Source organism: Taudactylus pleione, unplaced genomic scaffold (genome assembly GCF_031769625.1).
Source record: "Taudactylus pleione unplaced genomic scaffold, aTauple2 ptg002361l, whole genome shotgun sequence".
Taxonomy (NCBI): domain Eukaryota; kingdom Metazoa; phylum Chordata; class Amphibia; order Anura; family Myobatrachidae; genus Taudactylus; species Taudactylus pleione.
The window spans coordinates 1-123,621 of record NW_028286749.1 but is presented as its reverse complement, the minus strand read 5'-3'; the positions used below and the strand labels follow the sequence as shown (position 1 = coordinate 123,621).

At 44.0% G+C, this 123,621-nt stretch overlaps 2 protein-coding genes across 2 annotated transcripts; one reads left to right on the top strand and one right to left on the bottom strand.

Moving 5' to 3' along the window:
• Nucleotides 1-8,975: 8,975 nt before the first annotated feature.
• On the top strand, nt 8,976-32,200 carry LOC148431373 (monocarboxylate transporter 13-like). Its single transcript, XM_088466045.1, has 4 exons — nt 8,976-9,478; nt 16,274-16,417; nt 20,507-21,241; nt 31,724-32,200. Exons 1-4 carry the CDS (start codon nt 9,280-9,282, stop codon nt 32,164-32,166), a joined length of 1,521 nt encoding a protein of 506 aa, XP_088322171.1. The 5' UTR covers nt 8,976-9,279; the 3' UTR covers nt 32,167-32,200.
• LOC148431372 (arf-GAP with coiled-coil, ANK repeat and PH domain-containing protein 1-like) lies at nt 31,521-118,428 on the bottom strand. The gene is made up of 6 exons (XM_088466046.1): nt 118,105-118,428; nt 98,342-98,526; nt 59,390-59,499; nt 59,197-59,307; nt 38,174-38,223; nt 31,521-32,381 (listed from the first exon to the last, which is right to left on the bottom strand). Exons 1-6 carry the CDS (start codon nt 118,424-118,426, stop codon nt 32,275-32,277), a joined length of 885 nt encoding a protein of 294 aa, XP_088322172.1. The 5' UTR covers nt 118,427-118,428; the 3' UTR covers nt 31,521-32,274.
• Between the last annotated feature and the right edge of the window lie 5,193 nt (nt 118,429-123,621).

Below are 123,621 nucleotides of genomic sequence, written 5' to 3'. Positions count from 1 at the left end.
ACTGTAGGTGTGGAGGGTTAGGGTTAGGCTGTGGGAGGGGAGGGTTAGGGTTAGGCTGTAGGGGGGAGGGTTAGGCTGTGGGAGGGGAGGGTTAGGCTGTGGAAGCAGAGGGTTAGGCTGTGGGAGAGGAGGGTTAGGTTGTGGGAGAGGAGGGTTAGGCTGTGGGAGGGGATGGTTAGGGTTAGGCTGTAGGGGGGAGGGTTAGGGTTAGACTATGGGAGGGGATGGTTAGGGTTAGGCTGTGGGAGGGGATGGTTAGGGTTAGGCTGTGGGAGGGGATGGTTAGGTTTAGGCTGTAGGGGGGAGGGTTATGGTTAGGCTGTGGGAGAGGAGGGTTAGGCTGTGGGAGAGGAGGGTTAGGCTGTGGGAATGAAAGGTTAGGCTGTAGGTGTGGAAGGATAGGGTTAGGCTGTGGGAAGGGATGGTTAGGGTTAGGCTGTGGGAGGGGATGGTTAGGGTTAGGCTGTGGGAGAGGAGGGTTAGACTGTGGGTATGAAGGGTTAGGCTGTAGGTGTGGAAGGTTAGGGTTAGGCTGTGGGAGGGAAGGGTTAGGCTGTAGGGGGGAGGGCTAGGGTTAGGCTGTGGGAGGGGAGGGTTAGGGTTAGGCTGTGGGAGGGGAGGGTTATGGTTTGGCTGTAGGGGGGAGGGTTAGGCTATGGGAGAGGAGGGTTAGGCTGTGGGAGAGGAGGGTTAGGTTGTGGGAGAGGAGGGTTATGCTGTGGGAGGGGAGGGTTTGGGTTAGGCTATAGGGGGGAGGGGTAGGGTTAGGCTGTGGGAGAGGAGGGTTAGGATTTGTCTGTGGGAGGGGAGGGTTAAGGTTAGGCTGTGGGAGGGGAGGGTTAGGGTTAGGCTGTGGGAGGGGAGGGTTAGGCCTAGGCTGTAGGTGTGGAATATTAAGGTTAGGCTGTGGGAGGGGAGGGTTAGGGTTAGGCTGTAGGGTTAGGGTTAGGATGTGGGAGAGGAGGGTTAGGCTGTGTGTATGAAGGGTTAGGGTTAGGCTGTAGGTGTGGAGGGTTAGGCTGTGGGAAGGGAGGGTTAGGATTAGTCTATGGGAGGGTTAGGGTTAGTCTGTAGGGGGGAGGGTTAGGGCTAGGCTGTGGGAGGGGAGGGTTTGGGTTAGGCTGTAGGGGGGAGGGTTAGGCTGTTCAAGGGAAGGGTTAGGGCTAGGCTGTAGGTGTGGAGGGTTAGGCTGTGGGAGGGGAGGGTTAGGCTGTAGGGGGAAGGGTTAGGGTTAGGCTGTGGGAGAGGAGGGTTAGGTTGTGGTAGAGGAGGGTTAGGCTGTGGGAGGGGATGGTTAGGGTTAGGCTGTGGGAGGGGATGTTTAGGGTTAGGCTGTGTAAGGGGATGGTTAGGGCTAGGCTGTGGGAGGGGATGGTTAGGGTTAGGCTGTGGGAGTGGAGGGTTAGACTGTGGGTATGAAGGGTTAGGCTGTAGGTGTGAAAGGTTAGGGTTAGGCTGTGGGAGGGAAGGGTTAGACTGTAGGGGGGAGGGCTAGGGTTAGGCTGTGGGAGGGGAGGGTTAGGGTTAGGCTGTGGGAGGGGAGAGTTATGGTTTGGCTGTAGGGGGGAGGGTTAGGCTATGGGAGAGGAGGGTTACGCTGTGGGAGAGGAGGGTTAGGTTGTGGGAGAGGAGGGTTATGCTGTGGGAGGGGAGGGTTAGGCTGTAGGGGGGAGGGTTACGGTTAGGCTGTGGGAGAGGAGGGTTAGGATTTGTCTGTGGGAGGGGAGGGTTAAGGTTAGGCTGTGGGAGGGGAGGGTTAGGGTTAGGCTGTGGGAGGGGAGGGTTAGGCCTAGGCTGTAGGTGTGGAATGTTAAGGTTAGGCTGTAGGAGGGGAGGGTTAGGGTTAGGCTGTAGGGTTTGGGTTAGGATGTGGGAGAGGAGGGTTAGGCTGTGTGTATGAAGGGTTAGGGTTAGGCTGTAGGTGTGGAGGGTTAGGCTGTGGGAGGGGAGGGTTAGGATTAGTCTATGGGAGGGTTAGGGTTAGTCTGTAGGGGGGAGGGTTAGGGCTAGGCTGTGGGAGGGGAGGGTTAGGGCTAGGCTGTAGGTGTGGAGGGTTAGGGCTAGGCTGTAGGTGTGGAGGGTTAGGCTGTGGGAGGGGAGGGTTAGGGTTAGGCTGTAGGGGGATGTGTTAGGGTTAGGCTGTGGGAGAGGAGGGTTAGGCTGTGGGAGAGGAGGGTTAGGTTGTGGTAGAGTAGGGTTAGGCTGTGGGAGGGGATGGTTTGGGTTAGGCTGTGTAAGGGGATGGTTACGGCTAGGCTGTAGGGGGGAGGGTTAGGGTTAGGCTGTGGGAGAGGAGGGTTAGGCTGTGGGAGAGTAGGGTTAGGCTGTGGGTATGAAAGTTTAGGCTGTAGGTGTGGAAGGTTAGGGTTAGGCTGTGGGAGGGGAGGGTTAGGCTGTGGGAGGGGATGGTTAGGGTTAGGCTCTGGGAGAGGAGTTTTAGGCTGTTGTAGAGAAGGGTTAGGTTGTGGGAGAGAAGGGTTAGGATTAGGCTGTTGGAGAGGAGGGTTAGGCTGTGGGAGGGGAGGGTTAGGATTAGGCTGTTGGAGAGGAGGGTTAGGTTGTGGGAGGGGAGGGTTAGGATTAGGCTGTGGGAGGGTTAGGATTAGGCTGTAAGGGGGATGGTTAGGGTTAGGCTGTGGGAAAGGAGGGTTAGGGTTAGGCTGTAGGGGGGAGGGTTAGGGTTAGGCTGTTGGAGGGGAGGGTTAGGGCTAGGCTGTGGGAGGGGAGTGTTAGGGTTAGGCTGTAAGGGGGAGGATTAGGGTAAGGCTGTGGGAGAGGAGGGTTAGGCTGTGGGTATGAAGGGTTAGGGTTAGGCTGTAGGTGTGGAGGGTTATGCTGTAGGTTTGGAGGGTTATGGTTAAGCTGTGGGAGGGGAGGGTTAGGATTAGTCTGTGGGAGTGTTAGGGTTAGGCTGTAGGGGGGATGGTTAGGGCTAGCCTGTGGGAGGGGAGGGTTAGGATTAGGCTGTAGGAGAGAAGGGTTAGGCTGTGGGAGAGGAGGGTTAGGCTGTGGGTATGAAGGGTTAGGCTGTAGGTGTGGAAGGTTACGGTTAGGCTGTGGGTGGGGAGGGTTAGGGTTAGGCTGTAGGGGGGAGGGTTAGGGTTAGGCTGTGGGAGGGGAGGGTTAGGTTTAGGCTGTAGGTGGGAGGGTTAGGGTCAGGCTGTGGGAGAGGAGGGTCAGGCTGTGGGAGAGGGTTATGTTGTGGGAGAGGAGGGTTAGGCTGTGGGAGGGGATGGTTAGGGTTAGGCTGTAGGGGGGCGGGTTATGGTTAGGCTGTGGGTGGGGAGGGTTAGGGTTAGGCTGTAGGGGGGACGGTTAGGGTTAGGCTGTGGGAGAGGAGGGTTAGGCTGTGTGTATGAAGAGCTAGGGTTAGGCTGTAGGTGTGGAGGGTTAGGCTGTGGGAGGGGAGGGTTAGGATTAGTCTATGTGAGGGTTAGGGTTAGTCTGTAGGGGGGAGGGTTAGGGCTAGGCTGTGGGAGGGGAGGGTTAGGGTTAGGCTGTAGGGGGGAGGGTTAGGCTGTTGAAGGGTAGGGTTAGGGCTAGGCTGTAGGTGTGGAGGGTTAGGGCTGTGGGAGGGGAGGGTTAGGGTTAGGCTGTAAGGGGAAGGGTTAGGCTGTAGGGGGAAGGGTTAGGCTGTGGGAGAGGAGGGTTAGGCTGTGGGAGAGGAGGGTTAGGTTGTGGGAGAGGAGGGTTAGGCTGTGGGAGGGGATGGTTAGGGTTAGGCTGTGGGAGGGGATGGTTAGGGTTAAGCTGTGTGAGGGGATGGTTAGGGCTAGGCTGTAGTGGGGAGGGTTAGGGTTAGGCTGTGGGAGAGGAGGGTTAGGCTGTGGGAGAGTAGGGTTAGGCTGTAGGTGTGGAAGGTTATGGTTAGGCTGTAGGGGGGAGGGTTAGGGTTAGGCTGTGGGAGAGGAGGGTTAGGCTGTGGGTATGAAGGGTTAGGCTGTAGGTGTGGAGGGTTAGGGTTAGGCTGTTGGAGGGGATGGTTAGGGTTAGGCTGTAGGGGGGAGGGTTAGGGTTAGGCTGTGGGAGAGGAGGGTTAGGCTGTGGGTATGAAGGGTTAGGCTGTAGGTGTGGAGGGTTAGGGTTAGGCTGTGGGAGAGGAGGGCTAGGCTGTAGGTGTGGAGGGTTAGGGTTAGGCTGTGGGAGGATAAGGGTTAGGCTGTGGGAGGGGAGGGTTAGGGTTAGGCTGTAGGGGGGAGGGTTTGGGTTAGGCTGTGGGAGAGGAGGGTTAGGCTGTGGGAGAGGAGGGTTAGGTTGTGGGAGAGGAGGGTTTGGTTGTGGGAGAGGAGGGTTAGGCTGTGGGAGGGGATGGTTAGGGTTAGGCTGTAGGGGTGAGGGTTATGGTTAGGCTGTGGGAGGGAAGGGTTAGGGTTAGGCTGTAGGGGGGAGGGTTAGGGTTAGGCTGTGGGAGAGGAGGGTTAGGCTGTGGGACTGAAGGGTTAGGGTTAGGCTGTAGGTGTGGAGGGTTAGGGTTCGGCTGTGGGAGGGGATGGTTAGGGTTAGGCTGTGGGAGGGGATGGTTAGGGTTAGGCTGTAGGGGGGAGGGTTAGGCTTAGGCTGTGGGAGAGGAGGGTTAGGCTGTGGGAGAGGAGGGTTAGGCTGTGGGTATGAAGGGTTAGGCTGTAGGTGTGGAGGGTTAGGGTTAGGCTGTGGGAGGGGATGGTTAGGGTTAGGCTGTAGGGGGGAGGGTTAGGGTTAGGCTGTGGGAGAGGAGGGTTAGGCTGTGGGAGAGGAGGGTTAGGCTGTGGGTATGAAGGGTTAGGCTGTAGGTGTGGAAGGTTAGGGTTAGGCTGTGGGAGGGGAGGGTTAGGGTTAGACTGTAGGGGGGAGGGTTAGGGTTAGGCTGTGGGAGGGGAGGGTTAGGCTGTAGGGGGGAGGGTTAGGGTTAGGCTGTGGGTTAGGGTTAAGCTGTGGGAGGGGAGGGTTAGGGTTAGGCTCTAGGGGGGAGGGTTAGGGTTATGCTGTGGGAGAGGAGGGTTAGGCTGTGGGAGAGGAGGGTTAGGCTGTGGGAGGGGAGTGTTAGGGTTAGGCTGTGGGAGAGGAGGGTTAGGCTGTAGGTGTGGAAGGTTAGGGTTAGGTACTGCAAAGGGTTACCATTTCAGAGTGTATGTGCGCTTGTCCTAAAGCACAACAATGGTTTACTACATTATCATCAAAAGTGTATGTGCACCTGTCCGTAGGCACTGCTATAGGTTACTGCTTATATTAAGATTGGGACAGCATGTAAGGCATAGTGGTTATCTTTACTGCCTCACAACAATTCCCAGTAAGGACGTATCTGTGTAGAGTTTGTGTATTCTCCTTGTGATTCCAGGGCTTTCCACGGGGGACTCCAGGTTCTTCCCACAGTCCTAAAATATATTGTGGGCCTGATTCAGATCCGCTCGTGAGCGCATAGCGCTCGCAAGCGGATCGATTGTCCCCCACTGCGCATGCCAGAGCCGGCTCCGGCGTGTGCATGTGCGAGACCCAGCCAGAAACGGGCGCTCCGTCACTCCGGGTCTCGCACCAAAGCGGGGCGGCTGTCGATTTTTATTGACAGCTCGCCCCGTTTTGGGGACAGGCAGGGGGGAGTGGCTGGCCAAACGGAGGCGTTCCCAAAGGAACGCCTGCCTTTTGGGGGTGGCCTCAGTAGTGCGCCTCCGGCTCTATTAGAGCTGGAAGCTCACTGGGGATTGTGATGGACGAGACCCTGCCACAAGGGTCTTGTCGCAAGCCAGATGGTCGAGACTATCGCGACCATCACCTGGCCACTCGCAAAAGCTGTGGGTGGTCATCCACAGCTTAGCGAGTGGCCAGGAGGCCGGCTCAAAAAAAAAATGCCACCCTGATTCTGAGCGAGCGTTCCTAAAGAGCATTCGGCTCGGAGTCAGGTCCCTGTGTGTGTAGTATTCTGTACATAAATAACTGTAAATAATGCATCTCTGTGCTAGTTTGTACTGGTTCATGTCATGTAAAGATGCTCTTAGGGGTTAATTTACTAAAGTGAGAGTTTTTAGAAGTGAGTTTATGCGGCATCGGTCTCTAATGTGTGCGCCACCTGTCTCTAATGTGTGCGCCATCGGTCTCTAATGTGTGCGCCATCTGTCTCTAATGTGTGCGCCGTCTGTCTCTAATGTGTGCGCCACCTGTCTCTAATGTGTGCGCCGTCTCTAATGTGTGCGGCATCTGTCTCTAATGTGTGCGCCATCGGTCTCTAATGTGTGCGCCATCGGTCTCTAATGTGTGCACCGTCTGTCTCTAATGTGTGCGCCACCTGTCTCTAATGTGTGCGCCGTCTCTAATGTGTGCGGCATCGGTCTCTAATGTGTGCGCCACCTGTCTCTAATGTGTGCGCCATCTGTCTCTAATGTGTGCGCCATCTGTCTCTAATGTGTGCGGCATCGGTCTCTAATGTGTGCGCCATCGGTCTCTAATGTGTGCGCCATCGGTCTCTAATGTGTGCGGCATCGGTCTCTAATGTGTGCGGCATCGGTCTCTAATGTGTGCGGCATCTGTCTCTAATGTATGCGGCATCTGTCTCTAATGTGTGCGGCATCTGTCTCTAATGTGTGCGCCATCTGTCTCTAATGTGTGCGCCGTCTGTCTCTAATGTGTGCGCCACCTGTCTCTAATGTGTGCGCCATCTGTCTCTAATGTGTGCGGCATCGGTCTCTAATGTGTGCGCCACCTGTCTCTAATGTGTGCGCCATCTGTCTCTAATGTGTGCGGCATCTGTCTCTAATGTGTACGCCATCGGTCTCTAATGTGTGCGCCACCTGTCTCTAATGTGTGCGGCATCGGTCTCTAATGTGTACGCCATCGGTCTCTAATGTGTGCGCCATCTATCTCTAATGTGTGCGGCATCTGTCTCTAATGTGTGCGCCACCTGTCTCTAATGTGTGCGGCATCTGTCTCTAATGTGTGCGCCATCGGTCTCTAATGTGTGCGCCATCGGTCTCTAATGTATCCGACATCTGTCTCTAATGTATCCGACATCTGTCTCTACTGTATGCGGCATCTGTCTCTAATGTGTGCGCCACCTGTCTCTAATGTGTGCGGCACCTGTCTCTAATGTGTGCGCCATCGGTCTCTAATGTATCCGACATCTGTCTCTAATGTATCCGACATCTGTCTCTAATGTGTGCGGCATCTGTCTCTAATGTGTGCGGCATCTGTCTCTAATGTGTGCGGCCTCTGTCTCTAATGTGTGCGGCATCGGTCTATAATGTGTGCGGCATCTGTCTCTAATGTGTGCGCCATCTGTCTCTAATGTGTGAGCCATCTGTCTCTAATGTGTGCGCCATGTGTCTCTAATGTCTGCGCCATGTGTCTCTAATGTGTGCGCCATCTGTCTCTAATGTGTGCGCCATCTGTCTCTAATGTGTGCGCCATCTGTCTCTATTGTGTGCGGCATCGGTCTCTAATGTGTGCGCCATCTGTCTCTAATGTGTGCGGCATCGGTCTCTAATGTGTGCGGCATCGGTCTCTAATGTGTGCGGCATCTATCTCTAATGTATGCGGCATCTGTCTCTAATGTGTGCGCCATCTGTCTCTAATGTGTGCGGCATCGGTCTCTAATGTGTGCGCCATCTGTCTCTAATGTGTGCGGCATCGGTCTCTAATGTGTGCAGCATCTGTCTCTAATGTGTACGACATCTGTCTCTAATCTGTGCGGCATTTGTCTCTAATGTGTGCGGCATCGGTCTCTAATGTGTGCGACATCTGTCTCTAATGTATCGGTCTCTAATGTATGCTGTGAGGAATATACTTGATGTGTGTTGGAGGGATGGTACGGGATCCCGGCGGTCCAAATCCTGATGCCGGCATACCGACATGGTTAGGATGCCAACATCTGTTGGTCGGTTTCCTAACCCTACATCTCTCCCTCCCCCTCCCCGATGCCTGAACCTAACCTCCCCCTCCCCGATGCCTTAATTTAACCTCACCCTCTCCGATGCCTGAACCTAACCTCCCTCTCCCCAATGCCTGAACCTAACCTCCCCCTCCCTGATGCCTTAATTTAACTTCCCCCTCCCCGGTGCCTGAACTTAACATCCCCCTCCCCGGTGCCTAAACCTAACCTCCCCCTCCCCGATACCTGAACCTAACCTCCCCCTCCCCAGTGCCTGAACCTAACCTCCCCCTCCCCGATACCTGAACCTAACCTCCCCCTCCCCGATGCCTGAACCTAACCTCCCCCTCCCCGATGCCTGAACCTAACCTCCCCCTCCACGGTGCCTGAACCTAACCTCCCCCTCCCCGGTGCCTGAACCTAACCTCCCCCTGCCCGGTGCCTGAACCTAACCTCCCCCTCCCCGGTGCCTGAACCTAACCTCCCCCTCCCCGGTGCCTGAACCTAACCTCCCCCTCCCCGGTGCCTGAACCTAGCCTCCCCCTCCCCGGTGCCTGAACCTAACCTCCCCCTCCCCGGTGCCTGAACCTAACCTCCCCCTCCCCGGTGCCTGAACCTAACCTCCCCGATGCCTGAAGCTAACCTCCCCCTCCCCGATGCCTGAACCTAACCTCCCCCTCCCCGATGCCTGAACCTAACCTCTCCCTCCCCGATGCCTGAACCTAACCTCCCCCTCCCCGGTGCCTGAACCTAACCTCCCCCTCCCCGGTGCCTGAACCTAACCTCCCCCTCCCCGGTGCCTGAACCTAGCCTCCCCCTCCCCAATGCTTGAACCTAACCTCCCCGATGTCTGAACCTAACCTCACCCTCCCCGATGTCTGAACCTAACCTCCCTCTCCCCGGTGCCTGAACCTAACCTCCCCCTCCCCGGTGCCTGAACCTAACCTCCCCCTCCCCAATGCCTGAACCTAACCTCCCCCTCCCCGATGTCTGAACCTAACCTCCCCCTCCCCGGTGCCTGAACCTAACCTCCCCCTCCCCGATGCCTGAACCTAACCTCCCCCTCCCCGATGCCTGAACCTAACCTTTCCCTCCCCGATGCCTGAACTTAACCTCCCCCTCCCCGGTGCCTGAACCTAACCTCCCCCTCCCCGGTGCCTGAACCTAACCTCCCCCTCCACGATACCTGAACCTAACCTCCCCCTCCCCGGTGACTGAACCTAACCTCTCCCTCCCCGATGCCTGAACCTAACCTCCCCCTCCCCGATGCCTACGATCGGGATTCTGGCGCCGGGATTCTGACAGGTGTTGGGATTCTGGCGCTGGCATCTCCTTTGTCTGGATACTGAACGTATTGGATATATTGCTGAGCGGATACTATCATCATCTCTATTGTATCTCTGTATGTTCTGTGTCCTAATCTCTCTTTCTATCCTATAGTTACAATGTCCAGTACCTGTCCCCAAATCCCGGATGTGTACGGAGCTGTGCTCCTGGTCTCCTGCTTCCTTCAGGCTGGCCTGGTATTCGGGATTCTTCGTTCCTTTGGCATTTTCTTTCCAGAATTTGTAGACTATTTTGGATCAGCGGCTGGGAGCGTCTCTTGGGTGACATCATGCGCAGTCGCTGTACAGCAGCTGATGAGTGAGTGTGTTTACAGTAGATAGTTGCTGAATAGAATGTATGTAATATCTATATGTATCTCCAGCCCACTGCACTGGGGATAATGAGCCCCTCATCCATAATCATCTGATTTAGCCCTGAAGGTTTTCACTTTTCTGGCTGTTCACATTCCAACACGTTATCTAATGCAATATTCACAGAAATTCTAACTTGTTCCAGGAGACTGAATTATAATTCATATGTTATATGTGCTTTCTGTATAGGGTGTTATTGTATAGCGAGATAACCGTAGGATGTATAGGTCCCTGAGTGGGTGAGATTACATTTCCTTCCTCTGACTATATTTCTGTAGTATAGGGTGTGATTGTATAGTGAGATAACCGTAGGATGTATAGGTCCCTGAGTGGGTGAGATTACATTTCCTTCCTCTGACTATATTTCTGTAGTGTAGGGTGTTATTGTATAGTGAGATAACCGTAGGATGTATAGGTCCCTGAGTGGGTGACATTACATTTCCTTCCTCTGACTATATTTCTGTAGTGTAGGGTGTTATTGTATAGTGAGATAACTGTAGGATATATAGGTCCCTGAGTGGGTGAGATTACATTTCCTTCCTCTGACTATATTTCTGTATAGGGTGTTATTGTATAGTGAGATAACCATAGGATGTATAGGTCCCTGAGTGGGTGACATTACATTTCCTTCCTCTGACTATATTTCTGTAGTATAGGGTGTTATTGTATAGTGAGATAACCGTAGGATGTATAGGTCCCTGAGTGGGTGAGATTACATTTCCTTCCTCTGACTATATTTCTGTAGTGTAGGGTGTTATCGTATAGTGAGATAACCGTAGGATGTATAGGTCCCTGAGTGGGGTGACATTACATTTCCTTCCTCTGACTATATTTCTGTAGTGTAGGGTGTTATTGTATAGTGAGATAACTGTAGGATATATAGGTCCCTGAGTGGGTGAGATTACATTTCCTTCCTCTGACTATATTTCTGTAGTGTAGGGTGTTATTGTATAGTGAGATAACCGTAGGATGTATAGGTCCCTGAGTGGGTGAGATTACATTTCCTTCCTCTGACTATATTTCTGTAGTGTAGGGTGTTATTGTATAGTGAGATAACCGTAGGATGTATAGGTCCCTGAGTGGGTGAGATTACATTTCCTTCCTCTGACTATATTTCTGTAGTGTAGGGTGTGATTGTATAGCAAGATAACCGTAGGATGTATAGGTCCCTGAGTGGGTGAGATTACATTTCCTTCCTCTGACTATATTTCTGTAGTATAGGGTGTTATTGTATAGTGAGATAACTGTAGGATGTATAGGTCCCTGAGTGGGTGACATTACATTTCCTTCCTCTGACTATATTTCTGTAGTGTAGGGTGTTATTGTATAGTGAGATAACCGTAGGATGTATAGGTCCCTGAGTGGGTGACATTACATTTCCTTCCTCTGACTATATTTCTGTAGTGTAGGGTGTTATTGTATAGTGAGATAACCGTAGGATATATAGGTCCCTGAGTGGGTGACATTACATTTCCTTCCTCTGACTATATTTCTGTAGTGTAGGGTGTTATTGTATAGTGAGATAACCGTAGGATGTATAGGTCCCTGAGTGGGTGACATTACATTTCCATCCTCTGACTATATTTCTGTAGTGTAGGGTGTTATTGTATAGTGAGATAACCGTAGGATGTATAGGTCCCTGAGATGGTGAGATTACATTTCCTTCCTCTGACTATATTTCTGTAGTGTAGGGTGTTATTGTATAGTGAGATAACCGTAGGATGTATAGGTCCCTGAGTGGGTGACATTACATTTCCTTCCTCTGACTATATTTCTGTAGTGTAGGGTGTGATTGTATAGCAAGATAACCGTAGGATGTATAGGTCCCTGAGTGGGTGACATTACATTTCCTTCCTCTGACTATATTTCTGTATTATAGGGTGTTATTTTATAGCGAGATAACCGTAGGATGTATAGGTCTCTGAGTGGGTGACATTACATTTCCTTCCTCTGACTATATTTCTGTAGTGTAGGGTGTTATTGTATAGTGAGATAACCGTAGGATGTATATATAGGTCCCTGAGTGGGTGACATTACATTTCTTTCCTCTGACTATATTTCTGTAGTATAGGGTGTTATTGTATAGTGAGATAACCGTAGTATGTATAGGTCCCTGAGTGGGTGACATTACATTTCCTTCCTCTGACTATATTTCTGTAGTGTAGGGTGTTATTGTATAGTGAGATAACCGTAGTATGTATAGGTCCCTGAGATGGTGAGATTACATTTCCTTCCTCTGACTATATTTCTGTAGTATAGGGTGTTATTGTATAGTGAGATAACCGTAGGATGTATAGGTCCCTGAGTGGGTGAGATTACATTTCCTTCCTCTGACTATATTTCTGTAGTGTAGGGTGTTATTGTATAGCGAGATAACCGTAGGATGTATAGGTCGCTGAGTGGGTGACATTACATTTCCTTCCTCTGACTATATTTCTGTAGTATAGGGTGTTATTGTACAGCGAGATAACCGTAGGATGTATAGGTCTAATTAGATTAGTGTATTGGGCCATTGGGGCAGTTGTAGATCAGATTAGTGTACTGGGCCATTGGGGCAGCTGTAGATCAGATTAGATTAGTGTATTGGGCTATTGGGGCAGTTGTAGATCACATTAAATTAGTGTATTGGGCCATTGGGGCAGTTGTAGATCAGATTAGAATAGTGTATTGGGCCATTGGGGCACTTGTAGATCAGATTAGATTAGTGTGTTGGGCCATTGGGGCACTTGTAGATCAGATTAGATTAGTGTATTGGGCCATTGGGGCAGTTGTAGATCAGATTACATTAGTGTATTGGGCCATTGGGGCACTTGTAGATCAGATTAGATTAGTGTATTGGGCCATTGGGGCAGTTGTAGATCAGATTAGATTAGTGTATTGGGCCATTGGGGCAGTTGTAGATCAGATTGGATTAGTGTGTTGGGCCATTGGGGCACTTGTAGATCAGATTAGATTAGTGTATTGGGCCATTGGGGCAGTTGTAGATCAGATTACATTAGTGTATTGGGCCATTGGGGCAGTTGTAGATCAGATTGGATTAGTGTGTTGGGCCATTGGTGTAGTTGTAGATCAGATTAGATTAGTGTATTGGGCCATTGAGGCAGTTGTAGATCAGATTACATTAGTGTATTGGGCCATTTGGGCACTTGTAGATCAGATTAGATTAGTGTATTGGGCCATTGGGGCACTTGTAGATCAGATTAGATTAGTGTATTGGGCCATTGGCGCACTTGTAGATCAGATTAGATTAGTGTATTGGGCCATTGGGGCACTTGTAGATCAGATAAGATTAGTGTATTGGGCCATTGGGGCAGTTGTAAATCAGATTAGATTAGTGTATTGGGCCATTGGGGCAGTTGTAGATCAGATTGGATTAGTGTATTGGGCCATTGGGGCACTTGTGGATCAGATTAGATTAGTGTATTGGGCCATTGGGGCAGTTGTAGATCAGATTAGATTAGTGTATTGGGCCATTTGGGTAGTTGTAGATTAGATTAGTGTATTGGGCCATTGGGGCACTTGTAGATCAGATTAGATTAGTGTATTGGGCCATTGGGGCAGTTGTAGATCAGATTAGATTAGTGTATTGGGCTATTGGGGTAGTTGTAGATTAGATTAGTGTATTGGGCCATTGGGGCAGTTGTAGATCAGATTGGGCCATTGGGGCAGTTGTAGATCAGATTAGATTAGTGTATTGGGCCATTGGTGTAGTTGTAGATCAGATTAGATTAGTGTATTGGGCAATTGGGGCAGTTGTAGATCAGATTAGATTAGTGTATTGGGCCATTGGGGTAGTTGTAGATCAGATTAGATTAGTGTATTGGGCCATTGGGGCACTTGTAGATCAGATTAGTTTAGTGTATTTGGCCATTGGGGCACTTGTAGATCAGATTAGATTAGTGTATTGGGCCATTGGGGCAGTTGTAGATCAGATCAGATTAGTGTATTGGGCCATTGGGGCAGTTGTAGATCAGATTAGATTAGTGTATTGGGCCATTGGGGTAGTTGTAGATCAGATTAGATTAGTGTATTGGGCCATTGGGGCACTTGTAGATCAGATTAGATTAGTGTATTGGGCCATTGGGGCAGTTGTAGATCAGATTAGATTAGTGTATTGGGCCATTGGTGTAGTTGTAGATCAGATTAGATTAGTGTATTGGGCCATTGGGGCACTTGTAGATCAGATTAGATTAGTGTATTGGGCCATTGGGGCACTTGTAGATCAGATTAGATTAGTGTATTGGGCCATTGGGGCAGTTGTAGATCAGATTAGATTAGTGTATTGGGCCATTGGTGTAGTTGTAGATCAGATTAGATTAGTGTATTGGGCCATTGGGGCACTTGTAGATCAGATTAGATTAGTGTATTGGGCCATTGGGGCACTTGTAGATCAGATTAGATTAGTGTATTGGGCCATTGGGGCACTTGTAGATCAGATTAGATTAGTGTATTGGGCCATTGGGGCAGTTGTAGATCAGATTGGATTAGTGTGTTGGGCCATTGGGGCACTTGTAGATCAGATTAGATTAGTGTATTGGGCCATTGGGGCAGTTGTAGATCAGATTACATTAGTGTATTGGGCCATTGGGGCAGTTGTAGATCAGATTGGATTAGTGTGTTGGGCCATTGGTGTAGTTGTAGATCAGATTAGATTAGTGTATTGGGCCATTGAGGCAGTTGTAGATCAGATTACATTAGTGTATTGGGCCATTTGGGCACTTGTAGATCAGATTAGATTAGTGTATTGGGCCATTGGGGCACTTGTAGATCAGATTAGATTAGTGTATTGGGCCATTGGCGCACTTGTAGATCAGATTAGATTAGTGTATTGGGCCATTGGGGCACTTGTAGATCAGATAAGATTAGTGTATTGGGCCATTGGGGCAGTTGTAAATCAGATTAGATTAGTGTATTGGGCCATTGGGGCAGTTGTAGATCAGATTGGATTAGTGTATTGGGCCATTGGGGCACTTGTAGATCAGATTAGATTAGTGTATTGGGCCATTGGGGCAGTTGTAGATCAGATTAGATTAGTGTATTGGGCCATTTGGGTAGTTGTAGATTAGATTAGTGTATTGGGCCATTGGGGCACTTGTAGATCAGATTAGATTAGTGTATTGGGCCATTGGGGCAGTTGTAGATCAGATTAGATTAGTGTATTGGGCTATTGGGGTAGTTGTAGATTAGATTAGTGTATTGGGCCATTGGGGCAGTTGTAGATCAGATTGGGCCATTGGGGCAGTTGTAGATCAGATTAGATTAGTGTATTGGGCCATTGGTGTAGTTGTAGATCAGATTAGATTAGTGTATTGGGCAATTGGGGCAGTTGTAGATCAGATTAGATTAGTGTATTGGGCCATTGGGGTAGTTGTAGATCAGATTAGATTAGTGTATTGGGCCATTGGGGCACTTGTAGATCAGATTAGTTTAGTGTATTGGGCCATTGGGGCACTTGTAGATCAGATTAGATTAGTGTATTGGGCCATTGGGGCAGTTGTAGATCAGATCAGATTAGTGTATTGGGCCATTGGGGCAGTTGTAGATCAGATTAGATTAGTGTATTGGGCCATTGGGGTAGTTGTAGATCAGATTAGATTAGTGTATTGGGCCATTGGGGCACTTGTAGATCAGATTAGATTAGTGTATTGGGCCATTGGGGCAGTTGTAGATCAGATTAGATTAGTGTATTGGGCCATTGGTGTAGTTGTAGATCAGATTAGATTAGTGTATTGGGCCATTGGGGCACTTGTAGATCAGATTAGATTAGTGTATTGGGCCATTGGGGCACTTGTAGATCAGATTAGATTAGTGTATTGGGCCATTGGGGCAGTTGTAGATCAGATTAGATTAGTGTATTGGGCCATTGGTGTAGTTGTAGATCAGATTAGATTAGTGTATTGGGCCATTGGGGCACTTGTAGATCAGATTAGATTAGTGTATTGGGCCATTGGGGCACTTGTAGATCAGATTAGATTAGTGTATTGGGCCATTGGGGCACTTGTAGATCAGATTAGATTAGTGTATTGGGTCATGGGGCAGTTGTAGATCAGATTACATTAGTGTATTGGGCTATTGGGGTAGTTGTAGATTAGATTAGTGTATTGGGCCATTGGTGTAGTTGTAGATCAGATTAGATTAGTGTATTGGGCCATTGGGGCACTTGTAGATCAGATTAGATTAGTGTATTGGGCCATTGGGGCACTTGTAGATCAGATTAGATTAGTGTATTGGGCCATTGTGGCACTTGTAGATCAGATTAGATTAGTGTATTGGGTCATTGGGGCAGTTGTAGATCAGATTACATTAGTGTATTGGGCCATTGGGGCAGTTGTAGATCAGATTAGATTAGTGTATTGGGCCATTGGGGCAGTTGTAGATCAGATTACATTAGTGTATTGGGCCATTGGGGCAGTTGTAGATCAGATTAGATTAGTGTATTGGGCCATTGGGGCACTTGTAGATCAGATTACATTAGTGTATTGGGCCATTGGGGCACTTGTAGATCACTTGTTTGTGTGCCCTGAGGAGCACGGATGGCATTGGAGCAGCTGTAGTGGTGGCAGCTGTAGTGGTGGCAGCTGTAGTGGTGGTAGCTGTAGTGGTGGCAGCTGTAGTGGTGGCAGCTGTAGTGGTGGCAGCATACAGTAAGACTAATACATACACACAGTACAGACACACGTTCCCTATCAGCCGCTATATACTGTATGGGGGTAACCATTATACCTGTTATGTCTCTCTGCAGGTCCCCTGGGCTGTGCGCTTACACTACGGTTTGGATCTCGTCCTGTCGTCATGTTTGGGGGATTTCTCTCAGCTCTTGGGATGTTTTTTGCTTCTTTCTCCACTAACCTCTACCAGCTGTACCTGAGCATCGGAGGGGTTTCAGGTAACTGTAGCTTCGTGTTTTACACTGTCACCCTGCAGGGGGAGGGGCAGACTCCTAGCTCCCGTCTGTCTGTGTCACCCTGCAGGGGGAGGGGCAGGCTCATAGCTCCCTTCTGTCTGTGTCACCCTGCAGGGGGAGGGGCAGGCTCATAGCTCCCTTCTGTCTGTGTCACCCTGCAGAGGGAGGGGCAGACTAATAGCTCCCTTCTGTCTGTGTCACCCTGCAGGGGGAGGGACAGGCTCCTAGCTCCCTTCTGTCTGTGTCACCCTGCAGGGGGAGGGACAGGCTCCTAGCTCCCTTCTGTCTGTGTCACCCTGCAGGGGGAGGGACAGGCTCCTAGCTCCCTTCTGTCTGTGTCACCCTGCAGGGGGAGGGACAGGCTCCTAGCTCCCTTCTGTCTGTGTCACCCTGCAGGGGGAGGGACAGGCTCATAGCTCCCTTCTGTCTGTGTCACTGTGTCACCCTGCAGGGGGAGGGACAGGCTCATAGCTCCCTTCTGTCTGTGTCACCCTGCAGGGGGAGGGACAGGCTCATAGCTCCCTTCTGTCTGTGTCACCCTGCAGGGGGAGGGACAGGCTCATAGCTCCCTTCTGTCTGTGTCACCCTGCAGTGGGAGGGACAGGCTCATAGCTCCCTTCTGTCTGTGTCACCCTGCAGGGGGAGGGACAGGCTCATAGCTCCCTTCTGTCTGTGTCACCCTGCGGGGGAGGGACAGGCTCATAGCTCCCTTCTGTCTGTGTCACCCTGCAGGGGGAGGGACAGGCTCATAGCTCGCTTCTGTCTGTGTCACCCTGCAGGGGGGGGGGGCAGGCTCATAGCTCCCTTCTGACTGTGTCACCCTGCAGGGGGAGGGACAGGCTCATAGCTCCCTTCTCTCTGTGTCACCCTGCAGTGGGAGGGACAGGCTCATAGCTCCCTTCTGTCTGTGTCACCCTGCAGGGGGAGGGACAGGCTCATAGCTCGCTTCTGTGTCAGCCTGCAGGGGGAGGGACAGACTCATAGCTCCCTTCTGTCTGTGTCACCCTGCAGGGGGGGGGGGCAGGCTCATAGCTCCCTTCTGACTGTGTCACCCTGCAGGGGGAGGGACAGGCTCATAGCTTCTGTCTGTGTCACCCTGCAGGGGGAGGGACAGGCTCATAGCTCCCTTCTGTCTGTGTCACCCTGCAGGGGGAGGGGCAGGCTCATAGCTCCCTTCTGTCTGTGTCACCCTGCAGGAGGAGGAGCAGGCTCATAGCTCCCTTCTGTTTGTGTCACCCTGCAGGGGGAGGGACAGGCTCATAGCTCCCTTCTGTCTGTGTCACCCTGCAGGGGGAGGGACAGGCTCATAGCTCCCTTCTGTCTGTGTCACCCTGCAGGGGGAGGGACAGGCTCATAGCTCCCTTCTGTCTGTGTCACCCTGCAGGGGGGGGGACAGGTCATAGCTCCCTTCTGTCTGTGTCACCCTGCAGGGGGAGGGACAGGCTCATAGCTCCCTTCTGTCTGTGTCACCCTGCAGGAGGAGGAGCAGGCTCATAGCTCCCTTCTGTCTGTGTCACCCTGCAGGGGGAGGGACAGGTTCATAGCTCCCTTCTGTCTGTGTCACCCTGCAGGGGGAGGGACAGGCTCAGCTCCCTTCTGTCTGTGTCACCCTGCAGGGGGAGGGACAGGCTCATAGCTCCCTTCTGTCTGTGTCACCCTGCAGGGGGGGGGACAGGTCATAGCTCCCTTCTGTCTGTGTCACCCTGCAGGGGGAGGGACAGGCTCATAGCTCCCTTCTGTCTGTGTCACCCTGCAGGGGGAGGGACAGGCTCAGCTCCCTTCTGTCTGTGTTACCCTGCAGGGGGAGGGACAGGCTCATAGCTCCCTTCTGTCTGTGTCACCCTGCGGGGGAGGGACAGGCTCATAGCTCCCTTCTGTCTGTGTCACCCTGCAGGGGGAGGGACAGGCTCATAGCTCGCTTCTGTCTGTGTCACCCTGCAGGGGGGGGGGGGCAGGCTCATAGCTCCCTTCTGACTGTGTCACCCTGCAGGGGGAGGGACAGGCTCATAGCTCCCTTCTGTCTGTGTCACCCTGCAGTGGGAGGGACAGGCTCATAGCTCCCTTCTGTCTGTGTCACCCTGCAGGGGGAGGGACAGGCTCATAGCTCGCTTCTGTGTCAGCCTGCAGGGGGAGGGACAGGCTCATAGCTCCCTTCTGTCTGTGTCACCCTGCAGGGGGGGGGGGGCAGGCTCATAGCTCCCTTCTGACTGTGTCACCCTGCAGTGGGAGGGACAGGCTCATAGCTCCCTTCTGTCTGTGTCACCCTGCAGGGGGAGGGACAGGCTCATAGCTTCTGTCTGTGTCACCCTGCAGGGGGAGGGACAGGCTCATAGCTCCCTTCTGTCTGTGTCACCCTGCAGGGGGAGGGGCAGGCTCATAGCTCCCTTCTGTCTGTGTCACCCTGCAGGAGGAGGAGCAGGCTCATAGCTCCCTTCTGTTTGTGTCACCCTGCAGGGGGAGGGACAGGCTCATAGCTCCCTTCTGTCTGTGTCACCCTGCAGGGGGAGGGACAGGCTCATAGCTCCCTTCTGTCTGTGTCACCCTGTAGGAGGAGGAGCAGGCTCATAGCTCCCTTCTGTCTGTGTCACCCTGCAGGGGGAGGGACAGGTTCATAGCTCCCTTCTGTCTGTGTCACCCTGCAGGGGGAGGGACAGGCTCATAGCTCCCTTCTGTCTGTGTCACCCTGCAGGGGGAGGGACAGGCTCAGCTCCCTTCTGTCTGTGTCACCCTGCAGGGGGAGGGACAGGCTCATAGCTCCCTTCTGTCTGTGTCACCCTGCAGTGGGAGGGACAGGCTCATAGCTCCCTTCTGTCTGTGTCACCCTGCAGGGGGAGGGACAGGCTCATAGCTCGCTTCTGTGTCAGCCTGCAGGGGGAGGGACAGGCTCATAGCTCCCTTCTGTCTGTGTCACCCTGCAGGGGGGGGGGGGGCAGGCTCATAGCTCCCTTCTGACTGTGTCACCCTGCAGGGGGAGGGACAGGCTCATAGCTTCTGTCTGTGTCACCCTGCAGGGGGAGGGACAGGCTCATAGCTCCCTTCTGTCTGTGTCACCCTGCAGGGGGAGGGGCAGGCTCATAGCTCCCTTCTGTCTGTGTCACCCTGCAGGAGGAGGAGCAGGCTCATAGCTCCCTTCTGTTTGTGTCACCCTGCAGGGGGAGGGACAGGCTCATAGCTCCCTTCTGTCTGTGTCACCCTGCAGGGGGAGGGACAGGCTCATAGCTCCCTTCTGTCTGTGTCACCCTGCAGGAGGAGGAGCAGGCTCATAGCTCCCTTCTGTCTGTGTCACCCTGCAGGGGGAGGGACAGGCTCATAGCTCCCTTCTGTCTGTGTCACCCTGCAGGGGGAGGCACAGGCTCATAGCTCCCTTCTGTCTGTGTCACCCTGCAGGGGGAGGGACAGGCTCAGCTCCCTTCTGTCTGTGTCACCCTGCAGGGGGAGGGACAGGCTCATAGCTCCCTTCTGTCTGTGTCACCCTGCAGGGGGGGGGACAGGCTCATAGCTCCCTTCTGTCTGTGTCACCCTGCAGGGGGAGGGACAGGCTCATAGCTCCCTTCTGTCTGTGTCACCCTGCAGGGGGAGGGACAGGCTCATAGCTCCCTTCTGACTGTGTCACCCTGCAGGGGGAGGGACAGGCTCATAGCTCCCTTCTGTCTGTGTCACCCTGCAGGGGGAGGGACAGGCTCAGCTCCCTTCTGTCTGTGTCACCCTGCAGGGGGAGGGACAGGCTCATAGCTCCCTTCTGTCTGTGTCACCCTGCAGGGGGGGGGACAGGCTCATAGCTCCCTTCTGTCTGTGTCACCCTGCAGGGGGAGGGACAGGCTCAGCTCCCTTCTGTCTGTGTCACCCTGCAGGGGGAGGGACAGGCTCATAGCTCCCTTCTGACTGTGTCACCCTGCAGGGGGAGGGACAGGCTCATAGCTCCCTTCTGTCTGTGTCACCCTGCAGGGGGAGGGACAGGCTCATAGCTTCTGTCTGTGTCACCCTGTAGGCTTTAGCCCAGTATGGAGTAGGAATGTGTCTCTGTATGTCCCATGGTTACAGCTGACCTTCTGTCTCTCTCTCTCTCTGCAGGATTTGGTTGGGCTCTGATATTCTCTCCCTCGATGGCTGCTGTGACCTGTCACTTCTCACACAGGAGGTCATTAGCTACAGGATTTGTTCTGACGGGTACCGGTGTCTTCTCATTTGCCCTTACCCCCCTCCTGCAATACTTGGTGGAAGTGTACTCATGGCGCGGTGCCATGCTCTTGCTGTCCGGGGTGGCACTACATTCTGTGCCATGCGGTGCTCTGCTCCATACAGCCAGCAAGGATTTGCCTCATCACCCACGTTCATTCCTATGGGGATGGGAACTTCTCTGTGATTGGTCCTTCATGCGCTACTGTCTGGCAATAACATTGATCAACGCTGCTTACTTTGTGCCGTTTACCCATCTTGTTGCTCATATGCAGGTTAAGGGCATTGGGGAGCGTCAGGCTGCCTTGTTAATGGCTCTAGTAGGCATTGCAGATGTTTGTGGGCGTCTGTTTGCTGGTTGGTTGTCTGATATCACCCCAAAGCGCACTCTGCTCCTCCTCAGCTTCTGGACAGGAATGACCGGTGTAGTCCTTGGACTTCTGCCCTTGGCAGATAAAGCTGTACAGATGGGGGTGGCTGCAGGGGCATTTGGCTTTTGTGCTGGAGCACTGACCCCGGGGGTATTCTCTGCCCTCCCATGGGTGGTTGGGTGTGAGAGAGTTCTTCCTGCACTTGGACTGCTGCAAATGTTGGAGAGTGTGGGGGGCCTGCTTGGAGCTCCTATATCAGGTGAGCCCCCTATAATATATGTCAGTGCAACAGCACAGCATTACATGGAGACTTTATCAGCAGTACAGAGACACTATCAGGGGTACAGAGACACTATCAGGGGTACAGAGACACTATCAGGAGTACAGAGACACGATCAGGGGTACAGAGACACTATCAGGAGTACAGAGACACTATCAGGGGTACAGAGACACTATCAGGGGTACAGAGACACTATCAGGAGTACAGAGACACTATCAGGGGTACACAGACACTATCAGGAGTACAGAGACACTATCAGGGGTACAGAGACACTATCAGGGGTACAGAGACACTATCAGGGGTACAGAGACAGTATCAGGAGTACAGAGACACTATCAGGGGTACAGAGACATTATCACAACCTGGCAGACAGACTAGACACTACCGTCAGTGGGGAGACGGCAGAGACACTGCCAGGAGTGGGGAGACGGCAGAGACATTGCTTGCCTCTACATTAGTTGGAGAGTGGGTGCAATAAGCGGCATAGGCTTAGTGTAATGGGGGTGTAGGCAGCTTGGTGGAGTATGTAATGGGGGTGTAAGCAGTTTCGCAGGATATGTAATGGGGTGTAGGTAGCTTGGCAGGATATGTAATGAGGGGTATAGGCAGCTTAGCGGGGTATGTAATGGGGGGTGTAGGCAGCTTGGTGGGGTATGTAATGGGGGTGTAGGCAGCTTGATGAGGTATGTAATGGGGGTGTAGGCAGCTTGGTGGGGTATGTAATGGGGGGTGTAGACAGCTTGATGAGGTATGTAATGGGGGGTGTAGGCAGCTTGGCGGGGTATGTAATGGGGGGTGCAGGTAGCTTGGCGGGGTATGTAATGGGGGGTGTAGGCAGCTAGGCGGCGTATGTAATGGGGGGTGTAGGTAGCTTGGTGGGGTATGTAATGGAGGTGTAGGCAGCTTGGCGGGGTATGTAAAGGGGGGTGTAGGTAGCTTGGTGGGGTTTGTAATGGGGGTGTAGGCAGCTTGGTGGGATATGTAATGGGGGTGTAGGCAGCTTGGCGGGATATGTAATGGGGGGTGTAGGCAGCTTGGTGGGGTATGTAATGGGGGGTGTAGGCAGCTTGGTGGGGTATGTAATGAGGGGTGTAGGCAGCTTGGTGAGGTATGTAATGGGGGGTGTAGGCAGCTTGGTGGGGTGTGTAATTGGGGGTGTAGGTAGCTTGGTGGGGTGTGTAATGGGGGTGTAGGCAGCTTGGTGGGGTGTGTAATTGGGGGTGTAGGCAGCTTGGTGGGGTGTGTAATGGGGGATGTAGGTAGCTTGGTGGGGTATGTAATGGGCGGTGTAGGCAGCTTGGTGGGGTATGTAATGAGGGGTGTAGGTAGCTTGGTGGGGTGTGTAATGGGGGTGTAGGCAGCTTGGTGGGGTGTGTAATGGGGGATGTAGGTAGCTTGGTGGGGTATGTAATGGGCGGTGTAGGCAGCTTGGTGGGGTATGTAATGAGGGGTGTAGGTAGCTTGGGGTTGTAATGGGGGGTGTAGGCAGCTTGGTGGGGTATTGTCCTTATTGTCCTGGGGGGGTGTAATTGGGGGTGTAAGCAGCTTGGTGGGATATGTAATGGGGGGGTGTAGGCAGCTTGGCGGCGTATGTAATGGGGGGTGTAGGCAGCTTGGAGGGGTACGTAATGTGGGGTGTAGGCAGCTTGGCAGGATATGTAATGAGGGGTGTAGGCAGCTTGGTGAGGTATTGTCCTTATTGTCCTGAGGGTGTGTAATGGTGGGTGTAAGCAGCTTGGTGGGGTAAGTAATGAGGGGTGTAGGCAGCTTGGTGGGGTATGTAATGGGTGGTGTAGGCAGCTTGGCGGGATATGTAATGTGGGGTGTAGGCAGCTTGGTGGGGTATTGTACTTATTGTCCTGAGGGTGTGTAATGAGGGGTGTAAGCAGCTTGGTGGGGTATGTAATGGGGGGTGTAGGCAGCTTGATGGGGTATGTAATGGGTGGTGTAGGCAGCGTGGCAGGATATGTAATGGGGGGTGTAGGCAGCTTGGTGGAGTATGTAATGGGGGTGTAAGCAGCTTAGCGGGGTATGTAATGTGGGGTGTTGGTAGCTTGGCAGGATATGTAATGGGGTGTAGGTAGCTTGGCAGGATATGTAATGAGGGGTGTAGGCAGCTTGGCGGGGTATGTAATGGGGGTGTAGGTAGCTTGGTGGGGTATGTAATGGGGGGTGTAACCAGCTTGGTGGGGTAAGTAATGAGGGGTGTAGGCAGCTTGGTGGGGTATGTAATGGGTGGTGTAGGCAGCTTGGCGGGATATGTAATGTGGGGTATTGTGAGGTATTGTCCTTATTGTCCTGAGGGTGTGTAATGAGGGGTGTAAGCAGCTTGGTGGGGTATGTAATGGGGGTTGTAGGCAGCTTGGTGGGGTATGTAATGAGGGGTGTAGGCAGCTTGGTGAGGTATGTAATGGGGGGTGTAGGCAGCTTGGTGGGGTATTGTCCTGAGGGTGTGTAATGGGGGGTGTAGGCAGCTTGGTGGGGTATGTAATGGGGGGTGTAGGCAGCTTGGTGGGGTGTGTAATTGGGGGTGTAGGTAGCTTGGTGGGGTGTGTAATGGGGGTGTAGGCAGCTTGGTGGGGTGTGTAATTGGGGGTGTAGGTAGCTTGGTGGGGTGTGTAATGGGGGGTGTAGGCAGCTTGGTGGGGTGTGTAATGGGGGATGTAGGTAGCTTGGTGGGGTATGTAATGGGCGGTGTAGGCAGCATGGTGGGGTATGTAATGAGGGGTGTAGGTAGCTTGGGGTTGTAATGGGGGGTGTAGGCAGCTTGGTGGGGTATTGTCCTTATTGTCCTGGTGGGGTGTAATTGGGGGTGTAAGCAGCTTGGTGGGATATGTAATGGGGGGGTGTAGGCAGCTTGGCGGCGTATGTAATGGGGGGTGTAGGCAGCTTGGAGGGGTACGTAATGTGGGGTGTAGGCAGCTTGGCAGGATATGTAATGAGGGGTGTAGGCAGCTTGGTGAGGTATTGTCCTTATTGTCCTGAGGGTGTGTAATGGTGGGTGTAAGCAGCTTGGTGGGGTAAGTAATGAGGGGTGTAGGCAGCTTGGTGGGGTATGTAATGGGTGGTGTAGGCAGCTTGGCAGGATATGTAATGTGGGGTGTAGGCAGCTTGGTGGGGTATTGTACTTATTGTCCTGAGGGTGTGTAATGAGGGGTGTAAGCAGCTTGGTGGGGTATGTAATGGGGGGTGTAGGCAGCTTGATGGGGTATGTAATGGGTGGTGTAGGCAGCGTGGCAGGATATGTAATGGGGGGTGTAGGCAGCTTGGTGGAGTATGTAATGGGGGTGTAAGCAGCTTAGCGGGGTATGTAATGTGGGGTGTTGGTAGCTTGGCAGGATATGTAATGGGGTGAAGGTAGCTTGGCAGGATATGTAATGAGGGGTGTAGGCAGCTTGGCGGGGTATGTAATGGGGGTGTAGGTAGCTTGGTGGGGTATGTAATGGGGGGTGTAACCAGCTTGGTGGGATATGTAATGTGGGGTATTGTGAGGTATTGTCCTTATTGTCCTGAGGGTGTGTAATGAGGGGTGTAAGCAGCTTGGTGGGGTATGTAATGGGGGTTGTAGGCAGCTTGGTGGGGTATGTAATGAGGGGTGTAGGCAGCTTGGTGAGGTATGTAATGGGGGGTGTAGGCAGCTTGGTGGGGTATTGTCCTGAGGGTGTGTAATGGGGGGTGTAGGCAGCTTGGTGGGGTATGTAATGGGGGGTGTAGGCAGCTTGGTGGGGTGTGTAATTGGGGGTGTAGGTAGCTTGGTGGGGTGTGTAATGGGGGTGTAGGCAGCTTGGTGGGGTGTGTAATTGGGGGTGTAGGTAGCTTGGTGGGGTGTGTAATGGGGGGTGTAGGCAGCTTGGTGGGGTGTGTAATGGGGGATGTAGGTAGCTTGGTGGGGTATGTAATGGGCGGTGTAGGCAGCTTGGTGGGGTATGTAATGAGGGGTGTACGTAGCTTGGGGTTGTAATGGGGGGTGTAGGCAGCTTGGTGGAGTATTGTCCTTATTGTCCTGGGGGGGTGTAATTGGGGGTGTAAGCAGCTTGGTGGGATATGTAATGGGGGGGTGTAGGCAGCTTGGCGGCGTATGTAATGGGGGGTGTAGGCAGCTTGGAGGGGTACGTAATGTGGGGTGTAGGCAGCTTGGCAGGATATGTAATGAGGGGTGTAGGCAGCTTGATGGGGTATGTAATGGGTGGTGTAGGCAGCGTGGCAGGATATGTAATGGGGGGTGTAGGCAGCTTGGTGGAGTATGTAATGGGGGTGTAAGCAGCTTAGCGGGGTATGTAATGTGGGGTGTTGGTAGCTTGATGGGGTATGTAATGGGTGGTGTAACCAGCTTGGTGGGGTAAGTAATGAGGGGTGTAGGCAGCTTGGTGGGGTATGTAATGGGTGGTTTAGGCAGCTTGGCGGGATATGTAATGTGGGGTATTGTGAGGTATTGTCCTTATTGTCCTGAGGGTGTGTAATGAGGGGTGTAAGCAGCTTGGTGGGGTATGTAATGGGGGGTGTAGGCAGCTTGATGGGGTATGTAATGGGTGGTGTAGGCAGCTTGGTGGAGTATGTAATAGGGGGTGTAGACAGCTTGGTGGGGTATGTAATGGGAGGTGTAGGCAGCTTGGTGGGGTATGTAATGGGGGGTGTACACAGCTTGGTGGGGTATGTAATGGGGGTGTAGGCAGCTTGGTGGGGTATGTAATGGGGATGTAGACAGTTTGGTGGGGTATGTAATGGGGGTGTAGGCAGCTTGGTGGGGTATGTAATGGGGGTTGTAGACAGCTTGGTGGGGTATGTAATCGGGGTTGTAGGCAGCTTGATGGGGTATGTAATGGGGGTCTAGGCAGCTTGGGGTATGTAATGGGGGTGTAGGCAGCTTGGTGGAGTATGTAATGGTGGGTGTAGGCAGTTTGGTGAGGTATGTATTGGGGGTGTAGGCAGCTTGATGAGGTATGTAATGGGGGTGTAGGCAGCTTGGTGGGGTATGTAATGGGGGTGTAGGCAGCTTGGTGGGGTATGTATTGGGGGTGTAGGCAGCTTGCTGGGGTATGAAATGGGGGGTGTAGACAGCTTGGTGGGGTATGTAATAGGGGGTGCAGGCAACTTGATGGGGTATGTAATGGGGGTGTAGGCAGCTTGGGGTATGTAATGGGGGTGTAGGCAGCTTGATGGGGTATGTAATGTGGGTGTTGGTAGCTTGGTGAGGTATGTAATGGGGGTGTAGGCAGCTTGGGGTATGTAATGGGGGTGTAGGCAGCTTGGTGGGGTATGTAATGTGGGTGTAGGCAGCTTGGTGAGGTATGTATTGGTGGTGTAGGCAGCTTGGTGGGGTATGTAATGAGGGGTGTAGGCAGCTTGGTGAGGTATGTATTGGGGGTGTAGGCAGCTTGGTGGGGTATGTAATGAGGGGTGTAGGCAGCTTGTTGGGGTATGTAATGTGGGTGTAGGCAGCTTGGTGAGGTATGTATTGGGGGGTGTAGGCAGCTTGGTGGCGTATGTAATGGGAGGTGTAGACAGCTTGGTGTTGTATGTAATGGGGGGTGTAGGCAGCTTGGTGGGGTATGTAATGAGGGGTGTAGGCAGCTTGGTGGGGGGTATGTAATGGGGGTGTAGGCAGCTTGGTGGGGTATGTAATGGGGGTGTTGGCAGCTTGGTGGGGTATGTAATGGGGGGTGTAGGCAGCTTGGTGGGGTATGTAATGGGGATGTAGGCAGCTTGGTGGGGTTTGTGGTGGGGTATGTAATGGGGGGTGTAGGCAGCTAGGTGGGGTGTGTAATGGGGGTGTAGGCAGCTTGGTGGGGTTTGTGGTGGGGTATGTAATGGGGGGTGTAGATAGCTTGGTGGGGTATGTAACGGGGGTGTAGGCAGCTTGGTGGGGTATGTAATGGGGGTGTAGGCAGCTTGGTGGGGTATGTAATGAGGGGTGTAGGCAGCTTGGTGAGGTATGTATTGGGGGTGTTGGCAGCTTGGTGGGGTATGTAATGGGGGGTGTAGGCAGCTTGGTGGGGTATGTAATGAGGGGTGTATGCAGCTTGGTGAGATATGTATTTGGGGTGTAGGCAGCTTGGTGGGCTATGTAATGGGGGTGTAGGCAGCTTGGTGGGGTATGTAATGAGGGGTGTAGGCAGCTTGGTGAGGTATGTATTGGGGGTGTAGGCAGCTTGATGGGGTATGTAATGGGGGTGTAGGCAGCTTGGGGTATGTAATGGGGGTGTAGGCAGCTTGGTGGGGTATGTAATGTGGGTGTAGGCAGCTTGGTGAGGTATGTATTGGTGGTGTAGGCAGCTTGGTGGGGTATGTAATGAGGGGTGTAGGCAGCTTGGTGAGGTATGTATTGGGGGTGTAGGCAGCTTGGTGGGGTATGTAATGAGGGGTGTAGGCAGCTTGTTGGGGTATGTAATGTGGGTGTAGGCAGCTTGGTGAGGTATGTATTGGGGGGTGTAGGCAGCTTGGTGGCGTATGTAATGGGAGGTGTAGACAGCTTGGTGGGGTATGTAATGGGGGGTGTAGGCAGCTTGGTGGGGTATGTAATGAGGGGTGTAGGCAGCTTGGTGGGGGGTATGTAATGGGGGTGTAGGCAGCTTGGTGGGGTATGTAATGGGGGTGTTGGCAGCTTGGTGGGGTATGTAATGGGGGGTGTAGGCAGCTTGGTGGGGTATGTAATGGGGATGTAGGCAGCTTGGTGGGGTTTGTGGTGGGGTATGTAATGGGGGGTGTAGGCAGCTTGGTGGGGTATGTAATGGGAGGTGTAGGCAGCTTGGTGGCGTATGTAATGGGGGGTGTAGGCAGCTAGGTGGAGTGTGTAATGGGGGTGTAGGCAGCTTGGTGGGGTTTGTGGTTTGGTATGTAATGGGGGGTGTAGATAGCTTGGTGGGGTATGTAATGGGGGTGTAGGCAGCTTGGTGGGGTATGTAATGGGGGTGTAGGCAGCTTGATGGGGTATGTAATGAGGGGTGTAGGCAGCTTGGTGAGGTATGTATTGGGGGTGTTGGCAGCTTGGTGGGGTATGTAATGGGGGGTGTATGCAGCTTGGTGGGGTATGTAATGAGGGGTGTAGGCAGCTTGGTGAGGTATGTATTTGGGGTGTAAGCAGCTTGGTGGGGTTTGTGGTGGGGTATGTAATGGGGGGTGTAGATAGCTTGGTGGGGTATGTAATGGGGGTGTAGGCAGCTTGGTGGGGTATGTAATGGGGGTGTAAGCAGCTTGGTGGGGTTTGTGGTGGGGTATGTAATGGGGGGTGTAGATAGCTTGGTGGGGTATGTAATGGGGGTGTAGGCAGCTTGGTGGGGTATGTAATGAGGGGTGTAGGCAGCTTGGTGAGGTATGTATTGGGGGTGTTGGCAGCTTGGTGGGGTTTGTAATGGGGGGTGTAGGCAGCTTGGTGGGGTATGTAATGAGGGGTGTAGGCAGCTTGGTGAGGTATGTATTGGGGGTGTAGGCTGCTTGGTGGGGTATGTAATGGGTGGGGTATGTAATGGGAGGCGTAGACAGCTTGGTGTGGTATGTAATGGGAGGCGTAGGCAGCTTGGTGGGGTATGTAATGGGAGGCATAGACAGCTTGGTGGGGTATGTAATGGGGGGTGTAGATAGCTTGGTGGGGTATGTAATGGGGGTGTAGGCAGCTTGGTGGGGTATGGAATGAGCGGTGTAGGCAGCTTGGTGAGGTATGTATTGGGGGTGTTGGCAGCTTGGTGGGGTTTGTAATGGGGGGTGTAGGCAGCTTGGTGGGGTATGTAATGAGGGGTGTAGGCAGCTTGGTGAGCTATGTATTTGGGGTGTAGGCAGCTTGGTGGGGTATGTAATGAGGGGTGTAGGCAGCTTGGTGAGGTATGTATGGGGGTGTAGGCAGCTTGGTGAGGTATGTAATGGGAGGTGTTGGCAGCTTGGTGGGGTATGTAATGGGGGGTGTAGGCAGCTTGGTGGGGTATGTAATGAGGGGTGTAGGCAGCTTGGTGAGGTATGTATTTGGGGTGTAGGCAGCTTGGTGGGGTATGTAATGGGGGTGTAGGCAGCTTGGTGGGGTATGTAATGGGGGGTGTTGGCAGCTTGGTGAGGTATGTAATGGGAGGTGTAGGCAGCTTGGTGGGGTATGTAATGGGGGTGTAGGCAGCTTGGTGGGGTATGTAATGGGAGGCGTAGACAGTTTGGTGGGGTATGTATTGGGGGTGTAGGCAGCTTGGTGGGGTATGTAATGGGGGTGTAGGCAGCTTGGTGGGGTATGTAATGGGGGTGTAGGCAGCTTGGTGGGGTATGTAATGGGGGTGTAGGCAGCTTGGTGGGGTATGTAATGGGGGTGTAAGCAGCTTGGTGGGGTTTGTGGTGGGGTATGTAATGGGGGGTGTAGATAGATTGGTGGGGTATGTAATGGGGGTGTAGGCAGCTTGGTGAGGTATGTATTGGGGGTGTTGGCAGCTTGGTGGAGTTTGTAATGGGGGGTGTAGGGAGCTTGGTGGGGTATGTAATGGGGGTGTAGGCAGCTTGGTGAGGTATGTACTGGGGTTGTAGGCAGCTTGGTGGGGTATGTAATGGGGGTGTAGGCAGCTTGGTGGGGTATGTAATGGGGGTGTAGCATACACAGAGATCACACTTATTTCAGACGATCTCTTGCATCTAGTGTACGACAGGTAGTGATTACAGCTACTTACACAAGTGGATGAATAAGAGCAGTGTAGCTAACTCTGAATACTGAAGATGTCCACCTTTCATTTCCCACCATACATTGCGGCCACCTCTGTGGATGACTTGCGTGTGACTTTGAATCAGTCTTACTTTAAGCTATGAAATAAAAAAACTGTCCCGCTGTCCCCTCACTCTAAGGACATGTAATACAGACAATCCCTGTCTCCCCCTAATTTCAGAATACATATATTATAGACAGTACCGGTGTCCCCTCACTCTAAGGACATGTAATACAGACAATCCCTGTCTCCCCCTAATTTCAGAATACATATATTATAGACAGTACCAGTGTCCCCTCACTCTCAGTACACATGTAATACAGACAGTCCCGGTGTGCCCTCATTCTCAGTACACATGTAATACAGACAGTCCCGGTGTCTCCTCATTCTCAGTACACATGTAATACAGACAGTCCCGGTGTCCCCTCACTCTCAGGACACATGTAATACAGACAGTCCCAGTGTGCCCTCATTCTCAGTACACATGTAATACAGACAGTCCCGGTGTGCCCTCACTCTCAGTACACATGTAATACACACAGTCCCGGTGTGCCCTCATTCTCAGTACACATGTAATACAGACAGTCCCAGTGTCCCCTCACTCTCAGTACACATGTAATACAGACAGTCCCAGTGTCCCCTCACTCTCAGTACACATGTAATACAGACAGTCCCAGTGTCCCCTCTCTCTCAGTACACATGTAATACAGACAGTCCCGGTGTCCCCTCTCTCTCAGTACACATGTAATACAGACAGTCCCGGTGTGCCCTCATTCTCAGTACACATGTAATACAGACAGTCCCGGTTTTCCTCACTCTCATTACACATGTAATACAGACAGTCCCGGTGTCCCCTCATTCTCAGTACACATGTAATACAGACAGTCCCGGTGTCCCCTCACTCTCAGTACACATGTAATACAGACAGTCCCAGTGTCCCCTCTCTCTCAGTACACATGTAATACAGACAGTCCCGGTGTGCCCTCATTCTCAGTACACATGTAATACAGACAGTCCCGGTTTTCCTCACTCTCATTACACATGTAATACAGACAGTCCCGGTGTCCCCTCATTCTCAGTACATATGTAATACAGACAGTCCCGGTGTCTCCTCATTCTCAGTACACATGTAATACAGACAGTCCCGGTGTCCCCTCTCTCTCAGTACACATGTAATACAGACAGTCCCGGTGTCCCCTCATTCTCAGTACACATGTAATACAGACAGTCCCAGTGTCCCCTCACTCTCAGTACACATGTAATACAGAAAGTCCCAGTGTCCCGTCACTTTCATTACACATGTAATACAGACAGTCCCGGTGTCCCCTCACTCTCATTACACATGTACACGGTTTTATTAGGGTGTTGCCAAAGATCAGCGAGACGCCATATACCATAAAATGCGTCGGGAAGACGAGGGCCCACTTATAGAATAAAAATTGTAATCCCGCCTTACAGTACATACAAAAGACGTTACGCAAAATGAGAAATCTACAGTAACAGTGCATCAGCTAATGGGCACAATCGTATGGACCCCAATAGTATATATTACAGAGGCCCCACCGCCGCAGGCCAGCCTCTAATTACAATAAGGGCCTTCCACCGTAATCTCTGCCAAGTGCTAACTATTATGGAGGACTTATTCCAAGATGAGACAATGTATTTATTATGGGTACATGAGAAAGGGGCTCAGCCTGCATTTACCATAGAACAGTGACACAAACACAACGCATTTCTCCATGTACGTCTGGATATTATCACGGCACTATAATGACATATGCTCCTTCTCTTGCAGGGTGGCTGTGTGATCTGACTGGTGACTTCTCTCTGTCTTTTATCATCTCTGGCTCCTTCCTCTTTCTCGGAGCGCTCATCATCCTCACGCTCCCTGCAATATGTTGCAGGAATAGAACTGACCAATCAGAAATCAGGACACATGTCCCTTCACCAGCCAAACAAGAGCAGACGCTAAGTAATGGTACCATCAGCTCTAAGTGCAGCGTGGAGGAACCTTTGTCCGACATTGCGGCATCTGACCACAATAGCGAAACAAACCTTCCCTTGTGTCCTTGTGGCCAGGTGTCAGAAGATAGAATGGGGCAGATTGGACTTCCTACACTTCAGCGCAGAGAGAACACCTCAAAGAAGCCTCCTCTGCTGTCTGAGAGTCTCCTAGGGCATCACAGCTCTGCCTCCTGTGCGGTGACATCACTGACACTCTCCAACACAGTGCTATGATGTCATCAATAAAACATCTATTTATTAGTAAAAATGCCTGAACGTCTTTGCTTTGTGGTGATACGGTTGATGGAATCCTCCAGCCAGTCCCTATACGCGCACTGTTTATTACAGAGTGCTCAGCCGCAGGTCACAGCTTCGCCGGGATAACTTCTCCGGAGCGTCTGATGCCATCAGGGAAAAATCCCGAAATATATCCAAATAGGTTTCATCCCCTTTAGGACGAAATAACAGACATGAAATATTAATAGTCACATAGACAATGGCATATAAAGGAGTGATACAGCCGGGATGAGCAAGATAAAATAAAACTAATAAGCCCAGTGGAATGAAGCAGGTGAGGAAGTTACAGGTTTACTAAATAGAAGCCGATACAAATGTAACAGTGAGTACAGGGTGAACATAGACAAAAGTAATCTCTGCCAATGACGATTCACTGTAACTGTAACACGTCCCTGCTTATTATATAACCTCCCCTGCTTATATTACACACATAGCATACTCCCCTGCTTATTATATAACCTCCCCTGCTTATATTACACACATAGCACACTCCCCTGCTTATTATATAACCTCCCCTGCTTATATTACACAAATAGCACACTCCCCTGCTTATTATATAACCTCCCCTGCTTATATTACACACATAGCACACTCCCCTGCTTATTATATAACCTCCCCTGCTTATATTACACAAATAGCACACTCCCCTGCTTATTATATAACCTCCCCTGCTTATATTACACACATAGCACACTCCTCTGCTTATATTACACACATAGCACACTCCTCTGCTTATTATATAACCTCCCCTGCTTATATTACACACATAGCACACTCCTCTGCTTATTATATAACCTTCCCTGCTTATATTACACACATAGCACACTCCCCTGCTTATTATATAACCTCCCCTGCTTATATTACACACATAGCACACTCCCCTGCTTATTATATAACCTCCCCTGCTTATATTACACACATAGCACACTCCCCTGCTTACTATATAACCTCCCCTGCTTATATTACACACATAGCACACTCCCCTGCTTATATTACACACATATCATACTCCCCTGCTTATTATATAACCTCCACTGCTTATATTACACACATAGCACACTCCCCTGCTTATATTACACACATAGCACACTCCTCTGCTTATTATATAACCTTCCCTGCTTATAATACACATATAGCACACTCCCCTGCTTATATTACACACACAGCACACTCCCCTGCTTATTATATTTCCTCCCCTGCTTATATTACACACATAGCACATTCCCCTGCTTCTGATATAACCTCCCCTGCTTATAATACACTTATAGCACACTCCCCTGCTTATTATATAACCTCCCCTGCTTATAATACACACATACCACACTCCCCTGCTTATTATATAACCTCCCCTGCTTATGTTACACACATAGCACACTCCTCTGCTTATATTACACACATAGTAGACTCCCCTGCTTATATTGCACACATAGCACACTCCCCTGCTTATTATATAACCTCCCCTGCTTATATTACACACATAGCACACTCCTCTGCTTATAGTACAAACATAGTACACTCCCCTGCTTATATTACACACATAGCACACTCCTCTGCTTATATTACACACATAGTAGACTCCCCTGCTTATATTGCACACATAGCACACTCCCCTGCTTATTATGTAACCTCCCCTGCTTATATTACACACATAGCACACTCCTCTGCTTATATTACACACATAGTACACTCCCCTGCTTATATTACACACATAGCACACTCCTCTGCTTATTATATAACCTCCCCTGCTTATATTACACACATATCATACTCCCCTGCTTATTATATAACCTCCCCTTCTTATATTACACACATAGCACACTCCCCTGCTTATATTACACACATAGCACACTCCCCTGCTTATATTACACACATAGCACACTCCTCTGCTTATTATATAACCTTCCCTGCTTATAATATACATATAGCACACTCCCCTCTTATATTACACACACAGCACACTCCCCTGCGTATTATATAACCTCCCCTGCTTATATTACACACATAGCACACTCCCCTGCTTATTATGTAAACTCCCCTGCTTATATTACACACATAGCACACTCCTCTGGTTATATTACACACACAGCACACTCCCCTGCTTATTATATTTCCTCCCCTGCTTATATTACACACATCGCACATTCCCCTGCTTATTATATAACCTCCCCTGCTTATAATACACTTATAGCACACTCCCCTGCTTATTATATAACCTTCCCTGCTTATATTACACACATAGCACACTCCCCTGCTTATTATATAACCTCCCCTGCTTATATTACACACATAGCACACTCCTCTGCTTATATTACACACATAGCACACTCCTCTGCCTATTATATAACCTCCCCTGCTTATAATACACATATAGCACACTCCCCTGTTTAAATAACAGACATAGAACACTCCCCTGCTTATTATATAACCTCCCCTGCTTATTATATAACCTCCCCTGCTTATATTACACACATATCATACTACCCTGCTTATTATATTTCCTCCCCTGCTTATATTACACACATAACACATTCCCCTGCTTATTATATAACCTCCACTGTTATATTACACACATAGCACACTCTTCTGCTTATATTACACATATAGCACACTCCTCTGCTTATATTACACACATAGCACACTCCTCTGCTTATATTACACACATAGCACACTCCTCTGCTTATTATATAACCTCCCCTGCTTATATTACACACAGAGCACACTCATCTGCTTATTATATAACCTCCCCTGCTTATATTACACATATAGCACACTGCCCTGCTTATGTTACACACATAGCACACTCCCCTACTTATTATACAACCTCCCCTGCTTATATTACACACATAGCACACTGCCCTGCTTATATTACACACATAGCACACTCCCATACTTATTATATAACCTCCCCTGCTTATATTACACATATAGCACACTGCCCTGCTTATATTACACACATAGCACACTCCCCTACTTATTATATAACCTCCCCTGCTTATATTACACACATAGCACACCTCTGCTTATTATATAACCTGCCCTGCTTATATTACACATATAGCACACTCCTCTGCTTATATTACACACATAGCATACTCATCTGCTTATTATATAACCTCCCCTGCTTATATTACACACATAGCACACTCCTCTGCTAATATTATACACATAGCACACTCCTCTGCTTATATTACACACACAGCACACTCATCTGCTTATTATATAACCTCCCCTGCTTATTACACATATAGCACACTCCTCTGCTTATTATATAACCTCCCCTGCTTATATTACACACATAGCACACTCCCCTGCTTATTATATAACCTCCCCTGCTTATTACACATATAGCACACTCCTCTGCTTATTATATAACCTCCCATGCTTATATTACACACATAGGACACTCCTCTGCTTAAATTACACACATAGTACACTCCCCTGCTTATATTACACACATAGCATACTCATCTGCTTATTATATAACCTCCCCTGCTTATTACACATATAGCACACTCCTCTGCTTATTATATAACCTCCCCTGCTTATATTACACACATAGCACACTCCTCTGCTTAAATTACACACATAGCACACTGCCCTGCTTATATTACACACATAGCACACTCCCCTACTTATTATATAACCTCCCCTGCTTATATTACACACATAGCACACCTCTGCTTATTATATAACCTGCCCTGCTTATATTACACATATAGCACACTCCCCTGCTTATATTACACACATAGCACACTCCTCTGCTTATATTACACACATAGCACACTCCCCTGCTAATATTACACACATAGCACACTCATCTGCTTATTATATAACCTCCCCTGCTTATTACACATATAGCACACTCCTCTGCTTAAATTACACACATAGCACACTCCCCTGCTTATTATATAACTTTCCCTACTTATATTACACACATAGCACACTCCCCTGCTTATTATATAACCTCCCCTGCTTATATTACACACACAGCACACTCCCCTGCTTATATTACACACACAGCACAGTTCCCTGCTTATTATATACCCTCCCCTGCTTATACTACACACATAGCACATTCCCTTACTTATTATATAACCTTGCCTGCTAATATTGCACAAACAGCACACACCCCTGCTTATTATATAATCACCCTTGCTTATATTATACACATAGCACACTCCCCAGCTTATTATTTAACTTCCCCTGCTTATATTACACAAACAGCACACTCCCCTGCCTATTATATAACCTCCCCTGCTTATATGTCATAGCACACTCCCTTTCTTATTACATAACCTCCCCTGCTTATATGTCATAGCACACTCCCTTTCTTATTACATAACCTCCCCTGCTTATATGACATAGCACACTCACCTTCTTATAAGCAGGGGAGGTTATATAATAAGAAGGGGAGTGTGCTATGTCATATAAGCAGGGGAGATTATATAATAAGAAGGGGAGTGTGCTATGTCATATAAGCAGGGGAGGTTATGTAATATGACATAGCACACTCCCCTTCTTATTACATAACCTCCCCTGCTTATATTACATAGCACACTCCCCTGCTTATTATATAATCTCCGCTGCTTATATTACACGCACTGCACACTCCCTTGCTTATTATATAACCTCCCCTGCTTATATTACATAGCACACTCTCCTGCTTGTCATACAGACACAGCTCACCCGCCTGCTTGTCATACAGACACAGCTCACCCGCCTGCTTGTCATACAGACACAGCTCACCCGCCTGCTTGTCATACAGACACAGCTCACCCGCCTGCTTGTCATACAGACACAGCTCACCCGCCTGCTTGTCATACAGACACAGCTCACCCGCCTGCTTGTCATACAGACACAGCTCACCCGCCTGCTTGTCATACAGACACAGCTCACCCGCCTCCTTGTCATACAGACACAGCTCACCCGCCTGCTTGTCATACAGACACAGCTCACCCGCCTCCTTGTCATACAGACGCAGCTCACCCGCCTGCTTGTCATACAGACACAGCTCACCCGCCTGCTTGTCATACAGACACAGCTCACCCGCCTGCTTGTCATACAGACACAGCACACCCGCCTGCTTGTCATACAGACACGTCACCCGCCTGCTTGTCATACAGACACAGCTCACCCGTCTGCTTGTCATACAGACACAGCTCACCCGCCTGCTTGTCATACAGACACAGCTCACCCGCCTGCTTGTCATACAGACACAGGTCACCCGCCTGCTTGTCATACAGACACGTCACCCGCCTGCTTGTCATACAGACACGTCACCCGCCTGCTTGTCATACAGACGCAGGTCACCCGCCTGCTTGTCATACAGACGCAGCTCACCCGTCTGCTTGTCATACAGACGCAGCTCACCCGCCTGCTTGTCATACAGACGCAGCTCACCCGCCTGCTTGTCATACAGACGCAGGTCACCCGCCTGCTTGTCATACAGACGCAGCTCACCCGCCTGCTTGTCATACAGACGCAGCTCACCCGCCTGCTTGTCATACAGACGCAGCTCACCCGCCTGCTTGTCATACAGACGCAGCTCACCCGCCTGCTTGTCATACAGACGCAGCTCACCCGCCTGCTTGTCATACAGACGCAGCTCACCCGCCTGCTTGTCATACAGACGCAGCTCACCCGCCTGCTTGTCATACAGACGCAGCTCACCCGCCTGCTTGTCATACAGACGCAGCTCACCCGCCTGCTTGTCATACAGACACAGGTCACCCACCTGCTTGTTATACAGACACAGGTCACCCGCCTGCTTGTTATACAGATATAGGTCACCCGCCTGCTTGTTATACAGACACAGCTCACCCGCCTGCTTGTCATACAGACACAGCTCACCCGCCTGCTTGTTATACAGACACAGCTCACCCGCCTGCTTGTTATACAGACCTAGGTCACCCACCTGCTTGTTATACAGATATAGGTCACCCACCTGCTTGGCCTAGAGCAGTATCGGTCTCCCTCATCTTCACCAATCTTAGCCTGGGAAGGAAAAGCAAAAATATAATTTTTATATTGTGCTTCAGATTTAAGTTCTTATTTGTATCTTTTGGGTAAAAAAAATAGTTTTTTAAAGTTACACAACTATCTAACAAAACTGTTTGATAAATGTGTAACTTTCAAATTAAATGTTTTTACTTATTTTCTGTAATTTTGTATAATAACAAGGCTCCTTAATGTTGAAGAACTCATTCAGAACCCATGCGTGATTACCTATTTACATATTACATATTACATAAAGCACTATACAGATTATGGTACCATATGGTGACATAGAGGAGGAAGGCCTAATCTAGTGGTTGTGTAAAAGGGTGCCATCTAGTGGTTGTGTAGAAGGGTGGCATACCATTGGTTTAGGAAAAGTATTGTTTAGGTGGTTTCATTCTAGATCCAGCAGAGGCGGAGCAGAAGGTGACGAATACAATCGCGCTGAACAAGATATACATTCCACCTCCCCTGTGCAGAAGCACAAGTGATGAAACGCGGTGACTGAGGACCTATGGCCGATGATAATCATTCACCCACCAGGGTGGAGATCACCGTCACCCATAATTGTATAGCTGACTACTGTTCATCAACCGGAGGAGCTGGCTTTGGATTGAGGCCCTGATTCAGAGCCGGACGCTCTGACAGAGCGCTCGCTCTGAATCAGGGCCATCCCTCCTCCTTTTTGGAGCGGCCTCCTGGTCGCTCGCATAGCTGTGGGTGACCACCCACAGCTATAGCGAGCGGCCAAAATGATGGTTGCGATGGTCAAGACCATCGGGCTTGCAATGAGACCCTTGCGGTAGGGTCTCGCTGCCACAAGCCCTGGAGTGCTTTTGGCTCTATCAGAGCCAAAAGCACTCCCACTGACATCACTAGTGATGTCAGTGGGGCCGGCCCCAGACGGTAGGCGTTCCCATGGGAACGCCTCCGTCTGGGCAGCCACGCCCCCGGCACGCCCACCAAAGGGGGCGTGCTGTCAATCACCATTGACAGCACGCCCCCTTTGGTGCGAGACCCATAACGATGGCTTGGCCATCGTTATTCAAAGGAATAACAGTGCAAACGGCTTCATGAAGTAAGTGATATTGGTGCAGGGTGTGCGGTGTGGGCATAGCTCCCAACCATCCAAATTTCAATGGACAGTCCTGCTCTTTGGCCAGTGTCCTGCTGTTACACCTACGGACTGCATAGTACCATGGGCTATCAGGATTTGGGGCACATCATCGTGTAATTTCACGCCCTTCTCTCTGATTGGTCCTCTCTCCACTTTATTTCTCTCCAAGGCTTTTTACATATACCCCCAGTTCATCTTATACCACACAGTAGTGCTTTAGTTCACATTATACCACACAGTGCCTCCCTTTCATATTATGCCACACAGTACTTCCATATCACCTTATGCCACACAGTGCCTCCCTTTCATATTATGCCACACAGGGCTTCCATATCACAATATGCCACACAGTGCCTCCCTTTCATATTATGCCACACAGTGCTTCCATATCACATTATGCCACACAGTGCCTCCCTTTCATATTATGCCACACAGTGCTTCCATATCACAATATGCCACACAGTGCCTCCCTTTCATATTATGCCACACAGTGCCTCCAAATCACATTATGCCACACAGTGCCTCCCTTTCACATTATACCACACAGGGCTTCCATATCACAATATGCCACACAGTGCCTCCCTTTCATATTATGCCACACAGTGCTTCCATATCACATTATGCCACACAGTGCCTCCCTTTCATATTATGCCACACAGTGCTTCCATATCACAATATGCCACACAGTGCCTCCCTTTCATATTATACCACACAGTAGTACTCATTATACACATTATGCCGCACAGTAGTACTCATTATACACATTATGCCACAGAGTAGTACTCATTGTACACATTATGCCACACAGTAGTACTCATTGTACACATTATGCCACACAGTAGTACTCATTGTACACATTATGCCACACAGTAGTACTCATTATACACATTATGCCAGAGAGTAGTACCCATTATACACACTATGCCATACAATAGTACTCATTGTACACATTATGCCACACAGTAGTACTCATTATACACATTATGCCACACAGTAGTACTCATTCTACACATTATGCCACAGAGTAGTACTCATTCTACACATTATGCCACACAGTAGTACTCATTATACACATTATGCCACAGAGTAGTACTCATTATACACATTATACCACACAGTAGTACTCATTATACACATTATGCCGCACAGTAGTACTCATTATACAAATTATGCCACACAGTAGTACTCATTATACACATTATGCCACACAGTAGTACTCATTATACACGTTATGCCACACAGTAGTACTCATTATACACGTTATGCCACAGAGTAGTACTCATTGTACACATTATGCCACAGAGTAGTACTCATTGTACACATTATGCCACACAGTAGTACTCATTATACACATTATGCCACACAGTAGTACTCATTATACACGTTATGCCACACAGTAGTACTCATTATACACGTTATGCCACACAGTAGTACTCATTGTACACATTATGCCACAGAGTAGTACTCATTGTACACATTATGCCACAGAGTAGTACTCATTGTACACATTATGCCACACAGTAGTACTCATTATACACACTATGCCACACACTAGTACTCATTATACACACTATGCCACACAGTAGTACTCATTGTACACATTATGCCACAGAGTAGTACTCATTATACACATTATGCCAGAGAGTAGTACTCATTATGCCACACAGTAGTACCCATTATACACATTATGCCACAGAGTAGTACTCATTATACACATTATGCCAGAGAGTAGTACCCATTATACACACTATGCCATACAATAGTACTCATTGTACACATTATGCCACACAGTAGTACTCATTATACACATTATGCCACACAGTAGTACTCATTCTACACATTATGCCACAGAGTAGTACTCATTCTACACATTATGCCACACAGTAGTACTCATTATACACATTATGCCACAGAGTAGTACTCATTATACACATTATACCACACAGTAGTACTCATTATACACATTATGCCGCACAGTAGTACTCATTATACAAATTATGCCGCACAGTAGTACTCATTATACACATTATGCCACACAGTAGTACTCATTATACACGTTATGCCACACAGTAGTACTCATTATACACGTTATGCCACAGAGTAGTACTCATTGTACACATTATGCCACAGTGTAGTACTCATTGTACACATTATGCCACACAGTAGTACTCATTATACACACTATGCCACACAGTAGTACTCATTGTACACATTATGCCACAGAGTAGTACTCATTATACACATTATGCCAGAGAGTAGTACTCATTATGCCACACAGTAGTACCCATTATACACATTATGCCACAGAGTAGTACTCATTATACACATTATGCCAGAGAGTAGTACCCATTATACACACTATGCCATACAATAGTACTCATTGTACACATTATGCCACAGAGTAGTACTCATTATACACATTATGCCAGAGAGTAGTACTCATTACACACACTATGCCACACAATAGTACTCATTGTACACATTATGCCACAGAGTAGTACTCATTATACACATTATGCCACACAGTAGTACCCATTATACACATTATGCCACAGAGTAGTACTCATTATACACATTATGCCAGAGAGTAGTACCCATTATACACATTATGCCATAGAGTAGTACTCATTATACACATTATGCCACAGAGTAGTACTCATTATACACATTATGCCACAGAGTAGTACTCATTATACACATTATGCCACACAGTAGTACTCATTATACACATTATGCCACACAGTAGTACTCATTATACACATTATGCCACAGAGTAGTACTCATTATACACATTATGCCACACAGTAGTACTCATTATACACATTATGCCACACAGTAGTACTCATTATACACATTATGCCACAGAGTAGTACTCATTACACACATTATGCCACACAGTAGTACTCATTATATACATTATGCCATACAGTAGTACTCATTATACACATTATGCCACAGAGTAGTACTCATTATACACATTATGCCACACAGTAGTACTCATTATATACATTATGCCACACAGTAGTACTCATTATACACATTATGCCACACAGTAGTACTCATTATATACATTATGCCACAGAGTAGTACTCATTATACACATTATGCCACAGAGTAGTACTCATTACACACATTATGCCACACAGTAGTACTCATTATATACATTATGCCATACAGTAGTACTCATTATACACATTATGCCACAGAGTAGTACTCATTATACACATTATGCCACACAGTAGTACTCATTATATACATTATGCCACACAGTAGTACTCATTGTACACATTATGCCATAGAGTAGTACTCATTATACACATGCCACAGAGTAGTACTCATTATACACATTATGCCACAGAGTAGTACTCATTATACACATTATGCCACAGAGTAGTACTCATTATACACATTATGCCACACAGTAGTACTCATTATACATATTATGCCACAGAGTAGTACTCATTGTACACATTATGCCACACACTAGTACTCATTATACACATGCCACAGAGTAGTACTCATTATACACATTATGCCACAGAGTAGTACTCATTATACACATTATGCCACACAGTAGTACTCATTATACACATTATGGGGTCTATTTACAAATGCAGTGTTAGGAGACAGCCAATCAGCTCGTAACTGTCATCTCACAGGCTGTGTTTGAAAAATGACAGTTGGGAGCTGATTGGCTGGCACCTTATCACTTTCTTATCACTCTGTCTCCTAACACTGCTTAGTAAATAGACCCCTAATTCTTACAGTAGTAGTGCCCCTTACACATTACCCCCCCTTCACTCCCTCACCTTGTGCCTCTGTGAGCCACCAGCAGCCTCTTGTATGCATCACAGTGCCCGAGTTGCAGCAGTCCTTGAAAATTACGTCACTGCCTTTATTCTAATCTGGTGCTGGTCATGAGCCAATGGGAGCTTGTGGACCGCCAGCCAATCAGCAGCGGCTGCAGGTCTGCGAACTCCCATTGGCTTGCAGCCGGTATGAGCTTAGAATGTAATTCAGAACTACATCTCTCAGCAGCTACCTCCTCTCCCAGCAGTCGCCTCGACTCCCACCAGCCCCCTCCCCAGTGCAAAGATGGAGGGGAGATGACCGGGAGCCAAGAGATTACCAGAAAGGTGAGTCATTTTTTTTCCCTCGCACTTCAGGGTTTTCTAAAAACCCCACATGTATCTTTTTTTAAATTGAATACCATGGGTATCAGGAACGTGCACACCCGAGGTATTCCAAAATTGGGCGCAAGGTCTGCATGATTTTTTATAGAGAAAACCTTGCTCCCAATTGAATACCCCCTGTCATGGACCACCGGCCGATCCCTCCAGATACACCAATCTGAGAATGGCCGCCCGTGACTTATACTGGTTACCTGATCACGTGTGGTTAAATAAACCAAACAACTGCCACCAGCAAAGAGGAGCTTTAGTATTAAATACAGGGTAAGCCTTTGCTCTTACCTGCTATACGATTATACACACTTAGTAAAAACAGGTAACATGGGCCAAATGAGGCCTGGGGTCATAAAAACACAGGCCCTGATTCAGACCCGGACGCAAGTGGCCGTTCGTACGTTCGGCGTATGTGCCGAAATATGTTAATTTAAGCACTCTCACGTAATTTTGAACGCAGCAAAACTTCCTCCCCAAAGTCTCCCAACCCCTCCTCTAGCTAACGAGCGAGCCAAATAGCGAGCGTACATCCCCAATGTGGCTTGCAGGGAACGCTCGCACAAGTACAAACCGGAAGTGGGCCTGTCAGATTCCGATTACCTGCTCGTTCATTCTGCCTACCTCCTTCAATCGTATCATGCCAATCAATATATCAATTAGCTTAATTGCTCTTCACATGTGTTTTTTTAATTTATTTTTGTTTTTCAATAAACTTTACTCTTGTCCGTGTTTGTGTTTACCCGCAGAATACGTACGGTTTAAACAATGGTTTTCTTTTGCCAAAATACATGTTTGAGCCAATGATCCATTTGTTTTCCGTGTTTTTACAAACGCATATTTTACTGGGTTCATTTCTTTATTTAACTTAGCTAACGCATGTCACTGCATCAAGCCTATCATAAGTCACAATAGATTTTTTGGCCTGTCGAACACATGACTCATACACTAACCAATAGAATGGTTCCTGTTAATTTCCCAACTACTTTAGCCAATCAAAATTATTTTCTGGTCTTTATTAAAACTGTTTTCTTAAAAATACACCATTGCCATCATGAGAGCCTCTGCGTTCACCAAGCGGGAGCTTATTGTTCTTACAGAGGTGATGGACCGGCGTATCACCAGCCAGCCTCCCCCCATCAGCAATCGGGAGAAGCGTGCCGCCTATGCGGAGATTCGCGGCCGCCTGCATTCCTTTGGCTCACGCCGACAGATCGGCCAGCTGGAGCGCAGGTGGTCCGACCTTCAACGGCGGACGCCCCGCTTGCTGGCATGTTTTCGCATGCGTATAGCGGAAAGTAAGTTATGTTTTTTTTGGTTTTCCTGTTTATCTTTGTGGCCCTATCTGCGTGTGCATGTTTTCTTGTTTGGCCTGTTTCTTGTTTTCACTCATCTGCGTGTGCATGTTTTCTTGTTTGGCCTGTTTCTTGTTTTCACTCATCTGCGTGTGCATGTTTTCTTGTTTGGCCTGTTTCTTGTTTTCACTCATATCTGCGTGTGCATGTTTTCTTGTTTGGCCTGTTTATTATTTGCACTCATATCTGCGTGTGCATGTTTTCTTGTTTGGCCTGTTTCTTGTTTTCACTTATATCTGCGTGTGCCTGTTTTCTTGTTTGGCCTGTTTCTTGTTTTCACTCATATATGCGTGTGCCTGTTTTCTTGTTTGGCCTGTTTCTTGTTTTCACTCATATATGCGTGTGCATGTTTTCCTTTTTTTCGGTTAAACAATTTGCGTTTAGCAAGGTGATGTTCTAAACTAACCTCAATTTGTTTCCCATCATTTAGGGGCCGAGCGAAGACTACGGCGTCATCGCCGGCAAAGACGTCGCTCTCGTCCCCTCTCCCCAACCCCCAGCCAAACCTCCTCTCCCCAAAATTCCCCCTCCACCCCAGCCTGCCCAGACCCTGTCGCCCATCCCTCTTGGCAATTTCCCCTCCATCCCAATTCCCCCTCCCCTCAACCCACCCCGATCTTGACCACCCCATCTCCCGAGTCAGTTATAACCCCTCCCACCTCCTTGGGAAATGTGACCACCTCCGAGGAGGACGATGGAGTGGTTTCGGGGCCAGCCGTCATTCACAATGGTATATTTCCCTTTTATCCTTTTTTGGTAAGGAAAATGTGTTGATGTAATCCTTTGTCTGTGCCTTTTCCTTTTTTTAATATTTTTAAAGTTTGGTTATATATCTGTTTGTATTTACATTTCACAGCTGATTTCCCCATACACATATCACACATGTCAAAACAGTCAAACTTGTATCTCTGGTTTACGGTTGCTATTTTTTTAAGGTTTTTTTTTTTTACATTTTTTTATTGTTCAAGGTTTTTTTTTTAATGTGGTTTTTGCAACACTATTGTCACTTTTTGCTAAGTCTATTTTGCTTGAGTATTTTTTTAGATTCATAAATTATGGATTCATTTTAGTAAGCACCACAATTTTCTAACCCACAGAGGACCAGAGGCGTTTGTCGGACCTAGCCGGGTGTGTCCAACTGATGCAGGGCACGTGATCGGCCTGCTGGTGGTCCTGGATAGGATGGCGGGGATCCTGCGGCCCTAATTTTTTTGCTTTTCCACCGAATTATTTTTCTACAATAAAAAGTTCAATTTTGAATACAGTCTCATTCCTTGTCTGAAAATCTTAGATTGATTAAACTTACATAAGTAGACTCTTGCAGCAAGTATTTGAAACTAATGTCACTAAGATTGTGTTATGATGTTTTTTTAAAGCAGGCACATGAAACACCAACACTAACAATAGGTTTTGAGAGTTACCAGATGTTTTTTTTTTTTTTTTATTTACATGTAAAAAATTTTAGGTAAACCTGCTTAGGCCGAGATTCTAAAACATACTGATTCTACATAATACCTTTTGGTGTTGGTTTTTACCCACAAAGCATAGTTAAATAATGAGCAAATTGACACATTACAGGATTAGCCATTAAGCAACTTTTCCTTGGGTGAACCTGCTTACACTTGCTTGTAATGTCGAAAAGAATTGTTTTGATTCAAATAACCAAAAATGTATTCACCACAAAATAAAAACACAAAGTGTTGGGTCACAAACAATACACACAGTGATAACAAACTGTAAAAACCAGCAAACACCATAATAAAAAATAAACTAAAAATCAAGAACTGGTTGACGAATGAGCATGCCAACATGATTCCACAAATGTTGCGTTTCAAAATTGGGTGCAGAATATATATCCAATGTGGCCCCATGAAGTCATTTTTTGGGAGCAGGAAGTAGTCATCGTTTCATTCCAAAAGATTATGAAATAAAACACAAGATGGGAAATAAAAAAACCATTAATTTGATGGTAAAAAAAATTACTTTCGACATTGTGTCAAATAACTTATTTTGTGCCAATAATTACCTAAAGAATCTGGCCACCACATCATCGCGTATGGCCCCCCCACATACTGACCTCCGACCAACCTCGGGGGGGCCATCCTCAGGCAAGGCATCCTCTGGCTGCATTGGGACACCACTCCTTATGGCGATGTTGTGAAATATCCCACACAGGACCACAATTTTCGAAACCATATCCGGCAAATACATGAGTTCGCCACCAGAGCGGTGGAGGCATCTGAATCGGCCTTTTAAAAGGCCGATACAGCGCTCCACCACTTGCCTGGTGGCTGTAAGTGCGGAATTAAAATCACTTTGTGGGCCTGGTGTGGGAGCCAAATAAGGAGTGAGCAGCCAAGGCGTGCAAGGGTAGCCACTGTCTCCTGTGAAAAAGAAGTGACAACATCAGGAACACTGTGTATCAAGCTTTGCATTGGTATCTACTAAAGGTCTCCACTTACCCAGAAGCCACGCATCACCAGCTTGTAGGTTGTTTAATTTTTGCCATATCCCTGATTGCCGGATGACGAATGAGTCATGTGCACTCCCGGGTAATTTTGCATTCAGGGACAGGATCTGGAGGGAGGCATCACATACCTCCATTACATTCAGTGAGTGATAGTGTTTTCGGTTCCTAAAAATGGCCTCCAGCCGTGCTGGAGGCTGAAGTGGTATGTGAGTACCATCCACAACCCCTATGATGTGTGGGAAGCCAGCTATTTGGTAAAAATTGGCCTTGGCCACACTAAGGGAACCCATATCCAAAGGCATTTTAATAAAATGATGGAGGTGCTTGAAAAGGGACTCCATCACTGCCCTCAGGATCCTTGAAAAGGAGGATTGGGATATTCCCGCAACTATTCCCACCGTGGTTTGATAGGATCCTGAGGCACAGAAATGTAACACCGCCATAAATTGCGTAAGTGGTGGTATTGCTGTAGGACTGTCAATTTGCCGCTCAAGATCACTCTCTATTAATGAGAGAGTGTCTATGATGATTTGGGGCGGAAGACGGTAGCGCCTTAACACCTCATCATCGGGCATTCCAAAAAGGGTGACACGTGTTCTATATATCTGGGGCCTTGCACGCCTACGATGCCTATGCCTGGGATGAGATTGAGGTTGGTCGGCTTCCGGGAGCATGGCCACAACAATCCGACCAAGATCAACCTGAAATGGCAAGAATTGAAGTTAAGGTTTGTTTCCCCCAAAAAAGACCGAAAAATACTTATCTTTACGATACAATCCAAAGATGCTTACATGCCGGGGTATTGTCATGATTTCCCAAATCTAAAATTCAACAGACCAGAACAAGGACAAAATTTGTGTTGCCCATTTTGGAAGCTTAATTTTGTAAAAGACAAAACATAAAAGGGGATAAACACACATTTCTACAAAGAGCAAACCGACATTGCGCCGACTTCCACAATTTGGGCCCCAAATAACAACCAAGATTGTGAACGGTAAATATCTCCCAATTTAACTAGAGAAATCAAGCCGACAAAAATGCGCTAATTAGTTCGCAATTTAACTAGAGAAATCAAGCCGACAAAAATGCGCTAATTAGTTCGCAATTTAACTAGAGAAATCAAGCCGACAAAAATGCGCTAATTAGTTCTCACATTTATGATCCACAAAAACGCAGAAAAAAACAGTAATTTCCACAAAAGATGCGTAAAAAAAGTCATGAACATTTAACAAACAAGTGAAAATCCAAACTTACCAATACAGGATATAGAAGTCACAGAACAAAAAGGTCGTTGGGGCAGAGCCAAAAGAAACCTACAAAAGGAGAAAAAAAAAATTTTTTGGTACCCAAAAAACAAAAAAGGATAGCCAAATTTTACAAAAGGAAGACGGTAAAAAACTTGCCAAAAAAATACACCACAACTAAAAGGACCACACCAAAAAAAGCGAACGGAAAGTTAAACCCAAAAAAAAATGCACAGAACAAAATCACCAAACACCGCCAAATACAACTCCCGCCAACAATCCACTCCGACCAACGTAACCTCCAACAAACAACACCCGCCACCTAGACTCGAGTCGGCCAAAGCCATAAATAGTGTTTCTTTTCCCATTCAAATTAAGGACGGATCATAGGAACTCACAATCAATGATGCGGACGAATAATAAGGACGCATGTATAAATACGTCACGACCAAAAAAAAACGGTCTGGTGTATTTCTTGTTTTGTCATGAAAAATGGCTACAGACCAGCCAAACAATGGCCAAGAGGCGGCCGGTAAGTATTTCTGGCATTTCTAATCAAGGATTATTTAGAGCCAGAATATAGTGAAAGTTGGCCAGCTAAAATTTAACAATTTTATTGTAAATAGGTGTTGAGGATGACATGGAAGAGGCTGCTGGGCCCAGTATTCCGGGCAAAGCTGGGAAAAAGAAAAGGCAGCCACAATTCACAAGAAAGGAGATGGAGGTTTTGGTTCAGAAGTGTGTGGACATCCTGCCACAGGCAGACAGGAATATGGGTGCAAGCCAGAAGTGGAGAATGTGGGAGGAGATAGCCAGTGCTGTCAATAGGGTGGGTGATTATGTCCGTCTAGCCCGGGATGTCAAACGGCGGTAAGTAAAAACTTGACCACCCAAAAAAAACAGGGTCAAATAATGCAGGAATAATGCCTACTTTTTCACCCACAGATGGCAAGACTTCAAATATCGCCTAAAGCAAAAAATGGCTGACAGGGCTAGGCATGCAAGGGGGACAGGTGGGGGTCCCACCCCTGTGTCATTGGAGTTTAATGATTTGGAAGAGCTGGCACAGGGGTGTGTGCAGGATGTGGAGGTGTTTGGCGTGTCCAACATGGATACGGACATGCCAGACTTTGCGGCTCCTCATGTTGTCCCAGGTAAATGTTGTGATGTAACCAACTCTGAAATGTTAATGTGACAATATGTAGATTGTAATGTTCCTCTTTTCTCTTTTTTCTCACAGAGACACAGGCGGATGAGTCTGCTTCAGAGGGGAGCCTAGGCCGCAGAATTTCTGCTGGCTCTGCAGGAGAGGAACCAGTACATCCGGCTGAGGACCCTGCAGAAGCCAGTCCTGGGCAATCCCCCTCGCAGGCAGTGGCACTCCTCACAGAACTCAATTTTAAATCGGATTCCCATATGGAGATTCTGCAGAGGATGGACGCCAGTCTGCTATGGGTGGCTGAGGCCCTGGAGCAAAATGCTGCGGCCAACGTGACCATTGGTCAGGCCCTGGCTGAAAATACCAGGGCCAACATCCGAATCGCCAATGCCCTGGAGCAGCTCGTTCGCCAGAACATGGTGGAGCCGACCTCCCTTCCTGCCGGAACATCAGGATCCTCCACCTCTGGCACAACAACAGCCATTCCTCCAAATGTGCCTAGCCCTGTGCCTAGTCCAGAGGCCACAACATCTGCCTCTGGACAGGCCAGCCAGAGGACATCTCGGAGCCGGTCTGGTGCCCACCCTACCCCAGCCAAACGGGGAAAGAAACGATGACAGCACTGGCTACTTAGCCCACACTCCTTCTGTGCTTGCCCCATATTCCTTTCTGGCCAAAAAACTTCCCTCTCCTTTCTTGTGAATTGTTTTTTTTATTTTTTTATTTTTTGTACCAAAAATATCATTTTAAAAAAACAAATGTACCAAAGATTAGTGAGTAAAAATGACCCCAAAATTGTACGTGAAAATGCACATGATTTGTTTTAAAATGTGTTTTGAAAATAAAACCTACAAATGGTTCTCAACTGTATTGTGACATTAATTTCAAATTGGTTTCTAGTTAATCCTATCCCACAAGGAAAAAATGAAATCTTAGCTTTGGAGTTCCAAAAAATCAAGGATTAAAACAAAATGTTACTTTAAGGAACACTTTGGTAAAAGAAAAAAAAAAAAACTCCAGCCCAATGCAAAAGGTTACAATACACACAAACATGATGACAATATTGTTACAATATCCAAAAACACTAACAAAATTGTAAAATACATTCCTACAAAAAAACGCAAATTGATTGTGTAATCCTGAAATTAGCAGCCGAGATTTTCAGCTGCGTACGGTTTTGTGCTATTCCAAAGAAAAAAAAAAAAAAACACATTACAAGCTGGTTTTCAATACAAAGTTGATTGTTTTTCTGACAAACCGTGATAAATCGATGAAACATCGAGGAGGCCAGGGCCAAAGGACAAGGCCATCGCCATTGTGGTCGAGTAATCCAGACCTCAAGCTGTGCGAGCAGTTTGAACGGAAAGAGGATCAGCCAGTGACGTATAGCTTGGTACGAACACATTTGATGTTCGCATGAGCTAATTTATGTACGCCCCAAAAACGCCTCGCCATGCCTGCGTTTTTCCATCTCCACCCCCGTCAACGCCCAAAAACGGCCTGTTCTGTCAATCACATTTGACATGTCACTTCCTGTTCGCAATTTGCCGAATGAGTGACAAAAAGCTCGCAATCTGCCGTACGCACATGCGCAGTGTTACACCGACGCATGCACGGTTTCTCAACATCGGAATGCAACGAGCGTACTGCTGTTAACGAGCGGCTCTGAATGAGGGCCACAGTTCCAGAACTAGAATGAATGTTTTAATTCAAGAATATCTTCAAAGCTTAGTTACAAAAAGTTACAAGATTATAATATTAAATGAAATAAAATTAAATAAAAGGGTTCACACAAATTACTCCAAGAAATAAAATAAAAGGGAAGAAACAAACCACACAGTTTGACTTAGGTGGTTCTGGACAAGGCAGTCCCAATGCTGAACTCCGGATCAATCTGTACCTCACGATAGCCTCTCAGAAATTAACAACAAACTATAGTTGAATCACATATTTATGCCTGCCTTTCCAGGCTGCTCAGGGTCTCTCCCCTCCCTTGGGATAGTTTAACCCTGCCATTGCTTAAGTGACTGTAACACAGGGTTTCATGGTCACTTGAGCAGGGGTTACTGCTCACTCCCTCTTGTTTGAGCTCAGAAGTTAGGAGAGAGATTCAACACCAAAAAACATTGTCCCTGTCTAGTCCCCTGGGACCTATGTCAGGACAGAGAGCACACCCAGATACCATATTTTGACAATGTGGTCATCGACTCTGACACACCTTTCTTCTTGACAATGTCACCTAAGTCAGTCTCATCTAGCATTACCTTTGTGCCCTTGTCTAGCAGCTCCAGGGGACTGGAAAAGTCTCCGCCCTCAGGATTCATCTCAGCACAAGACAGCATTTGCCAATCTGCTGTTTCTGATACTCCAGGAATCATCTGTGCCCCGTCAGACATGTCTTGGGCACTAGACTCCTCTGTCCCTATTTTAAGACTAGCAATCTCCATCCATCAAGACTAGATTCTAGCACATGAGTTACTATATAAGGCCCCTCATTGCCCATGGTAACCCATCTAATGAGCTCCACTCTGGGGGGCAGGGACGCTACCTGCAGTGTGTCAGCAGCCACAAATTTTGGTACACCCATGACTGCTAACAAACTACTGTTCATTCCTCTAGCGATGGAAGAAGGTTCTGTATCATCCCGTACAGTGGGACATACAGCAACCTCTGTTTCACACCCAATCCTATCCTGTGCTGGGTTGCAGACAGACTCCTGTTCCATCCGAATAGCTAGGCTTTACACAGAGGGCTCAAGATGTGGGCGGAGATTTGCTTTTGTGTGTGCGAGTGAGCTGATGGCAAGAGGCAGGGTCAGGGGGGAATCTGCAAAGTCACACAGGTCTCCCTCAAAAATCCTGGGAGACTGTATGACCTCAGTGGCCATCAACACTTCCCCCAGCATCATTACATCACCTGAGTCCTGGCTCATACTCTGACTGTCGGGTTCTGATACATTTTTACCAGCAAACACATTGCCACCTATACCACAGACATTCACAGAATTATCTGCCAGCTCAGAGGAAAGTTCAGTACAGCATAACGATTTGAACAGGCCATTTCTCAACATAGATCCCTTATCATTCCCCTTAGTATCATTACCCATGCCTGGACGGGCATCCAAAGGTACCTGAGGAGAAGTAGCGTTAGCAGACATCATGGTAAAAGGACATTCATCTTGGACAGTCAAATACCTCCCCAGATCTGTCCTCAACAAACCACTAGTAGGCAAGCCCACCTACCTAATGCTCTGCCCTGCTTCCAAGTCCAGATGCTCTCGTACCAGGGGAAGAACAGTATTACCTTCTAACCCAGTAGCATGTGTGACAATACTCTCCTAAACATATCCGTATTAGGGGTTTCTTCATCGTTCCACACTATATTGGGTTCCTTGCATAAGTCCCTATAATTGCGGGAGTCACCTCCACATATCCCTATTACCTTAGAGTATGCACCATGGTCCCCGGGCATTTCAGGTGCTTTACACAGGGTCATGTCATTGCAAGATTTAAAACCATCACATAATACCTGAGATGAGTCACATGGTCCAATAGACATAGAGATAGCAGACGCACAGTGTAACATCACTTGTACAAAGTCATCTTCTGCTCTGCTTGAAAGGCTGAACTCTCTAGTGTACGTCAGTGGGGGGTGTTGTTCTTGTGTTTGTGGATTACTGACACGGGGGGGAAATACTGCAGCGTTTCTCAACTCTCTCTCTGGGCTTTCTACAAGCATGTTGTGACCACACACACATGTATGGCACCATCCGCAGCAGACATATCAGTAACCCCTACAGCCTTTCCCTGGTCAGTCCCACACATAGACACATTTTCCCCAACCATGTTACATGCGTTGGTAATATTACTGGTTGCAGTGGCACAAGACGATACAGTATCAGCATTAACCTGACCTGGAGGCAATCTCCACGGGTACCTGTAAATCAACACAAGCATGTTCATCATTACATGGCATCATTGCCCCACTCTTACACATAGGCATTGGTATTTTATCAGGATCACTTGCCACCTGGGGATGAAGGAGGTTAGTGGGAAAAACTGGCAATATTGCATTAGATACATCAGACATTGATCTTGCCAGGATGGGTATCGTGCCGCCCCCAATAATCAGACTCTTCCTGAGCAAATTGAAAACACTCCTCAAGGTAGTTCACAGTTCCACACAACTCATTTTATAAGCCGGATTCAGAATCGCTTTGCGATACCATCTGAAGGCATTGTACACATTGTCCTATGCCCACACAAGCTGCCTGATCACCCCGCTGTGGGTATTGTCACTGCAGGAGAGACCTTGCAGCTGACATTCTTTAGTTAGTTCCTCCATACTCATGGTGGTAGGTAAATACCTCTGGGTCTAGGAATGTACAAAATCATTTCAACCGCTGGTGCTGCAATGGATTGGCTCTCTGCATTTCCCCTAGCTGCCACACATCCTGCAGTCTCCCGGGAACTAACAGAGGGGTCAGACCTCTGTCGAGTGTCTGTTGTAATGTCCAGGGCCATCTGATTGCCCAAACCACAGCTCGCATTTGCTGGGCTTTCTCCATCAAATTCCCACCTATGGAAATGCTCTTGATTGAGTCTTTTGGCATTCATGTCTCCGGTCACAGACTGAGTTTGGCTAACTCCAGCTGGAGCCTACGATCAGCCTCCTTTTCCTCTTGGTCCAGAATTGCTTTATGCTTCGCAGCCTCCAAATACATGGCTGCCTTACGCTCTGCAGTCTCCTGGTCCATGGCTGCCTTACGTTCTGCAGTCTCCTGGTCCATGGCTGCCTTACGTTCTGCAGCCTACTTAGTATTGAACTGCTCCACAAGCTGCAGTACCATAGCCAGGTCAGGCACTTTCACGTACTTAAGAGCAGAGTCTAGATATCGATCCAGCTTTGAGATATATTCCATATCCCTCGCCCGTTTGCTAGCAGAGTCCACATCTGCATCCGATGTTACTCTATTACTCTCCACAGTAAGTAACAAACAGAAATTGCTTTCACAGTGTGAACTTTTACTAATATAAGCTTTGAGTTCTGGTAACTGGTGAATTTGGGTTCCTCACTAAAAGTACTTCCTCCTTCACTTAAGTTTTTATAAAAATAAAACACTTATTATCCCACAGCTGCAACCCAATTGTCATGGACCGCCAGCCGATCCCTCCAGATACGCCATCTGAGAATGGCCGCCCATGACTTATACTGGTTACCTGATCACGTGTGGTTAAATAACCTGAACAACTGCCACCAGCAAAGAGAAGCTTTAGTATTACATACAGGGTAAGCCTTTGCTCTTACCTGCTATACGATTATGCATACTTAGGAAATCCAAGAATATCGTCAAAGCTTAGTTACAAAAAGTTACAAGATTATAATAATATTAAATAAAAGGGTTCACACAAATTACTCACAATTCCAAGAAATAAAATAAAAGGGAAGAAACAAACCACACAGTTTGACTTAGGTGGTTCTGGACGAGGCAGTCCCAATGACAAATTCCAGATCAATCTGTACCTCACGATAGCCTCTCAGAAATTAACAACAAACTATAGTTGATTGACATATTTTTGCCTGCCTTTCCAGGCTGCTCTGGGTCACTCCCCTCCCTTGGGATAGTTTAAGCCTTCCATTGCTTAGGTGACTGTAATGCAGGGTTTCTTGGGAGCCGGGGTTAGGTCACTGCTTACTCCCTCCTGTTTGAGCTCAGAGGTTAGGAGAGAGATTCGACACCTTGCTGGTCGGTCTGTCTCTCGTTGGCCTGTAAGCCTGACCCCCTGTGGGGTTATAACCAGACCCCCATCTTTGATCTCTGACCCTGCACAGAATACAGAGCTCTCAATGACGACTTATCAAGGGTCTGGCCAGATATGATATAATTTCCTTGGACATAGTTCTTACATCCTATGGCAGGAAGACAGGACTTCCTACAATCTCTCTCACAACCTTTCTGTCAGTCTTCAAAGGTTTGTTATTTCCTATACACAAATAACATTACATATACTGGAAAATAAAAACAGTTTTCCTCTTCACAAGCTCAGATAAGATAAAAGATAAAAAAGCATCCCATTTACTAATAAAGATATATAAATTGTGTCAGACAGGCGCTGGGTGAAAATAAATAAAAATGCAAATCAAAAAGGAGAAAATTGAATAAGAAAGCATTAAATTATATACAAAATCAATGTTTAAGCTCTATTGTGGAAATGGTGGTAGAATTGGGGCTGGTGGAAATAGTCCTTGTTGCCGCGTGTATACTTGAGCACAGTGCTAACCCTAACTGTCCCTCACCACTGGACCACGTCCGGTCCTTGCTCCAGTAGATGCGGTATAGTAGTTCAGCAGTGTCCGTGTTGTTTCTCTGGCTCCAGCTCTTGTGAATTGCTACTACCTCGAGCTATAAGTCCAGGTGGCCACCTAAGTAGTGGAGAACGTATCCCAGTTTTGACAAGCTTCTCGCTGCACCTGCTAAATTACTAGGTATCCAGTATATGAATGTCTGTCGTCTTCATCTGCTTCCCAATCTGCATCGCAGTTTTAAAGTTTTAGTCAGAAGTTTTAATGAGCTAGCATCATTTTGGAATCTCAAGATCCTCTTAATCCAGAGGTTCCCAAACTCTGTCCTCAAGGCACCCTAACAGTCTAGGTTTTAAGAATAAAGCCTAGGGACTGCTAGTGACAGATAAGCCATGACGTGGCCTAGCAGCTTCCGATGTATTTGCAAATGGATGCAACCAATATCTCTGAATTCCTATTACCATATAGTCTTCATATATAGTTGCAAGTATTATTCAGTGTGCTGAGGAATAATAGGGGGTTAAACCACCCTCCTTTTTCTACCTCCAAGTAGTTGTCATCTATTGTCAGAGGGGATTTCTGGATACTTAGAAACCCCAGATATATGCACCACTAGGATTTGTGGGAAAACTTAAACAATTTAGCCGTAGTTCCGCCCTCCAGTGGAAGATGCTGGAAACACCCCATTGATGTCTATGCACTGGCCCCAAATAACCTTCTGACTATGGGAAGTGTTACTATAGCTAAACCGGTGATATAACATTACAGAAGTACACTGATAGAGAGATGATATAATACAGTATCTATCATTCCATGTTATAGCATATATGGAGATTAGTGCCCCCCATGTAATGTCACTCACAGTGTTACTACAGCTAAACAGGTGATATAACATTAAAAAATTACACTGATAGAGAGATGATATCATACAGTATCTATCATTCCATGTTATAGCATATATGGAGATTAGTGCCCCCCATGTAATGTCACTCACAGTGTTACTATAGCTAAACCGGTGATATAACATTACAGAATTACACAGATAGAGAGATGATATAATACAATATCTATCATTCCATGTTATAGCATATATGGAGATTAGTGCCCCCCATGTAATGTCACTCACAGTGTTACTATAGCTAAACCGGTGATATAACATTACAGAATTACACAGATAGAGAGATGATATAATACAGTATCTATCATACCATGTTATAGCATATATGGAGATTAGTGCCCCCCATGTAATGTCACTCACAGTGTTACTATAGCTAAACAGGTGATATAACATTACAGAATTACACAGATAGATACTGTATTATATCATCTCTCTATCATTCCATGTTATAGCATATATGGAGATTAGTGCCCCCCATGTAATGTCACTCACAGTGTTACTACAGCTAAACCGGTGATATAACATTACAGAATTACACAGATCGAGAGATGATATAATACAGTATCTATCATTCCATGTTATAGCATATATGGAGATTAGTGCCCCCATGTAATGTCACTCACAGTGTTACTACAGCTAAACCGGTGATATAACATTACAGAGTTACACAGATAGAGAGATGATATAATACAGTATCTATCATTCCATGTTATAGCATATATGGAGATTAGTGCCCCCCATGTAATGTCACTCACAGTGTTACTACAGCTAAACCAGTGATATAACATTACAGAATTACACAGATAGATCCTGTATTATATCATCTCTCTATCATTCCATGTTATAGCATATATGGAGATTAGTGCCCCCCATGTAATGTCACTCACAGTGTTACTACAGCTAAACCGGTGATATAACATTACAGTGTTACACAGATAGAGAGGCGATTTAATACAATATCTATCATTCCATGTTATAGCATATATGGAGATTAGTGCCCCCCATGTGATGTCACTCACAGTGTTACTACAGCTAAACCGGTGATATAACATTACAGAATTACACAGATAGATCCTGTATTATATCATCTCTCTATCATTCCATGTTATAGCATATATGGAGATTAGTGCCCCCCATGTAATGTCACTCACAGTATTACTACAGCTAAACAGGTGATATAACATTACAGAGTTACACAGATAGAGAGATGATATAATACAATATCTATCATTCCATGTTATAGCATATATGGAGATTAGTGCCCCCCATGTAATGTCACTCACAGTGTTACTACAGCTAAACAGGTGATATAACATTACAGAATTACACAGATAGAGAGATGATATAATACAGTATCTATCATTCCATGTTATAGCATATATGGAGATTAGTGCCCCCCATGTAATGTCACACACAGTGTTACTACAGCTAAACCAGTGATATAACATTACAGAATTACACAGATAGATCCTGTATTATATCATCTCTCTATCATTCCATGTTATAGCATATATGGAGATTAGTACCCCCCATGTAATGTCACTCACAGTGTTACTACAGCTAAACCGGTGATATAACATTACAGTGTTACTACAGCTAAACAGGTGATATAACATTACAGAGTTACACAGATAGAGAGATGATATAATACAATATCTATCATTCCATGTTATAGCATATATGGAGATTAGTGCCCCCCATGTAATGTCACTCACAGTGTTACTACAGCTAAACCGGTGATATAACATTACAGAATTACACAGATAGAGAGATGATATAATACAATATCTATCATTCCATGTTATAGCATATATGGAGATTAGTGCCCCCCATGTAATGTCACTCACAGTGTTACTACAGCTAAACAGGTGATATAACATTACAGAATTACACAGATAGATCCTGTATTATATCATCTCTCTATCATTCCATGTTATAGCATATATGGAGATTAGTGCCCCCCATGTAATGTCACTCACAGTATTACTACAGCTAAACAGGTGATATAACATTACAGAGTTACACAGATAGAGAGATGATATAATACAATATCTATCATTCCATGTTATAGCATATATGGAGATTAGTGCCCCCCATGTAATGTCACTCACAGTGTTACTACAGCTAAACCGGTGATATAACATTACAGAATTACACAGATAGAGAGATGATATAATACAGTATCTATCATTCCATGTTATAGCATATATGGAGATTAGTGCCCCCCATGTAATGTCACTCACAGTGTTACAATGTCTGCATTGGCCGCTTCTATAGCGATGGAGAGGACGTCCTTCCCATCAGTATCCAGAGCATTAATGTCTGCACCCCGCTTCAGGAACAGACAGGCCAGCCTATGACATAAACGGGAGATATCAGCAGGTACAGGGACATTTCTAGGAGTAATTCCATAGAGAGGGTCTATGCTGGACTTACCCCGTATACCCCTGCAGCGTAGCATGGTGCAGGGGTCCCCGGCCGTACTTATCCACATGATTGACGCTCGCCCCGTTCTGCAGCAGAAATTCGCAGGCAACGAGAGAGTCCTGGGGAGGCAGAAGAAGCATGAGAGAGAGAGAGAGAGAGAGAGAGAGAGAGATACATAAAGAGACAGATACACATAGAGAGACAGAGATAGATAGAAAGAGATAGACATACAGAAATACAGAAAGAGACAGAGAGACACACATAGTAGAAAGACAGAGACACACAACGATGGAAACAGATAGACACACATACACATAGACAGAGACATATAGGGGTATTACTAAAGAGGGTTTTTAGAAGTAGAGATGTTGCCCATAGCAACCGATCAGATTCTAGCTATTATCTTCTAGGAAGTGCTAGATAAATATTAAATAGAATCTGATTGGTAGCTATGGGCAACATCTCCACAGATAGAGAAGGAGATACAGAGCACCGGGAGAGGCTGGGGGAGGAGAAGCAGGTGGGTTGTGATGGGGCGGGGCCTGTTGCATCATTAAGCCCCACCCCCTTCACGAAAACAGCCGTGTTTGGTTCTAATTTAAATAGGGGTTGGGCTAAATAACATGACTAATGCAGAGTTGTGTCATTAAGCCCAGCCCCCTACATGGGGACCTGCAATCGCTGCGGAAATTCTCCCCATTCTGCCCACTTCACTAGGAATGTGGGAGAAGAGCCTACCCTTCCAGGGGTGCGGGGGGTTACCCGAGAAATCAGGAAAACCGCAAAAACCATGAGTGTAGGCAAGTATGGTACAGAGACAAATAATTGAGTACATAGATATGAGATAGAAATATAGATAATGAGTTAGATAGATATGAGATAGATAGATAATGAGATAGATAGATATGAGATAGATAATGAGATAGATAATAGATATGAGATAGAAAGATAGATAATTGAATAGATAGATATGAGATAGATAGATAGATAGATAGATAGATAATAAGATAGATAGATAGATATGATATAGATAATGAGATAGATAGATAGATAGATATGAGATAGAAAGATAGATAATTGAATAGATAGATATGAGATAGATAGATAATTGAATAGATAAATAGGAGATAGATAGATAATGAGATAGATAGATATGAGATAGATAATGAGATAGATAGATAGATAGATATGAGATAGATATGAGAGATTACGAGATAGATAGATAATGAGATAGATAGATAGATAGATAGATAGATAGATAGATAGATAGATAGATAGATAGATGATTGAAAAGATAGATATGAGGGAGATAGATAATGAGATAGATAGATAATTGAATAGATAGATATGAGATAGATAGATAATGAAACAGACAGATATGAGATAGATAGATAGATAGATAGATAGATAGATAGATAGACAGATAGATAGATAGATAGATAATGAGATTGATAGATAATGAAACAGGAAGATGTGAGATAGATAGATCAGATAGATATGAGATAGATAGATAGATAATTGAATAGATAGGAGATAGATAATGAGATAGATAGATATGAGAGATTATGAGATAGATAGATAATGAGATAGATAGATAATGAAACAGGAAGATGTGAGATAGATAGATCAGATAGATATGAGATAGATAGATAGATAATTGAATAGATAGGAGATAGATAATGAGATAGATAGATATGGGAAAGATAGATATGGGATAGATAGATATGAGATAGTTAGATAGAAAGATAGATAATAAAAAGTATTTCTAATCAGGATATTAAATTTAAACCAAATGTATTAAAAAGATAAATACACTATATCCAATACAATAAAACAAAACAATAGAACATAAGATCGTATCCAAACTTAAAAATTCCTAATCAGGATTGTATGACATATGTCTATAACCATTAATGAGAGAAACTTCAGAATATTAATACAGTTCCAAGTGCTTGTGTCCAGATAAAGAATAACACAGGTAGTCATCTGTATCCAATATATGGTCACAGTTACTTTGTTTCCAATAGAGGCATATTGTACAGGATAAATGTCACTCTGCAGACCAGAGCTTCAGGTTCTGAGAGATGTGCTAAGTTCCTGTAATTAGTAATACAGACCAGAGCTTCAGGTTCTGAGAGATGTGCTAAGTTCCTGTAATTAGTAATACAGACCAGAGCTTCAGGTGCTGAGAGATGTGCTAAGTTCCTGTAATTAGTAATACAGACCAGAGCTTCAGGTGCTGAGAGATGTGCTAAGTTCCTGTAATTAGTAATACAGACCAGAGCTTCAGGTGCTGAGAGATGTGCTAAGTTCCTGTAATTAGTAATACAGACCAGAGCTTCAGGTGCTGAGAGATGTACTAAGTTCCTGTAATTAGTAATACAGACCAGAGCTTCAGGTGCTGAGAGATGTACTAAGTTCCTGTAATTAGTAATACAGACCAGAGCTTCAGGTGCTGAGAGATGTACTAAGTTCCTGTAATTAGTAATGCAGACCAGAGCTTCAGGTGCTGAGAGATGTGCTAAGTTCCTGTAATTAGTCATACAGACCAGAGCTTCAGGTGCTGGGAGATGTACTACGTTCCTGTAATTAGTAATACAGACCAGAGCTTCAGGTGCTGGGAGATGTACTACGTTCCTGTAATTAGTAATACAGACCAGAGCTTCAGGTGCTGAGAGATGTGCTAAGTTCCTGTAATTAGTAATACAGACCAGAGCTTCAGGTGCTGAGAGATGTGCTAAGTTCCTGTAATTAGTAATGCAGATCAGAGCTTCAGGTGCTGAGAGATGTGCTAAGTTCCTGTAATTAGTAATGCAGACCAGAGCTTCAGGTGCTGAGAGATGTGCTACGTTCCTGTAATTAGTAATACAGACCAGAGCTTCAGGTGCTGAGAGATGTGCTAAGTTCCTGTAATTAGTAATACAGACCAGAGCTTCAGGTGCTGAGAGATGTGCTAAGTTCCTGTAATTAGTAATACAGACCAGAGCTTCAGGTGCTGAGAGATGTGCTAAGTTCCTGTAATTAGTAATACAGACCAGAGCTTCAGGTGCTGAGAGATGTGCTAAGTTCCTGTAATTAGTAATACAGACCAGAGCTTCAGGTGCTGAGAGATGTGCTAAGTTCCTGTAATTAGTAATACAGACCAGAGCTTCAGGTGCTGAGAGATGTGCTAAGTTCCTGTAATTAGTAATGCAGTTCCTGTAATTAGTAATGCAGACCAGAGCTGCAGGTGCTGAGAGATGTGCTAAGTTCCTGTAATTAGTAATACAGTTCCTGTAATTAGTAATGCAGACCAGAGCTGCAGGTGCTGAGAGATGTACCAAGTTCCTGTAATTAGTAATACAGACCAGAGCTTCAGTTGCTGAGAGATGTACTAAGTTCCTGTAATTAGTAATGCAGACCAGAGCTTCAGGTGCTGATAGATGTGCTAAGTTCCTGTAATTAGTAATGCAGACCAGAGCTTCAGGTGCTGACAGATGTGCTAAGTTCCTGTAATTAGTAATACAGACCAGAGCTTCAGGTGCTGAGAGATGTACTAAGTTCCTGTAATTAGTAATGCAGACCAGAACTTCAGGTGCTGAGAGATGTACTAAGTTCCTGTAATTAGTAATACAGACCAGAGCTTCAGGTGCTGAGAGATGTACTAAGTTCCTGTAATTAGTAATACAGACCTGAGCTTCAAGTGCTAAGAGATGTACTAAGTTCCTGTAATTAGTAATGCAGACCAGAGCTTCAGGTACTGAGAGATGTACTAAGTTCCTGTAATTAGTAATGCAGACCAGAGCTTCAGGTGCTGAGAGATGTGCTAAGTTCCTGTAATTAGTAATACAGACCAGAGCTTCAGGTGCTGAGAGATGTACTAAGTTCCTGTAATTAGTAATGCAGACCAGAGCTTCAGGTGCTGAGAGATGTACTAAGTTCCTGTAATTAGTAATACAGACCAGAGCTTCAGGTGCTGAGAGATGTACTAAGTTCCTGTAATTAGTAATGCAGACCAGAGCTTCAGGTGCTGAGAGATGTGCTAAGTTCCCGTAATTAGTAATACAGACCAGAGCTTCAGGTGGTGAGAGATGCACTAAGTTCCTGTAATTAGTAATACAGAACAGCGCTTCAGGTGCTGAGAGATGCGCTAAGTTCCTGTAATTAGTAATGCAGACCAGAGCTTCAGGTGCTGAGAGATGCGCTACGTTCCCGTAATTAGTAATACAGACCAGAGCTTCAGGTGCTGAGAGATGCGCTACGTTCCCGTAATTAGTAATACAGACCAGAGCTTCAGGTGCTGAGAGATGTGCTAAGTTCCCGTAATTAGTAATACAAACCAGAGCTTCAGGTGCTGAGAGATGTGCTAAGTTCCCGTAATTAGTAATACAGACCAGAGCTTCAGGTGCTGAGAGATGTGCTAAGTTCCCGTAATTAGTAATGCAGACCAGAGCTTCAGGTGCTGAGAGATGTACTAAGTTCCTGTAATTAGTAATGCAGACCACAGATTCAGGTGCTGAGAGATGTACTAAGTTCCTGTAATTAGTAATGCAGATCAGAGCTTCAGGTGCTGAGCGATGTACTAAGTTCCTGTAATTAGTAATACAGACCAGAGCTTCAGGTGCTGAGAGATGTACTAAGTTCCTGTAATTAGTAATGCAGACCAGAGCTTCAGGTGCTGAGAGATGTGCTATGTTCCTGTAATTAGTAATACAGACCAGAGCTTCAGGTGCTGAGAGATGTACTAAGTTCCTGTAATTAGTAATACAGACCAGAGCTTCAGGTGCTGAGAGATGTACTAAGTTCCTGTAATTAGTAATACAGACCAGAGCTTCAGGTGCTGAGAGATGTGCTAAGTTCCTGTAATTAGTAATACAGACCAGAGCTTCAGGTGCTGAGAGATGTACTAAGTTCCTGTAATTAGTAATGCAGACCAGAGCTTCAGGTGCTGAGAGATGTACTAAGTTCCTGTAATTAGTAATGCAGACCAGAGCTTCAGGTGCTGAGAGATGTGCTAAGTTCCTGTAATTAGTAATACAGACTAGCCTTCACTCTCCAACCATTGCTGACATATGGAGACAAGACAGGCACTTGTTTCTCTGATCCCTACACAGTCTTACAAGTCACAGACAGGACATTAAGTGTCATAGATAATGTATCTGTGGATATTTATGGTGTATGTACATAGCCGGCTTACTTATCTGGCCTCTCATAGAGAGCTGCTATTGCTGTGTGGGGCTGATCGGCAGTGGTACAGTCAATTAAAGGTTTATACCTCACTGCCACGGCCACTCCATATTAGCGCCTTACGTGATTACAGCCACGGGGAATAATGTCAGGGTTGACCGGTCAGTACTTTCACCCAGACGACTCTACGCATTTCTGCGCCTTTGGCAGTATCGGCTGCTTCCCCAGGAGACAATGGCGCTTGTGTCCTGCACCAGTACGTTTACATGTAGCGGCCAGCTGCCCGTAATTAGATCGGCAAATCCTTGGGTGATTAGAGTGTATTATTCACCAGCTGGATCCTTTTTGTCTGTTTGTTTTAAAATCAAAGCTACCTGTGATCTGGTTCCAGAGTATCAGACCAGAAGGATCCACAGAAAAAAATGAAATATCCATTATCTTAGTGTCATATTAATGAAAATGACTAAATAATCCAAATTCAGAATATGTTAACTTCCTATATCTTAGATATTTATGCTACAATTGATTTTGGATATATAGATCTCTTAAATCTAGAACCTACTCATAGTTCACAAAAAGAAATATTTTGTATAGTAAAATACCTAGAAACATTAACCAATTTTAATTTACATCCATATACTCCACTTAGAACATACAATGGCTGATGCACATAATATAAATACACAAACTATTTTATTCTTATTTATTGGTTACTTTAGTTTTTGTTTTGTTTTTCTTTCTTTATTTCATTTTTGGTATATTTTTTTCCTCTCTATGACATTTAGAGACTTTCAAACAAATATAGATCCATACAGAGATGTAATAAGGGAGAAATAAAAATAAATATCCATATATATAATATAATATAAAGAAGATAAAATAATAAGTGTATATATATATATATATATATATATATATATATATACATACACACATAAAATAAAACATACATATTCATTATAGCCTTTCAACCAGACTATTGCACATAGAGACCATGGTAAAAACCCAACATAAAAAGAGTATACACGCAAAATTGACCCTGTGCCATAAGGGTCTATAAACGGAAAATCCAATACGCTTTGTGTTTACAAAGCAATCCTAACCTATCGCCCCCTCTTTTTGTAGGGATGAGCCACTCAATCGCTGTCAACCGAATTATCACCCTGACAGGACACAACATGTTTAGCTAGAGGGTGAGTCTTAAGTTTCTTAGTCCAAGATCTTTGATGTTGAAGAACCTGAACATGTAGCGGTTGTGTGTCCCACATATTGTAGGCCTCAAGCACAAGTAATTAAATATATGACATAGGCCGACCTACAGTTGGTAAAGTTATTCATCTTAAATCTTTCCTGTGATACAAAAGCAGTAAAATTCCACCGTTTTTATCATGGCACGTATACAGGTTAAACAACCACTTTTGCCACACTTATGATGTCTGACTGGTTTTTGTGGTTTCCAAATTCCAGACATATTTATTGCTACAGATGTTTTTTGTCCCCCCTGTCTACTAAAATGACTAGGGGCTAATTTACATTTAAGGTTTTCTGAATCTCTAAAAACGACAGTGATTAGATTTATCTGGAACTAAATTACTAATAACAAGTATTTTGCTTTTATTCTTTTTTTATGTTGGGTTTTTCCCATGGTCTCTATGTGCAATTGTCTGGCTGAAAGGGGATAATGAATATATAGACTATGTATGTTACAAGTATATATATATATACACACACACACATACACTTATTATTTCTTCTTATTTATATTATGTGCATCAGCCATTGTATGTTCTAAGTGGAGTATATGGATGTAAATTAAAATTGGTTAATGTTTTTAGGTATTTTACTATACAAAATATTTCTTTTTGTGAACTATGAGTAGGTTCTAGATTTGAGAGATCTATATATCCAATATCAATTGTAGCATAAATATCTAAGATATAGGAAGTTAACATATTCTGAATTTGGATTATTTAGTCATTTTCATTAATATGACACTAAGATAATGGATATTTCATTTTTTTCTGTGGATCCTTCTGGTCTGATACTCTGGAACCAGATCACAGGTAGCTTTGATTTTAAAACAAACAGACAAAAAGGATCCAGCTGGTGAATAATACACTCTAATCACCCAAGGATTTGCCGATCTAATTACGGGCAGCTGGCCGCTACATGTAAACGTACTGGTGCAGGACACAAGCGCCATTGTCTCCTGGGGAAGCAGCCGATACTGCCAAAGGCGCAGAAACGCGTAGAGTCGTCTGGGTGAAAGTACTGACCGGTCAACCCTGACATTATTCCCCGTGGCTGTAATCACGTAAGGCGCTAATTTGGAGTGGCCGTGGCAGTGAGGTATAAACCTTTAATTGACTGTACCACTGCCGATCAGCCCCACACAGCAATAGCAGCTCTCTATGAGAGGCCACATAAGTAAGCCGGCTATGTACAAACACCATAAATATCCACAGATACATTATCTATGACACTTAATGTCCTGTATGTGACTTGTAAGACTGTGTACGGATCAGAGAAACAAGTGCCCATCTTGTCTCCATATGTCAGCAATGGTTGGAGAGTGAAGGCTAGTCTGTATTACTAATTACAGGAACTTAGCACATCTCTCAGCACCTGAAGCTCTGGTCTGCATTACTAATTATAGGAACTTAGTACATCTCTCAGCACCTGAAGCTCTGGTCTGTATTACTAATTACAGGAACTTAGCACATCTCTCAGCACCTGAAGCTCTGGTCTGTATTACTAATTACAGGAACTTAGTACATCTCTCAGCACCTGAAGCTCTGGTCTGTATTACTAATTACAGGAACATAGCACATCTCTCAGCACCTGAAGCTCTGGTCTGTATTACTAATTACAGGAACTTAGCACATCTCTCAGCACCTGAAGCTCTGGTCTGTATTACTAATTACAGGAACTTAGCACATCTCTCAGCACCTGAAAGTCTGGTCTGTATTACTAATTACAGGAACTTAGTACATCTCTCAGCACCTGAAGCTCTGGTCTGCATTACTAATTACAGGAACTTAGTACATCTCTCAGCACCTGAAGCTCTGGTCTGCATTACTAATTACAGGAACTTAGCACATCTCTCAGCACCTGAAGCTCTGGTCTGTATTACTAATTACAGGAACTTAGTACATCTCTCAGAACCTGAAGCTCTGGTCTGTATTACTAATTACAGGAACTTCGCTCATCTCTCAGCACCTGAAGCTCTGGTCTGTATTACTAATTACAGGAACTTAGCACATCTCTCAGCACCTGAAGCTCTGGTCTGTATTACTAATTACAGGAAGTTAGCACATCTCTCAGCACCTGAAGCTCTGGTCTGTATTACTAATTACAGGAACTTAGCACATCTCTCAGCACCTGAAGCTCTGGTCTGTATTACTAATTACAGGAACTTAGCACATCTCTCAGCACCTGAAGCTCTGGTCTGCATTACTAATTACAGGAACTTAGCACATCTCTCAGCACCTGAAGCTCTGGTCTGTATTACTAATTACAGGAACTTAGCACATCTCTCAGCACCTGAAGCTCTGGTCTGCATTACTAATAACAGGAACTTAGCACATCTCTCAGCACCTGAAGCTCTGGTCTGCATTACTAATTACAGGAACTTAGTGCATCTCTCAGCACCTGAAGCTCTGGTCTGCATTACTAATTACAGGAACTTAGTACATCTGTCAGCACCTGAAGCTCTGGTCTGTATTACTAATTACAGGAACTTAGCGCATCTCTCAGCACCTGAAGCTCTGGTCTGTATTACTAATTACAGGAACTTAGCGCATCTCTCAGCACCTGAAGCTCTGGTCTGTATTACTAATTACAGGAACTTAGCGCATCTCTCAGCACCTGAAGCTCTGGTCTGTATTACTAATTACAGGAACTTAGCGCATCTCTCAGCACCTGAAGCTCTGGTCTGTATTACTAATGACAGGAACGTAACGCATCTCTCAGCACCTGAAGCTCTGGTCTGTATGACTCATTACAGGAACTTAGCACATCTCTCAGCACCTGACGCTCTGGTCTGCATTACTAATTACAGGAACTTAGCACATCTCTCAGCACCTGAAGCTCTGGTCTGTATTACTAATTACAGGAACTTAGCACATCTCTCAGCACCTGAAGCTCTGGTCTGCATTACTAATTACAGGAACTTAGCACATCTCTCAGCACCTGAAGCTCTGGTCTGCATTACTAATTACAGGAACTTAGCACAGCTCTCAGCACCTGAAGCTCTGGTCTGCATTACTAATTACAGGAACTTAGCACAGCTCTCAGCACCTGAAGCTCTGGTCTGCATTACTAATTACAGGAACTTAGCACATCTCTCAGCACCTGAAGATCTGGTCTGCATTACTAATTACAGGAACTTAGCACATCTCTCAGCACCTGAAGCTCTGGTCTGTATTACTAATTACAGGAACTTAGCACATCTCTCAGCACCTGAAGCTCTGGTCTGTATTACTAATTACAGGAACTTAGCACATCTCTCAGCACCTGAAGCTCTGGTCTGTATTACTAATTACAGGAACTTAGTACATCTCTCAGCACCTGAAGCTCTGGTCTGCATTACTAATTACAGGAACTTAGCACATCTCTCAGCACCTGAAGCTCTGGTCTGCATTACTAATTACAGGAACTTAGTACATCTCTCAGCACCTGAAGCTCTGGTCTGTATTACTAATTACAGGAACTTAGCACATCTCTCAGCACCTGAAGCTCTGGTCTGTATTACTAATTACAGGAACTTAGCACATCTCTCAGCACCTGAAGCTCTGGTCTGTATTACTAATTACAGGAACTTAGCACATCTCTCAGCACCTGAAGCTCTGGTCTGTATTACTAATTACAGGAACTTAGCACATCTCTCAGCACCTGAAGCTCTGGTCTGCATTACTAATTACAGGAACAGCACATCTCTCAGCACCTGAAGCTCTGGTCTGCATTACTAATTACAGGAACTTAGCACATCTCTCAGCACCTGAAGCTCTGGTCTGCATTACTAATTACAGGAACTTAGCACATCTCTCAGCACCTGAAGCTCTGGTCTGTATTACTAATTACAGGAATTTAGCACTTCTCTCAGCACCTGAAGCTCTGGTCTGCATGACTAATTACAGGAATTTAGCACTGCTCTCAGCACCTGAAGCTCTGGTCTGCATGACTCATTACAGGAACTTAGTACATCTCTCAGCACCTGAAGCTCTGGTCTGTATGACTCATTACAGGAACTTAGCACATCTCTCAGCACCTGACGCTCTGGTCTGCATTACTAATTACAGGAACTTAGCACATCTCTCAGCACCTGAAGCTCTGGTCTGTATTACTAATTACAGGAACTTAGCACATCTCTCAGCACCTGAAGCTCTGGTCTGTATTACTAATTACAGGAACTTAGCACATCTCTCAGCACCTGAAGCTCTGGTCTGCATTACTAATTACAGGAACTCTCAGCACAGCTAACGCATACGTCTGGTCGATCTGACTTCAACTTACCAGACCTTCGACAGCCCACACTGAACTCGCAGCAATGTAGCAATCAAGCACAACGGCTTCAGCTACAGCACTGACGATCTGGTCTGCATTACTAATACAGGAACTTAGCACATCTCAGCACCTGAAGCTCTGGTCTGTATTACTAATTACAGGACTTAGCACATCTCTCAGCACCTGAAGCTCTGTCTGTATACTAATTACAGACTTAGCACATCTCTCAGCACCTGAAGCTCTGCTGCAGTATACTAATTACAGAACTTAGTACATCTCTCAGCACCTGAAGCTCTGTCTCAGACTAATACAAACTTAGCACATCTCTCAGCACCTGAAGCTCTGGTCTGCATTACTAATTACAGGAACTTAGCACAGCTCTCAGCACCTGACGCTCTGGTCTGCATGACTAATTACAGGAACTTAGCACTTCTCTCAGCACCTGAAGCTCTGGTCTGCATGACTCATTACAGGAACTTAGCACATCTCTCAGCACCTGACGCTCTGGTCTGTATGACTCATTACAGGAACTTAGCACATCTCTCAGCACCTGAAGCTCTGGTCTGCATTACTAATTACAGGAACTTAGCACAGCTCTCAGCACCTGAAGCTCTGGTCTGCATTACTAATTACAGGAACTTAGCACAGCTCTCAGCACCTGAAGCTCTGGTCTGTATTACTAATTACAGGAACTTAGTACATCTCTCAGCACCTGAAGATCTGGTCTGTATTACTAATTACAGGAACATAGCACATCTCTCAGCACCTGAAGCTCTGGTCTGTATTACTAATTACAGGAACTTAGCACATCTCTCAGCACCTGAAGCTCTGGTCTGTATTACTAATTACAGGAACTTAGCACATCTCTCAGCACCTGAAGCTCTGGTCTGTATTACTAATTACAGGAACTTAGCACATCTCTAAGCACCTGAAGCTCTGGTCTGTATTACTAATTACAGGAACTTAGCACATCTCTCAGCACCTGAAGCTCTGGTCTGTATTACTAATTACAGGAACTTAGCACATCTCTCAGCACCTGAAGCTCTGGTCTGTATTACTAATTACAGGAACTTAGCACATCTCTCAGCACCTGAAGCTCTGGTCTGTATTACTAATTACAGGAACTTAGTACATCTCTCAGCACCTGAAGCTCTGGTCTGCATTACTAATTACAGGAACTTAGCACATCTCTCAGCACCTGAAGCTCTGGTCTGCATTACTAATTACAGGAACTTAGCACAGCTCTCAGCACCTGACGCTCTGGTCTGCATGACTAATTACAGGAACTTAGCACTTCTCTCAGCACCTGAAGCTCTGGTCTGCATGACTCATTACAGGAACTTAGCACATCTCTCAGCACCTGACGCTCTGGTCTGTATGACTCATTACAGGAACTTAGCACATCTCTCAGCACCTGAAGCTCTGGTCTGCATTACTAATTACAGGAACTTAGCACAGCTCTCAGCACCTGAAGCTCTGGTCTGCATTACTAATTACAGGAACTTAGCACAGCTCTCAGCACCTGAAGCTCTGGTCTGTATTACTAATTACAGGAACTTAGTACATCTCTCAGCACCTGAAGATCTGGTCTGTATTACTAATTACAGGAACATAGCACATCTCTCAGCACCTGAAGCTCTGGTCTGTATTACTAATTACAGGAACTTAGCACATCTCTCAGCACCTGAAGCTCTGGTCTGTATTACTAATTACAGGAACTTAGCACATCTCTCAGCACCTGAAGCTCTGGTCTGTATTACTAATTACAGGAACTTAGCACATCTCTAAGCACCTGAAGCTCTGGTCTGTATTACTAATTACAGGAACTTAGCACATCTCTCAGCACCTGAAGCTCTGGTCTGTATTACTAATTACAGGAACTTAGCACATCTCTCAGCACCTGAAGCTCTGGTCTGTATTACTAATTACAGGAACTTAGCACATCTCTCAGCACCTGAAGCTCTGGTCTGTATTACTAATTACAGGAACTTAGCACATCTCTCAGCACCTGAAGCTCTGGTCTGTATTACTAATTACAGGAACTTAGCACATCTCTAAGCACCAGAAGCTCTGGTCTGCATTACTAATTACAGGAACTTAGTACATCTCTCAGCACCTGAAGCTCTGGTCTGCATTACTAATTACAGGAACTTAGTACATCTCTCAGCACCTGAAGCTCTGGTCTGCAGAGTGACATTTATCCTGTACAATATGCCTCTATTGGAAACAAAGTAACTGTGACCATATATTGGATACAATCTCTCCACACCGGTGGATACAGACGCCTGTGTTATTCTTTATCTGGACACAAGCACTTGGAACTGTATTAATATTCTGAAGTTTCTCTCATTAATGGTTATAGACATATGTCATACAATCCTGATTAGGAATTTTTATGTGGGGATACGATCTTATGTTCTATTGTTTTGTCTTTTTCTATTGGATATAGTGTATTTATCTTTTAATACATTTGGATTAAATTTAATATTCTGACAGCGCCTAGAATTACTTTTTATTATCTATCTATCTCATTATCTATCTCATTATCTATCTATCTCATTATCTATTTCATATCTATCTCATTATCTATCTCTCATATCTATATATCTTTCTATCTAACTATCTCATATCTATCTATATATCTCTCTCATATCTATCTATATCTCTCTCATATCTATCTATATATCTCTCATATCTATCTTTATTTCCTCTGCTATAGCTATTTGTGGGTTGGTATATTTCCCGCTTTTGTCTTTTGGGAGCAGTCATAATATTTCCATACACTAACACTCAGGAGTTATAGCGCCAGATTGTTTTAGTGTATGTGTCTGAGAGATATGCAAGATAGAGATAGATAGATAGATATATAGATAGAGATAGATATATAGATAGAGATAGATATTTAGATAGATATGAGATATAGATAGATATGAGATAGATAGATAGATATGAGATAGATAGATAGATAGATATGAGATAGATAGATATGAGATATATATATAAATATGAGATAGATAGATATGAGAGAGATACATAGATAGATATGAGATAGATACATAGATATGAGATAGATATGAGATATAGATAGATAGATATGAGATAGATATGAGACAGATAGATATGAGATAGATACTGTAGATAGAGAGATAGATATAAATGAGATAGATAGATATGAGATAGATAGATAGATAGATATGAGATAGATAGATATATATTAGATAGATAGATATGAGATAGATAGATATGAGATAGATATATGGATGAGATAGATATGAGATAGATAGATAGATATGAGATAGATAGATATGAGATAGATATATGGATATGAGATAGATATGAGATAGATATCATATAGATAGAAATTAGATAGATACAGATGTGCCCAGCTAGTTTGTTGCTCATGGCGTGGCATTCAGGCTTCTGAGTCGCGCCATGGAATGTTACGTGATGGCCGGACTTGTGGCATACCATGGTATTCTTCAACTAAGGATACGCTATGGCATGTAATACATCGCTTAGCCGCTGGGTGGCTAGTGCTCCACTGTTGTAATTAGTACTGAATACCATACTGTTAAATTGGATGGATATCACATTCACGCACTGTACAGTATTTGCATGTTTGCACAACCAATATTTTTAATGTCACATACATACAGTAAGCTCTTAGGACAGGACGCAAATCAGTACACATATTTTACATAACTGTACAGTAGTGACGTTGCCAGAGTTGTTATCACGGTATAACCAATACTGTAGACTAATGAGATGCACGCACAGCTTTCACCGAGATGGGATGAATTATTATCTAATGGTGGAGTATTGTATAATATTTGGAAAGGAAGACAATTTTATTATTAAAAACAGCAGCGGGTTGGTGGAGTGCACAAGGATGAGCCCGCTATGTGCGGTTCTTAATACAGCTGGCTTGTGGGCTAGTGGTTAGGTGATCACTTTGCAACAATGCTGGTCCCGGGTTCAAGCCCTGGAAAATAATTATTTTTTTTTGGCACTGTCGGCTCTGGACACTATAGTGAAACTACTGTAGTAGTGTTGTTGTTTAAAAGGCTGCTTAAAAGTAAGACATTACAAACTGATTGTGGGTTTAAAAAGTGCAAACTTGCGTCAATATCTGTGCTGTGGTGGCTGTCCGCTCAGAGGGGCTGCAATGGGATTTAGTGGAGAGGTTATAATGGGATCTATGGCGCATGCCCAGTGGAGCCAAGCCATACACCATGCATTGCTATGCTGTGGCATATGGAAGATCATCACTGCACATGCCCAGTTGTCTGTGTTACTACAGTATGCTGTTGAATTTTCACACTTGCGCCACTCTGTGCTGTCCCAGACTTGTACACAATAGTCATTTCATGACTTCAGAAACTGCTACTGTAGTGAGCTCTGTTTGAGAGGGAAGTCTCTGTATTACAAACTGACTGTGCATTTAAAGCCCAGAAAAAAAAAGAGATTTGCCCCCCAGCACACTGCAGCAAAAACAATACTTAAATCCTACATGATAATAGCGATTCAGAGGTATTAGTTACACACATTTGCAAATATATGAATAAGCGCCAGGCCAATCGTCAAGGCTCCTCTATACTGGCGTCCCTAGCATTAAGGGGTTCACGTCCGAGAAGCAAGGCACCCCAAAAAAGTTCCAACCAAGGGCCATCCCCAGGGCATCACACGAAAAAGGGAAAAAAGTGATAGTGAAGTATAAAGAAAAGATGTGTAAGTCTAAATCAATAAGTGTTAATGAAATGAGAAAGAATTAAAATGACATAAATAATATACAAACAAATAGAAAAGTGATAAAAGTATTCTATGTGAATTAAGTGGTGATGCCATTAGAAAGGCCCTGTCAGAACCCCCCCGGGGGCCCCACTCCCAAACGCTCACCCCAAAATAATTATTGCTACATAATAGTAGCACCCACTCTGGGTCATATAATTACAATTGATGTACTGCATGATAACAGTACATATAAAAGCTGAGAGCTAACTTACCTTGGAGGTACCCCCAAAAACCTCCACATGGCACTTCGTGTGATGCCCTGGGGATGGCCCTTGGTTGGAATTTTTTTGGGGTGCCTTGCTTCTCGGACGTGAACCCCTTAATGCTAGGGATGCCAGTATAGAGGAGCCTTGACGATTGGCCTGGCGCTTATTCATATATTTGCAAATGTATGTAACTAATACCTCTGAATCGCTATTATCATGTAGGATTTAAGTATTGTTTTTGCTGCAGTGTGCTGGGGGGCAAATCTCTTTTTTTTTTTTTCTGTGTTCAGAGTAAACCCCGCCCTTTACAAGCACCTGTGTTATGCAATTAAGCTGATCTGAGCAACTACCATTTCTTTTGAAAGTTTGTGCATTTAAAGCGCAATCTTGCATCATTGTCGATGCTGTTCCAGCCTTGGGCTCTATAATGATTTCTCATGACCAGTAACTGGTAGTGGGATCTGTATGAGAGAGAGGTCTCTGTATTACAAACTGACTGTGCATTTAAAGTGCAAAATAGCGTCGATTTCGATGCTGTCCAAGACTTGGACACTATAGTGATTTCATGAGTTCAGTAACTGGTAGTGGGCTCTGTTTGAGAGAGAGGTCACTGTATTACAAACTGACTGTGTGTTTAAAGCGTAAAGTTGCATCAATGTCAGCACGGTTGGCGCTGTGGTGGCTGTCAGCCAGCTCCGAGGGTTCATAAATGGCATCTCTGGTGCATGCCCAGTGGGAGGTTTGCAATGAGATTTCTGGCGCATGCCTAATGGGTCGGGAGTCACAAACAGTGCATCAGGTCCCTTCCCCCAAAGCAAGCAAGAGCCTCTCATTACCATAATAAAGGATGCTCTGTTAGCCATTTACTGTAAGCAATCAGCTCTGCCCTTGTAGCCTGAAAAGGCTATGAATAGTGACCATTGCCAAGGACACCATCCCCCATCTGCTAAGACAACTAGTGTGCCGCTATGAATGTGTCTGTACTGTATATTCCAAACTGATGGTGCGGTTGAATTTGCACTCTTGCGCCACTCTCTGCGCTGTCCAAGACTTGGACACAATAGTGATTTCAGGACTTCAGAAACTGGTAGTGGGTGGGCTCTGTATGAGAGAGAAGTCTCTGTATTACAAACTGACTGTGCGTTTAAAGCGCAAACTTGCATCAATGTCAGCACGGTTGGCGGTGTGGTGGCTGTCAGCCAGCTCTGAGGGGTTATAAATGGCATCTCTGGTGCATGCCCAGCGGGAGGGTTGCAATGAGATTTCTGGCACATGCCCAGTGGGTCAGGAGTCACATACAGTGCATTAGGTCCATTCCCCCAAAGCAAGCAATGTCCATTCCCCCAAAGCAAGCAATAGCCTCTCATTACCATAATAAAGGACACTTTGTTAATCCATTTACTGTAAGCAGTCAGCTCAAAGGTCTGCCCTTACCTGTACGTCGCTGCATTTTGTACAATACGAACAATACAATGTCTAGCGCACTGTGGTTTCAGTTCAAATACAGCTGGGTGGTATAGAGTAGAGTAGCATACAGTACACATGGCAGGTGGTTGGAAGTTGAGGAGAATCTACTGTACTGGAGTAAACTTACTTAATAATATTGAACTTTAATTGCTCTATATTTATTCGATGCTGTTTGTGCGTCGGTACCTGTATGTGTTGGTATACAGTAAGTGACAGAATTTTCACACCACCAAGTGATTTCTGTGAGACATTGTAGCCTTCCAGGCTTCGATCCCATGATGCCCACACTGCTTTGGCACTACAGATGCCTGCCGTAACGAGTGACGCGCCTGTGTGTAATGAATTAGCACCATGCATTGTGTGTCGTGCATCACTGGCTGTTGAAAATGGCGACGAGCACAGCGTTTTTCTCCAGGTGAGCTCTTTCTCCTGGTTAAGTGGTGGGACCAAAGTTTTGCCACTAACCAGGAGAAAGACCTGTCATACAGGAGGGCAAGCCGTGCCATCTGTTGAAAATGTGGCCACCGGTGGTCGGACCTGCTATGCAGGGACAGGCCACGGCTATGCCGAATCTGGATGCGTCTCAGAGGCAGTAAGTACAGTATTGCTGTACAATCACATGAATTACAGTATACAGTACAATAACCAGTACACTGCACCACTCTGACATACAGTACGCTGCACTACTCTGACATACAGTACAATGCACTACTCTGACATACAGTACACTGCACCACTCTGACATACAGTACACTGCACCACTCTGACATACAGTACACTGCACCACTCTGACATACAGTACAATGCACCACTCTGACATACAGTACAATGCACGACTCTGACATACAGTACAATGCACGACTCTGACATACAGTACAATGCACGACTCCGACATACAGTACACCGCACGACTCCGACATACAGTACAATGCACGACTCCGACATACAGTACACTGCACGACTCCGACATACAGTACACTGCACGACTCTGACATACAGTACACTGCACGACTCTGACATACAGTACACTGCACGACTCTGACATACAGTACACTGCACGACTCTGACACACAGTACACTGCACGACTCTGACATACAGTACAATGCACTACTCTGACATACAGTACGCTGCACTACTCTGACATACAGTACGCTGCACTACTCTGACATACAGTACGCTGCACTACTCTGACATACAGTACAATGCACTACTCTGACATACAGTACAATGCACTACTCTGACATACAGTACGCTGCACTACTCTGACATACAGTACAATGCACTACTCTGACATACAGTACGCTGCACTACTCTGACATACAGTACGCTGCACTACTCTGACATACAGTACAGTGCACGACTCTGACATACAGTACACTGCACGACTCTGACATACAGTACACTGCACGACTCTGACATACAGTACAATGCACGACTCTGACATACAGTACGCTGCACTACTCTGACATACAGTACGCTGCACTACTCTGACATACAGTACAGTGCACGACTCTGACATACAGTACACTGCACTACTCTGACATACAGTACAGTGCACGACTCTGACATACAGTACGCTGCACTACTCTGACATACAGTACAGTGCACGACTCTGACATACAGTACACTGCACGACTCTGACATACAGTACAATGCACGACTCTGACATACAGTACGCTGCACTACTCTGACATACAGTACAGTGCACGACTCTGACATACAGTACACTGCACGACTCTGACATACAGTACAATGCACGACTCTGACATACAGTACGCTGCACTACTCTGACATACAGTACGCTGCACTACTCTGACATACAGTACAGTGCACGACTCTGACATACAGTACACTGCACGACTCTGACATACAGTACAATGCACTACTCTGACATACAGTACAATGCACTGTAGGGTATTGGATATCTGACGATGACTGACAGTTGTTACCACACACTCACATGACTGGCAGGGATTTGATTGACAGGGTCATTAAATCTACATGGCCTAAAGAGCGACACACTATTGGTCGACATGGCTTGTTTGTATAATAAATCTACAGTAACAAAAGGCAAGTTGATCCACCATACTAATGCCTGTCGACCAAATCTATGTCGACCTACTGTATACACTGTTTATCTGTGCAGGCCTTGCCCCCTTTAAGCCTGACATTATTACATCACGGACATATTCAGGGATCTACAGTATTTACTAAGCAGTGTTAGGAGACAGAGTGAAAAGTGATAAGAAAGTGATAAGGTGCCAGCCAATCAGCTCCAACTGTCATCTCACATTCTGTGTTTGAAAAATGATAGTTGGGAGCTGATTGGCTGGTACCTTATCACTTTTCACTCTGTCTCCTAACACTGCTTAGTAAGTAGACCCCCTAAAAAATGTCAAACGCCAGGGTGTGCCTATAGCATCCAAAGTACAGTATGCAAAGGCCAGCAATTCTGGCAGCAGGGTGCCTATCCTGGCACCCTGCAAGTCAAAAGTACAGCTCGTGGGGTGGTGACAGTGCAGAGCCTCTGTGTGAGGTGGCACCACTTGGTCATACTGTACTGTATATTCTTTTATATACCATACTGTTTTATGTTGGGCCCAATGCCAGCTTCACAGACTACAGTAGTTTTTGTACTACAGTATACTGTATTGGTTTGTGTTGTTATCTGGTAGAGACTTGTCGTACAGTAGCATTTTTGTTACAGTATACAGTACAGTAGTCCAATTGTTACTGTACACTTAAAACATAATTGTCTTAGTAACATTTATCTTTGCAGGTACAGTACTGTAGCGTTAGGTACAGTATTTGGGTATTGTCTGAATTCCCATGTGGTTTTCCTCTTTCTAATCCTTGATGCCTTCTAGGCCAATTTACCCTGTTCCTGTTGTAAAGTATGTACTGTACTGTATACTATATTGTAGGGTCATTTTCCCCATGTGCCTCAGAATAACCTGAGTCTCAATTTTCTGCTCCCCAGAGGTGTCAACGATATCCCCAGTGGCCTGTACTGTACATGCAGCATTAGGGATATTGTTAACCCTCCCACCCCCTCATCTTTTCTCGCTGCCGGCATCAGCAAGTGCGCATAGAGTACAGTTGATGAGGGCGGCACCGTGGCAAACAATATTGCCTCATACACACCTGGTCTAGTGCCCATGGCCCATACTGTACAGCAAGTGTATACTGAATTTATTGACATTTTTCCACATTGTTTTCAGTCAAAATGATGACATGTTTTTTCTCCCCATAGTTCTAGAAGCCCCCCTGCAGCTCCACAACCACCACCACCTGGCCCCAGTGGCCTCCCCAGGCCGCGTAAGTATAGTACATTGTTTTCTATAGTACTGTATTTCTCTCATTTTTTTCCCTCGTCAGTCTCTCTCTCTCTCTCTCTCTCTCTCTCTCTCGTTTTTGGTGTTATGGAGGCTCTGGTCAAGATTTGTACAGTTTATTTGTTTCCAAATGGTTTTGAGGGAAACTGACGGTACAGTGTTCTCTTTCCACAGTCCTACCACCAGCCTCATCACATGACAGTGGTAATGATTAATACACTTATGGACACGCTAGTGCACTGTTATTGCCTTTTTTATTTTTTGTATATATTTTTTTTCTTATACTGTACACACAGATGCCCTTATTATTGATGAGGGGGTGGACGATAGAAGCCCCAGCGGAAGGCTACATTTTCTTATATCGCTCTACTTTCTTTCCTTTTCACAGTGTCTCTCTCTTTTCTGTACTTGTGTAACAGTAACATTTTTTTTTCAACAGTATCACCAACCAAAGGGCCCCTTCCCCTCCCTGCCGGGGACCCTGCATCTGGCCCCAATGGCCTCCCCATGCCGCGTAAGTACAGTACTGTACAGTACACCACATTGTTTTCTACAGTACTGTATCTCTATTTTTTTTCCTTTATCAGTCTCTATCTCTCCCTTTCTCTCTTTCTCTCTCTCTCTCTCTTTTTTCCTCTCTCCCTCTCTTTCTCTTTTTTCCTCTCTCCCTCTTTTTCTCCTCTCTCACTCTGTTTTTCTCTTTTTTCCTCTCTCCCTCTCTTTTTTTCTCTTTCTTTCTTTCTCTCTCTCATTCTCTTTTTCTCTCTCTTCTGTACTTGTGTAACAGTAACATTTTTTTTTCAACAGTATCACCAACCAAAGGGCCCCAGCCCCTCCCTGGCCCCAATGGCCTCCCCATGCCACGTAAGTACAACACTGTAAACAATTACAGTACTCATACTGTATGTACTGTACTTTCAAGAATGTGCTGCTACTGTACTCTAAACAACTTCAGTAATAACCTTTTCATTCAGAAAAGCAAATACTGTAGCAGTTACAGTACAGCACTTTAAAAAGGTTTTTACAACGGTGAGTCATCTTGCCCACTTCCACTGACCAAAAGGTTGAGTGCACTAGTCCCACAAAGGTCTACAGCCAAACCTTCCAAGAAGAAAGCAGGGAAGGAAAATGTATCTGTACTTGTCAAGACAAGGAAAAATGCTAAGCCCAAGTGCAACACTTTGAATCTTGACATAGGAGAAAATGGACCAGGGAAAGCGAAGCAACCGATGAACGTCGAGAACCAGAAGGAAACACCAGTGATTTATGGACCCGAAGAACTGGACACCTTGGAGCCTCTGGTTTGCACACCTGTGGAAGATGTATCCCACTCACCAACCCACTGAAAACTGTCCTTCCAAGAACATAATGCATGCACATGTAGCTGTGCTAAGATGGTGAGAGACCTCGTGGGAAAAGTTGGTCATCTGGAGGCAAAAATTGACAACTTGAAAGAAGAGCTGAAGGACAACATTGCAGAAGCAATGAAAGAAGCAATATGGCAAAGTAAAGAAGAATGGCAAGAGGCCGCTGCCCAGCGTACCAGGAACAGACATGACCAGGCAGTACAGTATGAAATGGTCACACCGGATGAATTTGAGCCTGAGGATAATGACAACCATGAGGATTTCAACTTGAAGACTGACCCATCATTCCACTTGCTAGACATGGCATCAGAGCACTTGGACATGACACCAGTGCCATCATACAGCCTGCCTCAGTGGGAGAGTACACCAGTGGCATCATACAGCCTGCCTCAGTGGGAGAGTACACCAGTGGCATCATATTGCCTGCCTGAACGGTCAGTTGAAGAATTGAGGATCAACAATGCAAGCTTGCCTGTACTTTCACCAGGAACGCCTGTCATGTCAAGCACCCCAGCACCACAGACTGTATTTGGAACACCCTTGCCAGATATACCACTGGCTGCTGCCAATTGCGAGATGCATAGATATGCACAAGTAATATTTCAAGAACATGTGCCCTATGACCTCTATTGCAATTGGACCAAGCGTGTGAACCTCGATGGTAGTTGGAAGAAAGTGCCAATCCCCAACAATTTAAAAGAAGATATCCTCTCAAGATGTCGGACAAGATTCAGGATTGGAAAAGAAGAACTGAACCGGATAAAGGACACGCTGAATGGGGTGCTGTGCATGACAAGAAAACAAGCATGGAGGATAGTCACACAGCCACCAAGTACAGATCTTCAATCAATAAACACGACTTGAAGGGACTTGTTAGAAGAGAGGAAGACCTAGCGCCGCCGCTGGCCAGGATGTGCCAGCGGCAGAAGAAAGAAGCGGAGGACAGGAGAGGACTGCGGGGGTGGAAAGCAAAAGAGCTAAGAAATTCCCCCCCCCAAAGCCTCTTCCACCATAACAGATAGGCCGTCTGTGAGGCAAACGGAACATTAACCCCAACCTAGACCAACAGGTCTGAAGAGAGGAAGACCCGGGACGTGCTAGCGCCAGAAGAAAGAAGCGGAGGACAGGAGAGCACTACGGGGGTGGAAAGCAAAAGAGCTAAAGAAGTTCCCCCCCTCAAAGCCTCTTCCACCATAACAGGTAGGCCCTCTGTGAGGCCAACTGTACCGTACATTAATACTGTAGTTTGTTAGGCTGGTGAGTTACAGTAGGGCTGATATTAATGTTAGATTAGTGTGACACTATTAGAGCAGGAAAGGGCCTTGCATGGCATATTCTCTCTCCTACAAGGACCTCTGTGTGGGATTGAGCAGGACAAAGAACAAGAGCATCTTCGGTGAGTACTGTACCTGTGTGTCTGTCTTTTACTGTCTGTTTGTCTCTGCCTATTCTCCTTTCTTCAGGGCATACAGTGGACCTTGCACTCCGGTGTGAGGTAGAGTCTGCACCTGGTATAGGTGACACTCTGGATCTGAGGCCAAAAGTGCCAGTGATGATTTTAACTTAAAAGCCTAATCTTTTTGTGTAGTCCTCGGTCCGGTAGGGCGTATCAGTTGGCATTGAGGAAGGACTGTTCTCACATCATCTCCTTCCTCCTAGGTACTGTACAGTAGTCATGTCCGTGTCCAGCTTGGAATTCCAGGACCATCTAAGCAATATATAGGCTGAAGGTGAGATAGTGCGACACAAGCTACGGAAGTACATCTGCACGGCAGCAGGAACCACACCGCACCGCTCTTAGAAATGCATGCTAACGTCATAGTGTATTACAGTTGTTGAGCAAAGACTTAAGGCACACATCCACTAGCCAACGGAGAAACGAGAGCACGAATACGACATTGTAACCATGCTGTCACTTCTCCGTCTGTGATGAGCCTACACTGAATGAGCAGATGTCCAGTACAGGCTCATCAATCATTAGGCAACATGCTGAACCTGATGATATCGTCAGGTTGTTCAGCATGTTTGCCCGATGATACTGTAGATGTTGGAAACGACCAGCGGATGCGCACATCACTGGTCGTTTCCGATAAAGTGCACAATTTCTATCACTCAATCGTTCATAAATTGTTTGCAATAATGTCTAAAACGACCAGCGATGCACATGGCCGATGATCATTTAGACATCTACAGGTACTGTACTGTAACCTGTATCATCGTGCAAACAAGCTGCCCAACCTGACGATAATGTCAGGTTGGGCAATGTTTGCAGATGATTGATGAGTCTGCACTGAATGACTCCTTGTTCAGTGCAGGCTCATCACAGACTGACAAATGACTGCATGATTGCAATGTCGGAATCGGGCACTTTCAGCACGTCTAGTGGATGGGCAGCGTACAGTAACTGTACGAAAGCTGCAGTAATGTATATAAAATGCAGTACTGTAGATTCATACTGTATACTGTTAAACTACAGTACTGTGTAACAGAATAGATTTTTAATTTACTGTACACTACTGTGTTTGACCGTACAGTACAGTACTTACAGGTATAATACTTACAGGTATAATACTTACAGGTACAGTACTTACAGGTATAATACTTACAGGTATAATACTTACAGGTACAGTACTTACAGGTATAATACTTACAGGTACAGTACTTACAGGTATAATACTTACAGGTATAATACTTACAGGTACAGTACTTACAGGTATAATACTTACAGGTATAATACTTACAGGTATAATACTTACAGGTACAGTACTTACAGGTATAATACTTACAGGTATAATACTTACAGGTACAGTACTTACAGGTATAATACTTACAGGTATAATACTTACAGGTATAATACTTACAGGTACAGTACTTACAGGTATAATACTTACAGGTATAATACTTACAGGTACAGTACTTACAGGTATAATACTTACAGGTATAATACTTACAGGTACAGTACTTACAGGTATAATACTTACAGGTATAATACTTACAGGTACAGTACTTACAGGTATAATACTTACAGGTATAATACTTACAGGTATAATACTTACAGGTACAGTACTTACAGGTATAATACTTACAGGTATAATACTTACAGGTACAGTACTTACAGGTATAATACTTACAGGTATAATACTTACAGGTACAGTACTTACAGGTACAGTACTTACAGGTATAATACTTACAGGTACAGTACTTACAGGTATAATACTTACAGGTATAATACTTACAGGTACAGTACTTACAGGTATAATACTTACAGGTATAATACTTACAGGTATAATACTTACAGGTACAGTACTTACAGGTATAATACTTACAGGTATAATACTTACAGGTACAGTACTTACAGGTATAATACTTACAGGTACAGTACTTACAGGTATAATACTTACAGGTATAATACTTACAGGTATAATACTTACAGGTACAGTACTTACAGGTATAATACTTACAGGTATAATACTTACAGGTATAATACTTACAGGTACAGTACTTACAGGTATAATACTTACAGGTATAATACTTACAGGTACAGTACTTACAGGTATAATACTTACAGGTATAATACTTACAGGTACAGTACTTACAGGTATAATACTTACAGGTATAATACTTACAGGTACAGTACTTACAGGTATAATACTTACAGGTATAATACTTACAGGTACAGTACTTACAGGTATAATACTTACAGGTATAATACTTACAGGTACAGTACTTACAGGTATAATACTTACAGGTATAATACTTACAGGTACAGTACAATCATTTCTGTTTACTTTTTCTAGTTGGCATCATGCAGTGACCATTGGCAAATCAATTTTGTTTTCATCTTATCTAAAAGCATGTACAGTATTATAAAGGTGTGATAACTGCATACAGTACAGTATATTACAGTATATTACAGTACAGTATATTACAGTACAGTATATTACAGTATGTTACAGTACAGTATATTACAGTATATTACAGTACAGTATATTACAGTATATTACAGTACAGTATATTACAGTATGTTACAGTACAGTATATTACAGTATATTACAGTACAGTATATTACAGTATGTTACAGTACAGTATATTACAATATATTACAGTACAGTATATTACAGTATGTTACAGTACAGTATATTACAGTATATTACAGTACAGTATATTACAGTATGTTACAGTACAGTATGTTACAGTACAGTATATTACAGTACAGTATATTACAGTATGTTACAGTACAGTATATTACAGTACAGTATATTACAGTACAGTATATTACAGTACAGTAAATTACATTATGTTAGGTTAAGTAAAAATTGTCATTCATTTATAAAATTGGTGTTTGTGTGTAATTCAGTCTTTAAGTACGTCTGAGACCCAACACGTGCATCTGTCATTGCAAGGTACAAAAAGTCAATAACACACAGATGCAGGGGAGTATCTTCCTATTGGCCAGGATTGCCCTCACCAGGGCGCCGGCCGATGGGGGTTGCCGCCCGCAGTCATATACAGTATCCCTGTGGCCCATCCCAGTGATTTCCCTGCTGCCCGGCACTTACAGTAGTATACAGTACAGTACACATACTGTACAGTACACACTGAGGGCCATATTCAATTTATGGGTCTATTTACTAAGCAGTGTTAGGAGACAGAGTGAAAAGTGGTAAGAAAGTGATAAGGTGCCAGCCAATCAGCTCCCAACTGTCATTTTTCAAACACAGCCTGTGAGATGACAGTTGGCACCTTATCACTTTCTTATCACTTTTCACTCTGTCTACTAACACTGCTTAGTAATTAGACCCCTTGGAGCGAAAAGACGAGATCGGCAAAAAAAGTTTCACCGATTACGTAATTTCGCCAGGTGGAAAATTATCACCGTATTCAATTTGAAAGACTTTCCGCCTAGGTGGGAAGTCAATGCAATGTACAGTAATATGCAAAAAAGTTTTGCCTACTGTATGAATAGCAGGCGGAAAAAAGTGCTGAATTGGGGTGCGACGTTGCGGGAACCCCCATGCAGCCTTCAGACAGTCCCCCAAAAGTAAACTGCATCAAAAATTAAAAAGAACCCACTTAAGAACACCCCAAAAAGTCACTTTCATTTTGGGGGTGGAAGAAAAAAAAATTGGGGGGACAAAGTTAAAGTATATATAATGTACTGAGTTTAGTAAGTGTTGGATAACAATACTGAACTAGTGAAGAATTAAAAAAAAAAAATGATTAAGGTCTAGACCAGGTGGGACAGGCAGGTAGAGAGACGGAACACCTAACTGCTCATCCACAAGCCTGTCATAGCAAGACATCCCACTTTAGCTGCATTTGACTCCCGACCCACTGGGCATGCACAATGCTGTGATATTCCATCGCCATGGCATAGTGCTACATGGCGTACTGTTTGGCTTGGCTCCACTGGGCATGCGCCAGAAAACCAATTGCAACCCCTCCACTGGGCATGCACCAGAGATCCCATTTGTAACCCCTCGAATGCTGGCTGACAGCCACCACAGCGCCAACCATGCTGAATTTGACGCAAGTTTGCGCTTTAACCGCACAGTCAGTTTGTAATACAGTGACCTCTCTCTCAAACAGAGCCCACTACCAGTTTCTGAAGTCATGAAATCACTATAGTGTCCAAGTCTGGGATAGCGCCAATAGTGCTGACAGCTAATAAGCGTCTATGGAGGGTAGTACAGTATGTATACTGTACAGTAGCAGCTCATTGGTGGGAATTAGAGTTACACATACAGTGTCACAAACCGTGCTAGAGACCTCCGTCTCAGACCCCTGCACCTACCCATGCGCCTGTGTCATCGCGGCCTGCCGAGCTGCCAGCCACTACATCCTGTGGTCTCGTGTGTGGGGCCTCCACCCGAGGACTGTCCGCAGCATCCCCACTGTGGCCAGTGTGTCACTGCCACAGTTCCATGCACGCATAGTGCGCCAGCATGCAAGTCCTCTGGATCGTGGGCACGGCCATCTTGGCTCAGGTCAGGTAGTGTGTGCACATCCAGTCAACAACGATCTCTGCCAGCTCTAGCCAATCCGCAGTTGCCTGACAGTATATAAGGCCCTCCAGAGACACAGACTAGTTGCCAGTACAACAATGTCCATTGCCGCAGCATGACGCTTGTTCCTGTGCCCCTTGTGTGAATCCTATGTTCCTGTTTGCTACAGTGCCCAAGCCTGTTCCAGCATTCCTCAGGTGTAACCCATGTTCCTCTGTTACTACAGTGCTCTAGTGCAGCGTACTCCAGCCCGGAGTCATACTCAAGTTCACCACTCCAATCCAGCATACTCCAGCCCAGAGTCATAGTCAAGTTCACCACTCCAATCCAGTGTACTCCAGCCCGGAGTCATACTCAAGTTAACCACTCCAATCCAGCATACTCCAACCCAGAGTCATAGTCAAGTTCACCACTCCAATCCAGTGTACTCCAGGCCAGAGTCATACTCAAGTTAACCACTCCAATCCAGCATACTCCAACCCGGCTTTCTTCAGTCATATTCAAGTTCTCAACTTCAACCAGCAAACCCCAACCCGGACTCATATTTCAAGATTTTAATTCTATTTTCCAAGTTCTACTTCAAGTCTACAGTTCTTCATTACAGCTCATTTTCCAAGGTTCAGTGACTTTTCAGAGACTTTGTTTTACAGTATTTCAGTATCTTTCAGTTGCGTTATCTCTGCACAGAGGACTATAAGTTACATCTCATATCACAGTCCCTATCATATCTGTATGAGCAGAAATTATATTAAACCATCCAAATTCCAACTACTCTCAGGTTCAGGTGTCTCTGTTCTACAACCCAGCTCGGGTTCACAACACCAAGTTCCCCAGTCCGTGACAGTTTGTACTGGCCACATGGACCCATCTGGTAGTCCGAGCCCTGGACCTAGTTCTATCCAGGATGTGCTGAATCGCCTGGGTAGACAGGAGTCAGCTCAAGTGCAGTTGATGCAATACGTTCAAGATGTGTCTGATCGTCTGGGAAGATTGGAGACCTCCCAGACTCAGTTGATGCAATATGTTCACAATGTCTCTACTCGTTTGGATAATATTCAAGTTCTTCTCTCTGGGATTTCTAGGTCGGACTCCCAGTCCAGTAACCCTACTTCAGTAACCATTCCTTCAGCAGCTTCTCCTTCAGTATCTCATCTTCAGCTTCCTCCTCCCAATAAGTTCGATGGAGATCCAAAGTTTTGTCAAGGTTTTTTAAACCAATGTGATTCACTTTGAGTTACAAGCAGCAAGCTTCCCCCACTTCCAGAACTCGAGTGGCATATATAATATCTCTATTAACAGGTCAAGCCCTGGACTGGGTCTCTCCACTTTGGGAGAAGGCTGACTCAGTCCTCTTCAACGACACTGAGTTCATGTCAACTTTTCGAAAAATCTTCGACGAACCTGGTAGAACGACCTCTGCCTCCAATGATGTGTTACATCTTCATCAAGGCAATAAGACTGTCAGCCAATATGTGATTTTATTCCATACTCTGGCTTCAGAATTAAGCTGGAATGAAGATGCCTAAATAGCAGCCTTTTGGAATGGATATACTGAGAGAATCAAAGATGATTTAGGTTCCCGTGTGTTGCCCTCGTCATTGGACGGGTTGATTTCATTATGTAAGAAAGTCGACCTGTGTCATAGAGAGTGAATTATGGAAAGAAGTCGGTTCGACCGCCTTAAGAGTCGTCCTGTTCCTCGAGTTATTTCTTCCTCTCCTCCTCCTGATGAGCCTATGCAAGTGAATCGCTCCCGGTTATCTCCTGAGGAACATCAGAGGAGACGACTGGAAAATCTCTGTCTGTACTGCACTTCTTCGCAGCATTATCTCAAGTCTTGTACCTCCCATCCGGGAAATGTTCCCCTCCTAAAGTTAAGAGTATCCATGGAATCACCGGAGAAGACTGACCTTACCCTCATTGCCTTGTTGGAAGTGAACCAAGTCTATATAAGTGTTCCTGCTCTTCTGGATTCTGGAGCGGCCGGGAATTTCCTCACTTCGGACTTTGTTCACAGACATCGCATACCCGAGTGGCTGCCCTGTCCAGTGTCTTTAACGGCTATAGATGGTAGTTGAATTGTCGGTGGGAGAATTATGCATTGCACCCAACCTCTGAAGCTCAAAGTTGGGGTCGCACCATGTAGAAAGTCTAACCTTCCTCATGATTCCTAAAGCCTCTCATGAATTAATTCTGGGCCTTCCATGGCTACAAAGACATAATCCTCGTATTGATTGGACGTCCTTGCAAATTACCTCCTGGAGTCCATTTTGTTCCCAGAATTGTCTTCCTCAAGTTGTTCCTGTATGGAACTTCCATGTGAAACCTTTAGAAGGTCTCCCTGAAGCCTTCATTTCAGCTCCAGTCTTAAGGCAACCTGATGTGACTCGCCCCTTCATCCTGGAAGTAGACGCCTCTACCAAGCTCACGCCCGATCCTCCTCTGGGAAAGACCTTTGTGGCACCAGATCTTCGTAAGAAGTTATTGCATTGGGCCCATGCCTCCCGGTTCTCTGGTCATACTGGGGTAGAGAAGACTGTCAAGTTTATTCAATGCTCCTATTGGTGGCCTACTCTGAAAACTGATGTTCAAGACTTTGTTGCTTCCAGCATCAAATGTGCTCAACACAAAATCTCTAGTAGAACGTCTCTTGGTCTAGTGCAACCTTTGGCTGTGCCTCGACAGCCCTGGTCCCATTTGTCTATGAACTTTATCATGGATTTACCTCCATCTCAGGGTTACAATACTATATGGGTGATCGTTGACAGATTCTCTAAAATGGCCCACTTTGCCCCAACAGGTCTGCCATCTGTGTCTCAGCTCGCACAACTCTTCATCAAGGAAATTTTTCGTCTACATGGCCTTCCTCAGGATAATATCTCCGACAGAGGAGTTCAGTTCGTGACAAAATTTTGGAGGTCCTTATGTTCAGCCCTTCAAGTGAAACTCAGGTACTCTAACAGGCAAACGGAGAGGGAGAATCAAGATCTTGAACAGTTCCTTTGTCTGTTTATTTCATCTTCGCAAGATGATTGGCTGGAACTTCTGCCCTGGGCTGAATTTGCCCATAATGACCGTTATCATTCCTCCACTGAGAATACACCTTTTTACACAGTGTATGGTCAACATCCTCATTTGCCAGAATTTCCATTGGTGCCGGCTATTGACGTTCAGGCTGTCAAAGACAATCTCCAGCATCTTACAGCTATTTGGGAAAATGTGTATTCTTCTCTATTAAAGGCTTCTGTATGTTACAAGAAATTTGCAGGTCATAAAAGATGGGCCGCTCCAAAGTTCCAACCTGGGGACAGGGTGTGGTTATCCACTCGAAACCTCAGACTTCGGATTCAGTCTATGAAGTTTGTTCCACAATTTATTGGCCCATTTCCAATAGAAAGAGTTATCAATCCAGTGGCTGTCAAACTAAAGTTACCTCTTCTTCTACGAATTCCAAACTCCTTCCATGTGTCACTTTTGAAACCTTTGATTTTGAACAAATTCCAGAGAGTTCTTCCTAGAACACCTAGTGTCCATACTCAACATGGACAGGAATTCGAAATTCAAAGGATCTTGGATTCCCGCTGTTGCTAAGTATCTTATCGATTGGAAGGGCTATGATCCAGAAGAGAGAACTTGGATTTTTAACATCGATGTCCATGCGCTCCTCATCTTGTTAAAACCTTCCATTCCAGATTTCCTCATAAGCCAAGGATGTGTCCAGAGTCCACTTTGAAAAAGGGGGGTACTGTCACTAACCATGCTAGAGACCTCCGTCTCAGACCCCCTCCATGCGCCTGTGTCATCGCGGCCTGCCGAGCCGCCAGCCACTACGTCCTGTGGTCTCCTGTGTGGGGCCTCCACCTGAGGACTGTCCGCAGCATCCCCGCTGTGGCCTGTGTGTCATTGCCGCAGTTCCATGCACACATATCGCACCAGCATGCAAGTCCTCCAGATCATGGGTGTGGCCATCATGGCTCAGGTCAGGTGGTGTGTGCGCATCCAGTCAACAATGCTCTCTGCCGGATCTAGCCAATCCGCAGTTGACTGACAGTATAAAAGGCCCTCCAGGGACACAAGCTAGTTGCCAGTACAACAATGTCCATTGCCGCAGCATGATGTTGTTCCTGTGCCCCTTGTGTGAATCATATGTTCCTGTTTGCTACAGTGCCTAAGCCTGTTCCAGCATTCCTCGGGTGCAACCCATGTTCCTGTGTTACTACAGTGCTCTAGTTCAGGGTACTCCAGCCCGGAGTCATACTCAAGTTCACCACTCCAATCCAGCATTCTCCAGCCCAGAGTCATAGTCAAGTTCACCGCTCCAATCCAGTGTACTCCAGCCCAGAGTTATACTAAAGTGCACCACTCCAATCCAGTATACTCCAACCCGGCTTTCTTCAGTCATATTCATGTTCTCAACTTCAACCAGCAAACCCCAACCTGGACTCATATTTCAAGATTTTAATTCTATTTTCCAAGTTCTACTTCTTCAAGTCTACAGTTCTTCATCACAGTTCATCTTCCAAGTTCAGTGACTTTTCAGAGACTTTGTTTTACAGTATTTCAGCATCTTCCAGTTGCGTTATCTCTGCACAGAGGACTATAAGTTACATCTCATATCACAGTCCCCATCATATCTGTATGAGCAGAAACTATATTAAACCATCCAAATTCCAACTACTCTCAGGTTCAGGTGTCTCTGTTCTACAACCCAGCTCGGGTCCACAACACCAAGTTTCCCAGTCCGTGACATACAGTATTGTACTGTAGCAGCATTGCAACTAATAAAACAAGATTGGCCATCTTGACATTGACGACAAAGTACTCAGGCGTCTGTAGTGTAGCGGTTAGAAATGAGACCACTACATTGCAGACGTCTGTACAACCATTTTCTGGGGTTCAAAACCTGGAAGGTTATACTTTTTATTTATTATTATTATTATTATTATTATTATTATTACACAGTCAGTGTGTAATACGGAGATCCTACTTTCACTGTGTGTGAATCATGACCCGCTACTGTATGATCTTCCATATGCCATGGCATAGCGCTACATGGGTATGGCTATGGCGTGGCGCCACTGGGAATGCGCCAGAGATCCCATTGCAACCCCTCCACTGGGCATGTGCCAGAGATCCCATTTGTAACCCCTCAGAGCTGGCTGACAGCCACCACGGCACCAACCGTGCTGACGTTGACGCAAGTTTGCACTTTAAATGCACAGTTTGTAATACAGAGAGCTCTCTCTCAAACAGAGCCCACTACCAGTTTTTGAAGTCAAGAAATCACTAAGCAAATAAGCATCTATGGAGGGTGTAGTACGGTATACTGTATCAGCACAGAGGCGGGTAATGGAGTTACACACAGCAGCGTTGCAACTAATGAAACAAGATTGGCCATCTTGACATCTACGATGATTTACAGTACGACACACTCAAGACAGGTACAACCTCAGTATTGCAGGTGTCTGTAGTGTAGTGGTTATAAATTAGACCACTACATGCAGATGTCTGTACAACCCTTTTCCGGGGTTCGAACCTGGAAGGTTACACTTTTTATTTTTTATTATTATTATTACTACACAGTCAAGGTTACACTTTTTATTTTTAATTATTATTATTATTATTATTATTATTACTATTACACATTCAGTGTGTAATACGGAGATCCTATTTTCACTGTGTGTTAATCATGACCTGCTACTGCATTATCTTCCATAAGCCATGGCATACATGGTATGGCTATGGCGTGGCGCCACTGGGACTGCGCCAGAGATCCCATTTGTAACCCCACGGAGCTGGCTGACAGCCACCACAGCACAAACCGTGCTGACATTGATGCAAGTTTGCGCTTTAAACACACAGTCAGTTTGTAATACAGAGAACTCGCTCTCAAACAGAGCCCACTACCAGTTGCTGGACATGAGAAATCACTATAGTGTCCAAGTCTTGGACAGCACTGACTTTGATGCAATTTTGCGCTCTAAATGCACAATCAGTTTGTAATATAGAGACCCCACTTTTAAACAGCCTAATACACTACTAATTTCTAAAGTCCTGAAATCACTATACAGTACTGTAGTCTGGGATACAGTGTGTGAATCCCAACACACTGGGCATGCACAGTAGAAATAGACTCAAAACGCTATACTGTAGCGCAACTAGCCTTGAGCTGTATGTGGGTACTGTATTGGTGCGCCATACATCCCTTTATTGATCACACAGTGTTATAAAGTACTGTAGCATAGAAATGCTAGAATATGTGGATAATGTATTATGAAGGTTTAAAAAAAAAAAATTATATATATTTTAAAGGTCACGAACCCACAGGACAAGAACATGGTAGAAGCAGTGAGGCTAGGCATTAGCCCCCTAGGTCACTGCCTCTACTGTAGTTCCTAAAGTCATGGAATCACTACAATGTCTAAGTCCGGGATAATGCCGACAGTATTGTACTTACATTACCGCAAGTGTGCACAGTCAGTAATACAGACAACTGGGCACGTGCAGTGCTATGAGACTCAATACGCCACAGCGTAGTGCACGACTAGCAATGCACTATATGGCTTATGGAGCAATGAACTACAGTACTGTAGCTGGGCACATCTACATACAGTATAATGTATTGAGTTTAGTAAGGGTTGGATAACAATACCATACTACTGTAGTGAACATTTAAAATAAAAAAATTATCAAGGTCTCGAACAGAAGGAGAGGAAGTGCAAGCAAGGCGGATCACCTAACCCCTTGCCCACAAGCCTCTCCTAGTAAGAATTGCATCTGTCATGTATGTGATGTGACAGTTGCGAATTACAGTACTGTATGTGTAGTGAGCCTCCTTCTACTGTAGCTCGACTGGTGTATGGAGTGGCTCCATTGGATGTGACTCCCGATACACTGGGCCTGCACATTATTACTACAGTACAGTATACAGTATGAGCCTCCTTACGCCACAGCTAGGAGCAGCTCCACTGGGCATTCGCCACAGATTCCATTGTCATTATAAGCCCTCCACTGGGCATGTGCCAGAAATCCAATTGCAACCCCTCCACTGGGCATGTGCCAGAGATCCCATTTGTAACCCTTCAGCGCCAACCGTGCTAAGATTGATGCAAGTTTGCATTTTAAAAGCACAGTCAGTTTGTAATGCAGAGACCTCTCTCTCAAACAGAGCCCACTACCAGTTACTGAACTCATAAAATCACTATAGTGTCCAAGTCTAGGACAGCATCAAAATTTACGCTATTTTGCACTTTAAACACAGTTAGTTTGTAATACAGACACTTTCCTCTCAAACAGATCCCACTACCAGTTACTGGTCATGAGAAATCACTATAGAGTCCAAAGCTGGAACAGCATCGACAATGACGCAAGTTTGCACTTTAAACGTACAGTCAGTTTGTAATACAGAGACTTCCCTCTCAAACAGAGCCCACTACTGTAGCAGTTTCTGAAGTCATGAAATTACTTTAGTGTACAAGTCTGGGACAGTGCAGAGTGGCACAAGTGTGAAAATTCAACAGCATACTGTAGTAATACAGACAACTGGGCATGCGCAGTGATGATCTTTCATACGCCATGGCATAGCGATACCTGGCGTACTGTACTGTATGGTTTGGCTCCACTGGGCATGCACCACAGATTAAATTTTCATTGTAACCCCTCAATTGGGCATGCACCAGAATTCCTATTTGTAACCCTTCGGGGCTGCCTGACAGCCACCACCCCACCAACCGTGCTAACATTGACGCAAGTTTGCGGTTCAAATGCACAGTCAGTTTGTAATACAGAGACTTCCCTCTCAAACAGAGCCCACTACTGTAGCAGTTTCTGAAGTCATGAAATTACTTTAGTGTACAAGTCTGGGACAGTGCAGAGTGGCACAAGTGTGAAAATTCAACAGCATACTGTAGTAATACAGACAACTGGGCATGCGCAGTGATGATCTTTCATACGCCATGGCATAGCGATACCTGGCGTACTGTACTGTATGGTTTGGCTCCACTGGGCATGCACCACAGATTAAATTTTCATTGTAACCCCTCAATTGGGCATGCACCAGAATTCCTATTTGTAACCCTTCGGGGCTGCCTGACAGCCACCACCCCACCAACCGTGCTAACATTGACGCAAGTTTGCGGTTCAAATGCACAGTCAGTTTGTAATGCAGAGACCTTTCTCTCAAACAGAGCCCACTACCAGTTACTGAACTCATGAAATCACTATAGTGTCCAAGTCTAGGACAGCATCGAAACTGACTCTATTTTGACCATTAAACGCACAGTCAGTTTGTAATACAGAGACCTCTCTCTCAAACAGAGCCCACTACCAGTTGCTGGCCATGAGAAATCTCTATATAGTGTCCAAGTCAGGGACAGCACCGACATTGACTCAAGTTTGCGCTCTAAGGTATGTATCAAAAATCCCACTTTTGCTGCGTTTGACTCCCGAAGCACTGGGCATGCACTCCACATGTACTGTATTGAATACTGAATACTGTAAGTGAAGATTTTAAAAATAATAATGAAAAAAACAAAAAAACTATGGCCCTCATTCAGAGCCGTTCGCTATTTGCGGTCGTTCGTTTAAAAACAAGGGGTGGCTATTCAAATGATCCGTACGCACATTGCAGTCTGTTCACACCTCTAAGTCTGAACGAACGAGCAAAACATACGCTCGTTTATTTGTTAAAAACGCCCCCTGGCCGCTCGCACCATACGTCATGTCCGCTATTTATTAGATTAATCGAGTACATCGACCAGCGTATGAACTGCTCGCTATTCTTGTGGTTGGTGTTTGCTACCACAAATTTGCGAGCAGTTCTGGCTCTAAAATAACCCAGTGACGTGGTCAATGACGCTGCTGTTTTAAATATACACACCCATAAAACACCCGTTTTGACCTTTAAGCACGCCTGCGTTCGGAATCTCCACTCCCCATTTTCAAGCACCTTCCCCTGTTACCACCCACATACGCCTCATTCTGTCACTCAAAATAGCAGGCACTCGCTATATAGCGTACAAACGATTTTAGGCCGCACTGACTGGTTCGCGCATGCGTACTAAGAAGCGTACGCATGCGCAGATGTGCAAACATCGCTCGGAACGAGCGTACTGCCGCTAACGAGCGGCTCTGAATGAGGGCCTATATTTTCAAGGTCTCGAACCCATGGGACAAGAAGATGGGAGAAGCAGTGAGACTAGGCATTAGCCCACTAGGCCACACACCTCATCCCATTACTACATTAGTACTGTAGTTCCTAAAGTAATTAAATTACTACAATGTCTAAGTCTGGGACAGTGCCAACAGTACTTACACTGGCGTAAATGTGCAATTTCAACCACACAGTGTATAATACAGAGCTTAATGATTTAAAACTTTATTAGACATTCTTCTACCGCTATATTATACATTCCAGATTCCATGTGGAAAACGCTGTAATACTGTATAGTGTACCGAATCATCGCTTCTGTCAGCCAATGATGCAGAACATGCATTGGAAATCAGACGCATGCGCTGTGTAGTTTAGGAAAAGTGACACCTAGTGGGCAAAAAGTTGTATTACACGTTCTGACTTTTTTCCAGCGCTACGCTACATTACTAAACTTTCTGTGTGGTTCGACTCATTACGTGGTGTGTGGCCCGCCTTGCGTGGCGCGCTGCATAGCCTATGGAGCAACAAACTAGCTGGGCACATCTGTAGATAGATATATCGATAGATAGATATGAGATAGATAGATAGCTAGATATACAGTATATGAGATAGATAGGTAGAGTATGAGAGATATATAAATATACAGTATATGAGATAGATAGATATGAGATAGATAGATATGAGATAGATAGATATACAGTATATGAGATAGATATGAGATGGATAGATAGATATGAGATAGATAGATATGAGATATATAGATATACAGTATATGAGATAGATATGAGATGGATAGATAGATATGAGATAGATAGATATGAGATAGATAGATAGCTAGATATACAGTATATGAGATAGATAGGTAGAGTATGAGAGATATATAAATATACAGTATATGAGATAGATAGATATACAGTATATGAGATAGATAGATATACAGTATATGAGATAGATAGATATGAGATAGATAGATAGATATGAGATAGATATACAGTATATGAGATAGATAGGTAGAGTATTATTATTATTATTATTAGCATTTATTTATATGGCGCCACAAGTGTTCCGCAGCGCCTTACAAAGTACAAAAACAAATTGTATACAAGTGACTTACAGAACAATACAATACAGGACATGGATAATATATATTGCTACATTAGTGACCATATCACCCAGATAAGCAACCAAGTGTTAGGTGCCCTAGTGGTGAGTAAGAAGTAAATGACACTATAGTAAGGAGAAGCACAAGAGGGTAGATGGCCCTGCTCGTGAGAGCTTACATTCTAAAAAGGTGGGGGAAGACAAACTGGGTTGACACAGATGGGGTAGATGGGGACGAATGAGCATGTAGCAAGGAGTTAGAATGATAGCTGGAAGGGTATGAGAGATATATAAATATACAGTATATGAGAAAGCTATACAGTATATGAGATAGATAGATATACAGTATATGAGATATATAGATATACAGTATATGAGATAGATATGAGATGGATAGATAGATATGAGATAGATAGATATGAGATAGATAGATAGCTAGATATACAGTATATGAGATAGATAGGTAGAGTATGAGAGATATATAAATACACAGTATATGAGAAAGCTATACAGTATATGAGATAGATAGATATACAGTATATGAGATAGATAGGTAGAGTATGAGAGATATATAAATACACAGTATATGAGAAAGCTATACAGTATATGAGATAGATAGATATACAGTATATGAGATAGATATGAGATAGATAGATATGAGATAGATATGAGATAGATATGAGATAGATATGAGATAGATATGAGATAGATATGAGATAGATAGATATGAGATAGATATGAGATGGATAGATAGATAGATAGATAGATAGATATGAGATAGATAGAGGGATAGATTAGGGTTAGGCTGAAGACTGTGCTGGGTGACCGGCTGCTGCTGTTTGTTGGTAGTTGTAGAGGTCACTTACAGAAAGAACCGCTCGGATAAGTGGTGTCCGTCCGTCCTCATCACTGCGCACCCAGTTCACATCTGCGCCATGCGCCAGGGCATCTGCCATGGTGGGGAGATAACGATGTTCGGCAGCTCGGTATAAGAGGGCACCTGGATGAAGGTTTGGCAGGTCACTCCCATCACTTATTCCGGGTCTGGCCCCTGATTAGAGAGATGAAGTATGAAGTGACTGTATTACAGCATAACATTGCACTATTCTCCCACCGCCAAGCTTGTATATTTGTTGTATTTACCGATTACAACCTCCCAGGGCAGCCCGATCACTGCTATCCTAAGTGATCGGAACACACTGAGTGAAGCTGCAGCTACCTTGACCTGCGGCTGCTCTATAGCGGCTTGCTGGGGGGGTTCAGCAAGACTCCCCGATCACTGTGGCCCGCAGTGATCGGGGCACACTGGGGGCGGAGTCGCTGGTCCAGAGGGACCAGGAGTTCCCTCTGAGATGGGTGACTGCCGGAAGATTAACTTCCAGCAGCCTCCCACTGGGTGGGAAAGCCCAGCCTGGTGTGGTGGCATCTGATGCGATCATGCCAGGCAAGTGGTTAATGTAGGAGTCCATTTATCATTGTCATCCAATGATGCCATTTCTTTATCTATTGCGGTTTCCATTCCTCCCATGGCACACAGACAGCAATATTTCCAATCAACTCATGATATCTCCAAAGGGGTTTTCCTTTATTGCTCTTTACAGAACTCTTGCTCTGTGATTGGATATCCACTTTGATGGACTCTTGACATATCCAGCATAATAAACTTGTGCTGTGGTTCTTGTTGCAGCTTTACAACGGGTGGAGCTATTTCATGGAACGATACATCCCTGGACTTTATAAGCTTTTTGTCTGGAATGTACCATATTCTGTATCCTTTGCTTTCCTTTACCCAGTTTATGTCTCTCTTCTTTAGGAATGTGTGCATATGCTCTGCACGCAAAGATTTAAGCTGTGTAACCATTAGGCGATTTTAATGTGCGATTGAAAGAATTACGACATCGTAATCATTCAATTGCTTATTACTGATGGAGCAATGGATCAGAGGAACCTGCAATTTATTTTAGACCGGTGATGTAGGGCGATGTATGGGCATTATATGGGTGATGTATCGGTGATAAAGGGCAATGTACAGGTGTTATAAGGGCGATTTACTGGTTATGTAGGGTGATGTATGGGCATTATAGGGGTGATTTATGGGTGATAAATGGCAATGTACAGGTGTTATAAGGGAGATGTACAGGTGATGTATGGGCATTATAGGGGTGATGTATCGGTGATAAAGGGCAATGTACAGGTGTTATAAGGGAGATGTACAGGTGTTATAAGGGAGATGTACAGGTGATGTAGGGCGAGTTATGGTCATTATATGGGCGATGTATGGGTGATAAAGGGCAATGTACAGGTGTTATAAGGGAGATGTACAGGTGTTATAAGGGAGATGTACAGGTTATTTAGGGCGATGTACCAGCATTTTTTGGGGGCCATGTACGAGCATTGTAGGGGTGATGTATGAGCATTGTACAGGTGATATAGGGTGATGTATGGGTGATAAATGGCAATGTACAGGTGTTATAAGGGTGATGTACAGGTGTTATAAGGGTGATGTACAGGTGTTATAAGGGTGATGTACAGGTGATGTAGGGTAATATACATGTGTTATAAGGGCGATGTACAGGTGATGTAGGGTGATGTACAGGTGTTATAAAGGCGATGTACAGGTGATGTAGGGTGATGTATGGTAATATACAGGTGTTATAAGGGCGATGTACAGGTGATGTTAGGCGATGTACAGGTGATGTACAGGTGTTATAAAGGCGATGTACAGGTGATGTAGGGTGATGTATGTAATATACAGGTGTTATAAGGGAGATGTACAGGTTATTTAGGGCGATGTACCAGCATTTTTTGGGGGCCATGTACGAGCATTGTAGGGGTGATGTATGAGCATTGTACAGGTGATATAGGGTGATGTATGGGTGATAAATGGCAATGTACAGGTGTTATAAGGGTGATGTACAGGTGTTATAAGGGTGATGTACAGGTGATGTAGGGTAATATACATGTGTTATAAGGGCGATGTACAGGTGATGTAGGGTGATGTACAGGTGATGTAGGGTGATGTACAGGTGTTATAAAGGCGATGTACAGGTGATGTAGGGTGATGTATGGTAATATACAGGTGTTATAAGGGCGATGTACAGGTGATGTTAGGCGATGTACAGGTGTTATAAAGGCGATGTACAGGTGATGTAGGGTGATGTATGTAATATACAGGTGTTATAAGGGCGATGTAGAGGTGATGTAGGGTGATGTACAGGTGTTATAAGGGTGATGTACAGGTGTTAGAAGGGCAATGTACAGGTGATGAAGGGTGATGTAGGGCGATGTACAGGTGATGTACAGGTGTTAGAAGGGTGATGTATTGGTGATAAAGGGCAATGTACAGGTGATGTACAGTGATCTACAGGTGTTATACAGGCTATGTACAGGTGATGTAGGGTGATGTATAGGTGTTATAAGGGTGATGTACAGGTGATGTATGGGTGATAAAGGGCAATGTACAGGTGTTATAAGGGTGATGTACAGGTGTTATAAGGGTGATGTACAGGTGATGTTGGGTGATGTACGGGTGATGTACAGGTGTTATAAGGGTGATGTACAGGTGATGTAGGGTGATGTACGGGTATTATAAGGGCGATGTACAGGTGATGTAGGGTGATGTAGGGTGATGTACAGGTGATGTAGGGTGATGTACAGGTGTTATAAGGGCGATGTACAGGTGATGTAGGGCGATGTACAGGTGATGTACAGGTGTTATAAAGGCGATGTACAGGTGATGTAGGGTAATATACAGGTGTTATAAGTGTGATGTACAGGTGATGTAGGTTGATGTACGTGTGATGTACAGGTGTTATAAGGGCGATGTACAGGTGATGTATGGGTGATAAAGGGCAATGTACAGGTGTTATAAGGGCGATGTACAGGTGATGTAGGGCGATGTACAGGTGTTATAAGGGTGATGTACAGGTGTTATAAGGGCGATGTACAGGTGATGTAGGGCGATGTACAGGTGGTATATGGGCGATGTACAGGTGATTTATGGGTGATAAAGGGCAATGTACAGGTGTTATAAGGGCGATGTACAGGTGATGTAGGGCGATGTACAGGTGTTATATGGGCGATGTACAGGTGATGTAGGGCGATGTACGGGTGATGTACGGGTGATGTAGGGTAATATACAGGTGTTATAAGGGTGATGTACAGGTGATGTACAGGTGATGTACAGGTGTTATAAGGGTGATGTACAGGTGATGTACAGGTGATGTACAGGTGTTATAAGGGTGATGTACAGGTGATGTAGGGTGATTTACGGGTGATGCACAGCTGTTATAAGGGTGATGTACAGGTGATGTACAGGTGATGTACAGGTGATGTAGGGTGATTTACGGGTGATGCACAGGTGTTATAAAGGCGATGTACAAGTGATGTATGGTAATATACAGGTGTTGTAAGGGTGATGTACAGGTGCTGTATGGTGATGTACAGGTGCTGCAGGGTGATGTACAGGTGTTATAAGGGTGATGTACAGGTGATGTAGGGCGATGTACAGGTGTTATAAGGGTGATGTACAGGTGTTATAAGGGCGATGTACAGGTGTTATAAGGGCGATGTACAGGTGATGTAGGGTGATGTACAGGTGTTATAAGGGCGATGTACAGGTGATGTAGGGGGATGTACAGGTGATGTAGGGGGATGTACAGGTGTTATAAGGGCGATGTATAGGTGATGTATGGGTGATAAAGGGCAATGTATAGGTGTTATAAGGGTGATGTACAGGTGTTATAAGGGCGATGTACAGGTGATGTAGGGCGATGTACTGGTGTTATAAGGGTGATGTACAGGTGTTATAAGGGCGATGTACAGGTGTTATAAGGGCGATGTACAGGTGATGTAGGGCGATGTACAGGTGTTATAAGGGCGATGTACAGGTGATGTAGGGGGATGTACAGGTGATGTATGGTGATGTACAGGTGATGTAGTGTGATGTACAGGTGTTATAAGGGCGATGTATAGGTGATGTATGGGTGATAAAGGGCAATGTACAGGTGTTATAAGGGTGATGTACAGGTGTTATAAGGGCGATGTACAGGTGATGTATGGTGATGTACAGGTGATGTAGTGTGATGTACAGGTGTTATAAGGGCGATGTACAGGTGATGTATGGGTGATAAAGGGCAATGTACAGGTGTCATAAGGGCGATGTACAGGTGATGTAGGGCGATGTACAGGTGTTATAAGGGCGATGTACAGGTGATGTATGGTGATGTACAGGTGATGTAGTGTGATGTACAGGTGTTATAAGGGCGATGTACAGGTGATGTATGGGTGATGTACAGGTGTTATAAGGGTGATGTACAGGTGTTATAAGGGCGATGTACAGGTGATGTAGGGCGATGTACAGGTGATGTAGGGCAATGTACTGGTGTTATAATGGTGATGTACAGGTGTTATAAGGGCGATGTACAGGTGTTATAAGGGCGATGTACAGGTGTTATAAGGGCGATGTACAGGTGATGTAGGGGGATGTACAGGTGATGTAGGGGGATGTACAGGTGTTATAAGGGCGATGTATAGGTGATGTATGGGTGATAAAGGGCAATGTACAGGTGTTATAAGGGTAATGTACAGGTGTTATAAGGGCGATGTACAGTTGATGTAGGGCGATGTACAGGTGTTATAAGGGTGATGTACAGGTGATGTAGGGTAATATACAGGTGTGTTATAAGGGTCATGTACAGGTGCTGTAGGGTAATGTACAGGTGCTGTAGGGTGATGTACAGGTGTTATAAGGGCGATGTACAGGTGTTATAAGGGCGATGTACAGGTGATGTAGGGCGATGTACAGGTGATGTAGGGCGATGTACAGGTGGTATATGGGCGATGTACAGGTGATTTATGGGTGATAAAGGGCAATGTACAGGTGTTATAAGGGCGATGTACAGGTGATGTAGGGCGATGTTTAGGTGTTATAATGGTGATGTACAGGTGTTATAAGGGCGATGTACAGGTGATGTAGGGCGATGTACAGGTGATGTATCGGTGTTCTAAAGGCGATGTACAGGTGATGTAGGGTAATATACAGGTGTTATAACGGTGATGTACAGGTGATGTACAGGTGATGTAGGGTGATTTACGGGTGATGCACAGGTGTTATAAAGGCGATGTACAGGTGATGTAGGGTAATATACAGGTGTTATAAGGGTCATGTACAGGTGCTGTAGGGTGATGTACAGGTGCTGTAGGGTGATGTACAGGTGATGTAGGGCGATGTTTAGGTGTTATAAGGGTGATGTACAGGTGTTATAAGGGCGATGTACAGGTGATGTAGGGCGATGTACAGGTGATGTAGGGCGATGTACGGGTGATGTAGGGCGATGTACGGGTGATGTACAGGTGTTATAAAGGCGATGTACAGGTGATGTAGGGTGATGTACAGGTGATGTACCGGTGTTCTAAAGGCGATGTATAGGTGATGTAGGGTAATATACAGGTGTTATAAGGGTGATGTACAGGTGATGTACAGGTGATGTAGGGTGATGTACAGGTGATGTTGGGTGATTTACGGGTGATGCACAGGTGTTATAAAGGCGATGTACAGGTGATGTAGGGCGATGTACAGGTGTTATAAGGGCAATGTACAGGTGATGTAGGGTGATGTACAGGTGATGTAGTGTGATGTACAGGTGTTATAAGGGCGATGTATAGGTGATGTATGTGTGATAAAGGACAATGTACAGGTGTTATAAAGGCGATGTACAGGTGATGTAGGGTGATGTATGGCCATTATATGGGTGATTTATGAGTGATAAAGGGCAATGTACATGTGATGTAGGGTGATGTACAGGTGTTATAAGGGTGATGTACAGGTGATGTAGGGTGATTTACGGGTGATGCGCAGGTGTTATAAAGGCGATGTATAGGTGATGTATGTGTGATAATGGGCAATGTACAGGTGTTATAAAGGCGATGTACAGGTGATGTAGGGTGATGTATGGCCATTATATGGGTGATTTATGGGTGATAAAGGGCAATGTACAGGTGATGCAGGGCGATGTAGAGGTGTTATAAGGGCAATGTACAGGTGATGTAGGGTGATGTACAGGTGATGTAGTGTGATGTACAGGTGTTATAAGGGCGATGTATAGGTGATGTATGTGTGATAAAGGGCAATGTACAGGTGTTATAAGGGTGATGTACAGGTGATGTTGGGTGATTTACGGATGATGCACAGGTGTTATAAAGGCGATGTACAGGTGATGTAGGGCGATGTACAGGTGTTATAAGGGCAATGTACAGGTGATGTAGGGCGATGTACAGGTGATGTATGGCCATTATATGGGTGATTTATGGGTGATAAAGGGCAATGTACATGTGATGTAGGGTGATGTATGGGCATTATATGGGTGATGTATGGGTGACAAAGGGCAATGTACAGGTGATGTAGGGTGATGTATGGGCGTTATATGTGTGATAAAGGGCAATGTTCAGGTGTTATAAGGGCGATGTACATGTGATGTAGGGTGATGTACGGGCATTATATGGGTGATGTAGGGTGATGTATGAGTGATAAAGGGCAATGTGCAGGTGATGTAGGGTGATGAAAGGGTGATAAAGGGCAATGTACAGGTGTTATAAGGGCAATGTACAGGTGATGTAGGTTGATGTACAGGTGTTATAAGAGTGTTGTACGGGTGATGTATAGGTGTTATAAAGGGCGATGTACAGGTGATGTAGGGTAATATACAGGTGTTATAAGGGTGATGTACAGGTGATGTACAGGTTATGTAGGGCGATGTGCAGGTGTTATAAGTGTGATGTACAGGTGTTACAATGGTGATGTACAGGTGATGTAGGGTGACGTACAGGTGTTATAAGGGCGATGTACAGGTGATGTTGGGTGATGTACAGGTGTTATAAGGGCGATGTCCTGGTGTTATAAGGGTGATGTACAGGTGATGTAGGGCGATGTACAGGTGTTATAAGTGTGATGTACAGGTGTTACAAGGGTGATGTACAGGTGATGTAGGGTGATGTACAGGTGTTATAAGGGCGATGTACAGGTGATGTTGGGTGATGTACAGGTGTTATAAGGGCGATGTACTGGTGTTATAAGGGTGATGTAGGGTGATGTACAGGTGATGTAGGGTGATGTACAGATGTTATAAGGGCGATGTACAGGTGATGTATGGGTGATAAAGGGCAATGTTCTGGTGTTATAAGGGCGATGTACATGTGATGTAGGGTCATGTATGGGCATTATATGGGTGATGTATGGGTGACAAAGGGCAATCTACAGGTGATGTAAGGTGATGTATGGGCGTTATATGTGTGATAAAGGGCAATGTTCAGGTGTTATAAGGGCGATGTACATGTGATGTAGGGTGATGTATGGGTGATAAAGGGCAATGTACAGGTGATGTAGGGTGATGTATGGGCGTTATCTGTGTGATAAAGGGCAATGTACAGGTGTTATAAGGGAGATGTACAGGTGATGTAGGGCGATGTATGGACATTATAGGGGTGATGTATGGGTGATAAAGAGCAATGTACAGGTGTTATAAGGACGATGTACAGGTGATGTAGTGTGATGTATGGGCATTATATGTGTGATAAAGGGCAATGTACAGGTGCTATAAGGGCGATGTACAGCCATGGCCAAAAGTTTTGAGAATGACACAAGTATTGTTTGTTACAAAGTTGCTGCTTCAGTGTTTTTATTATGGTAAATTGCACATACTCCAGAATGTCATGAAGAGTAATCAGATGAATTGCAAAGTCCCTCTTTGCCTTTACAATAAACTTAATCCCAAAAACAACATTTACACTGCATTTCAGCCCTGCCACAAAATGACCAGCTGACATCATGTCAGTGATTCTCTCAAAAACACAGGTGAGAGTGTTGACAAGAACAAGGCTGGAGATCACTCTGTCATGCTGATTGATTTAGAATAACAGTCTGGAAGCTTTAAAAGAAGGGTGGAGCTTGTAATCCTTGTTCTTCCTCTGTTAACCATGGTTACCTGCAAGGAAACACGTGCAGTCAAGGGCTTCACAGGCAAGGATATTGCTGCTAGTAAGATTGCACCAAAATCAACCATTTATCAGATCATCAAGAACTTCAAGGAGAAAGGTTCAATAGTTGTGAAGAAGGCTTCTGGGCACCCAAGAACGTCCAGCAAGCGTCAGGCCCGTCTCCTAAAGTTGATTCAGCTGCGGGTACCACCAGTGCAGAACTACTCAGGAATGGCAGCAGGCAGGTGTAAGTGCATCTTCACGCACAGTGAGGCAATGACTTTTGGAGGATGGCCTGGTGTCAAGAAGGACAGCAAAGAAGCCACTTCTCTCCAGGGAAAACACCAGGGACAGACTAATATTCTGCAAAAGGTACAGGGATTGGACTGCTGAGGACTGGGGTAAAGTTATTTTCTCTGATGAATCCCCTTTCAGATTGTTTTGGGCATCTGGAAAAACACTTGTCTGGAGAAGGAAAGGTGAGCGCTACCATCAGTCCTGTGTCATGCCAACAGTAACGCATCCTGAGACCATTCATAAGTGGGGCTGCTTCTCAGCCAAGAGAGTTGGCTCACTCACAATTTTGCCCAAGAACACAGCCATGAATAAAGAATGGTACCAAAATATCAGAGCAACTTCTCCCAACCATCCAAGAACAGTTTGGTGAGGAACAATATCTTTTCCAGCATGATGGAGCACCTTCCCATAAGGCAAAAGTGATAACTGAGTGGCTCGGAAAACAAATCATTGAAATTTTGGGTCCATGGCCAGGAAACACCCCAGACCTTAATCCCATTAAGACTTGTGGTTAATCCTCAAGAGGCGGGTGTACAAACATAACCCCACAAATTCTGACAAACACCAATATTGATTAGGCAAGAATGGGTGGCCATCAGTCAGTATGTGGCCCAGAAGGTGAGTGACAGCATGCCAGGGCGAATTGCAGAGGTCTTGAAAAAGAAGGGTCACACTGCAAATATTCACTCTTTGTATAAACTTACTGTAATTGTCAATAAAATCCTTTGACACTTATACTGAGGTAACATTACAGCATTTCATACCATAGTAACATCTGACACTTATGTAATGCTGTAATGTTACCTCAGTAAATCATAGTAACATCTGACACTTATGTAATGCTGTAATGTTACCTCAGTATACCATAGTAACATCTGATACTTATGTAATGCTGTAATGTTACCTCAGTATACCATAGTAACATCTGACACTTATGTAATGCTGTAATGTTACCTCAGTATAACATAGTATCATCTGACACTTATGTAATGCTGTAATGTTACCTCAGTATACCATAGTAAGATCTGACACTTATGTAATGCTGTAATGTTACCTCAGTATACCATAGTAACATTTGACACTTATGTAATGCTGTAATGTTACCTCAGTATACCATAGTAACATCTGACACTTATGTAATGCTGTAATGTTACCTCAGTATATCATAGTAACATCTGATACTTATGTAATGCTGTAATGTTACCTCAGTATACCATAGTAACATCTGACACTTAATGCTGTAATGTTACCTCAGCAACATCTGACACATTTAATGCTGTAATGTTACATCAGTATACCATAGTAACATCTGACACTTATGTAATGTTACCTCAGTATACCATAGTAACATCTGACACTTATGTAATGTTACCTCAGTATACCATAGTAACATCTGATACTTATGTAATGCTGTAATGTTACCTCAGTATACCATAGTAACATCTGACACTTATGTAATGCTGTAATGTTACCTCAGTATACCATAGTAACATCTGACACTTAATGCTGTAATGTTACCTCAGCAACATCTGACACTTATTTAATGCTGTAATGTTACATCAGTATACCATAGTAACATCTGACACTTATGTAATGTTACCTCAGTATACCATAGTAACATCTGACACTTATGTCATGCTGTAATGTTACCTCAGTATATCATAGTAACATCAGACACTTATGTAATGCTGTAATGTTACCTCAGTATACCATAGTAACATCTGATACTTATGTAATGCTGTAATGTTACCTCAGTATACCATAGTAACATCTGACACTTATATAATGCTGTAATGTTACCTCAGTATAACATAGTAACATCTGACACTTATGTAATGCTGTAATGTTACCTCAGTATACCATAGTAACATCTGACACTTATGTCATGCTGTAACATTACCTCAGTATACCATAGTAACATCTGGCACTTACGTAATGCTGTAATATTACCTCAGTATATCATAGTAACATCTGGCACTTATGTAATGCTGTAATGTTACCTCAGTATACCATAGTAACATCTGGCACTTATATAATACTGTAATGTTACCTCAGTATACCATAGTAACATCTGGCACTTATGTAATGCTGTAATGTTACCTCAGTATACCATAGTAAGATCTGACACTTATGTAATGCTGTAATGTTACCTCAGTATACCATAGTAACATTTGACACTTATGTAATGCTGTAATGTTACCTCAGTATACCATAGTAACATCTGACACTTATGTAATGCTGTAATGTTACCTCAGTATACCACAGTAACATCTGACACTTAATGCTGTAATGTTACCTCAGCAACATCTGACACTTATTTAATGCTGTAATGTTACATCAGTATACCATAGTAACATCTGAGACTTATGTAATGTTACCTCAGTATACCATAGTAACATCTGATACTTATGTAATGCTGTAATGTTACCTCAGTATACCATAGTCACATCTGACACTTATGTCATGCTGTAATGTTACCTCAGTATATCATAGTAACATCTGACACTTATGTAATGCTGTAATGTTACCTCAGTATACCATAGTAACATCTGATACTTATGTAATGCTGTAATGTTACCTCAGTATACCATAGTAACATCTGACACTTATGTCATGCTGTAATGTTACCTCAGTATACCATAGTAACATCTGACACTTATATAATGCTGTAATGTTACGTCAGTATACCATAGTAACATCTGACACTTATGTCATGCTGTAATGTTACCTCAGTATACCATAGTAACATCTGACACTTATGTAATGTTGCTATTACCTCAGTATACCATAGTAACATCTGACACTTATGTCATGCTGTAATGTTACCTCAGTATAACATAGTAACATCTGACACTTATGTAATGCTGTAATGTTACCTCAGTATACCATAGTAACATCTGGCACTTATGTAATGCTGTAATGTTACCTCAGTATATCATAGTAACATCTGACACTTATGTAATGCTGTAATGTTACCTCAGTATACCACAGTAACATCTGACACTTATGTAATGCTGTAATGTTACCTCAGTATAACATAGTAACATCTGACACTTATGTAATGCTGTAATGTTACCTCAGTATACAATAGTAACATCTGACACTTATGTAATGCTGTAATGTTACCTCAGTATACCATAGTAACATCTGAAACTTATGTAATGCTGTAATGTTACCTCAGTATACCATAGTAATATCTGACACTTATGTAATGCTGTAATGTTACCTCAGTATAACATAGTAACATCTGACACTTATGTAATGCTGTAATGTTACCTCAGTATACCATAGTAACATCTGACACTTATGTCATGCTGTAATGTTACCTCAGTATACCATAGTAACATCTGGCACTTATGTAATGCTGTAATGTTACCTCAGTATATCATAGTAACATCTGGCACTTATGTAATGCTGTAATGTTACCTCAGTATACCATAGTAACATCTGGCACTTATGTAATGCTGTAATGTTACCTCAGTATACCATAGTAACATCTGGCACTTATGTAATGCTGTAATGTTACCTCAGTATACCATAGTAACATCTGACACTTATGTAATGCTGTAATATTACCTCAGTATACCATAGTAACATCTGACACTTATGTAATGCTGTAATGTTACCTCAGTATACCATAGTAACATCTGACACTTTTATGTAATGCTGTAATATTACCTCAGTATACCATAGTAACATCTGACACTTATGTAATGCTGTAATGTTACCTCAGTATACCATAGTAACATCTGACACTTATGTAATGCTGTAATGTTAACTCAGTATACCATAGTAACATATGACACTTATGTAATGTTACCTCAGTATACCATAGTAACATCTGATACTTATGTAATGCTGTAATGTTACCTCAGTATACCATAGTAACATCTGACACTTATGCAATGCTGTATTGTTACCTCAGTATACCATAGTAACATCTGACACTTATATAATGCTGTAATGTTACCTCAGTATACCATAATAACATCTGACACTTATGTCATGCTGTAATGTTACCTCAGTATACCATAGTAACATCTGACACTTATGTAATGCTGTATTGTTACCGCAGTATACCATAGTAACATCTGGCACTTATGTAATGCTGTAATGTTACCTCAATATACCATAGTAACATCAGACACTTATGTCATGTTGCTATTACCTCAGTATACCATAGTAACATGTGACACTTATGTAATGCTGTAATGTTACCACAGTATACCATAGTAACATCTGACACTTAAGTAATGTTGCTATTACCTCAGTATACCATAGTAATGTGACACTTATGTAATGCTGTAATGTTACCTCAGTATAACATAGTAACATCTGACACTTATGTAATGTTACCTCAGTATACTACAGTAACATCTGACATTTATGTAATGCTGTAATGTTACCTCAGTATACCATAGTAACATGTGACACTTATGTCATGCTGTAATGTTACCTCAGTATACCATAGTAACATCTGGCACTTATGTAATGCTGTAATGTTACCTCAGTATATCATAGTAACATCTGGCACTTATGTAATGCTGTAATGTTACCTCAGTATACCATAGTAACATCTGGCACTTATGTAATGCTGTAATGTTACCTCAGTATACCATAGTAACATCTGGCACTTATGTAATGCTGTAATGTTACCTCAGTATACCATAGTAACATCTGACACTTATGTAATGCTGTAATATTTCCTCAGTATACCATAGTAACATCTGACACTTATGTAATGCTGTAATGTTACCTCAGTATACCATAGTAACATCTGACACTTTTATGTAATGCTGTAATATTACCTCAGTATACCATAGTAACATCTGACACTTATGTAATGCTGTAATGTTACCTCAGTATACCATAGTAACATCTGACACTTATGTAATGCTGTAATGTTAACTCAGTATACCATAGTAACATATGACACTTATGTAATGCTGCAATGTTACCTCAGTATACCATAGTCACATCTGACACTTATGTACTGCTGTAATGTTACCTCAGTATACCGTAGTAACATCTGACACTTATGTAATGCTGTAATGTTACCTCAGTATACCATAGTAACATCTGACACTTATGCAATGCTGTATTGTTACCTCAGTATACCATAGTAACATCTGACACTTATATAATGCTGTAATGTTACCTCAGTATACCATAATAACATCTGACACTTATGTCATGCTGTAATGTTACCTCAGTATACCATAGTAACATCTGGCACTTATGTAATGCTGTAATGTTACCTCAGTATACCATAGTAACATCTGGCACTTATGTAATGCTGTAATGTTACCTCAGTATACCATAGTAACATCTGACACTTATGTAAAGCTGTAATGTTACCTCAGTATACCATAGTAACATCTGGCACTTATGTAAATCTGTAATGTTACCTCAGTATATCATAGTAACATCTGAAACTTATGTCATGCTGTAATGTTACCTCAGTATACCATAGTAACATCTGACACTTATGTCATGCTGTAATGTTACCTCAGTATACCATAGTAACATCTGACACTTATGTAATGCTGTATTGTTACCTCAGTATACCATAGTAACATCTGGCACTTATGTAATGCTGTAATGTTACCTCAATATACCATAGTAACATCTGACACTTATGTCATGTTGCTATTACCTCAGTATACCATAGTAACATGTGACACTTATGTAATGCTGTAAGGTTACCACAGTATACCATAGTAACATCTGACTCTTATGTAATGTTGCTATTACCTCAGTATACCATAGTAATGTGACACTTATGTAATGCTGTAATGTAACCTCAGTATAACATAGTAACATCTGACACTTATGTAATGTTACCTCAGTATACCACAGTAACATCTGACATTTAGGTAATGCTGTAATGTTACCTCAGTATACCATAGTAACATGTGACACTTATGTAATGCTGTAATGTTACCTCAGTATACCATAGTAACATCTGACACTTATGTAATGCTGTAATGTTACCTCAGTATAACATAGTAACATCTGACACTTATGTAATGCTGTAATGTTACATCAGTATACCATAGTAACATCTGACACTTATGTAATGCTGTAATATTACCTCAGTATACCATAGTAACATGTGACACTTATGTCATGCTGTAATGTTACCTCAGTATACCATAGTAACATCTGGCACTTATGTAATGCTGTAATGTTACCTCAGTATATCATAGTAACATCTGGCACTTATGTAATGCTGTAATGTTACCTCAGTATACCATAGTAACATCTGGCACTTATGTAATGCTGTAATGTTACCTCAGTATACCATAGTAACATCTGGCACTTATGTAATGCTGTAATGTTACCTCAGTATACCATAGTAACATCTGACACTTATGTAATGCTGTAATATTTCCTCAGTATACCATAGTAACATCTGACACTTATGTAATGCTGTAATGTTACCTCAGTATACCATAGTAACATCTGACACTTTTATGTAATGCTGTAATATTACCTCAGTATACCATAGTAACATCTGACACTTATGTAATGCTGTAATGTTACCTCAGTATACCATAGTAACATCTGACACTTATGTAATGCTGTAATGTTAACTCAGTATACCATAGTAACATATGACACTTATGTAATGCTGCAATGTTACCTCAGTATACCATAGTCACATCTGACACTTATGTAATGCTGTAATGTTACCTCAGTATACCGTAGTAACATCTGACACTTATGTAATGCTGTAATGTTACCTCAGTATACCATAGTAACATCTGACACTTATGCAATGCTGTATTGTTACCTCAGTATACCATAGTAACATCTGACACTTATATAATGCTGTAATGTTACCTCAGTATACCATAATAACATCTGACACTTATGTCATGCTGTAATGTTACCTCAGTATACCATAGTAACATCTGGCACTTATGTAATGCTGTAATGTTACCTCAGTATACCATAGTAACATCTGGCACTTATGTAATGCTGTAATGTTACCTCAGTATACCATAGTAACATCTGACACTTATGTAAAGCTGTAATGTTACCTCAGTATACCATAGTAACATCTGGCACTTATGTAAAGCTGTAATGTTACCTCAGTATATCATAGTAACATCTGAAACTTATGTCATGCTGTAATGTTACCTCAGTATACCATAGTAACATCTGACACTTATGTCATGCTGTAATGTTACCTCAGTATACCATAGTAACATCTGACACTTATGTAATGCTGTATTGTTACCTCAGTATACCATAGTAACATCTGGCACTTATGTAATGCTGTAATGTTACCTCAATATACCATAGTAACATCTGACACTTATGTCATGTTGCTATTACCTCAGTATACCATAGTAACATGTGACACTTATGTAATGCTGTAAGGTTACCACAGTATACCATAGTAACATCTGACACTTATGTAATGTTGCTATTACCTCAGTATACCATAGTAATGTGACACTTATGTAATGCTGTAATGTAACCTCAGTATAACATAGTAACATCTGACACTTATGTAATGTTACCTCAGTATACCACAGTAACATCTGACATTTAGGTAATGCTGTAATGTTACCTCAGTATACCATAGTAACATGTGACACTTATGTAATGCTGTAATGTTACCTCAGTATACCATAGTAACATCTGACACTTATGTAATGCTGTAATGTTACCTCAGTATAACATAGTAACATCTGACACTTATGTAATGCTGTAATGTTACATCAGTATACCATAGTAACATCTGACACTTATGTAATGCTGTAATATTACCTCAGTATACCATAGTAACATCTGGCACTTATGTAATGCTGTAATGTTACCTCAGTATACCATAGTAACATCTGGCACTTATGTAATGCTGTAATGTTACCTCAGTATACCATAGTAACATCTGGCACTTATGTAATGCTGTAATGTTACCTCAGTATACCATAGTAACATCTGGCACTTATGTAATGCTGTATTGTTACCTCAGTATACCATAGTAACATCTGTCACTTATGTAATGCTGTATTGTTACCTCAGTATACCATAGTAACATCTGGCACTTATGTAATGCTGTAATGTTACCTCAATATACCATAGTAACATCTGGCACTTACGTAATGCTGTAATGTTACCTCAGTATACCATAGTAACATCTGGCACTTATGTAATGCTGTAATGTTACCTCAGTATACCATAGTAACATCTGACACTTATGTAATGCTGTAATGTTACCTCAGTATACCATAGTAACATCTGGCACTTATGTAATGCTGTAATGTTACCTCAGTATACCATAGTAACATCTGGCACTTATGTAATGCTGTAATTTTACCTTAGTATACCATAGTAACATCTGACACTTATGTAATGCTGTAATGTTACCTCAGTATACCATAGTAACATCTGGCACTTATGTAAAGCTGTAATGTTACCTCAGTATATCATAGTAACATCTGAAACTTATGTAATGCTGTAATGTTACCTCAGTATACCACAGTAACATCTGACACTTATGTAATGCTGTAATGTTACCTCAGTATAACATAGTAACATCTGACACTTATGTCATGCTGTAATGTTACCTCAGTATACCATAGTAACATCTGGCACTTATGTAATGCTGTAATGTTACCTCAGTATACCATAGTAACATCTGGCACTTATGTAATTCTGTAATGTTACCTCAGTATACCATAGTAACATCTGACACTTATGTAATGCTGTAATGTTACCTCAGTATACCATAGTAACATCTGGCACTTATGTAAAGCTGTAATGTTACCTCAGTATATCATAGTAACATCTGAAACTTATGTAATGCTGTAATGTTACCTCAGTATACCACAGTAACATCTGACACTTATGTAATGCTGTAATGTTACCTCAGTATACCATAGTAACATCTGACACTTATTTCATGCTGTAATGTTACCTCAGTATACCATAGTAACATCTGACACTTATGTAATGCTGTAATGTTACCTCAGTATACCATAATAACATCTGACACTTATGTAATGCTGTAATGTTACCTCAGTATACCATAGTAACATGTGACACTTATGTAATGCTGTAATATTACCACAGTATACCATAGTAACATCTGACACTTATGTAATGCTGTAATGTTACCTCAGTATACCATAGTAACATCTAACACTTATGTAATGTTACCTCAGTATACCATAGTAACATGTGACACTTGTGTAATGCTGTAATGTGACCTCAGTATACCATAGTAACATCTGGCACTTATGTAATGCTGTAATGTTACCTCAGTATACCATAGTAACATCTGACACTTGTGTAATGCTGTAATGTTACCTCAGTATACCATAGTAACATCTGACACTTATGTAATGCTGTAATGTTACCTCAGTATAACATAGTAACATCTGACACTTATGTAATGTTACCTCAGTATACCATAGTAACATCTGACACTTATGTCATGCTGTAATGTTTCCTCAGTATACCATAGTAACATCTGACACTTATGTAATGTTACCTCAGTATACCATAGTAACATGTGACACTTGTGTAATGCTGTAATGTGACCTCAGTATACCATAGTAACATCTGGCACTTATGTAATGCTGTAATGTTACCTCAGTATACCATAGTAACATCTGACACTTATGTAATGTTGTAATGTTACCTCAGTATACCATAGTAACATCTGACACTTATGTAATGTTACCTCAGTATACCATAGTAACATTTGACACTTATGTAATGCTGTAATGTGACCTCAGTATACCATAGTACAGTGGTTCTCAAACTCGGTCCTCAGGACCCCACACAGTTCACGTTTTGCAGGTCACCCAGCAGGTGCACAGGTGTAATCATTACTCACTGACACATTTTAAAAGGTCCCCAGGTGGAGCTAGTTATTTCTCTTGATTCCATGAACTTTTTGGGACCTTTGGGAGTTTGAGAACCTAGCTATAGTAACATCTGACACTTATACTGAGGTAACATTACAGCATTACATATGTGTAACATCTGACTAAAAGGTCTAATAACATTGAAGCAGCAAACTTTGTGAAAAACAATACTTGTGTCATTCTCAAAACGTTTAGCCATTACTGTACAGGTGATATAGGGTGATTTACGGGTGTTACATGGGCAATGTACAGTTGATTTAGGGTGATGTGCCTACATTTTCTAGGGGCAGCCTTTGTAGGGTGAGGTATGGGCATTATAGGGGTGATGTACAGGTGATGTAGGGCAATCTACTCATGTTATAGGGGCCATGTACGGGCTCTGTAGGGGTGGAGTACGGACAATGTACAGGTGATATCAGGTGATGTATGGGCATTACAGGGGTGATGTATGGGTGATAAAGGGAAATGTACAGGTGATATAGGGTGATGTATGGATGTTATAGTGGTGATGTACAGGTGATGTATGGGCATTACAGGGGTGGTGTATGGACAATGTACTGGTGATATCAGGTGATGTATGGGTGATAAAAAGAAATGTACAGGTGTTATAAGGGAGATGTACAGGTGATATAGGGTGATGTATGGACATTATAGGGGTGATGTATGGGTGATAAAGGTAAATGTACAGATGTTATAAGGGTGATGTAGGGACGTTATAGGGGTGATGTATGGGTGATAAAGGGAAATGTACAGGTGTTATAAGGGAGATGTACAGGTGATGTAGGGTGATGTATGGACGTTATAGGGGTGATGTATGGGTGATAAAGGGAAATGTACAGGTGTTATAAGGGAGATGTACAGGTGATGTAGGGTGATGTATGGACGTTATAGGGGTGATGTATGGGTGATAAAGGGAAATGTACAGGTGTTATAAGGGAGATGTACAGGTGATGTAGGGTGATGTATGGACGTTATAGGGGTGATGTATGGGTGATGTACAGGTGCTGTAGGGTGATGTACAGGTGCTGTAGGGTGATGTACAGGTGCTGTAGGACGATGTACAGGTGCTGTAGGGTGATGTACAGGTGCTGTAGGGCGATATACAGGTGCTGTAGGGCGATATACAGGTGATGTATGGGTGATAAAGGGGTGATGTACAGGTGCTGTAGGGCGATGTACAGGTGCTGTAGGGCAATGTACAGGTGCTGTAGGGTGATAAAGGGGTGATGTACAGGTGCTGTAGGGCGATGTACAGGTGCTGTAGGGCGATGTACAGGTGCTGTAGGGCGATGTACAGGTGCTGTAGGGTGATAAAGGGGTGATGTACAGTTGATGTAGGGCGATGTACAGGTGCTGTAGGGTGATAAAGGGGTGATGTACAGTTGATGTAGGGCGATGTACAGGTGCTGTAGGGTGATATACATCTCTGAATCAGGCGGCCAGGCAATGATATCTGCAGTACACAAGCTTACCACCAGGGGGAGGAGGCGCAGTGCCAGGTTTAGGTCTCAGCAGGGGTTTTGGTTTTAGTCGCCCTATGGGCCGGTTGCCCTCAGCATTAGTCTCTGTGTTGCTCCTTCTGCCATCCAGCCAGTTGTTCTCCTTTTGTCTGCCGGGGCTGCTGGTCGGCCATCTGCTGGGCGCACTGACATGCCGGCTCTCCAATGTCTGACCCTCTGGGGCGGCTGCTGAACCAACACACTGGTTACCACGAGGGGACGTGCGCAGTGTGGTCTGGGGGAGTTTAGTGATGAATTTCTTCTCCACATACTTTGCTCGAATCCAAATTTCCATCTCGCTGCTGAGGTAATAGTACAAGAAGCATTATATGTCATTACAAGAAGCTCTATATGTCATTACAAGAAGCTCTATATGTCATTACAAGAAGCTCTATATGTCATTACAAGAAGCTCTATATGTCATTACAAGAAGCTCTATATGTCATTACAAGAAGCTCTATATGTCATTACAAGAAGCATTATATGTCATTACAAGAAGCTCTATATGTCATTACAAGAAGCTCTATATGTCATTACAAGAAGCTCTATATGTCATTACAAGAAGCTCTATATGTCATTACAAGAAGCTCTATATGTCATTACAGGAAGCTCTATATGTCATTACAGGAAGCTCTATATGTCATTACAAGAAGCTCTATATGTCATTACAGGAAGCTCTATATGTCATTACAAGAAGCTCTATATGTCATTACAAGAAGCTCTATATGTCATTACACTATATGTCATTACAAGAAGCTCTATATGTCATTACACTATATGTCATTACAAGAAGCTCTATATGTCATTACAAGAAGCTCTATATGTCATTACACTATATGTCATTACAAGAAGCATTATATGTCATTACAGGAAGCTCTATATGTCATTACAAGAAGCTCTATATGTCATTACAAGAAGCTCTATATGTCATTACAAGAAGCATTATACGTCATTACAAGAAGCTCTATATGTCATTACAAGAAGCTCTATATGTCATTACAGGAAGCTCTATATGTCATTACAAGAAGCATTATATGTCATTACAAGAAGCTCTATATGTCATTACAAGAAGCTCTATATGTCATTACAAGAAGCATTATATGTCATTACAAGAAGCTCTATATGTCATTACAAGAAGCATTATATGTCATTACAAGAAGCTCTATATGTCATTACAAGAAGCTCTATATGTCATTACAAGAAGCTCTATATGTCATTACAGGAAGCTCTATATGTCATTACAGGAATCTCTATATGTCATTACAAGAAGCTCTATATGTCATTACAAGAATCTCTATATGTCATTACAAGAAGCTCTATATGTCATTACAGGAAGCTCTATATGTCATTACAGGAAGCATTATATGTCATTACAAGAAGCTCTATATGTCATTACAGGAAGCTCTATATGTCATTACAAGAAGCTCTATATGTCATTACAAGAAGCATTATATGTCATTACAAGAAGCTCTATATGTCACTACAAGAAGCTCTATATGTCATTACAGGAAGCTCTATATGTCATTACAAGAAGCTCTATATGTCACTACAAGAAGCTCTATATGTCATTACAAGAAGCTCTATATGTCATTACAAGAAGCTCTATATGTCATTACAAGAAGCTCTATATGTCATTACAAGAAGCATTATATGTCATTACAAGAAGCTCTATATGTCATTACAAGAAGCTCTATATGTCATTACAAGAAGCTCTATATGTCATTACAGGAAGCTCTATATGTCATTACAAGAAGCATTATATGTCATTACAAGAAGCTCTATATGTCATTACAGGAAGCTCTATATGTCATTACACTATATGTCATTACAAGAAGCTCTATATGTCATTACAAGAAGCTCTATATGTCATTACACTATATGTCATTACAAGAAGCTCTATATGTCATTACAAGAAGCTCTATATGTCATTACAAGAAGCTCTATATGTCATTACAGGAAGCTCTATATGTCATTACAAGAAGCTCTATATGTCATTACAAGAAGCTCTATATGTCATTACATTATATGTCATTACAAGAAGCTCTATATGTCATTACAAGAAGCTCTATATGTCATTACAAGAAGCATTATATGTCATTACAAGAAGCTCTATATGTCATTACAAGAAGCTCTATATGTCATTACAAGAAGCTCTATATGTCATTACACTATATGTCATTACACTATATGTCATTACACTATATGTCATTACAAGAAGCTCTATATGTCATTACACAATATGTCATTACAAGAAGCTCTATATTTCATTACAAGAAGCTCTATATGTCATTACAAGAAGCATTATATGTCATTACAAGAAGCTCTATATGTCATTACAAGAAGCTCTATATGTCATTACAAGAAGCTCTATATGTCATTACAGGAAGCTCTATATGTCATTACAAGAAGCTCTATATGTCATTACAAGAAGCATTATATGTCATTACACTATATGTCATTACAAGAAGCTCTATATGTCATTACACTATATGTCATTACAAGAAGCTCTATATGTCATTACAAGAAGCTCTATATGTCATTACAAGAAGCTCTATATGTCATTACAAGAAGCATTATATGTCATTACAAGAAGCTCTATATGTCATTACACTATATGTCATTACAAGAAGCATTATATGTCATTACAGGAAGCTCTATATGTCATTACAAGAAGCTCTATATGTCATTACAAGAAGCTCTATATGTCATTACAAGAAGCATTAAACGTCATTACAAGAAGCTCTATATGTCATTACAAGAAGCTCTATATGTCATTACAGGAAGCTCTATATGTCATTACAAGAAGCATTATATGTCATTACAAGAAGCTCTATATGTCATTACAAGAAGCTCTATATGTCATTACAAGAAGCATTATATGTCATTACAAGAAGCTCTATATGTCATTACAAGAAGCATTATATGTCATTACAAGAAGCTCTATATGTCATTACAAGAAGCTCTATATGTCATTACAAGAAGCTCTATATGTCATTACAAGAAGCTCTATATGTCATTACAAGAAGCTCTATATGTCATTACAGGAAGCTCTATATGTCATTACAAGAAGCTCTATATGTCATTACAAGAATCTCTATATGTCATTACAAGAAGCTCTATATGTCATTACAAGAAGCATTATATGTCATTACAGGAAGCTCTATATGTCATTACAAGAAGCTCTATATGTCATTACAAGAAGCATTATATGTCATTACAAGAAGCTCTATATGTCACTACAAGAAGCTCTATATGTCATTACAGGAAGCTCTATATGTCATTACAAGAAGCTCTATATGTCATTACAAGAAGCATTATATGTCATTACAAGAAGCTCTATATGTCATTACAAGAAGCTCTATATGTCATTACAAGAAGCTCTATATGTCATTACAAGAAGCATTATATGTCATTACAAGAAGCTCTATATGTCATTACAAGAAGCTCTATATGTCATTACAAGAAGCTCTAATGTCATTACAGGAAGCTCTATATGTCATTACAAGAAGCATTATATGTCATTACAAGAAGCTCTATATGTCATTACAGGAAGCTCTATATGTCATTACACTATATGTCATTACAAGAAGCTCTATATGTCATTACAAGAAGCTCTATATGTCATTACACTATATGTCATTACAAGAAGCTCTATATGTCATTACAAGAAGCTCTATATGTCATTACAAGAAGCTCTATATGTCATTACAGGAAGCTCTATATGTCATTACAAGAAGCTCTATATGTCATTACAAGAAGCTCTATATGTCATTACATTATATGTCATTACAAGAAGCTCTATATGTCATTACAAGAAGCTCTATATGTCATTACAAGAAGCATTATATGTCATTACAAGAAGCTCTATATGTCATTACAAGAAGCTCTATATGTCATTACAAGAAGCTCTATATGTCATTACACTATATGTCATTACACTATATGTCATTACAAGAAGCTCTATATGTCATTACACAATATGTCATTACAAGAAGCTCTATATGTCATTACAAGAAGCTCTATATGTCATTACAAGAAGCTCTATATGTCATTACAAGAAGCATTATATGTCATTACAAGAAGCTCTATATGTCATTACAAGAAGCTCTATATGTCATTACAAGAAGCTCTATATGTCATTACAGGAAGCTCTATATGCCATTACAAGAAGCTCTATATGTCATTACAAGAAGCATTATATGTCATTACAAGAAGCATTATATGTCATTACAAGAAGCTCTATATGTCATTACAAGAAGCTCTATATGTCATTACAGGAAGCTCTATATGTCTTTACAAGAAGCTCTATATGTCATTACAAGAAGCATTATATGTCATTACAAGAAGCATTATATGTCATTACAAGAAGCTCTATATGTCATTACAAGAAGCTCTATATGTCATTACAAGAAGCTCTATATGTCATTACAGGAAGCTCTATATGTCATTACAGGAAGCTCTATATGTCATTACAAGAAGCTCTATATGTCATTACAAGAAGCTCTATATGTCATTACAAGAAGCATTATATGTCATTAGAAGAAGCTCTATATGTCATTACAAGAAGCATTATATGTCATTACAAGAAGCTCTATATGTCATTACAAGAAGAATTATATGTCATTACAAGAAGCATTATATGTCATTACAAGAAGCTCTATATGTCATTACACTATATGTCATTACAAGAAGCTCTATATGTCATTACACTATATGTCATTACAAGAAGCATTATATGTCATTACAAGAAGCTCTATATGTCATTACAAGAAGCTCTATATGTCATTACAGGAAGCTCTATATGTCATTACAAGAAGCTCTATATGTCATTACAAGAAGCTCTATATGTCATTACAGGAAGCTCTATATGTCATTACAGGAAGCTCTATATGTCATTACAAGAAGCTCTATATGTCATTACACTATATGTCATTACAAGAAGCATTATATGTCATTACAAGAAGCATTATATGTCATTACAAGAAGCTCTATATGTCATTACAAGAAGCTCTATATGTCATTACAGGAAGCTCTATATGTCATTACAAGAAGCTCTATATGTCATTACAAGAAGCATTATATGTCATTACAGGAAGCTCTATATGTCATTACAAGAAGCTCTATATGTCATTACAAGAAGCATCTATATGTCATTAGAAGAAGCTCTATATGTCATTACAGAAGCTCTATATGTCATTACAAGAAGCTCTATATGTCATTACAAGAAGCTCTATATGTCATTACAAGAAGCTCTATATGTCATTACAAGAAGCTCTATATGTCATTACAAGAAGCATTATATGTCATTACAAGAAGCTCTATATGTCATTACAAGAAGCATTATATGTCATTACAAGAAGCTCTATATGTCATTACAAGAAGCATTATATGTCATTACAAGAAGCTCTATATGTCATTACAAGAAGCTCTATATGTCATTACAAGAAGCTCTATATGTCATTACAAGAAGCTCTATATGTCATTACAAGA

What these genes read in the sequence shown, in the direction of transcription:
- LOC148431373 (XM_088466045.1), top strand. Translation starts at nt 9,280, where the DNA reads ATGTCCAGTACCTGTCCCCAAATCCCGGATGTGTACGGAGCTGTGCTC. An exon ending in CGCTGTACAGCAGCTGATGA is followed by an intron (nt 9,479 to 16,273) that starts GTGAGTGTGTTT and finishes GTCTCTCTGCAG; the next exon opens with GTCCCCTGGGCTGTGCGCTT. An exon ending in GCTTGGAGCTCCTATATCAG is followed by an intron (nt 21,242 to 31,723) that starts GTGAGCCCCCTA and finishes CTTCTCTTGCAG; the next exon opens with GGTGGCTGTGTGATCTGACT.
- LOC148431372 (XM_088466046.1), bottom strand. Translation starts at nt 118,426, where the DNA reads ATGGAAATTTGGATTCGAGCAAAGTATGTGGAGAAGAAATTCATCACT. An exon ending in ACGCTGCAGGGGTATACGGG is followed by an intron (nt 59,308 to 59,389) that starts GTAAGTCCAGCA and finishes TTTATGTCATAG; the next exon opens with GCTGGCCTGTCTGTTCCTGA. An exon ending in AATGCAGACATTGTAACACT is followed by an intron (nt 38,224 to 59,196) that starts GTGAGTGACATT and finishes TTTCCTTCCCAG; the next exon opens with GCTAAGATTGGTGAAGATGA.